General features: G+C 40.6%; 4 protein-coding genes across 24 annotated transcripts; 2 read left to right on the top strand and 2 right to left on the bottom strand.

Annotated features, from left to right (window-relative positions):
• Positions 1–11,804: 11,804 nt before the first annotated feature.
• LOC100496572 (macrophage stimulating 1 receptor) lies at positions 11,805–59,927 on the bottom strand. Of its 7 annotated transcripts, none has more exons than XM_004915555.4 (22): positions 59,753–59,927; positions 36,190–37,090; positions 35,365–35,719; positions 34,713–34,889; positions 33,556–33,678; positions 29,563–29,733; positions 28,897–29,075; positions 27,473–27,611; positions 26,619–26,755; positions 25,282–25,452; positions 22,189–22,276; positions 21,497–21,721; positions 21,212–21,358; positions 20,416–20,578; positions 20,075–20,164; positions 19,062–19,259; positions 18,232–18,312; positions 17,561–17,742; positions 16,978–17,087; positions 13,505–13,670; positions 13,071–13,207; positions 11,805–12,856 (listed from the first exon to the last, which is right to left on the bottom strand). In XM_004915555.4, exons 2-22 carry the CDS (start codon positions 37,014–37,016, stop codon positions 12,616–12,618), a joined length of 4,107 nt encoding a protein of 1,368 aa, XP_004915612.2. In that variant the 5' UTR covers positions 37,017–37,090; positions 59,753–59,927; the 3' UTR covers positions 11,805–12,615. The 7 variants fall into 7 exon arrangements, with proteins under 7 accessions (XP_004915612.2, XP_031756985.1, XP_031756983.1 ...); XM_031901125.1 differs by lacking the exon at positions 59,753–59,927 and adding an exon at positions 46,683–46,768; XM_031901123.1 differs by lacking the exon at positions 59,753–59,927 and adding an exon at positions 46,627–46,693.
• A 9,654-nt stretch (positions 59,928–69,581) lies between these two features.
• On the bottom strand, positions 69,582–86,790 carry mon1a (MON1 homolog A, secretory trafficking associated). Of its 4 annotated transcripts, none has more exons than XM_004915566.3 (7): positions 86,635–86,721; positions 82,570–82,782; positions 81,443–81,694; positions 77,892–78,338; positions 75,837–76,602; positions 74,715–74,862; positions 69,582–70,634 (listed from the first exon to the last, which is right to left on the bottom strand). In XM_004915566.3, the coding sequence occupies exons 3-7, from the start codon at positions 81,552–81,554 to the stop codon at positions 70,494–70,496; spliced, it is 1,614 nt and encodes a 537-aa protein (XP_004915623.1). In that variant the 5' UTR covers positions 81,555–81,694; positions 82,570–82,782; positions 86,635–86,721; the 3' UTR covers positions 69,582–70,493. The 4 variants fall into 4 exon arrangements, with proteins under 4 accessions (XP_004915623.1, XP_004915624.1, XP_004915626.1 ...); XM_004915567.1 differs by having other exon boundaries at positions 82,570–82,667; positions 86,635–86,718; XM_004915569.2 differs by lacking the exon at positions 82,570–82,782 and having other exon boundaries at positions 86,702–86,790.
• Positions 86,791–86,804: 14 nt separating this feature from the next.
• Positions 86,805–117,082, top strand: LOC100498473 (RNA-binding protein 6-like). Of its 6 annotated transcripts, none has more exons than XM_004915563.4 (23): positions 86,805–86,910; positions 88,839–88,895; positions 89,535–92,322; positions 92,657–92,746; positions 94,304–94,373; positions 96,732–96,805; positions 101,187–101,261; positions 101,387–101,447; positions 102,199–102,414; positions 102,563–102,726; positions 107,596–107,693; positions 108,185–108,251; positions 108,894–108,945; positions 110,464–110,555; positions 111,566–111,685; positions 112,734–112,820; positions 113,086–113,163; positions 113,353–113,649; positions 113,839–113,913; positions 114,215–114,298; positions 114,754–114,821; positions 115,243–115,292; positions 116,856–117,082. In XM_004915563.4, the coding sequence occupies exons 2-22, from the start codon at positions 88,858–88,860 to the stop codon at positions 115,250–115,252; spliced, it is 4,704 nt and encodes a 1,567-aa protein (XP_004915620.2). In that variant the 5' UTR covers positions 86,805–86,910; positions 88,839–88,857; the 3' UTR covers positions 115,253–115,292; positions 116,856–117,082. The 6 variants fall into 6 exon arrangements, with proteins under 6 accessions (XP_004915620.2, XP_004915621.2, XP_004915622.2 ...); XM_004915564.4 differs by lacking the exon at positions 116,856–117,082 and adding an exon at positions 116,774–116,844; XM_004915565.4 differs by lacking the exon at positions 114,215–114,298.
• Positions 117,083–119,352: 2,270 nt separating this feature from the next.
• Positions 119,353–136,517, top strand: rbm5 (RNA binding motif protein 5). Of its 7 annotated transcripts, none has more exons than XM_012964795.3 (24): positions 119,353–119,488; positions 123,901–123,959; positions 124,069–124,234; positions 124,865–125,035; positions 125,429–125,498; positions 126,062–126,135; positions 128,010–128,093; positions 128,758–128,818; positions 128,992–129,057; positions 129,428–129,588; positions 129,683–129,780; positions 130,403–130,490; positions 131,069–131,216; positions 131,380–131,459; positions 131,544–131,649; positions 131,739–131,830; positions 132,934–133,110; positions 133,546–133,692; positions 134,458–134,535; positions 134,837–135,019; positions 135,123–135,197; positions 135,296–135,390; positions 135,567–135,696; positions 135,869–136,517. In XM_012964795.3, the coding sequence occupies exons 2-24, from the start codon at positions 123,943–123,945 to the stop codon at positions 135,992–135,994; spliced, it is 2,493 nt and encodes an 830-aa protein (XP_012820249.1). In that variant the 5' UTR covers positions 119,353–119,488; positions 123,901–123,942; the 3' UTR covers positions 135,995–136,517.
• Positions 136,518–144,179: the final 7,662 nt, after the last annotated feature.

Below are 144,179 nucleotides of genomic sequence, written 5' to 3'. Positions count from 1 at the left end.
TTATCATTTAGCAGTCCTCACAGAAACATTACGGCTCTCACACCGCAACCCTGGGGAATTCGCTGCGCTTGTAATTACTGCAATTCCTCCTCGTTTCAGTTTGCAGTCATCAAGTTAACTCTGGTGCTGGAGCAAATAGCCGCTATCCACAGATTGAGAATTTATTCACTTAGTGGGATTGAGTTTTTTTCATTCTGGCCTCTACAGATGCCCATTAGGGTGAAGACACACAGAGCTACTAGTAGCAGCTACTTGTCACGGCTACAAAAACAGACGTTTACTGATCATTTAATGATAATTGTCTCTACGTGTGTTGTAGCAGAGGCAATTCTCAGTACTGTCTATGGCAGGGCATTCTTTGTCATTTAGTAGCCGTGACAAGTAGCTGCTACTAAGTAGCTCCATGTGTCGTTGCCCTAAAAGCTGCAGGTAAATACAGTTTTATCATTCCCCATTTGTTAGTAAAAGTGTCACAAATTGTTCACTATGTGCTCTAAAAATCTGCAGGGTACAGCAGTTCCAATTTCTGCGTTATTCTTGCTGAATCAGCTGACTCCCCCTGTATATCCCATAGTTCTGCCTGTCACATGGGTGATATATGGTTATAAGCCTGGCCAGGCAGAGCAGAGATTGCAAGAAATGTAAGGCCACAAGAGCAGCACATTTATCAACTGTTTCTGGCACAAACAAAACCTAAAATGCTATTGAATAAAAGGGAACGGATGATAATCCAGGGAGTTCAGTTGCCCTTCCTTTTGGATTTGTCTGATGTTAAAAGATAAACATATTTTTGTTTCTGAAGCTGGCCACTTGTTAAGATGTTTAAGCAATACTGGGCTGGTATCGGCACTCGGGACAATGATCAGATCATAATTGCCTCTAGGCAGGCAGTCGGGATGAGGACTGCACCAACAGATAGGGTCCTCATGTAGACGCAAAATCAAAGCTGCCTGATCAATATGTAGACAATTTTTTTCAGATATAGGTTGGGCTGGCCCGTCGGCTGCTGCCATACACAGGGCAATATGACTACGTTGGCAGCTGGGTATGGCCACCTTATCTCTGCTTGCAGATTCGCTCTTTGTTATCTTCTTCCCTTGACCTTTGGGCAACATTTCCCCCTATGCAGGGCAACTCCCAGTGCTCCCCACTCAGTCTCCATATGTAGAAGTCATTTTGATGTGCTAGTTATAGTAGATCAATAGAGAATACATCTGGTTGTATATTTAGTGGTATCATTACAAGAAAACTGCATTTTTAATTGAAACATTATTTCTGCTGGTGGGGACACCTGGGCACCTTACAGTGTAGGGCAAAGGGCTACTGGTACCCAAGGTCAGCTGCCCAGCCATCCTGCCCCCCCCCCCACCGCATACTTCTTCCCCTACCAGCTGCTTACTTTACCCTAGTTCTTACTTATCTAAGTACCAATTAGAAAATCAAAGCTGCGGAGGTGCCCATATAACTTATATTTGTTAAGAAGGCTTATGTCCCTTTTAAATTGTCCCCCAATTATATAGCAAGTATACCTGTATGTGTTGCCTTATTATAAGCACTGACTGAAGAAATGGAATTTATAGTGTTAAATGACAAACAGTATATATAGAGAGAGAGAGAGATACCCCTTGTCTCTTCATTCCATCTCCATTATTCTTCTATTCTGTACTTGCGCATTTTCCCTTATTATCTCCATTTATTTCTTGTCTTTTCTCTCTTTTCTTTTCTGCTTTTCTCCCAAAAAGGCGACTGCACCAGTGTTATACACAGGCTGCCAGCAATATCTGGGCATTTATATATACACATACTCATACATATTAATATGTATATATGGTACTGGAAATGCAAGTGATGCTATACTTATGGCTGGAATGCCCCCGCCCCCCCAGACACTATATACTCACAGAATGCTCTGGTTCGGTGCTGGGGGAGGCGAGGAGATTGTGTCAGGAGCAGGCAGCGGCGCTTGATGATATATTTTATTAAGGATAGTCAGCAGCAGCAACATGAGAATGTACCATTAGTATTAACACAGAAGGCCAGGCTGTGGGAATCCAGCATGGTTAATAAACAATAAACGTATTACATGCTAATGATTTTGTGGTTTTGTTGTCACAACCCACACAGTAAAAACTTTTGTCTTTATTTATATGTTGATAAATAGAAGTGCTTACAGAGGCAAATCCAGCTAATTATACTGATTACACCGCACCACAAGTCAAAGGCCTAATTGCTATGATGCTAAAGCCCAGTAAGATGTTCTGCACATAGCCAGTAGGTGGCAGTAGGACTCAGCTGACATGAGTTCTTTATAGTTAGATATTGGGTAAAGGCATTAATGGTCTCAGTTGCAAAAGTTGGGGCAATTGTAACCTGCAAAAAATAGACCATGTTTTTATCGCACTCATTCAAATTTGCTATGTGCACCCACTCTCTGTATGTCCCATTCTATATGTTATGTGTGATTAATTCTATATGAGTTCCATTATTGTTTATAAGGGGTCACCAGCCTAACCGCTTAAACACCTGCCAAGCAATGTAGTTAGTGGTAAATTTGTAATAGCCTTAAGACAAAGACATAACAACGAGGAAAATGCATTGGGCCCCGAGCAGAAAAAATTCTTCAGAGGGGCCTGGTGTGTATGTACCTGGCCGCCACTTTATCCCCTGCCTGTTTCCTGCTCCATGGCTACTCACAGTGAGTAGGTAAAAGAGTAGCTGGGGAGGGGGATTCCTTAGACCTATAGAAGACACAGACCCTATAAAAGAAGCCCCCTGTCTCCCCCTGTGCAAACTACATAAAACTGGTAAAAACTGCCATTTATTTTGCATTTTTGCACCATGCCCCTGTACTTAGTGCCCTAATCCTCATATGTAGCAACCAATAAGATGTTTGCTTTTAAGCAGATGACCAGAAAATGCTAACTGCTGATGGCTGCTACTAGATACTGCGTTTGGGAAAAGTTACTGTCTTATTACATACCCAAAGAATATGTGTCATCCCTGAATACAGTTCTACCTGTATTTGCCATTAGGGGTGGACTGGGGGCAGCATATTTCCCCTTATTATTATTGTTTGCATGTCATTCAGCTGTCCAAGTTAGGGTGAACTGGCAGGCAGAGCCGCATACCAACTGCCTGGCTATTGCAGTCATTAAAGGAATACTGTCATGGGAAAATGTTTTTTTCACAACCCATCAGTTAGTAGTAATTCTGCATTGAAATCTGTTTTTCAAAGACACAAACAGATTTTTTATATTTCATTTTGAAAATTTACATGGGGCTAGCCATATTCTTCATTTCCCAGGGTGCCACAGCCATGTGACCTGTGCTCTGATAAACTTCAGTCACGATTTACTGCTGCGCTGCAAGTTGGAGTGATATCCCCTCCTCCCAGCAGCAGATCAGCAGAACAGAATCAGCAAGATAGCAGCTCCCAGTAGGTATCAGAATAGCACTCAATAGTAAGAAATCCAAGTCTGGCTTGGGACTCCTCCAGTTACATGGGAGTAGGAGAAACAATAGGTTAGCCGAAAGCAGTTCTAATGTGTAGCGCTGGCTCCTTCTGAAAGCTCAGACTCAGGCACAATGCACTGAGATGGTGCCTATGCTCCTATATTACAGATAAAAAATACATTTGCTGGTTCAAGTATAACATTTTAAATGGCAGAGTGAATTATTTGCTATGCAAACAGTGTAATTTAGAAATAAAAAGTACCCCATGACAATATCCCTTTAAATACAGGACTGCCTTGTACCAAACAGTGCTGGGCTTAATCCAGTATGAAGTGCAAAGAACAACAATTATATTTATTGTCATTATTTATATATCACTGACACATTTTGGACCCTATGCCATCTGTGCCTGTGTGCCAGTGATTTCCATGGCATCTGCCCAGTGTGACATTAGCCTTAAATAAATAGAATTAATGACACATAACATAGAATGTGACATATAGAGAGCAGGTGATTTTTCCCCCCTCTGTGGCAATTTAGATGGGGTTTTTGTGCCTCTGGATCAACTAGCAATTAGCCAGGTTATATATAGGCATTATAGTTGATAGATGTGTGTCTTTTTTCAAACTTACTTACTATGTTAATATTAAGCCTGGTAGTATCTATATCTCTAATTCATATATGTCAAACACAAGGCCCGGGGACCAAATCCGGCCCCCCTGGCTCTTTTATGTGGCCCTTGGTGAGTGTGTCTGACCATCCAGCCTGATCAATTTCCATTTTCCTCACATAGTAACTAAGACTAAGGGGTATATTTATCATGCTGTGTAAAAAGTGGAGCGAAGCATTACCAGTAATGTTGCCCAAGGCATCCAATCAGTAATCAGATTTCAACAGTAGCAAAGCATCTATTGGCTGCTATGAGCAACATCACCGGTAATGTCTTACTCCACTTTTTTACACATTGTGATAAATATACCCCTTAGTATCTTACTAAGTATATTAATAAAAAATTTGGCCCGCGACTTATCCTGTGTTTTAGATTTCGGCCCCCTTATGTGATTGAGTTTGACACCCCTGCTCTAATTCATCTCAACTGAATCTACTGCCATCTAGTGGCTATGTGCAGAACATCTGACATTAGCGGCAGCCTGGCATGTAGAAGTAGGCCTCTGACTGGTGTTGCTGTGTGTAGTCAGTGTAATCAGCCGGATTTGCTTCTGTAAGCACTTATATTTCTGCAAATATTAATAAAGACAAAGGTTCTTACTGTGTGGGTTGTCTCAATCCAGTGTTAAACAAAACCACAAAACCAATCACCTGCCAAAGGCCCGTTGTGCATGCATGTATTGTTTATTAACCCTGCAGCCATCCCACAACTTGGCCCTGCACAGTGTGCTAATATCAATGGCATCTCTACATGCGGCCGCTGCTGCCAGCTGTCATTAATAAATCATCTACTGCTCCCCAGCACCAAACCAGAGCATTCTGTGAGCTATAATTCATACTATCTGGGGGGCATTCCAGCCCATAAAGGCCGCTTGGCTTGCATTTCCATTTTCCAGTAACATATATACAGTATATCTTAATATGTATGAGTGTATCTATATATATATATATATATATATATATATATATATAAATACCCAGGTTTGCTGGCAGCCTCTGTATAACACGGGCACTGTTGCCTTTATAAGAGAGAGAATCAGAAAGGAGAAGAAAGAAAAGACAAGAAATATGTGGAGAGATAATGAGGGAAGATGTGTGAGTAGCGAATAAACGAAGAATGGAGATGGAATGAAGAGACTATATATATATATTAGATACTGTATATATTAGGCTCTATCAGCAATTCAGTGAAACACAGTATTTGTCATTTAACCCTATAAATTAAATGTCTTCAGTCAAGGCAACACATATTCTTGCTATATGATTGGTGAACAGATTAAAGGGGCCATAAACCTTTCCAAAAAATGTAAATTAATAATCTATGACTTTAAGTTAATAATCTGTTACTGAGAGCAGAGTTTAATCTTATCAAATGTCATTCAAGTGCAGACTAGTTTTATTATACATTATGGCTAGGGTTAGGGTTGACACCTGTCTGGTATGGAACAAGATAGCCCAGTTTTTTTATGCGGGCTGTCTGGTTCAAATCTGCCTGCCTGGATTTCAAAAGTCTGAAACCAAAACAGGACTCTGTGCTGATTAATGCAGCAGCCAGCCAATCACAGGCTAACATTTTATAGCCCCATCCCTTGACAGCAAAAGCCTACCCCTGAACTCCATCATCCCACTCCGACCTCTACTCCACTGTGTCCTTCCTTTTGCCCCGGCTTTCAGCCACACAAAGGTGGAAAACCTAATGCACTGCTGGTTTTGTCTATCATCAGAACCACCAGTGCAGAGAGTAGAATGAGGCAAATATAAGATTTCAATAGAAAGTACGTTACACATGTTAAGATGACTGTTTATTGAAATGTTGCCTAGTTGCCTAGAATATCAAAATAAGTGGGTAGAGTTCCCCTTTAAAACATACATTACTAAGCATTTGAAAACATTTATGCAGTATTAAATGTAGAACATAGTCATGTGTGATTATTATGCACATCCAGTGGTGCAAGTACAGGGGGCAGGAGATGTGGGGCCCACAGGTGCCAGAGATACAGCAGCATAAAGATGGGGCATGGAAGGTACGAGGTGTGCCCTGACATGCATGGGGTTGGGGGGAGTCCAAGACTAAGGGGGTTTGGGTGCAAATCATGCACCTAGGCCTGTACAGGTCCATAGTTACTCTACTCTACATAATGTCTTGCTGCTGGGTCTGGGCAGGCAAAAGAAAAAGCAAGCTGACAACAAAAACCCTTTGCCAGGGCAAAAATGTTGGGGTTCCTCATCTATGGGCACAATTCTAGTATGAAAGATATGGCACCACTTCCCTGGTCCTGTGGGTCTGTAGTACCACAAAGCACCCCCACTTCTTCTCAGCATCATAATATCCCCTCCTACACAAACACAACCATTACTAACTGAATTACTATATGCATTTGTCTTTCCCTTTATTAACTAATCCTTTGTTTTGTATCCCCCCCAGAAATAATACCGAATCAGCCGCCTTCCCCTTCAAGGCCCCTTTTATCAGTGCCAGTTGCCAGGCAGTGGTTGGGAGGGTGCCCACCTGACGGCTCTTGATATCTATCATTACCCAGTGTGGCTTTAGAGTTCTAAGCCTAATTGCTTAGTTGCCACCTCCACTCAGGGGAGGAAAACAGTGACATGTTTCCTTTCAGCGCTGAAATCTCTCTCTTCTACACTATTTGTTCCTGGCAAAAAGACGGCAGGATGTCATCCGAGGCGCTCAGGCTCCGAAACAGATGGGTGGCTAATTGTACGATCTGTACGCCGCGCGTTCTCTACTGCTTGTCTTGTTAAGTTACCAGCCCGGCTGCATAATGTATTAATATTATCCTGCCTCAAATTCCCAGACCTGTACAGTTTGCTCTCATGTAATTTCTACACAAGGCCTATTGGGAAATGCTTTAGGCACTGCTAATGATCCTCATCCTCATACTCAGACTGCCTGGAAATAATTGCTGTCATTTAGCATGGATTTATGTTCAGTTAAGGTTTTTAAATAAAATAAATGTTATTGTTATTTATAGTCCTTTATAATTCTGAGTCATGGAACATGCATGGCACTTACATAATTACATAGGGTTGAAAAAAATACCAGACTCTGTCAAGTTCAACCATTCCAAATAATCCCAGCACACATAAACCTATACCGACCGATATCTATACACTCACATACATAAACCCTATATACCAACATCAGTACTAACTGTAGATTTTAGTATTACAATAGCCTTGGATACTATGCTTGTTCAAGAACTCATCCAGGCCCCTCTTATAGGTATTAACAGAATCTGCCATTACCACATCACTAGGAAGGGCATTCCCCAACCTCACTGCCCTCACCGTGAGGAACCCCCTACGCTGCTTCAAATGAATCTAAAGGGGGGGCCTCTGGGGTGCTGAATGTTTATAATCTGGCAGCTGGGGGGCACAACTTGGTACCCACCTTATTCTGCTAGAGTCCAAGAAGGGATAGGTGGCCTCTGAGATAAGCCAGCAGACAACCCTGGAGTAGGTAGTGGCACTTTCACCATTCTTATCACATTAATCCAATTTGCTTGGTCAGTTGCTGGTATGAAACTCATCAGACTGTTGTTGGCCAATGTGAAGAATTTTGAGTGTGCTCTTTTGGAGCAACATTTTAGGACTAGATTCGACCAGGTACCATCCTGCAAGTATTAGATTGGGGATCCTTACATCCAGTGGAGGACCTGACCTCAAGGGTTCCTGCAACTACTGACAACCTTACAGTTGCCCTGCCTACCTCTGACCCAAACCTGCCCAACACACAAACACACAACGGGGATGCCGAGTCAACTAGGGCTGGGACCACTGCTGGTAACCCGGCGGGCCAGCGCGTTCCAGCATCTTGCATCCAGTACCTGCCCTATTATTACTGCTGTAGGGTTTACAAATGGCTGATGTCAGACGGAAAGATAATGTCTGGCATCAGCAAAGGCCCCTTTAGAGCATCCACAGGCACCAAAGATCTGTGTATTCCAATAACAAAACCAGACTTCCAACTGTTATGTGAATATATCTTACACGCAAGAAGCCAAGGCCGACTTCCAAGCTGCTTGCAAATGGATTTTATGACACAGCAGAGCATTCCATTGATACTAGTAGTCAAAGAAGCTCTGTATATCCATAGAAAAGAATAAGGATAGGAGCCAAAGGTAACTGGCGAATTACAATATCCTTTTACTACACAGCACGGTATCTCTCATCCCTTCAAAGCATAAATATTATACTTTTGATATGAATTTCTCTGCATTCCTCTGTAAAGGCCTGACTGTGAGTGATTTATCCTGACCCCCTATTTCATCAAGTTGAGGGAATGGGATGGATATCACAACAAGGTTAATAAATAGAGGATAATATACCCCCTGCTGTAATTTCTAAGGCTTTGTGAAGTCACTGAGGAGCTTTGTACCCATTAAAAAGCACAAGGTAACAGGCAAAGCTTTTTATAAACTACAACAGTACTATAAATAATGGACCATACAAAGGAGCACAGAATATGTTTGTTGGCATGTACCATCCTGAGTCTGCTGCATGTTTAGCATGGGGATTCATGGCATTCTGTTGCCAAGTCTTCATTTCTAGATAATGTTGCAGAATAAAACACATATAATTATATTTTAAAACTATTTAAGCTTCCCTTTTAACTGTGGCATCCTTGCAGCAGGATCTAAGTGGCAGTCAATGTTGGTAAAGGTTATGCACCTGGGATGTAAAAATTGCAGCCACTTATACCCTTAATGGGACTGCACTAGGCAAATCCCTAATGGAGAAGGACCTTGGAGTCCTTGTAGATAATAAACTTGGCTGTAGCAAGCAATGCCAGGCAGCAGCTGCAAGGGCAAACAAGGTTTTGAGCTGTATTAAAAGGGGTATAGATTCACGGGAGGAGGGGGTTATTCTTCCCCTTTACAGAGCGCTGGTAAGGCCCCATCTAGAATATGCTGTTCAGTTTTGGTCTCCAGTGCTCAAACGGGACATTACTGAGTTAGAGAGGGTCCAGAGAAGGGCAACTAAGCTGGTAAAGGGTATGGAAAGTCTCAGTTATGAAGAAAGACTGGCCAAGTTGGGTCTGTTTACACTGGAGAAGAGGCGCTTAAGAGGTGATTTAACTATGTATAAATATATAAGGGGATCATATAATAACCTCTCTAATGTTTTATTTACCAGTAGGTCCTTCCAACGGACACAAGGGCATCCAATTACAAGAAAGAAGGTTCCATCTGAATATTCAGAAAGGGTTTGTTACAGTGAGAGCTGTGAAGTTGTGGAATCCCCTCCCCGAATCAGTCGTGCTGGCTGATACATTAGATAGCTTTAAGAAGTGGTTAGATGGCTTTTTAGCAAGGGAGTAAAATTAGGTTATTGAAAAGAGCTCTTAATACAAGTTAGGCCGACTGCCATCCTGGGGTCAGGGAGGAATTTGAGACTGGAGAGGTTTGAGAAGGGGCTTTTTGCTTTTCACTTGGTAAACTAGCAGTTAGGCAGGTTTCATTTAGATAAAAAGTTTAAACTCCCTAAGTGTGTCTTCAACCTAAATTACTATATACAGTGGTGTGAAAAACTATTTGCCCCCTTCCTGATTTCTTATTCTTTTGCATGTTTGTCACACAAAATGTTTCTGATCATCAAACACATTTAACTATTAGTCAAAGATAACACAAGTAAACACAAAATGCAGTTTTTAAATGAGGGTTTTTATTATTTAGGGAGAAAAAAAATCCAAACCTACATGGCCCTGTGTGAAAAAGTAATTGCCCCCTGAACCTAATAACTGGTTGGGCCACCCTTAGCAGCAATAACTGCAATCAAGCGTTTGCGATAACTTGCAACGAGTCCTTTACAGCGCTCTGGAGGAATTTTGGCCCACTCATCTTTGCAGAATTGTTGTAATTCAGCTTTATTCGAGGGTTTTCTAGCATGAACCGCCTTTTTAAGGTCATGCCACAACATCTCAATAGGATTCAGGTCAGGACTTTGACTAGGCCACTCCAAAGTCTTCATTTTGTTTTTCTTCAGCCATTCAGAGGTGGATTTGCTGGTTTGTTTTGGGTCATTGTCCTGCTGCAGCACCCAAGATCGCTTCAGCTTGAGTTGACGAACAGATGGCCGGACATTCTCCTTCAGGATTTTTTGGTAGACAGTAGAACTCATGGTTCCATCTATCACAGCAAGCCTTCCAGGTCCTGAAGCAGCAAAACAACCCCAGACCATCACACTACCACCACCATATTTTACTGTTGGTATGATGTTCTTTTTCTGAAATGCTGTGTTACTTTTACGCCAGATGTAACGGGACACACACCTTCCAAAAAGTTCAACTTTTGTCTCGTCGGTCCACAAGGTATTTTCCCAAAAGTCTTGGCAATCATTGAGATGTTTTTTAGCACAATTGAGACGAGCCATAATGTTCTTTTTGCTTAAAAGTGGTTTGCGCCTTGGAAATCTGCCATGCAGGCCGTTTTTGCCCAGTCTCTTTCTTATGGTGGAGTCGTGAACACTGACCTTAATTGAGGCAAGTGAGGCCTGCAGTTCTTTAGATGTTGTCCTGGGGTCTTTTGTGGCCCCTCGGATGAGTTGTCTCTGCGCTCTTGGGGTAATTTTGGTCGGCCGGCCACTCCTGGGAAGGTTTACCACTGTTCCATGTTTTTGCCATTTGTGGATAATGGCTCTCACTGTGGTTCGCTGGAGTCCCAAAGCTTTAGAAATGGCTTTATAACCTTTACCAGACTGATAGATCTCAATTACTTTTGTTCTCATTTGTTCCTGAATTTCTTTGGATCTTGGCATGATGTCTAGCTTTTGAGGTGCTTTTGGTCTACTTCTCTGTGTCAGGTAGCTCCTATTTAAGTGATTTCTTGATTGAAACAGGTGTGGCAGTAATCAGGCCTGGGGGTGACTACAGAAATTGATATTGAAATTGAAAATTGAAATTGATAAACCACAGTTAAGTTATTTTTTAACAAGGGGGCAATCACTTTTTCACATAGGGCCATGTAGATTTGGAGTTTTTTTTCTCCCTTAATAACGTGAACCTTCATTTAAAAACTGCATTTTGTGTTCAATTATGTTATCTTTGACTAATAGTTAACGGTTTTTGATGAGCAGAAACATTTAAGTGTGACAAACATGCAAAAGAATAAGAAATCAGAAAGGGGGCAAATAGTTTTTCACACCACTGTATATTTATACACATACACACATAAATACAAGGTTTCCAGTGTAACAGGTGTTGCAAACTTTGCCATTGGTCTAGTCAAATATAGCAACCAATCAGCAGGTAACACCTGGTCACCTGTTTGACAGCAAACACCTGATTGGTTGCTAGGGGGTATATTCCATGACGCAGTTGGATGTAGAAGTGCGTTGCTATGGTGTACTTTGCCCTTTCCCACGTGGGGATGCTGCTGGACATGCTCCAGAGGATGAGAGTGTAGCCGCCAGACTACACAGGCTAGGTTTGTGTTTAGCAGCTTGCATTAGCAAAGCAGCATTCCTGCGGTAACGTGCGTGCATATGAGGGCTGGGGTAGCTCCAAATGTCAGCCTAAGAAGAGTTTGCCAAAGAGCTTGCACACAGCTGGGTTTCTTCTGAGCCAATAATGGAAAAACCGCCACAGGCCTGTGTCTAGCGAGAGACGATTAGCCGGAAGGATTGGAGTTTTCTGCAACTTATCATACTCACGCGAACAGAGATTTATGATAAAAACATTCTGTTTATTTTACACATCTTCCATTCCCCAAATAATCTGTACAGGAAATGATTCAATCTGTCAGGGTCACAAAAATATATCTCCATAAAAAAACAAAATCCCCTCGTAAACCGCATCCTAAACACATGTACATACCAACATGCGGTCACATGCATATATACACACTAGCTGACACCAACGCAGACACACGCAAACATATATACACTAACACATAGATAATGACAAAATTATTCACAAAATATACAGTCATATACAATTCAAGTATTATCAAAGAGCCAGGCCCCATCCAGTGTGTTCTAGAGCGTACACGGCGGAGGGGGTCTTTGCCTTTGATATGAGCCACTCGCGTAACATTTCAGTGTCTGCATAAGGTTATTTTGGAATGAATGTCTTTGAAGCTTGGTTGCACTGCACTGTACGTGAGCCATTGTTGCCTGGGAAGTGCTCCAGACCGAGCATGGATGCCAAAGAGAAGCATGGGAATCATAATTTCACTTTAAGTCATCACGTACCCTGTTTAAATTCCGCTGTAGACCAGCATAATGATACAATATTGATGTAAGATTGTAAATGTCTGAAGATAAAAAGACTAGAGAATCCAGAAATATACATATTCAATATCTTCAGTGGATCCGTGCAAATTAAAGCTATAAAGTTCACTTATGGTTGGCAAATAGATCCAGTATGACTGGACTTGGCCATAATAAGCATTGTTATTTGCTCAACTCTGAGATTTGTCTGAATAATCAGTGGTCCCCCTCCTTCTGCAATATAGATTTAGTGATCACTAAGGGTTATGCTATAGGGTTCTCCTCTTCCTCTGTTGATGAATTTTCCTCTTCCAACTCATCTTCCGAGGGTGGGTGAGTGGGTGGAAAAGGCTGGTCGCGATCTAAGTTGACGTAGGTAACATTAAGATTGATATAGTGATCCCCACAAAGGGAATTGGAGATCACTTCCATGTCCCCGACCAGCTGGGTAAATGTTGGTCGCTCCTCCGGCTGTGGGTTCCAGCAGCTCAGCATAAGAGAATACCTGGTGGGAAGAAGGCACAGTTGTTACTGGGTATAACAGGCTTTCTATTCTACAACATATGAGCATATCAGCATGCACTTTGAGCAAAATATTGCCTCATATTTTATCCTTTGTTACATGTTTCAACATGGTGGATGGTCATTATGTTTAATTCTGGGGAATGTGACATAATATGGTCACTGAGACAGAAAAGACTGGTAGCATTAATACTCACAGTGGGTCAGGACAGTATTCTGGTTGTGCCAGACGCCTTCCTCGGAACAAGTATCGAGTAATATCGTAGGGATCTACATCAGGATACGGCGGTGCTCCTCGTGTCATCAGCTCCCACAGCAGCACTCCAAATGACCACTGTAGAGTAATGAACATATTAAGGATATAAACGGATATGTTATTAAAAAAAAAAAGGCACAAGTGTACCCAGGTTCAGTAACTCATAGCAACCAATAAGATGTTGTCTTTTAAACAGGTGACCCGCAAATGCTACTTGCTGATTGTTGCTATGGGCTACTGCTCTTGGCCAAACTTTGTACTGCCTTTTATTACATAACTTCCTAAGAGTCCTGCCTGCAGTATGGCTCTTACTAAACATATCCTGACTAGTTTAAACATATGTTCTGGGTTCTCATTGTATTTAAAGCCTCTTACCACATCACTCTTAGTGGTAAATTTTTGGGTCTGTAGACTCTCCAGAGCCATCCACTTAACAGGCAATCTGGCGTTCTTGTGGCGTCTGACACTGTAATATTCCTTGTCAAACACATCTCTTGCCAGGCCAAAGTCAGCCACCTTCACATGGAATGTCTCATCCAGCCTGAAACAAACAAAACAAGCCATTAGCCACACAGCTATGGCTATACCAAACTGCAGCTATTATTATTATGACAGGCATTTAAAAATCATCCAAAGAGCCAATTTTGATTAAATAATTCAATTTTTTTAAAGTTATTTCTTTTTTCTCTGTAATAAATAAAACAGTGCCTTGTACTTGATCCCAACTAAGATATAATGAATTATTTTTGAACGCAAAACAATCCTATTGGTTTTATATAATGTTTAAATTATTTTTTAGTAAAAAGTGTGGAGATCAAAATTATAGAAGGGCCCCTTATCTGGAGAACCCCATGTCCAAAGCATTCTGGATAACAGGTCCCATACCTGTGAAACTGGTGGATACCACATGCTGCAAGTCATTTTTGGAGCACAGTACTACGTACCCTAGGCAGAACCAGTCTGAGGCCTCAACATTGATCTGAATGTTATCCTTTAGGGGTGGCTGGAAGTTTTAAGTGAAATACAACTGGAGAACTGCAGGATGAAAGTATTTTGTACACACTAAATATACAGAAGCAAACTTCTAAAAATGATATATTGTGTTGTTAATATGGGCAGGGCATTATGGGATTTGTTAAATGGTACTGTGATCTTCCAGGAGAACTTATACAGAGGCTTGGTGACTAAAGCGCTGCTATATATTATTATATACTGTATATATATTTATTTTTTTTACTTTTTTTTCTTTAAAAAAACCTTGTGGTTATTCTGTCGAAAGGCTTTTCAGCGGCAGTCAGTTCTGGATACACGGTATTATTGTAAGAGATAATGAAAGGCTCTGCAAACACAAAGCTTTCATTAATACATGACAAGCCTGCGCAAGTTCTGCTCTTAAATCAGTAAGCACCATGGGCATGAATATTAGCTAAAAGCTTGTAAATAAAATTGCTTGTCAGTTAACTGCTTCCCCATCAATAGCCTCAAACAACCCTCTTACCCAGTTAGTTCCCATCCCAGCTCTTTTGAGCAGGGTCCTCTTTATTTCTTGTATTGTTTATTGCTTGTTTTGTGTGATTTCTTCTATGTTAAATGTATGCATCAATTTACTGTACAGGTATGGGATCAGTTATCCGGAAACCCGTTATCCAGTTCTGAATTACAGGAAGACCATCTCCCATAGCCTCCATTACAAGAAAATCATTCTAATTTATAAATGATTTCCTTTTTCTCTGTAATAATAAAACAGTACCTGTACTTGATCCCAACTAAGATATAATTACCCCTTATTGGGGGCAGAACAGCCCTATTGGGTTTATTTAATGGTTAAATGATTCCCTTTTCTCTGTAATAATAAAACAGTACCTGTACTTGATCCCAACTAAGATATAATTACCCCTTATTGGGGGCAGAACAGCCCTATTGGGTTTATTTAATGGTTAAATGATTCCCTTTTCTCTGTAATAATAAAACAGTACCTGTACTTGATCCCAACTAAGATATAATTACCCCTTATTGGGGCAGAACAGCCCTATTGGGTTTATTTAATGGTTAAATGATTCCCTTTTCTCTGTAATAATAAAACAGTACCTGTACTTGATCCCAACTAAGATATAATTACCCCTTATTGGGGGCAGAACAGCCCTATTGGGTTTATTTAATGGTTAAATGATTCCCTTTTCTCTGTAATAATAAAACAGTACCTGTACTTGATCCCAACTAAGATATAATTACCCCTTATTGGGGGCAGAACAGCCCTATTGGGTTTATTTAATGGTTAAATGATTCCCTTTTCTCTGTAATAATAAAACAGTACCTGTACTTGATCCCAACTAAGATATAATTACCCCTTATTGGGGCAGAACAGCCCTATTGGGTTTATTTAATGGTTAAATGATTCCCTTTTCTCTGTAATAATAAAACAGTACCTGTACTTGATTCCAACTTAGATATAATTAATCCTTATTGGGGGCAGCACAAACCTGTTGGGTTCATTTAATGTTTAAATGTTTTTTAGTAGAGAGTTCCAAGTTACAGAGATCCAAATAAAGGAAAAAAAACCCTTGTCCGGAAAACCCCAGGTCCCCAGCATTCCTGTACAATGCTGCAGAATATGTTGACTTTTTATAAATATGTGTTGTTAATAATAATAATAATGTCAACAGGATCTTATTTTTTGTTCCACAAGTGGGGGAGTTTCATCATCTTTCTTTTTCAACAGTTTTTACTGGAGTTTACATTAAACCAATGTGCAATTTTATAGACATAATAGAACAGCAGTTATAAACTAGGAAGAGTTCATATGAAAAAAAAGTCACGAGTAAGTAGTTTGAACAAACCATTACTACTATAGGTATGGGATCTGTTATCCAGAAAGCTCCAAATTACAGGAAGGCTACCCCCCCATAGGTTCCATTTTAATCAAATAGTTTAATTTTTTAATTCAATTGATTTTCTTTTTCTCTGTAATAATAAAACAGTACCTTGTACTTGATTCCAGCTAAGATATAATTTATACTTATTTGGGCAAACACAATCCAACTGGGTTTATTTAATGATTAAATTTATTTTTCAATAGACGTGAACCAAATTAAGGAGGACCTCTTATAAGGAAAACTCTTCTGGATAACAGGTCCCATACCTGTATTCAACTTCTAAAACTAAGAACCTTCTCTGCTCTCAAGTATAGTTGTCAATGAATTAAAACAGAATAAAAAAGCACCACCGTGACCTATGGTTTAGGTCTGATAAATAACATAAATTAGATAGAATGCAACAACATGAAAAATGAATGAATTTACAATTACAAATTACATTTTCATTGAAAAAAGTTTTCACTTTCTTTACTATCAATCAACTGTGCTGAAGTTTTTTATCTAAGAAAATTGCATGCAACTACGTGGTCCCTGTCTGCAAGTTAGCAGCTCATATCAGCCAATGTATTGGTAACTTAAAATAGGGCTACAGCAAATTAAGGATTCTTGTATTCCACTGAACCCCAGCAATTTTGCAGCTTTCTGATATAGTTAATACTTAGCCAAACTGAACCCAAACCCAAAGTCAGGCCTGAACTGGCAATCTATAAGCTCTGGCAAATGCCAGAGGGGCTGCTGTAAGATGCCATAGACAGTGACTATTTATAGGGCTGCTGGGGGGCTGTTTGGGCCTCTGTGTACTTGGGATGCCAGGGCATGTTTTGACTCCCAGTCTAGACCTGGCTCATGTCACTTGAACTGGAAAAACAAATCTTTTGCCAAGGATTTATATCTGGACAAATTCAGTGATCATCAGGCACAAGCACAAACTTGCTTGCCATCATTAGGCCTACTTGCCCGGGGCTGGTAACTTACATGCAGTTGCGAGCAGCAAGGTCTCTGTGTACAAACTTCCTATTAGCCAAGTATTCCATTCCCCGGGAAACTTGCAGCCCAAATCCAACCAGGTCTTTTACTGTTGGATTCTGGAAAGGAGACAAACATTAGCAGTTAGCCATGTTCTGTGTATCTGTATGATAAAAAAGGACACTTTAAGAGATCCTAGCATCATAGCACACATTGGGACAAATCAGGGCAATCCAATAACCTTTAGCAAACCTTTAGCTCTTATGAATTATATTTCAGCAAAAGTATGGCAACCCATGTTGCCTTCATAGCAGACAATTTCAGGACAAAAAGTAAATGCATTAATAAATCAAAAAGTCATTTTAGAATCAGACATGATGTGAGTTTACAATGAAGTATATCACATGCCGTAGAAGTTAAGAATCCATAGCATGTGCTCCTACTGTACCCTGATGCTAAAAGCTTTGTAGGGATGCTGGGGGTAATAGTTTAACAACATATCGAAAAACACAAATTGTTTAACCCTAATGTAGCCTTTAAACCTTTAAGCAATTTGCCCAGCTATAACCAAGAACGTTCATTTGGGTCATACCCTCTCCTGACAGCGGATGAAATGTCTCAGGTCGCCATGTTTCATAAATGGAAGGACCACAAGGGGGAGCCCTTCCTGGGGCAAAAAAATGCCAATGAGGGATAGTACATTTGGATGGTGGAAGCTCTTCATTAAAATTCCTTCCCGAAGAAACTCCTCCACCTCCTCCAAATCTGTGATTCCTGTAAAGAGATGAAAGGAACAGCTGAAAGTAACAGTATTGCTGCACTACTGATGGACTGATACCTGAACCAAGGCTGGGGCCGAATTAGAGTTTTTTGAGGGGACACTCACTAGCCACTTGGGAAATGCTGTGCCTAGAAATGTTGCACCAGCCTGAGCAGTACCACTAAACATGACAAGCCTTTCCATGACCACTGCAATGGTTTCCCAGGAGGTTACCTCCACTGCCTCCCCCTAAATGTGAGTAATTGCCACTGGCATTGCTGGAGAAAGCTACATTAGAAAAGACCACACTGACTGACAGTATAAAATGCATGGTACTAGCCTAGTCTTAGTGGGTTACTATCAACTAGCTGAGTACTTGCTCCATAGCTGAAATGAAACTAATGTTGGGTTAATATGACATCAGTTTCCAAATTAAATTACTTTATTCTGGTGTAAAGCACCATGACACAAAGACTATTTACAGTGCTCATCTATTTTCTTACTGTTTAGAGATTTGACAGCACAGTGCACCTCCTGCTGATCTTCATCCACATAGGTGCCATGGTAAACACTCCCGAAGTGACCTGCAAGGTACAATAATGATCAACGCTCACACACAGTGCAACACAGAAGCCTAATTAATCAGCAAAGATGGCACAGTGACATGGCACTTAGCGTATTTCAGGCTGGAAAAGCAAAGGATAATGTGCTCTGCATCTAATAGAAAGGAAACATGCTCCACTTTTCTAGGAAACATTCATAGGTGTCATCTAAGCTTCTTTGTTTTCCATATTAACAGAAAAATGCAGCCAGTTTATAGACTGTGGTTATCTTCTATTTAGTTTTACTTAAACAATATGGAATAAAAGCACAGCTTCTAATGCATTTGCTTAACTTTTAGCGGATCATTCCATTGCCGACTCCTTGAGTGCTAAGTGTCAGCCAAATGTGCTGGTTTTCATACTGTTTGTTTAAGTTCCCTTTTGTCATCCACTGTTTTATCAGGGCCCCCCGCTGCCACATTTTAAGGTTGCAGATATATAGAACATTGTCATATCAGTCGTACTTATATGATTCTAATGATATCACCTCAAAAGAATAAATTATTAAACTAGTATTCACCCAAACCTCACCTTAACTGGCCAGACTGGGCAACCTAGCCCCACACTTTGGGAACCTATAATTTACTGCATGAAGCATGCAGTTAACGTTGACATGTCCAAGGAAGTCCCAACTCTAATATTAGTGAGATTTCTAAACCTATGTCTTTGTGACATCAAGATAATCAAAAGCTTTTCAAGGCAATTCAAATAGCTCTGGTCCACTGTCTGACCTTTTCCAATAATCCTGTCCCGATGAGTTGTCAGACATCTCTCTGGAATCAGAACATCTTTGACCTCCTCAAGCAGTTCTGGTCTCAGACTGTCAAGCAAACTAGTAAGTAGGATGGGCATGGAGCCCCCACCAAGACTGCCTCCGGAATAACCTGCACCGTGGGACAGCATCCCTCCAGAGTTGCTACTGGGTATATCTGTAAAGGAGAGAGACGACCATGAACACCTTCATGTGACATAGTGGGTAGGAGATGGAGAGAGAGTAAAGGGGTGGGATGTAAATCCTTTGCAAGGAATACAACAAGAGAATAAGTAGACTAGAACTCTATGCACAACCTATTGCACGATTCTAAGCACCTCATGATCCACTGGTTAAAGGGGTGGTTCGCCTCTATGTTAACTTTTAGTATGTTATAGAATTCTTATTCCTAGTAAGTTAGCAATTGGCCGTCATTATTTATTTTTTTATAGTTTTTTTTTTTAATTATTTGGTTCCCTCTTCTACATTTTTCCAGCTTTCAGATTGGGGTCACTGACCCCGGTAGCCAAAAAATATTTTGCTCTGTGAGCTCACATTATACTTGTTCATTTTTATTACTTATACTTTCTATTCAGTTCCTCTCCTATTCATATTTCAGTCTCTGATTTAAACAAGACCCTATTAACCAGTTGCTTATATTCTAAATGCAAGGGCTGCTAAACAAAAAAGCTAAGAAACTGAAAAAAAAAACACAAAAAAATAAAAAATGAAACCTAATTGCAAATCTATGTCATACTAAAAGTTAATTCAAAGGTGAAGAACATCTTTAACGGACACTACTAAACTACAGCAAATAGACATGTTTTTACCCACAATGCATAGTTTTTTCTTCAGAATTCCAGTGAAATAGCATTTCAGAATACAGAATAATGCAGTACAACAACAGATGAAAATCACTGTCCACTAGAAGTGATTCTAGAGGCAAGTCAGTTGGGTGTGTAGGTGCAAAAGCTTTGGAGAACGGGAACTTACATGATGTCCTGTAGTCTACATGAAGAAGGGAAATTGGGGACAAGACAGGTTCTCTGTTATTATTTGATAGCAGCTCCAGTGCCTCCACAGCTGAAAACAGATACGGTTATTAAAATCATTCTTCAAATACCAGAAGAACTAGATAAAGAAATGCTAGATATACGCAATCTATAATCAATTAATATGGAAGAACCATACTGCAAGAGTTTAGAGAAAATATATCATGCTAAACTGTGCAGTTTTAAGACAAAAAAAGTTATGTATGTATCTGTATTTAGCATTAATTCAAGTTCATGGGTAACGCTAGTTTATGATCTGTAGTTACTTCCCAGAGTCCTCACCTGGCTTCTTTTTCTTTTTTCTTTGATGTTTGAGAAGCAAGAAGATGAGAACTGCGACCACCAAGACCGAGGCAACGCTGCCAAGTACAATGCCTAGCACTGGATCGAGCATGTTCACAATCATCACAAGTCCCACAGTGGTGCAATCGTCATCCACGCAAACCTAGGAACAACACATTTTAGGAATAGAACAGAAAGAAACACACAAAAGTCAATTAAAACCTTACCAAAAGTATAAGTAGTACAGTGCAGTACTGGGCTCCCCAGCAGTCATACTGCGTGTTCACGAGCCGTGTTATATTTCAATGAAAATATGTTACAAAGACTGACAATTTCAGCCAGGGAGCCTCCAGCTGCCAGCCAATAACAATGTGGTTCTTATGTTTTCTAACAAGGGGCTTTTACACCAAAATGATGCTCACATTGTCTTCAATAACTGTGGGTCTGTGACTTACACCTGTATATATCATGTTACCTGATAACCCTGCATTGACAGTATGGGAGCACACAGAAGTTATTTTTGTTTTTTAGACACTGTACACCACCACCAATAGAGCCTTTAGTAGAACAGGAGACAATGTAGCACACCAGACAAGTAAAGTTAGTGCTTCAAAGGTGCTAAACAAGCCTGCAAGTTTTACTTGTCTGGTGTGCTAGAGTCTCCTGTTGTACTAATGTACTACATGACCTGTGGCAGAAAGGCTGTTCACATGTAGAGCACTCCAACCTCGTGTGTGACCAATAGAGCCTTTAAGCATGATCTCTCAGCACCAAAATCAGCACAGTAACAATGTACCTGCACTATGGAGCCTTCAGAGGGAATAACCATGCCTTTGGGAATTCTGCAGGTGATCTCATTCTTCAGCACAGTAGGGTTGCACTCTCTTCCACCAACTGTCATGGAGACTTTCAAACATGTGGCCACCTGTTCCAAGTTCTCTTGCTAATGAAGATGAAAAATAAAATAAGCAGAGCTGTCCCATGCTGCTGAGATACTACAGACAAACATTGCCAGTTGTCTCTACATCCCAGCATAAAAATACCCTTATTTATAAAATATGGTTATTGCCAGTGATCTTACATGTGTCTCGATTTCATCTTCGCCCTTCTTTAGCTTCAAGATTCCCCCATCTGGATCTTTTGGACGGAATGGGTGAATGACATAGTTCTGGAGATATCGGAACCGATAAGGGTATATATAATTAACAGCATCAAGAGCCAAGGTCAAGTTTCCAGGTCTGCCAAAATAAGGGTATTCTGGAGAACGACACACAATACGGTCAGAGGAAAAGGTCCCTTGGCAATCCTGTGAAAGACGAAGAGTTAAGGTCAAGGCAGGATATATACATCAGTATAAAACTGCAATGTTTTTGTACTGGGTTATATATCTGTTCTGATTTTGTATACATTATTTATGTCCTGCTTAAAGAAACACCCACCCATACATATAACTCTTAGTCTTGACTAGAGATCCATATATATAAAGTTTATAAAGGGAAATTTCCTCTGGAGTTATTCAGCTGGCTTAAGTATACATCAAGAAATGTACTGCAATTATCTAAAATGTTATGCAAGGCTTAATAATGGGCTATGGAACAGCACAAAACAATATTCTGCACTATTACTTTATAATATATAAAAAATGACCAAAATACGACTGCATGTAAAGTCTTTCTTTTTTTATACAACAGCACCAATGTATCCCCATCAAAGTTTATTGATGCTGTAAAATGAAACACCTACGTTGTAAACTGGGCCCTAAGCAGTACGTACCGAACTGACCGTCTTTTGACCACTGTACGAGATTTTGATGCTGGAGACAGAATCCAGGTTTGATCCCTGTATAGTGAGGCGAGTGCCACTGCAATGGAAGAAAAGTGCCAACATCACACATAACATATATATATATATATATATATATATATATATATATAAATAACAGAGCAATGTAGGCCAGCACTCACGGGTCTTTTCTGGAATCACACTTCAATAGAAATAAAATTTAAGCAAAAAAGAATCTTTGTTACTACATGGTTTTTTATTGATCCGACGTTTCAGTTCCTAACAGGAACTTTCATCAGGGAAAAATAGCACTGTGAAAGTATACACACATTTTTAAAAGCACCAGATGGCGCCAAAATATATAAATACTTGCACATAAATACTGTACATAATTAACCTTTAGTGCTGGGTTTCATAAAATATAAATGGGGATATTGCATCCAATCGCTTTGTTCAGCCTGTTGCTTTATATTAAAAATTGTCATGGTTTGAGCATGATAATGACGATATAATATTTTAAATCCCTTTCTTTTTACCTTACACTTTCCCTCTTTCATTACCACACTGACTTTTGATATTAGACTAGTCAGGGCAAGTGACTCAGATTTATGTAGGCTCAGGATAGGACTGGGCCAGCTGGGCACCAGGAAAAAACCCAGTGGGCTCTGCCAACCCAGACCCAATCCCCGCTAGCACTCCTGGTGAGCTCCCTCCCCCGATCATGCCTAAGATAAGTATAATGTATGCCCATTCTGGAGGGGAGGGTGTTGAGAAGGAAGTGGGGGCCCCTGGGGTGGGGTGAAGCTCCACCCCCTTTTGCTTTCTGAGCACACCTTCTCTTTCTGAGAGGTAATCATAGTCAGAGAGAGAAGGAGGGCTCAGAAAGGGAAAAGCTAGCAGAACTTTACACTAGACAAGGAAGTCAGTAAAAGAACTGCAGTTCAGCTGCTTGTAATAGAAAAACAAAATAAATCTGAATGCAGGGAGAAAGGTATGTTATTCTGGGGGCTGTATGTCATTTTAGGGGGTTTTAAAATAAAATGCTTACATATCAGCAGGGACCTCCATCCTCTTGTCTCTTAACTAATTGCAACTGTACCTTGTATTTATTGTTATACTTTGTATTTATCTATTATTATTTTAATAATTCCCTGTTTGTATTAATCTATTCTGCTGTACAGCGCTGCGTACATAAGTAGCGCTTTATAAATATATACATATATACATACATATCCTTTAAGTAATGCCTGCAGGCATGCACAGCACTTTCATGTAATTCCACTTCACATGAATAGAAACAGATTTGCAGAGCTGTGTGCGACATGGGCCTAAATTAAATTGATTACAATGACAGCGGCAAGTTACAACTTGTAATTCCGCACTATTTAAAAACATCTTTGCCTAAGGAAAATTATAGCGAACGTGGAAAAAAAACTGCTTACAAAACTGTATTCTGAAATATTCAAGTTATTTTTTAACAGCTGGATAGGAAGCACCTTTTTTGCACCCTAGCATTAACTTATTGGCAGGAATCGTAAATCTGGGGGCATTCCAGTGACTATTAATCTACACATTCCAGCAGCCTAATGATTGGGGTCCTTCTTCGCTTTACTATAAGGTGAAACCATGTGTTCAAGTGCAACAAACTATTCTACAGAGCTGTCACTCAGGGGCATGCATATCAGAATAGTGCACAGAATAGAACAGTGCTCCCTAGAGTTCAGGGGCATTATTCTGTCTTCAGAGTAATATGAATTCATCCTTCTTTAACTAAGGAGCAGATTTATCAAAATGTGAGTTTAGAGCCTAATACATACATAAAGACTCACCCACGTTCTATTCATTCCTATGGGATTTTTAGAAGCGCATGTATCAATGGCTGAAAGTTAGAGATCACAATTTGATAAATACACTTCTAAAAATCCCATAGGAATGAAAAGGACATGGGTTAATTTTTATGCTGTAAACTCACATTTTGATAAATCTACTCCTAAGTGTGTTGATATGTCCCCTCTTTTGATCCCTTCAATCTTCATCCTATCTCTCTGTTTCCCTTTCGTTTCTAAACTACTTGAGTGCCTAGTTACATATGACTGACACTATTCTCTCAGACAATAACCTGCTGGACCCCTACAATCTGGCTTTAGGCCACTGCACTCCACTGAAAACGCTCTATATACCTGTTATTAGTGATAAGTAAGTTTATTTGTCGACAGATTTCCTCATCACTACCTGTTATCAGCTAAAACCAAAAACAACTTCTTACTACCAATACTCCTAAATCTCTCAGCTCTCACCCTCTCCTCCTCTAGTCTCTCCATAATTTTGGCTTCAGACTCTACTAACACCCTATCTCCTCAGGCCCAGTGCCTTCGGGTTATGCTTAATTCTGCTCTGTCCTTCACTCCTTCTATCAAGTCAGTTACTAAATGATGTCACTTTCATCTCAGAAATGATGTCACAACTTTCAGAAATATTTCCAAAATACAATCATTTATCACCCACCACGACATACCACAATTTGCATTTGATTCACTCTATCATCATACCACACATTAATCACTGTAACTCCCTATTAATTAAACCTTAACCCCAGAGACCTCTCCAGTCCATAATAAATACCGGTGCTAAGTTCATATACCTTAGCAATGGCTTTAGTGTGCACTATATGCTGCTAAATGCAATGCTCAGTTTCACATCTCTCACTTAATATTGCCCAACCCCACACCTTGTTTCTTAACCCTTACTCCTTTTTGTTTGTAAGCTATTTTGGGCAGGGTTCTCTTTACCTCTTATACTGGGTATTGGTTGGTTTGTGTGTATTCTTGTATGTTTAATATATACCCCCATGTATTGTACAACACTGCGGAATATGTTGGCATTTTATATTCTTTAATAATCATGTGTATTTGGCTCATGCTGAATACAAGTAGAATGTCTCCCTATGAACAAAGCTCAATCTTTGTCCCTCAAAGATACATTATTTTGAGTAATACTGCAATGCCATCTCCTTTCCCTAGGAGAAATGTGTAATCCAGGCTATGTACCCCAGGCAATCCTACTCACCCAACCCCCTTAGCTTACCTTGCCAGGCTGCAGTTAGGTCTGATGACAGAGACAAGTGGGTCCGGCTTGTATTGGAATTGTGCTGGGGAAGAAATCTCAGCTCCATCCAACAGAGCAGAGACATTTAAAGGTCCGAGAGAGAGGGATCTGGGAGACACACAGCACAGGACCTCTGCTGGGCACAGGGACCTAAAAGAAAAGCAGACTGGTAAATCTATACCTCTGTAGTACTCTTTTGCTCAGAATAAACAACTGATTTAGCACTGCAATGTTACACAACTAAAAAGAAATAAAAATGTAATTTATGGGTGAGGAATTAGGGAGTCAGTACAGACTTGGATACATCACACTGATACTAACAGGTTACAGATGCTGAATATTCACATACTACATTCTTTCATTCACCTCATTATGTACTTAGCAGATACGTGATGCTCCCTTCAGACTGTAGATGCCAGTGCCTTACCCCGTCTATACATAGTAACAATGCCCCCCTAGAGTTCAGGGGCATTATTCTGTCCAATTAAGGCTTAGGGCACACATCGCATTGGCTTTACTGCTCACAGCCGGCGTTTTTGATTTTTGGGGGGATTTTTTGAGGCAAAGGGAAGCAGATCAATTCCGTTCCCCAGGTTCATTGACCTTCTATGAAAAATACAGCTTCTACTTGCGTGCAGGCACATGCAGTGGAGGTCAGGCCAAAAATGCAAAAGCAGCCATTTTCTGCCTGACCTCTGCTCTACTGTGTGTGTCTGAATGCAAGTGGAGGCTGTACTTTTCAGTGCAGATCAACAGAGCTGGGGAAGGGAATGGACCTGCTTCTCTCAGCCTGACAAAAACATGGTTGAGAGCAGCAGAGCCAACGCTCCATGTGCCCTGGCCCTAAGGAGTCAGAAAGCAAAGCCGTTTTGCAACTTTAAAAAAAAGGATCTTCTGGAGTGTCTCATCTTTTGCAAAACACAGCAAACATTTTGTAATTTTCTATAAAATTTAAAGAAAAAAGGATGAAAGCTAAACAATAAATTTGGCTAGAAATTCTACACCTTATGCCTTGAAATTCTGTACCAGCTCAAATACGCCGCAAGCAGTAAGATCCTGTGCCTCAGAAGATGCTTTAGTTTAGCTTTCCATCTTTATTTCTACTAACAAATGTTTTTTAAACATATGGGCAATGTTTCTACTTTCATAACAAGATATATATTCATTCTTCTTCCAGAAAGACTACTTTAGTTGCCTTTATAAACCAAGACATAATTAGTAGACAAAATCATGCAGGCAAACAAGGCTGTCTGGGCAGTACAGGTTAGAACTATACAGTACATCAATACCATGAGAGTCCAGGTATGTTTACTTACCCACTGATCATGCACTCAGCGCCGCTAATGAAAACCCTCTGAGTCTCGCCAGATCTCAGATTCTGCCCTTTTAGTGTCAACATGGTACCTCCAGCCAGGGGCCCAAAGTTGGGTTCAATAGAGGTAATAGCTGGTTCCTGTTAATAAGTATACCAATAAATAAACAGATGCTGTGCTCCTGTGCTTGTGCCACCAAATACATAGCTTACAGGCAAGCTTCTACTCAACAAATTGCTATTCCTTACACACTGTGGGTTTAAGCCTGAAGAAGGAACTACAGGGCCCTATTCCCATGCAACCAAACCTCTATTTAAGGACTATGTATCCACCTTGATTATTCCCCCATTCAGTTGTTCTATCAATAATGTGGGTTACTGTAATACAATGCCATTCCTATATGTACTCATATGCAGCTTTGCACAAATCCTATTAACCTAGAGTATTTGAGCAGACTGGGGGCCAAAAAAATCTTTTGAAAGGCCACATTGTGCCTACACACCTCCAGTTGGACAGCCCTGACCTACAGGAACCGCTCAGTCTAATACATTTACACATATTTATAATTGTTCATTGTTACTGTAGAAAAACCCCTTATACATGAGCTTCGCATATTCAACACATTTACTTCTGTGTGGCACAAGGGTCAGTTTCACCTTTTGTGTGTGTGTGTGTGTGTGAGTGTGTGTGTGTCTGTGAGTGTGTGTGTGAGTGAGTGTGTGTGTGAGTGTGTGTGTGAGTGTGTGTGGAGGGGAAAATATTATACATATGCCCTTTCCCTGGACCCTAGGGTTTAGTTCTGCCCTGCTCTCACTTCCTGTCCCTTCCCTCCCTTTTGCACTCTTGTCACTTCTTACCACAAAGTTAAAGCCTGCAGCAGATATGGTTCCTTTTATGTAGTAAGGGGTCCCCGTTAGGTTCTCATCAATAGTTAAGGCAATATCTGCTGTTGATGCAGTGTCAGGAAGCCCCTCCGTCTGCAATGTGCAAACCAAACTGCAAAAGAAACAGTTCATTCCAGTTTTCAATCCAAATACAGCAACAGAGCTACAAATTGCAACAAATACTCTGTAACTTTATAAGTCTTATGAAGCAAATCTGCTCAATAAATATGTGTCCTTTCTCTAGCTGGGAATTCTTATCCTATTTCTGTTCTCTGAACTGTTTGTTCTGGCTGTTAAAACAACAAAGTCTTTACTGCATGAGAACAGTGGTGGTTGAAACACCCAATGTGCCATTCAACTATATTTATTTGCTCTATTGAGAATCAGTTTAAAGGACAAAGGGAGAGATGTTGGGCGTCCCCCAGTGATTATAATCACTAACCTCAGTGTATGTGCAGAAGATAGAAGTAGAGAATTTTTGCTTTTTCTGGTTTTGTTTATACCCTAATGTGCATTCACACAGCCCAGGGCAGCCACAAGGGATATAAGCCTGACCACTCAATAGAATGTCTTTTTCAGCAGGCCCAAGCCATTATCTTTGAGATAAACTCAGTGGCCTTTCTGCCATGAGAGAAGCTGAGCTGCCCACAAGATAAGTTCTGTCTTAAATGCAACTGTAAGAACTTGGCTTTCTGTTTTTTGAAGGGCAAGTTCATTGCTTTTTGTGCAGAAGGTCTCTCTATCTGCACACCTGGATAAAAATAAATTGCCCCAAATTGTGGCTGTAAATAGCTGGAAACCGTAGTTTATACTGCAAATCAATGGCAGCATCACATCAGAGATTTGGTAAAGCTAAGCAAACAGCATGGCAGCTCCAGTTCAGGGAAAACACTGATATACAGATGCATAAAGGTGAAGACACATGGAGCTACTATTGGCAGCTACTTCACTGCTACAAAAATAGACAATGTTGACCATTTACTGATAATTGTCTCTACGTGTGTTTTAGCAGAGGCAGTTCTCAGTATTGTCTATGGTGGAGTATTTTCTGGTGACAAGTAGCTGCTACTAAATAGCTCCGTGTGTCTTCACCCTAAGGCACACTGGGGTAGAGATACCTATGCCAGTGTTACTGACCATCTATTTTTCAAGCTACATTTACCTGGTTATCTTTTTTTTTATTTCTTATTTCAGCAGCCAGATTTATTCCTGTGCTGATTACACATACATCTGTTTCAGCCATATTATTTGCCCTTATTTTTAGCATTCACCCAGATTTAGTAAATACATAAACCAACCACCCATCACATACAAAAAAACAATAACCCAACACACACGCAACCAGCCAATCGACGAACACACACCACACAGATCTAGCAGCATGGTGTCTCTGTTACCTTGTACTATTGCTCTTTCCGGGGTTAACAATACACGTGCGAGGTCCCACGCTCACTCTGTGAGTCCCTGCTGTGATCTTTGCCTTTGGAGGGGCATTATACACAACACTGGACTGGAAGTCTCGGCCACACAGGGTGATATTCGTGTTCCCACGTAATGGTGCTGTCTTGGGATAAAACTAAAAAAACAGAAAGAGAATGTAATATTAAAAACAGTGTCACTGAAACTACCTCTGTTATTCTTTATGACAACACCATGTGCATAATTTCTACATCATTCTGTGGTTCAGGGCAGCATTTACTATTTTGGGATTATTATTGTTTATTTATATAGTGCCAACATGTTTATTCACATCAGTCATTGCCCCGACAGTGCAGTTAATCTAAGTTCCCAGGACCCCAGTGCTCCGAGGCAATTACTAACTACTGCAGCACCATGACTGAGGCAAAGGGCTGAACAGTGCCTCTGATTAACACTGCTGCCTTGTAGCATGGGGTCCTGAGCATAATTCCAATTTGGGCAATATCTGCAAGGAGTATGTATGTTCTCTCTGTATTTGTGCAAGTCCTCCTATACCCTATATTTTGAATCATGCAGGTCAGTTAAACGTTGATTACATATTCTGTGTATATATACATTTGTGGAATATATTCAGCTTTTCTTACGTCAGTAATTGCAGGAAGACAGGTATTCTGAGCACACTCTCCCTCACATTCTCCCTGCTGACAGCAGACATTTTTACACCAACTGCAACCCATAAAGCGAGGGGCACGTAGGCATCTGCTGCAGGTGAGGAAGTGGCGGCATCCCGGGCCTGTGATATTGACTTTGGTCACCTGCAGGGGAATTCAGACATTAGCATGCAGTTTTAACTGAAATTCTTTTATTCAGTAACACAATAGTAAAGTTCAAGCAACATCCCAACACACTTTTGGTATACACACAAGAGTTATAGAAGTACTAGAAGGCTCTAGTTCCAAGTCTGAATGAGATGACATATATACACACACAAGATCTTAGAGATAACAACACATGTAAAGGACTGTAGAACATTACAGTCAGGATCTAATTTTCTCCGGTTTAGTATTCAGTTGCACCCCAAGTGTGTACAAATGAGGCACAGTGTATGTCTCTATGTGTATACACATCTACAGGGAACAATAAAACCTACATAAAGGCTAATACCTTTCTTTCAAATTATCTGCCTGGCTGTGATACTTAAACGGAAACACCAGCTTCCAAACCAAAATTTGTTAACGAGCCCCACACAACACAGAAACCTCTAATATGCCTATAACTGTAATCTGTTCCTTCAAAATGTATGAATAAATGCCATTTTTATATGCTGAAATCCAGCTGCAAAACAGTTCTTCTCTTTTTACATTGTCTGAAATCCTTGAAAGGGAGGAGGGACTAAAACACTGATGTTACAACTTCTCCACAGCTTACAGACAGCATGCAGGAACTACATAACCCACAATGCATGTGCAGGTAATGTGGGATTGGGAGGATGCAGGCTGAAGGCAGGCTGAGGACAGTCGACTACTGTTACAATTTATTTGAGTCTCAAAGTAGTCAGCCAGATCAGCAGGAGAACAGGGGGCCAGGCTAAGGTATCTGTTCCAAACTATATTATTACATTAAATTATTTTTTAATTGATGTATATGGCAAAATTTCTTGAAATTATGTTTACTTAGATTGTAAGCTCTAGGGGGCAGGGACCTCCTTCCTACTGTGTCTCATACCACATGGCACTCATTCCCTGTGTATTTATATATATTTATTGTATTTATTTATTATAACACTTGTCCTCCCTGTGTGTAATTTTGTATTCTGTAAAATTGTACAGTGCTGCGTACCCTTGTGGCGCATTATAAATAAAGTTATACATACATACATACTTTTCAAAAAGCCTAACTTGTGTTTGAGTGGAGTTCCCCTTTAAAACTAATGCTAATAACAGGGAACAAAGTCAGCAGAAATAGGGTTGGTATTATTTCAGAAAAGGTGGGAACTAGGGTTTCCACTAGACTAGTATTTAACTGTCCAAAGTGGCAAAAATATAATTTGATAAGGATAGGAAAGCTAATATATTTTCCCAGAAAAGGGGACCCTTAAAGGCACTCTAAAGGCAATGTTCACACTAGATTTGTGCCCAGTGCACACAGCAAATTGTAGTGCTCAAAGATCCCATGGAGTCTTTATACACTATTGCCGGTAAGTCAGATAAGGCCACGCCAAGGTATGATTGCTGGTAGTAGGTGTCCCCCTTTATATCAATCCATGTGTAGTTATACATTGGAATAGAATTACTAGTACTATTAGGGCAGCATATAATCATCACTATAATTAATCCAGTAGTGTGTGTGAGAGTGTGAGGGTGCAGCCCTAGAATGACACTGTATTTGCTAGCTTAATAAATAGGTTCTATATCGCATATGCACCATATTGAGCTTTGCACATTGAGGAGATATAACATCTTACAATACAACTGAAATCAGGGTTTCAGCTGTCCACATAGCTCCATTCCACCTGATCCTGATACCATGTTTGGCACATTGAGTGCAATTAAGCCAAGCCGAGTTCCCCTCCCAGCTGCGATTACGATAAAATTATGGGGGGAAAAGATGCCTTCTGGGTAGAAAATGGTGGTGAATTGCATCCAAAATTGCATTTGCACGCTACGCTTGTGTAAGTAACTGACCCTTCAGAACTGCTTCCAATTTTACTTTGAATCATGCAAGTATCAGTCTGTAGTAAAGGCTGCTATCCAAAGAAACGGGCAATAAAAGTCTTCTGTTTATATCAGGATTTACAAGTTTAGTGAAAGCAGAAGATTTACCTAAAGGAATCTGACTTATGTGGTGTTGCTAACATTTAATCATACTCCTATATCGATATCAGAGGGTTTGTACATAAAACCACATTCAAATAAAAACCACACGCTGCAAGGCAGTTCATTTACATTAATGCTGAACAGTTTTTAAAACCACAGAAAATCTACTAAAAAGCTTAACAAAATGTCAGCTCCTGGGTTCTAACAAGGAAATAGCAGTCTGTGTGTCATTTGGCATATAATACATTACATAGTTTTCTGACATTGTAACATTTTCTGGCTTATTACATGATAAAATACTACTAATATACAGGTATGGGATTCATTTTTCAGAACGTTCCAAATTAAGGGAAGACCATCTCCCATATCCTTTTTGTCTGTAATAATAAAACAGTACTTGTACTTGATCCCAACTAAGAGATGCTTAATGTTTACTGGAAGCAACACAATCCTACTGGGTTTAATTAATGTTTAAATGATTTTTTAGTAGATTTAAGGTAAGGAGAACCTGAATGACCTGAACATTGGTTCCTTCCTGTGCAGCTGGATCCTGGACTTCCTGACAAACAGACCTCAGGTGGTTCGGATCGGCAACATCACCTCATCCACACTGACACTTAGCACCGGTGCCCCCCAGGGATGTGTGCTCAGCCCCCTGCTGTACACCCTGTTCACCCACGACTGTACAGCAACACACAGCTGCAATACTATCATCAAATTTGCAGATGACACCACCATCATCGGCTGCATTTCTGATGGAGATGAGTCGGCTTACAGCCCTGACATTATGGTGCCGGGACAACAACCTGCTGCTCAACGTCAGCAAAACTAAGGAGCTCATTGTGGATTACAGGAGACTGCAGGAAGGAGGCCATACCCCCATTCACATTGAGGGAGCAGAGGTGGAGAGAGTCAGCTGCTTCAGATTCCTTGGCATCAATATCAGTGAGGATCTGAGTTGGTCTCACCACGTTGGTGTGATCACAAAAGCTGCAAGACAGCGGCTCTTCTTTCTGCGGCGCCTGCAAAGGTTCGGCATGGACTCCAGAATACTCACAAACTTCTATCGATGCACCATTGAGAGTATTCTGTCTGGCTGTATGACCACCTGGTATGGCAGCTGTAATGCTTTGGACCGCAAAGCTCTGCAGAGGGTGGTGAGATCAACAGAGCGCATCACCAGGACTGAACTGATGGCCATGCAGGACCTGTACAGACAGCGCTGTAGGAGGAAGATGCAGCAGATCCTCTCTGACCCCAGCCACCCCAGCCACAGACTTTTCACGCTCCTACCATCAGGCAGGCGGTACAGGAGCATCCCGACCCGCACCAGCAGATACAGAGACAGTTTCTACCCACAAGCCATCAGGCTTCTGAACTGCTGACATTCTACCCAAACCAACACACACTCCCCATAACTACTGGACTCTTCGCAGTGTCACTTTAAGCAAAGCCACTTTAAATCCTCACTGCACAATTTTCAAATATTGCATTGCATTTTATTATTGTAAATACTTGTACCTTTATTGCACACTTTTATTATATTTAATATTTGTATTTTTTTTTGTTTTTTTTTTTTGTTTTGTTTGTCTATGTAAAGTTGGGAGGAACACGGGTGAAAAAAATTTCATTACAGTAATGATGCTTCATTGTTATTTGTATATGACAATAAACTTGAAACTTGAATGAAGAAAAGACCCCTTATCTGGAAAACCCCAGGTCCCGTGCATTCTGGATAACAGGTCCATACTTGTATAGCTAAAATGGGTTACACCCCCCACCCTTGCAAAAATCAGTTGCCTGACTTAGAATAATGTTTACCTGGTTTCCAGTGACAAAAAAGAGGCTGTCTCCAATCTGGGTGACCTCGCGTGATACAGGATAGTTATCACTTATAGAGAAGTTTGACAGAGTGCGGGGGTTACTGTTGCGCTGCAGGACCACCTGGCAGAGATGGGAAACAGTAAAGAGGTTATGACTTTACTCATCAAAGAGGAATCTTAATGTCCTTAATAAGAAAAATCAATGACACAATTAAGTACCATTACTTTATGAGAAAAGTGCTGATTTTTAGAGCTCTACTTGTATAAAAATGCAGCGTAAAACTGATCTTTTCCTCTTCAATAAGATTCGCAACCAACAACTTGCAAATGCGTGAAATAATTCAGCTTTTGTGATGACATACAGATACTTTGCAGTAGGAAGAAGCAGGTGATTTATCCCTATTTGTAATGGTCGTTCTTAGGGCTTATGGCTATTTTTAAAGGCAACCTCTGGCTTTCCGGACCAAATATCCCTATCACTGTAATCTATTCCTTCAAAAAGTATGAATAAATACAGTTTCTATATGCTGCACAACAGTTCTTCTCTTTTTGCGTCATTTAAAATTCTGCCAGGGGAAGAGGGACTAAAACAGTGATGATACAAATTGTAAAAACTTGCAGGAACTACATAACCCACAATGCATTGCACTGTGAGGTTACTTTCCTTATTAAGGTCAAGTGTGCAGGGAATTGTTGGATTTGGAGGATGCAGGCTGAAGGCAGGCTGGGGGCAGTCAAATAGTGTTACATTTTATTTGAGTCTTAAGTAGCCAGTCAGATCAGCAGGGGAACAGGGGGCCGGGCTTAGGGAACTGTTCCAAACCATATTATTATATTAAAATCATGAAAAGGCTGCATATTTTATAATTGATGTGTATTGCAAAGTTGCTTGAAATTATGTTTTCTTTTCAAAAAGCTCAAGTTGTGTTTGGGTGGAGTTCCCCTTCAAGTTGTCTTGGCCTTTAAAAATTGTAGTTTACAACATTCTTTGTTTAAAGTGCATTTCACTGCACCGGATCTACATACTAACCCAAGACTTGTATTAGCCACTCTTAGGACATACGACTGTACTGTAAAAATGCACCTTCCCATACAACAAATGTTATACATTCACTTGTTTATTAGCCCCCCTCGGAAGTTCACTAGCTACCTTACCTGCAGCAGCCTTCCAGCAGAAGTACCAAGGAAGCCAATGGTTAAATCTTCCTGAGGACTAACATAGACAGAGGTGAGAAGTACCCCGTCCAACTGCCCATTGAATATATCAACACGTCGTAAAGGAGGCAAGACTAACGTGGGCACATTCTTGCAGCTTGTGTCAGACTGGTTGTCCTGGCAGAAGAAAATGTAATAAAAATTGACAAATTGTAGCACCCACTAGCTTGGGATAACCTGCTACTAGTGATTTCATACCTTTTAGTATTTTAAGACTACATAATACCACACTACAATTGAATACCATATAATACCACTTGATACCATACTACCATTTACTTGGAATCACTTGCTACTTATGATCCCCCCTTGGCTTTTAGTATTTTAATTACACTTAATACCACTCTTCTAAAGCCATCAGTCTCCTCACTCTACTAGCTTCTTCTTTAACTTTGTGTCTACATTCCTTCTCTAATATGTTTTTTTCTGTCCCTATCTTCATATCTTTCCACCCTGTTCACATTGGACTATATTTTCTGACTGTACTTCTAACAAAAATACCATCCTTTTCTTTCTCCACCATGACACCCCTTCCTTGTTGTGATTCCCCATTCCTTCTTAGTATATTGATCGTGTCCTATTCATTCCTTACTTTTTGGGGACAGTCCATCTCTGGTTGGAAGAAATTGAGCCCCCTCGTCAACCTCACAGAATTTGTGTTGGAGCAGCATGCATTCATCCCATCTTCAATAGAGAGATCAATTAAGCGAAGAGGGAAGGCACAGACTGCAGAATTGTAGCGGGGTTGTGCACTCTTTGGCTCACTCTGAGCAAAAACAGCAAAGAGCACTGGGTCCTTCTCGCTTATGTCCAGTTCCCCAGCTAGTGTGCTCCCTACAGTGGCAACATGCGCTGCCTTTAAAACATTGAAAATTTTAGGCTCTGCTCTTCGTCTTCTTCTTCTTCGCTTAGGCTCAAGGCGACATTCTAGAATCAGTTCTCGGTAACTGGAGGTTAAAAAGAAAGTGAAGGAAAATAATTAGGATACAAACAAAAACACAGTGGGTAAAAAAAATAATGGAAAATATAGAGACAAGGAAGATGTTTAAAAAAAATGTTCTAGAGCAGTGATCCCCAACCAGTACAGCTTGTGACCAACATGTTTCTCCCATTCCTTTTTGATGTTGCTCCCCATGGCTTCAAAGTAGGTGGCCATTTTTAAATTTCTGGCTTGGAGACAAGTTTTGGAAGCACAGAGATGCAGTTTTACTCCAAGCAGTTCACTTGGGCTACCAAATAGCCAATCACTGCCCTTATTTTGCATCATCTAAAGAATTTTTCATGCTTGAGCTGCTCACCAACACTTTTTACATCTGACTGTGGCTCACAAGTAAAAAAGGTTGGGGATCCCTGTTCTAGAGATACAGGAATGAAGTGAAAAGTCAGTACCAATAATTGATGGCAAGAGCTGATTTACCTTCGCATTTCCTCTTCATTCTTGCTGAGACGCACCACCCTGCTATGATAGGTGTTGGAAAGTGGGTGTTCAGGCTGGACAGTCAGGAAATAAACATATGATCCACTAACAAAGGTGTGCACATAATGGATGGGGTAAGAGTCCCTGTATGACTCTAACACTGACAGTGAATGGAAGCCAGGGGAAAAGCCATCTTGAGAGCCAAGGAGGCGCCTTATAGATATTGATGTTGGGCTGTAACTCTCAGCAATGCGGGAATCCAGTGATGATGCTGTATAAAAATACACTCCCCTGCTTTGTGTCACTACTGATAGCAATGTTCCAAGGGGGCTTGCTATGCAGTCTGGGCATGAAGAGGCACTGTTTCCACTCTGCCTGAAAAGGCACTCAGATTCAACAATCTTTGAGGATGCAATTATGTGCATGTAGCAAAGGCCATGCAGAGAGGATCCACAGCTGTATATAACACTTTCCTCTGGATCTACTGCCAAGACTTGGCTCACAGTATCTTCGGGCTGCTTTGGTAAAGCTTCTCCCAATTGGCATTTGGAGCAGAGAGTACACTGGGAGTCAGTAGGACCAGTGGTGATGTTTTGTAACAAATGAAGTTCATTGCCTTTGAGAACATACAAGTGATTGGTAGTGGTCAGGAAAAGCGAGTCCTCAAAGCTAACCAGGTTCTGGATGGGTCGAGAAGCTGTGAAATTTGGAAACTGGTACCGGACCTTCGTGTCCAGAGTCAAGCTAGGGGGCAGGCTCGGACACTGAGATGTCGTGATGGTTGGCAAGAGCAGCAAAGACAGCAGCGCTGTGCAGAGGGTGCCCATTCTGGGCTGGGAAATGTACAGAACCTGAAATACAATGACTCTTCACCTCAGTGCATCCATATCTAGGGGCTGACCTAGAAAGAGAGAGACAGTGTCATAGGAAATAAATATATAGTCCAAAGTAGCACAAGCCATTGTATGTCATTTTTGATATGACTGAAAAGGAGATCTCCATTCAAATAAATGTAATCAATTAAAGGAAGACTTTCACCCATGTGTAATGTTTGCCCTGGAGCAGTAACCAATAGGAACCAATAATAATGTTTGCTTTCAAACAGGTGATTGGTAAATTCTACCTGCTGATTGGTTACTTTGGGTTACTGCTCCTGAGCAAACTTAGTGCCTTTTATTATATAATCCCATGAACCTCCTTAAATAACGTTTTAACTACTCGTGCTCATCTACAGTTTTTCCTGTTGTCTTCTAAACTTCTAAACTGCACCTCAAGTTGCCACCTGGGCAGTTAAATTGATAATGGTTGCATTTTGCCCTCTCCCTTAAAGCAATTAATCTTCCTGTGCACCATTCTGTTTCAAGGAAAACTATACTCACCATAATAAATACTTAACCAATAGATGTATATCACATACCTCCCAACATTTTGAAAATGGAAAGAGGGACAAAAATAAATGCTGTGCGCAGCACGGCAAATTTTTTGACCACGCCCATTTTGCGAACACACCCCCTAAATACCACTCCCATTTGACTAAATTTGGCAGGTTATTTAAAGTTTGAACACATTTCTGGTGTTTTTGAGGTCCTGTTTTATGTGTTGGCCTTTGAGCTGTGAGTCCCAGTTTCCCCAAGAGACCTGTTTAGCTTATTAGTTACAATTGTATCTCAGTGCAGGAGGGGCTTTTTACCTTTCTGGGCTCTGCCAAACGCCCACTTATTTAATTAAAAGCGAGAAACAATGTTTCTAAGTGCAGGAGACGCTCATTAAGATTTCTGGTCTCTCAGCCAAAAGCTACTTTTTAATTAAATTTGTATCTTTTTTACAATGCAGCTCTGACTGTAACAGGAAGTAGTGTGGGAGTAAAAAGCAGACCCTAGTTGTTAATTGGCTCATGTGGCCTAGCATGTTTGTGTGCACCATGAATCGTAAGATCCCAATGGGTAGCCCTTAGTTCTTAAAATGGCAATTTTCTATTTAGGATTACCCAATGGCACGTACTAATAAAAAGTATATTTTTATGAAAATGGTTAATTTAGATGAAGCAGGGTTTTACATATGAGCTGTTTTATGCAATATATTTTTCTAAAGACATTGTTTGGGGTATAGTTTTCCTTTAATGGCTCATGAAGACAGCCCTGCTCCCCTGTACCTGACCCAAAGCAGAGTGGCACAGTTAGATTAGCTACTTGCAATGGCATTTTCTTTCCTTACGTAACAGTTTTTGGGTGGAGATCCCAACTGTTTTGTAACATTTAAAAACCCCTGAGGAAGGAATTTGCTCTTCAGTACAATATCTCGGCTGGGAGCTTCCGACTGGAGCAGATGCATTAGCCCGAGATGATATATAGTGCAAGCACGATGCCATTACGGTGTGATTCTGGATAATGTATTTGCCCTGCACTAAAACTGCTGGCAGAATCTTTCCCTAATTTAGTGCAGTGATTACACCACCCGACAGCATGCTTCCTCTAAAACTATCTGCAATATGAACAAAATTTTTCCGTACTTTTGTTTCTAAAAATATACATCCCTAAATAAATTCTCTAAGGAGGGTGGTGTGTGCTGAGCGATACATGACCTTTATAAAGCAGAACTGATTGTCTTTACGTAGGTCATGGTTTTCAAACCTCAAACTCCTACTGCTAACCAGTCACTTTATTGGCTTCGTCATAAACTCTTCCTTCTGTATTATGCAAGAGAAATCCACATACACTGAACGTTATACAGAATCTCATGAGTCACCTTTACTTTCCCATGACTGGTCAACAAAAAGGCAGTAATGAAAAATGTCAAAAAACTGTATTGCCCTGATTTAGGCAGAAGACCCACAAAGCACAGACCTACAAATGGACAGGGCTTTCCAGAAAGCTGGTGGTTGTCTGGCAGATTGGTGGTATGTAGTGGTATGTCTGGGAGAGACCAGGATGAATTAAGGCATTGCCTAAAATGCCTTTATTTTTAATTATCAGATGTCATGCAGCTTGTAGGGAGGTACACAGCTTGCCATCTTCAAAACAAATCACTTAAGCCTATAAGTGCTAACAAGCCTGCAGGGAAGATACCTGCAATTACTCCTGGCACTCAAGCTTTTATACTATAACTATCATTCTATATAAGCTATGTAATACACAAGTGCCATGAATATCTTGTAAATTATAAACTTATAAATGGAGCTTAGGGATGTCATGAGTTATAATCAGTGCCCAGTGATGTCATTTTTGTCACATAACTGACTGAAGCTTTTGTGTTACAACAAGAATGGGACCCCTTATCCAGAATGCTTGGAACCCAAGGGTTTTGGGGTAAGGGATCTTTCTGTAATTTGGATCTCCATACTTTAAGTCTATTATTCATCACAACATTACCCTTAAGTCATTGCATCTACAAGAAAGTAGCATTGGGGTACAGAAATAATAGGCAAAAATCTGGAAAAACCAAAACAGACTGAGTATGTGTTCTTCAAATTAAACTGGGCATGGATGCACACAGCACAACCCACAGCACAGAATTCATATCTAATGGGAAGTAGGGAAAACCACAAAGTATCCACATCTTCTGATGACCTGTAGGTTATAAACCCCCTGGAATGGAAATTAATAGTTGTGGCACAGTAAGAATGATGGCAGAGTAAAGGATTTAGTAAAAAATAAACAGATCATATCATGAAAGAATAACAAGAGAAAAGGTGAACACACCTCAGAGATGGATCAGATAAGGCATTCCATGTGTGTATCCAGCATAGACAGAACGCACTGTGATCTCTGGTTGACTTAAGACCCTGTATATATTATTCACAGATTTAACCTCACCCTTAGAGAAAGTGAACCTGAACACACAAACACACACATAATTTGTCTGGCAGACAAAGCACCACAGATGAATTACAAACTTGTCACGAGATGGTACGGTACAAATCCAAAATATTCTCAAATATGTGAACTAGATGTATGTATGAATGAACACAAGGTTTCTACATTGTATTTATATCATGGTATTCAGTTAATTCTATTTAAGGACACATTGAGAGGTAGGGGCCCCTGAAACTGCAGGAAGGCTAGGCCTCCATCTGCAGGGTCCATTATGTGGCCCCAAGCTTGTTCTCAAACTGTTCTGCATCAACGGTTGAGGGATATTCTACTCACTTGACTTGGAACAATCTGCTTGCTTGAATTTTTTAGTTTTATAGGTTCCAAAAATGTTCTTCGCCAATATGGCAAACCAGTAAGAGGAGGGCCTGCATCATGAATGCGACACCCAGGCACAGCACATGTTTACATCACTAACGTGGCACTTCCAGAGTTAAAGATCCTAACTATAGCCAGGTTATGAGAAAGCTCTACTTTAGCAATCAAAATATTGGCTATAGGGCACAAAATAAAGTCTGATGTTAGGTCCCCTTCCCATGGCTACTCTAGACACAGGGTTAAGGGTTTTTTTGTTTTTTTTTAAAGGCTATGTAAAAAATGGCACCAAAATCACACAAATCACCAGGCTTTGCCATGTAAACAACGGTGTAATATTTTTATGCGTTTTTAAATCCACTGGAACTCAAATAAATTAATAGTGTAAAATCTATTACAGTATTTGGATTGAGAAATTTGCCATTTATTTTACAGTAAGATTTTTACACAGTTTTTCTGGCGAATTTCATTTTACACAGCATAATAAATAGGCCCCTAGTCAATAATCTAAGGCATTATTACAGTAGAAATTTCACTAGGGCCTTCAAATGAATGGATCAAAGCATATTTCCACATGCTGAAGATTATAGTGGTTTAAAGGGGGCTGGACTAATAAACTACTCATGATTGGCTATTTTGTGGCATGACTATAAGTAAAACTTGGCTGGGGAGGCTGTTCCTGCCCAACTGAGACAGGGGGAAATGCTAGCATAATTTAATTGTATCTGCGTCTGAATATTTCAGCATGCAATACACATTCATGCAAAGCAAACACATAAATCAGATAAAATGTGTTTTTCTTTCTTCCCTCCTTCTCTCTTTGCTGCCCTGCACATTCTTCAAATGATTTCAACATGTATGGGAGATAATAACTCCCATGGAACACTGCCAGCATTTGCTCAATGGACACATGAAGGGCGCAGTTTAGAGCAAAAAGCTATAAATGTTGGTTTACAGCTGCCAGATGCAGCAGAGCTTGTACACTGACCGTGCCCACCTCATGCCCTGGACTCTCCTATACCCTGGATTTGGGGAAGCTATGTCTGGGCAAGTGCAATCAATCAGTATTGTTGCATTAAATCAGCAACAATTACAACTATACATTTTCCAACAAACAGGGTCGGACTGGGGGGTGCAGGGGCCACTGGGGCTGCCGCCTCAAGGTGCCCCCATCACCCACATCCCCTGCAGGAGCCACCGCCGCACCACCCTAACCCCCATCAGTCCTCCCCTGAGCGTGCTTAAGTAAAACGCATGAGGGGAGGGACACCGGCAGGCAGGGGAGCATAGACAGGGATCGGGTCTGGGCCCTGTCCAACCCTGCCAACAAACTACTAGTGACTCCACTTTGTACTGCTTTGACTGTATGTGTGATATGAGACAGACCACCACAGATGCAAGGTGGCTAAATAAGGATAGAAGACCAATCAATAAGCATTTTCTGGCTGGCACAGGTGAGAAGACAATAAACAACTGTAAATTAGTTTTGCATTAAAGGAGAACTAAATCTTATCTAAAGAATTAGAGCAAAAATGTTGCATTTGTACGTATGTTTTGGGCTTCTGTACCAGGCCAAGGCACCCACATCCCTCTAGCAGGGAAGATCTGTGCCCCCAAAGATGCCCCAGTAGCCCCCCATCTTCTTTTCTGCTGATTCCCTGCACATGCTCTGTGCTGCTGGCACTTACCTGAGCTTAGGGGCCCACTCACAATATACTGTATATATAGAATATAAATGTCATAATATAAGGCTGATTAGTAATTAATACAGATAAATATGACATGGCAGCTCTGAAACCATTATAATTAGCATCAGGATTTAATAATAAGCCCTGTAGCATCAGCTTATATGAAAGCCAAATCTCATTTTCTGCTTGATAATTTGCAACAACCCCTAAGCTCAGCTTTCTAAACAACTGCCTGGAGCACAGTGAGCATGTGCAGTGTCACTGACACTCCAAGATGGGGAGCTCCTGCGACCATTTTGAAGGCCTGGATAATTACTGTTATAGAGATGCTGAACCTTTAGGCTGGTGCAATAAGTTCGGTATATTCCATTATAAGTTATATTCATTTTTTGGATTTAGTTCACCTTTAAGAAGCACCCGTTTATGGCTTTGGTAGACTCCTCACATGGTAGAAATAACACTGTAATTCTGTTACCATATATATATATATATATATATATATATATATTATATATATATATATATATATATATATATATATATATATATATATATATATATATAAGTACCCTGGCTGCAGCACTGAGATGAAACGAGAAGAACCCCCATGCACATGTATAAAGAGATCTGCTGACGTGAATGCAGAGAAGCATATCTCCATATACAGAACCTCACCAGTGGAATTCCATTCCCCTCTCAGCCCCCAGGTCAGGTACATCTTCCCACCACTGTCATTCTTTAACCTTTAGCTCCGTATGGGTCAATGGGCAGAAATCCAGGAAACAGACACGTACATGTTTTTCCCCTACAGAAAGCAGCTTATTTTTCTAGCTACCTCACTCAATAGGAAACTTATTATTAGGGATGCACTGAATCTAGGATTCGACCAAGATTTGGCCTTTTTTAGCAGGATTTGGATTCGGCTCCTGGCCAAACCGAATCCTTAAAATCGTGTGACTTTTTGTCACATAAACCAATTTTTCAACTCTACATTCTAATTTACATATACAAATTAGGATTCGGTTCGGTATTCGGCCAAATCTTTTACGGTGGATTCGGGGTTCGGCCAAATCTAAAAATAGTGGATTTGGTGCATCCCTACTTATTATGTGTTATTGGTAGGGATCAGCGAACTCTTGTTAGTGTTTTCGGCTGCACCGTATTAATGCATGCTACCAATCTAGGCACACGCGCCCCTCTACTATCACATCTATCAGGCAAGAGTGGGACACTTTCTCAGCTCTGCTGCTGGATTTCACTAAAAGTGTCTGGCAGTAGGCTGGGTGGAGCACACACTAAGGTTTAATTTTATAAGGAACAAATTAACCTGTCTGTATGGTTTTAAAATGTGGGAAGAAACTGATGTATATGGTGGAAAGTAATGGAAGCATGGTGGAGAACATATACCTTACAGATGGCTGGAACTAAACCAAAGACCCAGCCTAGAAGGCCACATACAATTACTCCCCCTGGTCATGACCAGAACAACACTGTAGCAGACACTGTAAGTCCACCTGGCAGAGATGCCAACCCACACCTGTAGTGATCCAGGGGCATCTTGAACATTTTTCTTATGTGCCTGGCCTTGCCCCATTCTGCTCCATCCTGCCCATGGCCGTGCTCCCAGCTCCACTGCTTCAAATGATATTGGAGTGGTGATTCTATGCACTTCAACAAAGCAGGTAAGTTAGGTTTTGCAAGAAAATTACTGACTACAGGAAATTGACTCTGTGCTTAAGTTGGGGAGACTCCTTACAAATACATGGGGTTGACATGTCTGTACCAGGGCCCATATATATTTTCCCTTGTCTGCCTGGAAGCAGGCTGGCCCATACAGCTATGCTGCCGTTAACCGATTCTCTAGCCAGACACTGAAGTTCCCACCACCTTTGCTTACAGCCGTTCCTAAACTTCACCAGGCCCAGTACAGCCATCGAGGCTGCCCTCCAATTGTGCCCTGTTGCAGTTTAGCATCATGTCCAGAGAAATGCTCATTATTATGAAAAATAAATGTTGAGTGAAATTCTGATGAAAATTTAAATCAGCAGCTGAGAATCAGGTTTAACTAAAAACAATGTGCCCTTCCCCAAAGAAACATGTGTGTGTTTGATCTGATACAGACTGCCTGCATGCACGCGGTACATAAATAAAGCCTGGCTGCTGCTAGCATGGATATCCTTTCTAAGCTTAGTCTTTACATTTGAACTGCTTTGTTAGACATCTGATAATAAATATTTATCAATGTGACTAATAACCAGCTAAATATCATGTGATCATTTAGGGTAAAATTTATATGGCCACCCTAGGAGGTGTATACAGTCCAATTGCCCCTACTTAGATAGAAAAATCAAAAACAGATTGTGTACCGGCCAGGTTTCTGGGTGTATCTGCCCATAATCAGGGCTGTAAGAGCATGAATTTGGTTAAACCAGTAAATTCTTTCATATAGATTTACTAACCCAATAACACCAAGTAATGATTATTTTAGACAGGTTATAAGCTCATTTCAGCCCATACAATAAGTCATGATGCAATGCTCTAATACAGCAACTGTCCTATTCTGATATGTCTCAGCCTAAGCAATAATTAGCTAGGATAAGTTTCTGATGCTGATGACCAAACATCATTGTGTCCCCAGCACTGCAGAACCCATAGTTAGATTATAAGCACACACACATATGAAGGCATATAGTACTACAGGTATGGGATCCATTATCCGGAAACCCGTTATGCAGAAAGCTCCGAATTACAGAAAGCCTGTCTCCCATAGACTCCATTTTAATCTAATAATTGAGATTTTTAAAATTGATTTCCTTTTTCTCTGTAATTGTAAAACAGTACCTTGTATTTGAACCCAGCTAAGATATAATATTTATTGGAGGCAAAACAATCCTATTGGGTTTATTTAATGTTTTATCAATTATTTAGTAGACTTAAGGTATAAAGATCCAAACTACAGAAAGACCCCTTATCCGGAATACACTTGGTCCCAAGCATTCTGGATAATAGGTCCTGTACCTGTAGCAGGTCCTCACTGTGATGCCCAACCCTTACTCTAAAAGCAAACCACACAAATCACAATAATAATTCCCATTCTAGTGTCAAAGAGGGCTTAAAATTCACAATGCCTGGCTTTGTGGTGTAATAGAAACCATCAAGACCAATACAGTAGATGTTTCCTAATATCTGCCTAAGTGCTTATATTGATCTGCCAGAATCATACATAGGAAGAAAATACTAATATAGTACAATGTTCTCCATACCTGCCAGAGTAATGACGTAGATCTGACAAATTTCTTTGTAAATTGAAAATACTAATAAAGCACAAGGTTCCCCATATCTGCCTGAGTGGGTGCTGATCTTGATCTAGAAATGTTCTATGAAAAGAGAAAATACTGATACAGCACAACGTTACCGCACATCTGCCATGGTTCCATAAACAGAGCAGTTGTCATAAAAACCTAACTGGACTGGAGATAAAAAGTATAATGGCTATTTTATCAAAAGGGTTTTAAAAGGTAAAATAAAAAAGCAATACATACAGCGAGTGTGATCCGCAGTACTGGGCTGTAGCCATGAATGGCTCCTACCTTTACATGCACACTTTCCATACACACATGTGCAAAACATATTAACTTACATTATCTCAAAAGCGAATCATTTACATTATAATAGTGTTGGCCCAGTCTCTTCCTCTCCCTGGCTGGGCCTATTTTTGCCAATGGGATTGAAACTGCGGTTCCATTAATGTAAAGGCCCTGGGGATATGCAGAATTAGTGAACTACAGTATAACACTTCCTGGTTCTGGAACCATTTATCCTAGACTGTGCTTTAAATGTTTAAGGACTCTGACCTTCATAGGCATTGTGCAAAAACTCGACCCAGGTTGTATAACAAACAGCCCTGCCTAGTGTAGGATGTGGCTGCTATTTAAAGGAGCACTAACCCTAATATAAATGCAGCTCATTTACTTCTACAAATTTTGTTGCTGCACTTTTGTGCCTTAGAGTGACCTTAGTAGGAGGTAAGGGGTACAAGCAGGGTTGCCAAATTATACCTTCAAAACAGGATGCATATAAAATTGTCATGCTGAAAGGTTAATTAGCAATTAATTAACTGTATGCTATAAAATGCAGTTAAAGGGAAAGGAAAGCCTTACGTGGGTTATACTGGTAGTGGTACATGTAAATGGGCTCCTCTGCAAACATCACATTTCAGGTTTTTAGAGATGCCACTTAATCCCATATCACAAGGGAGATAATGATCCAGTCCTGCTTTTTTTTAAATCCTGAATACCTCTCCACACTAAATCATAAGGGTACAGTTAATTGCAAGAATGCTTTACTTTTCCTTTAGTGTAGCTTTTTCTTTTTACTACATGACTTATGAAATATGCGTTATTGTTATTCCTTCTGTGTGTCACTGTGCACTGCAAGTTGCTAATCAGCCACAATTAATTGTGAGTTTAGGATACAGCCCCGTTGTCTAATCCAGCATGGGATAGGCATTTTGCTTGAGGCCGGTGCTGGAGAAGTTTGTTGTTAATCTGGGTTCTGGGTGTTACCTTCCTTTGCAATCTTTGTTTCAATATTCAGTAGGTTTTTTTCAAATTCCTATCACCTGAAGCCGTCGCCCTTCCTTCATTCCTGGCCATTGAACACAGCTCCGTAACATGCAGGCTCTTGTGCCCCCAGGGAGGGGCTGGCTTTTGGGAAGCATTAAATGCACATATCAATCCTCACCCCATTCACATTCTAATCCAAGCAGCTCTCTGGGGGTTTCCATTATCTTTTCTATTATGGTCACACCGATTCCTGTGCATTTACCTGCAGATTTCTAGAGGGATTCAACTATATAACTCTGCAACCCTGTAAAACCAGAAATATTTCCACATGCTGCCTAGTTAGCAGTTTATTCAAAGGAATATTGCATGGCTGCATTGAAACCAGTCTGCAGAATTCATTTGTATCCAGTTTTAAAGGGGATGTAAACCCAAAGTAAACAGTTGCAACAGTTTAAAGCAACATGCCAATATACGGTCATGGGAAAGTAAATGGGAGGGAGGCATGCAGGCGTCATTCAGACGCACGAGTTACGTTATGGCAGGAGGCCAGCCTGCATCGAGGCCCTGTCCTTAATTCATGCCTTTAGGGCTAGCTGCACCTCTTGGCACTATGCTTGACGCTGAGCGCCAAATTTTTCAACCTGCAGTAAGTGCAGATTGGAACTGGAACAGGGTCCCATGTGCTCCTAGAATTAGCACTGCAAGGGGCAGTGTTCTTGCACTTGCACCCCCTGGGATGAAGAATGACCCCTATGGTCTCAATGCCAGTTTTGATTATTTTACACCACCCTCAAAATGTAACGCTAACCCTATTTTAACCCTTCTATAATTATAGCCCTATAAAAAGCCATATAAAAGTGAAACTAAGAGCAGAAGAGTTCCCTCTGGTGGACTCTATTTTTACTTTCTGGTAAATATGACGGCATAAGTTTCTACAGAGTTTCACCTTTTGTGAATTTCCAGCAGTGAGCGATTCTTGCACAACAGACAAAACACTGAGTGCAGAAACCCTGACCGATCTGTAGGAAAATAACCGGCCTGGAGCTAGATTCACTCAAAAGACCAGACTCATGTTACTCACCGACTGGATGATGTTTAGGGGTGTTCATCCAGAAAACAGCAATTGATTTGCCTCAGTATGTCTATTTTCTGAAAACTTGCTGCCCCTAAGGAGAAGAGATGCGACCACACGGAATCTGTGTTAACATGAAAATGTGCCGGAGACATACGTGTTTATACTGCCCTGATGAATGGCTCATGTCCAGCTATTTAAAAGAAACTTTAATACCTCAATGTCAGAATTTCACTAGATATATACGCTGGGCACTATGGTCCACCTTGTGGACTTCATGAAAAAAGTGCACGGCAGGGTGAAAAGTGCAAAAAATGGGGGTGCAAGTTCCATGTTTTTTTCACCCTGCCCTGCACTTTGAACTACAAGCTCATAGACCTGTGCTGCCCCTCCATGAAAAGAGAGCTGTCTTTATTCAGGATGGGGGGGGGGCACATTGGTGTACCCCCTCCCACCAGGCTTTGGGACTCTTCGCATCCCACCAAGCACTTGCTTTGCTTTGCATCCCTGGAAAGGAGGTACACTAAACTGGAGGTCTCTGATCACTTTTTCATTTCCCTTTTGGCTAATCACCACCTTTTTATAGTTATCAAATATCTGCCTGCCATTCAGGCAAATTTTTGGCCTCTAGCAAACTAGAAATTCTTTAGTTTTTTTACCAGTGATTTGACTAACTATTTGGAACTTACCCATTTGCTGAGGGGATAAAACAGTAAATGGATTATTTACTGTTCCTAGGGTGTTGTGCCCTGATAAAATGAAAAACATAGAAACATTCCAGCATCCTTAGATAGTGACCAAGTGACAGGGCAGGAAGATATAGGTATGGCTCTGAATGAAATAAAAAGAAAGGGAGAAAGAGATGGAAGGATATTGAAACTTCCTGCCATCATGCAACATGTGGCTTTGAAAAGTACCAGCTTGGAAAAGCTGAGGGGGCATCATGGCCTCCAGTGGTCTTGGTTTCTATTGGGTTTATGGAGCAGAGTTATTTGGTTCCTGTAAGAGGGAACATATGGCAATAACCCCTCATAAATAAACACATATATAAAGTTAAATGAGGCTCCCTGGGCAGAGTAATTAGGGCAAAAATGTTTTCCTGGAGATGTCTAGAAAAGGTAATGTAAGCCATACCTTAAAAACACTTTAATGCAAATGATTTACTGCTTAACTTTAATAAGGTCAAAGTTGTCCTGTCTTTTAAAGGAGAAGGAAAGGCAAAGTCACTTGGGGGTGCCAAAATGTTATGTTAATCGCTTACCTTCTACCCCGGGCTGGTGCCCCTGTACAGAGAGAACAGCACCAGCCCGGGGTAGCAGCGAGCGCTTCCTCCTTCCTGATCGATTGCGCACACATGCGCAGTAGAGTGAATAGTGGAACTTTAACAAAGAAGTCGGCTTTTCACTCTACTGCGCATGCGTTTGTCAGGGACAATTTGCTAGCGAGCAAATAGAAAGGAGGAAGCGCTGCGCTCCAGGTACCACGGGCTGGTGCTGTTTTCTCCTAACAGGGGCACCAGCCTGGGGTACAAGGTAAGCAATTTAAGTCACTTGGCGGTGCCTAACATTTTGGCACCCCCAAGTGACTTAGCCTTTCCTTGTCCTTTAAAATAACTGTCCTTTCATAATGACGAAGTTTGGTGCATTTTTGTACAGTGTGTATGGAAGACAAGATGTTTACATTGAAAGGAATTCTGTGTGATACTGTCCCTTCCAACAGGCTAGAGAAGCCACTTAATTTGCCCTTTCCTATTTTTTTAATACCACGAGAAACACGCTAAGAATAAAATAATTTTTTTTAAATATGTAAATAGTAAAAAAATGAAGCAAGAAGGGGTGGGAACCTTATTATCACAGGGGGTCATTTTGTTGATGAGAACAGGGAAAAAGCAAAAATTCTGAACTCTTATTTTTCACCAGTCTACATTCATACAGTCTAACTGAGGAGCCAGCTAATCAAGGCTTCCCCTTTAATAGACCCAATTCTAGGAATATAACTACTGATGCATGGGTCACTCAGGAGGAGATTCAAAAGAGATTGGAGCATTCCAAAGGTAAACAAAGGCCCAGGACTGGATGGTATTCATCCCAGGGTATTAAACAAGCTCAGCTCTGTGATTGGCAAACCTAGTGGAGTACCGCAGGGGTCAGTACTTGGTCCTTTTTAACTTGTTTATTATTATTTATTTATTATTATTAATGACCTGGAGGTGGGCAAAGAAAGTACTGTTTCTAATTTCTCTGACAATACTAAATTGTGCAAAACTATACCTTCCATGCAGGATGCTGACACTTTGCAGAGCAATTTAACAAAATTGGGAAACTGGGCAGCAAAATGGAAAATCGGGTTCAATGTTGAAAAGTGCAAAGTTATGCACTTTGGTAGAAATAATATAAATGCAAGCTATATACTGAATGGTAGCGTGTTGGGGGGATCCGTAATTGAGAAGGATCTGGGGATTTTTGTAGATAACAAGTTGTCTAATTTCAGGCAGTGTCATTCTGTGGCTACTAAAGCAAATAAAGGTCTTGTATAAAAAGGGCATTGACTCAAGGGATGAAAACATAATTTTGCCTCTTTATAGGTTCCTGGTAAGGACTCACCTTGAGTATGCAGTGCAGTTTTGGGCTCCAGTCCTAAGAAGGATATTAATGAGCTGCAGAGTCTGCAACTAAACTGGTTAAGGGGATGGAAGCTTTAAACTATGAGGTTAGACTGTCAGGGTTGGGGTTGTTTTCTCTGGAAAGAGAACTTGCAAGGGGACATGATTACTCGGTACAAGAACATTAGAGGGGATTATAGGCAGACAGGGGGTGTTCTTTTTGTCCCATAAAAACATCAGTGCACCAGGGGCAACCCCTTTATATTAGAGGCCCAGAACTTTCATTTGAAGCAGTGTAGGGGGGTTTTCACAGTGAGGGCAGTGAGGTTGGGGAATGCCCTTCTTAGTAATATTGTTATGGCACATTCTGTTGATGCTTTTAAGAGGGGCTTGAATGATTTCTTGAACAAGCATAATATCCAAGCATGATGTTGGTATATATGGTTTATGTGAGTGTATAGACAGGTCAGTATAGGTTTGTGTGTGCTGGGTTCACTTGGAAGGGTTGAACTTCATGGACTATGTATCCTGTTAGAAAAGGGAAAGTCAGGTCATATTGCATCGCAGTCCACTGGCAGTGAAGTGTATACAAGAAACCTTGCTTCTCTATCTTGCTGAATTCAGTTGTATACCGATGCCAACGTTTCCAAGTTCTTCTTCCTCTGGGGAACTCTGTGACTACACACAGTGGAAACTGGATGCGTACAATGTAAGGTGATAATAATATATTTGTTTATTAACAAGCATGATATTTTTGTGGGGTTTCCACCTGCCCAGTATTTCACTGAGATAAAATAACAACCAATGCCAGGGCCAGTATTAAAAAAATGACAAGCAATGCATACTCTTATGCCACAGGCATACAGAACAGATTTTAGCTCTGAAACGCATGAGTATGCATTTTTTGTGCCTAAATCCAATCTATGTACCCACACCCAGGCCAATACAATGGCTCCGTGTACAGACAATCACAATTCAAGTGTAGGTAATGTAAAAAAATCCAGTAGCACACTAGTAAATTGTAAAGGTGCAAAGATGTGTTTATTTAGCCCATATACACATGTACAGAGAGCAATGTTTGGGGCTCCCCCTGGGCACTTGCCGTAGCAACCTAATGCCTGCCTGATCTGCCTCTTGTCTCTAGCCACCACTAGCTGCCTGCCCTGTCCCCACCCCTTACATCCCTGCTCCATCCCCCTGTATTTTTTGGAACAAATGGAGGCAACCCTATGGCTACATATAATTTTTGTATATCATGTCATTTGCATGTGACCAATTAACGCGCAGCACATAAACGTTTATATTAATGCTAATATATTATCACACAGTAATTACAAACGCATGATTAGACTAATTTACCTGACGGCACTTAATGGTTACTGGCACAAATAAAAGGAAATTTTTTACTAGTTCCCGCAGGTCTTAGAACCTGGCATAAATCAGTCATTTTATATTCCTAAGTGACTCATTTGTTCCGATTAAGTAATTATTGTGCAAGCAGAGATATCTTTAAATTCTGGCCCACATCATAGTTGCCTACATTGTAAATCCCCATTCTGACCATGCCCTGGTTGGTTAACACTCCAACCATTGCCAAACTCTATGACTTTTCAGAACCACTCTGTAAAGGTGGCCATACACGCACCAATAATATCGTACAAAACCTCATTTCGTACGATATTCGGTGCGTGTATGGTATGTCGGCGAGTCGACCGATATCGCAGGAAGCTGCCGATATCGGACGACTCGCCGATCGGACCAGTTGGAAAATTTTGATCGGGCGCCATAGAAGGCGCCTGACCAAAATCTCCCTTCAGCGCTGAATCGGCAGAAGGAGGTAGAAATCCTATTGTTTCTACCTCCTTACCTGCCGATTCAGCCCTGAATGGTGTGTGGCGGATCTGACGATGTTTTGTGTGACCGATGGTCGTCAGATCGCCACATGTATGGCCAGCTTAAGACTGGCTAAAATTACAGCTGACATGATCTATAAGCACCGTGTGTTATAAGTATAATAGAAAACATAATGGTTGGTTTGTTGGCACTGACTTTTTGGAGAGTGGGCACCTCACCATCCTTTTAAACCAAACCTGATCAATTCCTACACAGCCTGCTGAGCCATGCAACATCATTAGAACCAATTGGCATTTAGCCCTTTAGGCTGTTCAGATGCCAAAATATTTGTTGGCAACCCTATAAAAAATGAATGCATTATGCAGAATACATACAGAAGGAATATGGTCAGTTCAACTGGCGCCTACCTTTCACATTTGGTTCCCTGTTTTACCACACAGGTCTAACACTTAAAGAACCAGGAAACCCCCAAATATAATTTCTCCAATTTGTTGGCAACTCCTTCTGTGCTAACTTAATTTTGGAGAAAATCCTTAAAGGAGAAAAACAGGTAAAAACTAAGTAAGCTTTATCAGAAAGGTCTATGTAAATACAGCCATAAGCACTCACAGAAACGCTGCACTGAGTCCTCTGAAAAAAAGAGTAGTTGTGTCTGTAATTCCTGTGCCAGAGACACGCAACTCTCTCCTCTCTCCTGCTCCCCCCTCCCTCAAGAATGCTAAGAACTCACTCCCCCCCCTTAGGAATGTGGATCTGAGCCAATCAGCAGGAAGCTGACTCATAGGGGCTGATTTACTAACCCACGAATCCGACCCGAATTGGAAAAGTTCCGACTTGAAAACGAACATTTTGCGACTTTTTCGTATTTTTTGCGATTTTTTCGGCGTCTTTACGAGTTTTTCGTAGCCATTACGAAAGTTGCGTAAAATCGCCCAATTTTTTCGTAGCGTTAAAACTTACGCGAAAAGTTGCGCCTTTTTCGTAGCGTTAAAACTTAAAAGGTGCGAAGTTTTGCGTAAGTTTTAACGCTACGAAAAAAGCGCAACTTTTTGCGCAAGTTTTAACGCTGCGAAAAATCGCCAGATTTTACGCAACTTTCGTAATGGCTACGAAAAACTCGCGTTTTTACGCAAAAATCGTATTGGTAACGAAAAATTTGTAAAGACGCCGAAAAAATCGCAAAAAATACGAAAAAATCGCAAAATACCGATCATTACGAAAAAAACGCAATCGGACTCATTTCGACCCGTTCGTGGGTTAGTAAATGTGCCCCATAGTCTTACACACTGAGCATGTACAGCAGTCTCGGTGCAGGAGTGAGGCATTATGGGACCTTTCTTTACACAGCTCAGCGTTTTTTCTTCCTGTTTGGCTTCTGATCATCTGAACAGGAGAAATATGGGGAGACTTAAGGGCACTATTGAGAGAACCGAAGGTATTCCTGCAGCTTGAGATTAACTCTTTATTAGCCTTTCCTTCTCCTTTACGTTTTGATGGAACTGGCATACATAGCATATCTGATCTTGGATCAACAAATGCCATAAAGATGACCCCAGATGCTTCTGCGCATGTGTATACAATACCCTTTGCAAGGAAAGAAAACTTTCTAGATTTTATAGGACAGATTTTATAGGACAAACATACCTCACCTTAACTATACAGCTACTGAATGAAAAATGCATGCAGCAGGAAAATTCCAGTTCCATTCCAGTTGCATTCTGTACTGAATGGGAACTATGACCACAATAAAATACATTTTTGCTCACACTGTTCACATTTATTGGGCTCAGTTTGGCCACCAAAGAATGTGCCTCTATCGCCTTTACACTACACCAAAATGCTGGAAGCTACTATTATATAGGTAAAAGCTTTTATATCTGCTTAGCTCACAAGCCAAATACTTGACTTTAAAAAAATGTATTTGAATCATTTAAAAAATCTAAATTATTCGCTTAACATGGACCCTATGGCACATGTCCTTCCTCTAATTCAGAGATTTCTGGATATCTGCTTTATAGATGAGATATCTCCTGCATATATAATACAAAAATGCAGAAATAGATTAGATCTCCTTTTATTCCACCTCTGTGTATAAATATTATATTCCCCCTGCTTCAATATTTTGGCAGATTCACTTCTCTTCAATAACACAAAGAATGAAAACCCTGTGACATATAAATGATGCCCTAACACCCCTGAACAATACCGATGTGTGCCCATGCTATTAAATACTGCCAGGATGCAGATCACCAGGTACTCAAGATCCACAATGAATATGAGCAAGTCATGGGGTAAGTGACTCCCAGTTACAGCCTGGGTCTTATTCCTTGTAACTCACTGACCATGTACATGAAAACTTCGTTATTTTCGTAAGGTGCTGGCAGCCAGCCACCCATTCCCCTTCTCTTTCTCTCTCCTTTCTCTCTTCCTCTCTTTCACAATCTGATCTTTGCTGCTCATGTCACATATATCACACAGGGGCTTGATGCAAAAAAAAAAATGTTTTTATTGAAAAAGTTCCAACATTTCGAGCACGACCAGTGCTCTTCCTCAGGGTTTGACCTGCACCAAAGGCATGTGGACTTGTATAGGGTGGGACTCAGATTAAAGGCCAATTAGTATGTGCATGGACCATTCATAGTACTGATAGCACTATAATTATCAGGTATTCTGTTTGCCTGCCTGCCTTAGTGCCTGATCATAAGCAGTGTCAGGGGGGGGGTCCCTTAAACCTCCCCCCCCCCCCCCGCAGATATATTGTGACCCACTTACTACCTGAAAGCCTGGTCACTCTCCCTTGACATTCCCCCCAGATCCTTTGCGGCCATGATCTGGGGGGGGGAATGTCAGGGGAGAGTGACCAGGCGTTCAGGCAGTACGTGGGTCTGGGTCACTGGGGCCCATGAGGCCAAGACATACCGGGTTTTTTCCCTATGTCCTGCCGGGCCAGTCCAACCTTGATTATAAGACTCTGATACATTGGATACCTCGTTATTGGACTTTTGCTTTCACTGCCTAATTCACAGTGACTTACTATTTAGTCACAAATTCTTGGGCCTAATGGCTTTATGACCCAGACAATTTGCCAATTAGGGTTCAGTCTGGAGAGAACACTCACTGGCTGTCATAGATCATATTAGGACATAGATGTCAGGACGTACCAATGGGTTGGTTTATTTACTCTACACTGAGTAAATGTTTGTGCATATTCAGCATTAGATGATCCATTACTGAATTCAAAATACCTCCCATGGTTACTGGATTAGGGTCAGTGTGCCTATTGCAAGAAGACATACATGAGGGGCTGCATTTATTAACATTGGAGACAAACATCACCCTTGATGTTGCCCATAGCAACCAGATATTTGACTTTGTTTTCTAACATGTAGCTGCCATGCAAATCTAATTGCTGATTGGTTGCTATGGGCCACATCACAGGTGATGTTTGTTTCCAGTGTTAATAAATACTCCCCGAAGAATTTTTGTCAGGCAGTTTAATCCGTTGGAACCTTACTGTTAAACCCCCTTGACATTTATGGTGGCAGTTATTACTGATCATCTTGTGATCCATGTGGATGACAATAATTGCCCTGTCTGCCAATGGCCTGATAGGGAGAAAAGCATGTATGGTTAACCATGTATAATCGCTGGTATATCATAAGATTTGACCAAAAGTTTTAAAGGGACTGTTCACCTTTAAATTAACTTTTAGTATGATGTAGAAAGGGCTGTTCTGAGACAGTTTGCAATTGGTCTTTATTTTCTATTATTTGAGGTTTTTGAATTATTACCCAGTTTGAAATTAACACAGTTATCTGTTATGGTCCAATTTACCCTAGCAACCAGGCAATGGTTTGAAAGAGAGATTGAAATATGAATAGAGGAGAGCCTAAACAGAAAGATAAGGAATAAAAAGTAACAATAACAGTAAAATTGTAGCCTCACAGAGGAATAGTGTTTGGTTGCCGGACAGTGACCCTCATATGAAAGCTGGAAAGGCAAATAATTCAAAAACTAAAAACAAAAATGAAGACCAACTGAAAAATTGATAAGAATAGTCCATTCTAAAACATACTAAAAATTAACCTTAATGTGAACCACCTTTTTAATGCACAATGGATTGGCCCTACATTTCCTTTTCTCTTCCTCATTCTTGCTTAGAGGGAAACCTTCCGTATCAGATTCAGTCAAGGCTCAATAATTTTCGATTCACTTAAACTTTGACCCTCCTCCATTTTGCTCAGTTCTTGTCAATAAAGGTGAACCCAGCAAGGAAGGGAGGGGTCCCATGTCTATGTATAATCAGGAGTAGACACTGGGCATGATTTAGACTGCTTTGAGCCTGAAAAAGAACGTAAGTAATGACTTCACAGAGCAGACACACACAGAGTGCCGGAAATGATGCCTTCTGGGGATAGGTAAGCAAACAAAGACAAGGGAGTGCCTAAACCGCACACATTACTAATTAGGCGAATAACATCTCATCATCAGCAAAATATCCCTGGGTCCATTATCACTATGAAATCTCTCCAGGTCTATAGAACCCTGGAATTAATACAGAAGTGTTTCTAGTAGGTTTCAAAAATGCCCGGAGTGAATCCTTATCAACTTGAAAACAAGCTTGAATTTGATGTCTGATTTGAGGTCCTTCAGACCGCAGCTTATCTACCCGTGTATGGGCACACCCGATGGGCCTACCCGACCAACATCTGATCTCGAACGGGCAGGTTTTATTTTCCCTTTTCAGGGGCCGCACTGGCTTGTTGATGTGGTCCTCGGCCCGACAGTGCCTATGCCATTTAATGTAATCATTTGGCCCTAAAGATCAAATTAGCTCGATATTGCCCATAGGCGGGCATATTTTGAGAAGATCTGCTCTTTTAGGCAACCTCGCCAAACAAGTGGATCGCAACGTGTCTGGCCACCTTTAGCCAAATCTGGGCTGTCCTTATTAGGGGTAGAATACTCTCATTTACAGTCCAACTGGCAGCAATCTAGCTGTTCTTAACCGACAAATCTCATAAACACCAGTAGTGTTGACATAAAGAATAATTATTGTAGCCCTTTGTGCAGAAAGAGATAAATCTGTAAGGAGTAATGGAATTCCTTTACTTTTTCTTCTGTATAGAATTTGGTTCCACGAAGAATATAGTCCTGGGCAGTCAGCCTACTTGCACCCTTTTAAAGCCACCTCTGCTCCTGGTGACCATGTGTAGTATGCAGTAAACTATACAATCACAGAGGTAAATTTTGCTGTTGGGTTGTATGTATAAAGAGCTGACACATTCTCTAGTTCTGTACATCAGCATATAGAGAAACACTGAAGAGGGATTAGAAGAACATACAAAAGACTGTAGGGACTTCCAAATAAATGGGAGCAAATCTAAAGCTGCCCCTGCAGCAGAAGTTATTTTTTTGTATGTTTATGACATGTATGACAACCTAAGGCTTAGGGCCAGATGTGACTCTCCAGTTGGTTTATGCTGCCCCAGCCTATCCAAGCATTACATTTCCATTCAATATGTTATTATTCCCACAAAACACATGGGTATGAACAATAACAGAAAGAAGCTTTATGATGCTGGGCTGCCTTCTTTTAAACCAGAATTAAATAAGGGGCTCATTTATCCACACTGGGCAATTACCCATGGCCAGCAATCAGATCCATCGCTAGTTGGTTGCTATGGCTTACTTCCCAGTGCAAATTTGCAAGTACTGCCCATTTCAATAAAGTTACTTTCTTCAGTTCCTGTATCCCTAATTGTAATTTCCATTTTGATGTAACTAATCTGTGAAGACTGGAAGTTGACTATAATAAACATGTCTTCCCTCAGTTAGATTGCAAGCTCTTGCGAACAAGACCCTCCGAACCCATTTTTATTCTGTAACTCTTGTTTGTTCAGTTACTGATCCCTGAAGAATGTAAAGCTCTTTATAACTTGCTGGTGCTATATAAGTAAATGATGATGATGTTTGGGTTCAATGCTATAATAAAATAATTCAAATCTTTTAAACTTGGAAATGTTGATTCTACAGTACATGAAGTGAATACCTCACGTTTTATAAGGCTTTTTATTGCATTTTTTTTTCATTAAAAAAGGCTTTTTGGGTTCTTTTGGATTGTCTCATACTAACCTTGATTGTTTTCTAGTTACTGGGGAATCCTGACTAACCCTGGAAATAACATCATTTTACTCTCTGGTGCAACAACCCACTGCTGTCAAAGGAACATGTTCAGACAGAGTCAGAATTTCTCTGGTGTAAAAAGTGACTACTGGTTTTCCAAGCCAACACCTCATTTTACCCCCCACTACACAACAACACAACTTCCATGTGATTTTACATTACATCCTACACATTGTATGATATATTCCACCTAGTTATATAATGGTGGCATAATAATAGGATTTATACAAACAGTCACAAGGGCAGGGCAGTAATAAAAATGTATCGCTGAGTCCTGGAAAACTTCCACCATTGAAAAGTCTCTTCCATGAGCAGGAAATGGGCACTACTATGACTTGCAGAGATCAAAATAGTGACTATGTAAGTCTTGCCCTCAGCTCCTGTGTACTGCAACTTTCAGTATCCCCTAATAACAGCTGGAAAGTGGCACAACAGACCCGTCGCATCTCTATCTTACATCCTGCACCAATATTATCATACAAAACTTTGTGTATGGCAGGAGACGAGACAACCGATATCAGCAAAGGCACCCGAGCACAGGCAACATTTAGTACAGGTATGGGACCCTTTATCCAGAATGCTTGGGGCCCGTGGTTTTCCGGATAAGGGGTCTTTCCGTAATTCGGATATCCTACCTTAAGTCTGCTAATAAAATTATTCAAACAGTAATTAAACCCAATAGGATTTTTTTGGCTCCAATAAGGATTAATTACATGTTAGCTGGAATCAAGTACAAGGTACTGTTTTATTATTAAAGAGAAAAAGGAAACCATTTTTAAAAATGGGAATTATTTGATTAAAATAGAGTCTATGGGAGGTGGCCTTTCCGTAATTCTGAACTTTCTGGATAATGGGTTTCCAGATAAGGGGTCCCATACCTGTACTGAATCATCATACAGGGTAAGAATTCTCTTGTTTCCACCAGCATATCTGGCGATTGAGCTCTAAACGTTAAAGTAGTCTACGTTTGATCTTACCTGCGACCATTGATCCCAGGAAAGATCATAATTGTAACATGTATGGCCCCATTACAGTTCATGTATTGGTTGTTACGTTAACCCATACGCATTACTGCACTGGTCACTTTACACTATTGTTGTGACTTAGTAACACACTATTAAGCAATAGCAACACATGTCAGTAATTACAGATAGAAAGTTTAAATGGCAATATAATAGGGTTTAGTAGGTTTCCAGGTCACCCCAGTGCCAGAGTCCAGATGTGGCTGTGTGACACCGAGGCAAAAACCTTTGTACTCATGTTGTTTTACACAATGATACAACAAAAACGACCCTTTGTATTCATATTCAGTAAGGGCACAGCTACAGTCTGGCCATGGCATGTGTCAATGAATCCCTGTTCCACAGAGCTTGCACTCTAAGCAGAACAGCAAGTGAGTGAGAGGCACTTACCTGAGCTGCAGATTCCAGGGGTGAGAATGTCTTGACTCCTGAGGGAGGGGATGAGTGAGAGAGGGTCTCAGTACCTACTGCCGCCCCTCACAGTAGGGGGGAGACTGGAAGTTCAGGTCGGACCAGTGGAGAAGGTGGGTGCCGTCTCCTGTCTTCTCTGAACTCCCGGGCTGTGAGGGGGGGGCAGTGGGAGGCTGTAGCCCCGCCCCTCGCCACATACAAATTCTCTTGCACAATCTGCAGGCTTGACAGTCGGATTGTATGTACTGTACGTGTGTGCTTGCTCGGCCACTCCCAGCTCCGCCCTACAAACTGCTCAGTTCCTGGGAGTCCTACTTCTGCTGCTGGGAGTTGTAGTACCTGGCCAGCCGGGACAGAGCTAATAGCAGAGGCTCCTGCCTTTACAGAATGTTTGGGGCCCCATCGGGGTGACTGGCAGGACCCCAGGGGCAGCTACAGACTCATTTTTGCAAAGCAATGCGTGTTGTGCAGGAGAGACCCTCTACATATACTGTAACTGCTGTTCTTTAACATATATGGTGTAGGTTTAGTAACTTATGGAGTTCTACAGACTGCACTATGCTGTGGCCCCACTGCCACCAAGGAAACCTGTGCCTTAGACACTATACAGCAATGAGGCCTACGTTTAGTAGTATAGGTATGGGACCTGTTATCCAGAATGCTCGGGACCTGGGATTTTCCGGATAAGGGATCTTTCCGTAGTTTGGATCTCCATAACTTAAGTCTGCTAAAAATCATTTAAACATTAAATAAACCCTATAGAATGGTTTTGCACCCAATAAGTATTAAATATATCTTAGTTGGGATGAAGTACAAGGTACTGCTTAATTATTACAGAGATAAAGGAAATCATTTTTAAAAATTAGAATTATTTGCTTATAATGGAGTCTATGGGAGATGACATTCTGTAATTCAGAACTTTCTGGATAACGGGTTTCCGGATAAGGGATCCCATACCTGTAGTAGTATACACTTTGTAACTTCCAACTGTTGCACTACAGTTTGGCTTCTAACTTCTGTTGTTTAGGGATGCTGGGATTTGTAGTTTAATAACAACATGGGAGCTGGATAGCTGGATATTGACAGTGGGGTTCCACACTCTGCACTATTGTGTGGCCCCTGTGCCATCAGTGAAACCAGTGGGTACACTATCCAGTAATTCAGCCTCAAGCTGTGCACTGTGGACCAGACTCACTGGTTGTAGTTCAGCAACCAGAGACTGATATAGTGAGGCTGACACCATCTTGCCTTACTATACACACTGTTCTACCTCTGTAGCAACTTCACACAAAGGAGCTAAACCTGTGAAGCACGCAGGTAAGCTTGACACACACATGTCCCTAGAGGCAAGCTGGGTGTAATAAGCCCAGAGAAACTGTGGGGATTTCCACTTGACGTGTCCGTGTCCTTTCAAGGAATGGAATATGGTGCAATAGTATGAGAAAGCATCCATGCAGACACACATTCCGTAGGGAGGAGTAGACAGAGCTCAGCTGGACACAGAAGCACAGGATTGTGGAATGTAACAGACAGTGGAGGCATTACCCACAAAGCCAGGTGCCATTCTAGCAGCCTGGCCAAGGAGCTGTGGCACTCAGTGCAAGGCTGGCAATCTGTGCACACCCCATGGTACAAACACAATGGCAATGGCCTGGCAGAGCTAGTGGCAGACACAAACTTACCTATGCAGGTAGGGGGGAGAAGAGACAAGTACCTGTTATTTAAAGTTTATTGGATTTAGACATAAACCTGCAATAAAAGCATGATAAATGTATGCTGTATTTGTGACCCCTTCATTTACCAAAATGGTTGGTCCCTAGAAAGGTACCTCTGCTGTCTGCCCCCATTTGCAGCCCTACATATCAGCTAGCTGGCAGCACTGCCAGGTGGGCACAGGCCAGAGTCCCACACCTGAACGTCAGTAGTTTGGACTACAATAGAGGATTGTTAGGTTGTTAGAGGATGCTGGAAGTTGTAGTTCAGTAATGGCTGTAGGAAGAATAAAGGATTGCAAACACACAGCCCCGATCTGCTGTATGGGGTGTGGGCAGGACAGGTGGCAGTTCCGTCAGCGAGTAGATGTGAAATTCCAAATGTGAGATTTTATGGCCGGCAATCAAAGTACAAGGCACACAGTCATTTGCATTTGCATAGCAGCAGCGGGAACAGCCCTTCCCTTCCAGAGCAAATCCCTGCCACAGGGCATTGGAAAGGGACTTTTGAGAAATACAACAAAAAAAGCCTTTTTGCCGTGCCTCCAACCCCTTCTGCCCTGCCCTCCTTTATCTACACTTCTCCTTTCATAAATCACCTGCTACCAGCTGTGAGTCCCTGATACACAGGCAGCCCTATTTAATGTGAAACTTTATCCGCATTTTATATCTTTGGGTTCAGCACCCAAAACTGTCTGTGCTTCGTAAGGAAAGAAAAAACGCAAATCAAAGCAACTTTCCAATATGCTTTCATAAGAAATAATTCCAAATTGTTTTCTATTGTGGTTGTCAAGCAAAATAAACTTTACTTCCACTATATAAATAATTTTAATCTTAGTTTCTTCAGCCTTGGAATTCACAATTGCAACAAGCAGGCTGGGGCCATTTTGTGGACACTGTTATCAAAGCAGGCATTGCATCCTGCCAGTATCTTGTTTCTGTGCCAGTATGGAGGGACCTGATGCCCATGTCCATGCAGTGGTTACATAATTACATGGTGAGGAGGGAGGGGGAATGTGAGGAGCAGCAACATCTAAAAACTTCTGAATTGAAAGTGAAAGTAACTGTCTGCCACACCTCTATGCCTAAGGCATAGAGGCGGGACAGGCAATATACTGTATATTTGACAGCTGGGATTTTTAAATGCCTTTATAATGGGTATGGATGTGGTCATAAAAAATTATTTTGGGTTTCATGTTTAATTTGAAAAGGTCTTTTATTATACAGCTTTTTATGTCTGGGTGACAGGTCCCCTTTAATATACATTTGTTAAACATTTTCAATTTGAAACCAGTATTTGTCTCTTTCTGTTCTTTGTTTCTGACTCTTGAAACATTGTAGGAGAATTCATTTCTCCAATTATGTTAATCTACTGGACTCTATATTGTCTCAGGAGTCAGAACCATGAATTATGAAAATGTACAGCAGGACAGATATTGCTCTCAATGGCAATTACATTTAAATAACTTCATAACCATTGGAATTGCTAAAGGAGTGTATATTCGAAAATTGCCTACATTTACATTTCCTTTTACTATGCAAGTAAATCAATTTTTGGGTGGAGAATCCCTTTGCTTAGAATTACAGTGGGTTGCAAAAGTATTCGGCCCCCTTGAACTTTTCCACATTTTGTCATATTACAGCCACAAACATGAATCAATTTTATTGGAATTCCACGTGAAAGACCAATACAAAGTGGTGTACACGTGAGAAGCGGAACGAAAATCATACATGATTTCAAACATTTTGGTCAGATGAGACCAAAATGGTACTTTTTGGCCAAAATGCAAAACGCTATGTGTGGCAGAAAACTAACACTGCACCTGACTCTGAACACACCATCCCCACTGTCAAATATGGTGGTGGCCATCGAATGGGCCCTTTTTAGCAAAATAAAAGGGGGACAACAGATAACCAAAACCAATAGAACACTAGCAGGAAAACTAGCGGCAGCAACCAGAAAAGCCATACTTCAAGAATGGATATCAACCACACCACCATCCATGAACCTTATCAAAAGCAAAATACACTTTATTTTCCACATGGATTGGCTTGAGGCCTCAATCAACAAAACTGCCCAAACACATAGATTCTTTGACACATGGTCAACTTACATCCTGAACCTTCCCCCAGACATCAGACAATTGACACATTTAAACATACAACCTGGTATGACCAAGAGAGTCTTAAGCTGGCCATACATGTGGCGATCTGACGATGTTTCGTACGACCATCGGTCGCACGAAACATCGTCAGATCCGCCACACACCATTCAGGGCTGAATCGGCAGGTAAGGAGGTAGAAACAATAGGATTTCTACCTCCTTCTGCCGATTCAGCTCTGAAGGGAGAATTTTGGTCAGGCGCCTTCTATGGCGCCCGATCAAAATTTTCTAACCTGGCCGATCGACGAGCCGACTGATTTCAGCAGCTTCCTGCGACATCGGTCGGCTCGCTGACATACCATACACGCACCGATTATCGTACGAAACGAGGTTTCGTACGATAATATCGGTGCGTGTATGGCCACCTTTAGAGGTACCAATCCCTTACTGCAAGCCACAAAGGCTCCAGGAAGAAACTAACCACTGTTGCCTCCCAGGATCCACAATGCAATAGAAAACAGGTACTTTAAATAACTAAGTTCAGAGCTGGTGAACTGAAATGTAAATAGTTCTTCTTCTCTTTCTTCTATTTTACTGGTTTTATTGGAAAATCTTATATTACATACCTTCATTTGTTTTAATTTAATTATAAATCGGAATTTCACCATAACACATTCATGGTAGTCTGGCACACCTAAGTGTGAGACAGCCAACTACCTTGCCGTTTAAATTATGTGTCTGTTCAACCTTAATATGCCTACGAATGTAACTGTTCTGCATACCAAGACAACTAGGCATAAGATAACCTACGCATATTGCTACTACTTGAATTGATATTGTACGTACCAAGCATCGAATGATACTATCTTTCCTGCAAAGGCACTATCTTGTATGTATGAAATCCGATTGTTACAAAAAATAAAAAATAACTAAAAAAACATGTTAAAAAAAAAAAATATGGTGGTGGCAGCATCATGCTCTGGGGGTGCTTCTTTTCAGCAGGGACAGGGAAGCTGGTCAGAGTTGATGGGAAGATGGATGGAGCCAAATACAGGGCAATCTTGGAAGAAAACCTCTTGGAGTCTGCAAAAGACTTGAGACTGGGGGGCGGAGGTTCACCTTCCAGCAGGACAACGACCCTAAACATAAAGCCAGGGCAACAATGGAATGGTTTAAAACAAAACATATCCATGTGTTAGAATGGCCCAGTCAAAGTCCAGATCTAAATCCAATCGAGAATCTGTGGCAAGATCTGAAAACTGCTGTTCACAAACGCTGTCCATCTAATCTGACTGAGCTGGAGCAGTTTTGCAAAGAAGAATGGGCAAGGATTTCAGTCTGTAGATGTGCAAAGCTGGTAGAGACATACCCTAAAAGCCTGGCAGCTGTAATTGCAGCAAAAGGTGGTTCTACAAAGTATTGACTCAGGGGGCTGAATAATTACGCACACCCCACTTTGCAGTTATTTATTTGTAAAAAATATTTGGAATCATGTATGATTTTCGTTTCACTTCTCACATGTACACCACTTTCTATTGGTCTTTCATGTGGAATTCCAATAAAATTGATTCATGTTTGTGGCTGTAATGTGATAAAATGTGGAAAAGTTCCAGGGGGCCGAATACTTTTGCAAGCCACTGTGTGTTTTCTGTTTTTGGGTGGACATCCCCTTCAAAGAAATATATGCACTCCAGACAATGAGGAATGTATTTATTAGAAGGAATTTGTGTCATAGTAAGAACTGAAGTTGTTTAGACTCACACAAAGACAATAATTTACCCCCACTGTAATTTATAAAACTTTTATAGGGTTATGTAATAAAATGTTCAATGATTGCTACAGATCTAGTCACCTATAGCAATCAGTCAACAGGTAGCATTTAGTCATCACCTGTTTGAAACCAAACATATAATTGGTTGCTATGGGTTACTACACCTGGGCAAATTGCGTGCCTTTTAATATATATATGGGGGTTAGAAGTCACCATGTTCCAGGTTACAAAGGTTATGATGGAGGTGACTTCTAATAGCCCTTTTAAAGCCTTTTACAATTTAACAGAGTCTTTACTAGCCCTTTAAAGGCTGCCTTTAATCGTGGGTACATTATCCTTTATAATGTAAAAGAACAGCTCCTTTGGTAGTGCTGGTAGGTGCTACTACAGCTGCGCAATGAGAGGAGCACCCATGGTAATACTATGGGCACCCAATGGAAAAACATTTTCCCTGAGAAAAAAACAAAACATTGGATTGATTTCTTTTATAATAAATCAAACTTTTTGCATGACCTGATGAGTGCAGTACTCTTATATACATATATATATGAACCAAAATACGTATGAGCAAAAAAAGGGGTCTGCAATTCTTTTATGGAATGATTCAGCACCATACATTTATTTTCTTGTTCAAAATGCCATAAAATCACACTCATGGTCATCAATGGAAATCAAGTAAAACTGCCTTTATTGACTTCAGTGGAGGGTAGTTTGTGAAATTTTAATACTGTGTTCTGAACAGGGAAAATCTGTGGCAGTGATAAAAATGTTATGTTTGCCATCAGTCTGGAGCATAGTGCTACTAAGTGTTATGTGTGCCATCAGTCTGGAGCATAGTGCTACTAAGTGTTATGTTTGCCATCAGTCTGGAGCATAGTGCTACTAAGTGTTATGTGTGCCATCAGTCTGGAGCATAGTGCTACTAAGTGTTATGTGTGCCATCGGTCTGGAGCATAATGCTACTAAATGTTATATGTGCCATCAGTCTGGAGCATAGTGCTAATAAATGTTGTGAGCCATCAGTCTGGAGCATAGTGCTACTAAGTGTTATATGTGCCATCGGTCTGGAGCATAGTGCTAATAAATGTTGTGAGCCATCAGTCTGGAGCATAGTGCTACTAAGTGTTATATGAGCCATCAGTCTGGAGCATAGTGCTAATAAATGTTGTGAGCCATCAGTCTGGAGCATAGTGCTACTAAGTGTTATATGAGCCATCAGTCTGGAGCATAATGCTACTAAATGTTATATGAGCCATCAGTCTAGAGCATAAGGGCAGTGACAGACGGGCAGATTAGTCGTCTCGCAACAAATCTTCTTTGCCGCAGGCTACTAATCTCCCCGCAATGCCATCCCACCAGCAAGAATGTAAATTGCCGGTGGGATGGCATACGCATCGCTAATTATCTTCTGCCTCTTGGAACTTATAAACTAATTTCCCTACCACTCCCACACACTGGGATAGTTTCACATACCATCATGAACAAATTTGCACTCGCGCAGGGTTGGACTGGGGGGGTGGGGGCCCCCACAATACCCAGGGCCCCTGCCACGTGCCCACCTGACCACAATCAGAGGAGGGAGGTCAGTGTGGGAGCGCCAGTGCTTCCCAGCGGGGATCAGGTCTGGGTCAGCAGGGCCCACCAGGTTTTTTTCCGGTTGGCCCAGTCCAGTCCTGTACTCTCTCTATAATATCAACACCTCTCACACTAACCTGCGCCATTTTTTAAAAGTATAGCAGGCTTTCAGTGACGCCCTTTCTAAATATTTGCTATGTTTAGATTACTACTATGCCAAATCTCCTGGGTGTTAACCAATTTGTTGTCAAATCAGCACCTAATATGTTTTCATCCAAGAAATATATCAACCTTAAACATATGGTTAAACATTCATGATATTTGCAGTGCAGGGGCTCTTACTGATGAGCATTTCTGCCTGCGTTCTCTTGTACAGATAGAAAGTTCCAAATTACGGAAAGGCCTACTCCCATAGACTCCATTTTAAACAAATGATTCTAATTTTTAGAAACAATTTCCTTTTTCTCTGTAGTATTAAAACAGTGCCTTGTACTTGATCCCAACTAAGATACAATTAATCCTTATTGGATGGAAAACAATCCTATTGGGTTTATTTAATGTTTAAATTATTTTTTTAGTAAACTTAAAGCATGGAGATCCCTTATCCGGAAGACCCCAGGTACCGAGCATTCTGGATAACAGATCCCATACATAAATGCTGCCCTGTATTTCCTTGATGCGTAGACAAGTGCTGCTGTGTTATGCAAGGGATATATGTCCCCTTTAGGCCAGTGACACACAAGATTTGTCGCCCTGCAATTAATCTCCTCTGAAAGCTTTCCTACAGGCAAAAATGTAAATCACCGGTAGGAAAACACGTGTGTCACTTTGGCTTTCCGAAGTCACCCAAAGTTTCCCTGCGAGGCATTTTCGGAAAGCTGAAGCAACACATATGATTTCCTACCTGTGATTTACATTACTACCGGAAGGTAAGCATTCAGAGGAAATTGGTCGCCACCGCTAGAGGAGAATAATTACGGGGCAACTAATCTCCACATGTGTCCCTGGCCTTAATGTACTTCCATTTATATGTCTTGTGTCACCAGTATGGTAAATATGGTTAAGTGCTCTGCATGTAAACCTGTAACAATAGCAATAAAGCAGGCATCCCCAACCTTTTTTACTCATAAGCCACACTCAGATGTAAAAAGTGTTGGTGAGCCACATACATATGAAAAACATTCTTTGGGGTTGCCAAATAAGGACTGTGATTGGCTATTTGGTTGCCCCATGAGGACTGCTAGTCTGCAGGAGGCTCTGCTTAGAGTAAAACTGTGTCTCTGTGCTTCCAAAACTTTACTCCAAGTCAGAAATGTAAAATTGGGCACTTACTTTGAGGCCACTGAGAGCAGCATCAAAGGGGGTGGTGAGCAACATGTTACTCACACGCCACTGGTTGGGGATCACTGCAATAGAGCACTGTGCATATGAAATTACAGCAGTTCCATTCAAATAAATGGGCCCAGGAATCCATTAGAAAGTGCAATAGCATTATAATCTGAAGTGCCTAGCACCATTTTTTGAATCTTTTTAAATATTTGCAAATTTTTTGGCGAACCTGGACAGATTCGCTCATCACTACACTTTAATATTGCAGCTCTATGGCAAAAGTTTTCTAGCTGCCAATTCTGCTGAAAAATGAATTCTGCCTAGCAAATCTATCTAATAGATGATTTCACACATCAGGGGGCTACATGCTCCAGCTGAAATTCTCTGAATTCAGTACAATGACCCCTAGGGTAGATATCCTAGAATTTCCTAGAACTACACATAGAGAGTCAGATTTTTACAAGATTGAGAATGACGCAGGGCCGATCCTTGCCAGTTGTGTGATCTACCTGCATTTATTGTATGATTCATATTAAAACTGAATGAGGTGCTTTTCATTTAGCTGCGGGCCACTGCTTTAAAAAAACAAAACACAAAAAAACCTACCGTGACTGCATGTGCACTATTCCATGTACCTTTCATTAAAATATGTAATTAGGCCCCCCCACCCGGTTTTTATTTGTTTCTACAAAGCAGAATGGGAACCAGGGCTATGCAGAGTAGGCACAATCATTGGGGGTGCACTTCTAATGGAAATTTTTTTTTTTTTTTTCGTTTTTAACCCTGATTTGCTGGGAGGTGGTGGCTCGTGCATAGGTGGTGATTGAAGCCCTTGCTTAGGGTGCCATACAAATACCTTGGCCCTGCTAGAGGGGTGTAACAGAGGTGTTACATTGCCAAACGAGTGGATCCTAATGTGTATGAGCACTGTTACATACACTGTTAATTATGTGGTTGGGGTTAATTTGCAATGGGAAGGTCATGCATTTGGCCTCTAGTGTAGCACAGCCCTGTGTATGTTCATCAAGTACCATGCACCCTGAGGCAGCGTACTAAGCAATGGTTTTAGGGGAAAAGCCTAAACGTAAGTTACAAGAACATGGGGGTTCAGTCTTATGTAGCATAGGGCTGCTAGCAATCGGAAACATTACAGCAGCTCTATGCCATAAACTTAAATGAAAAGAGCCAAGTTTATTGGATATTTAATTCCCCTTAGAAAAAAATGCAGACACAGCGGCAATCAGACATACTTTCACATTCTCCCTCTCTGAATTTCCATTAGGTCATTTAACATGAAAGAAAAAATAATTGCACGAATTTAAAAAGAAAAACAGAGCTTTTATTTAACATCTTAATACTGGGCTTTTGCTTTTACATGCTGCACATGGAGATATATACAGTCCATTAAATGCCATTCTTTTCTTTGGTTTTATCACAGAAGGTTTTGAGCCCATATGGCCTAAGGGATAGCCTTACTAATTAGTTAATGATACTGGAATGTATTTCATACAGGAAAATCAGCAGCCGCTGTTTTGGCCCAACCTCTTCCATGTCAGGGAATTGCCAGTGCCTTCTAGTGTAGAAAATGCAATTTGAGACACCAGTGCTGTGTCTGCTTTTCTCAGCTAGACATGGAACCCGGAATGCTGGGAGGAAGCAGCTATATATTCCCACAGAAAGCAAAAAGGCCAGACAATCATAAGGATAAACAAGTCAATAATGGACAAGGGGCATGGATAGTATTTTCTTTCTGGCAGGAAACAACTATAGTATCTGGGTGTTTCTCTATGATGTATCTGAGGTAGAAGAAGGGAAAGGCACTGCTGTTACTGAACTACAGTTTGGGCAAAGGGAGCAGTAGTTCCGCAGCAGTGCCAAACTTACACATTTCCATTCACAGAAGGTGGTCTCCTGGTACAGTAAATTAACATGGCTCCTTGCCCATCATGAGTAGGGTTACCCAAAAATTCATACATGTAAAGAAAATCTATGTAGAAGGGCTGCACTCACTGCAATTTCATTGGAATGCAAAAAGTACAGCCACGCAACATACATTTATTAGATGTGTCCCTGAATTTTCAAATGATCTGGTAACCCTAATCTGAAGGAATGTGTTTTTAACTTAATGGGTAACCCCTTACCTCCTTTTGGATTACAGAGAAAACCCTTTTTTCTATTTCATTCATGAAAGTTGAAAAAAAAAAAAAACAGCATTTGGAAAAAGTAGTATCAGTAGGTAGGGGAACTCAGAATAAAAAGCCGGTCCTCCTCTTTGCGAATCCAGCGCAATAGGCGAGAGACACCAGTGGTAGCTATTGATTTGGTGGCCAAAGGGCTGAAACAAACGTAGAGTTCAAATGCATCTGTTACCTGTAAAGAAAGAGCAAAAGTAATTTTAGGGCCCCCTAAGCTTTGTAAATAAGACATTTTTTCATACACAAGTTTTGAACTGCTTATCATTCATAGGTTTTAATGGGCCCCCTATATCAACTAGGCCCCCAGCTGTAGCAGGGTCTGGTCTCTCTATAGTTACATCTCTCCATATGAGTTAAAAAAAGACACTGTCAGGAGGGGACCACTGTGGAACATGTGAGTTTTTCCAGGCATTTACTGACAGAAGGGTTTGCCCTAGACAGGCAGGGCATTTCCTATTTATACAAATGGGAGGCATGTACCAGTGGATGCCGGTAGGAGGAATTCCATAGTTCTCTATCAGAAGAAAGAAGCTCTTTACCATCAGCCTTAAGATAGCCTTACACTATAAGATCCAGATCTTCTCCAGATATGCCCAACTAAGGTGGGCGGTATTGGGCTCATTTGATTGTATGGCCTTAGGGCCAAACGATCGTATTGAACCGGCGGGCATAGGCCCGTCAGAGCGAGGACTGAATTAACAAGCCAATGCGGTCCCCAATCCAAGGGAAAATTAAACCTGCCAGATCTCAGTGGCGTAGGACTGTTGGGGGTGCCCATACTCGGGCAGATAAGCTGGCAAATCAGTCTAAAGGATCCAAATCAGCAGCTAAAATCTGCCCGTGTATGGCCACCTTTAGAATAGCAATTTCAGGCATGTTTAGTGCCAGAGTATCTACAACGGACACATTATACTTAGCCCCAAGCACTAATAAAAGGTGGCAGAACAATCTCTGGGAACAATGGCCTCCCATTCAAATGACTCCTACTTATCAACTCCTTTAGGGACCATTAGCCAGCCACTCAGCAACCCCAAATAGCTTTAATGAAAACAGCAACAAATGCTCTTCTTACAAAAACATCCTGGAAAAGCTTAGCACAATGAAGCACTAATGATTACTTGGTGAGACTGTAGCATTCCTTTATCTATTAAATGACAATTTCACACCTATCGCTGATTGTAATACAGCATCTATGTCTGTTGCAAGATGTTTTGGTTCCAAGCTTCCCTCTGCAGTCCATCATTTGGTGAGGATGAAGGCTGTCATGATGTGCTAAGAGTTGTAGTTTATCAACAGCTTTGGGCTATACACTGAATAATCCTGTTTCCATAAATAATGGGACCCCATCAGCTCTAAAGGCAGCCCTGTGAGCAATCCCCTTGCCGTACACATTACATGTCACTTACAAAAAATTTATAGGACAAGATCTACACCTGCTTTTCACATACCCACGATGTACACACTCCCACTTTAATACATAATTAAACAACTAAAGCTATATTCAGCTGGGGCTAATGGAAATGCACTCACAAGCACATCATATACAGGCAAGGAAACTAAACAATTCTCCCTAGGTACTAATATAGGTATTACCATCTATCACCATTTGCTAGGCTGCAATCCTGTTACCAATAACAACACATATTTTGTATATTTTAATTCTAATTTAAAATTTTTATTCTATTGAATTGAATACAAATGAAAAACTGCAACAGCGAAACTAAGAACTGAAACAGAAGAGCTGAAACTATAAATTCTTTAGAGCTTATTGATTGGCAATGCCAGCACTGATGGTAGAGTGACACCTACTGTTATTTCTGAGTAAATGAATTGAAATGCCAAGGAAAAGCAGCTCTGATTTTCTCTCTTTCATGTGCAGAATCAATAGAAATCCTTAGGAAAGAAGACAATTCACAAATATGTGTACTCTATGTACTACAAAAATCTATATAGGTGAAAGGTCTTCTTTGTTCTTCGGTTTACCCAGAACACTGAAAACCTGCCAGCACTGCTCTACTGACCTACTGAAATAAGTAGCAAACATCACACTTTGGGAAGATTCAAGATGTCACATTATTATGTGTAGCAATTATGTTTGTTCTGGAGTAGGATAGCCTACTCTTAGCACTGTCATTGTTACGTTGTATTACTTATGTTTCTATTCAGGCCCTCTCCTGTTCATATTCCAGCCCATCTCATTTAACCCACTGCCTGGTTGCTAGGGTAAATTTGATCCTAGAAACTAGACAATCCCAGTCTGCAGAGCTGCTCAACAAAAAGCTAAATTATTAAAAACAAAAAAGCAAAACAAATAAAAAGAATGACCATTTGCATACTGTATCAAAATACTTAAGACTAATGTCTGAAATTAGTCACAGACATAGACTTTATGATGCACATGCTGTGTCTTGCATCCTCACTGCTTTCTATGCAATATAATGTACAATCATGATGTTACCATGGAAACAACACATGATGGCCTTGATTTAAAATATGTCCTACATGTTAGAATACAAATGGTTGAAAAGAAAAAATGGCAAAGTATTCTCAGTATATTTATAAAGCATATAATAGTTACGGTGAATTGCTTAAAATTATCTTATTTAGACAGTCAGACCTAACACTTAATGTTTTTGGGCAAAGGCATTTGCATGTAATTATGTGTAGGGGTGGATAATTGTTTCTTTGGCCCCAGGCTGTGCCCCTAGTAGCCCCCCACTTATTCCTCATTGTGCCCCTTCCACGGCCCCACTCTATGGTGCTGGGCCCCCTAAGAACTATGGGCCCACAGCGACTGCCCAGATATAACTAATGTTAATCCGCCACTGATTAGGTGTGTCTGGTAAGCTATATAAAACACACAAACACACACACAAAACACACATTGGGGTACACTGGAGAAGCATGAAGATATCCAAGAGAAATGTTGGAAACCACCTTCCAAAAAAACACATACTGCATGCTCCCACCACTGAAACAATATTCTGTAAGTTTTCTTATTCCGATTTAATATCTGTATGTGAGCTTTCTAGGCAGGCTGTAGCCTAGTTCTCTGTTAACACAGCAATAAACACTCTCTTATCTGCACTACCTGCCATATGACCTTATAGGTTTATTGGTATGAGCTGTTTTTCTCCACCTGTGTTTTGTAGCCAGTCAGAGAGAACTGGATCTGCTTCTATATGCTTCCTGGTTTAGCTGCACTGACAGGCACAGTTTTGGCCCCAGTGCAGCTACACCAAGCGGAGAGGAGTAGAGATTGGACCGAAAAACGCATGCTTTCATGTTTTTCTGCCCGATCTCCGGCTACAACTCAGAATAATATTGGAACAAACCTGCTTCTCTCCACCTGGCTTCAAAGCTCAGGTGGAGAGGAGTGAGTGCTTTGTGTGCCCTGGTGTATGCCCTTTTTGACAACATACAATGAATAATAATTATATTACCAATAGTTCTCTGGCCCAATGGAATGTTTAATATTGCTTAACAATCAAGTAATCCCAGTGTTCTCCCCAGAAAAAAAGTGGTAGGCAGGAAAAATAAATAAGTGACATCCCCACCTCTCCTGCCCTAACAGAATCATTTTTACAGAAGCTGCAAATAAAGCTACAGGCTTCTGAAAGAGAAACCATACTACTTTGGGGGCTTCGAGAGAGCCACATAGTGGCGAAAAATACCGGGCTATGCACCTGACAAAAAGGATCTGTGGAGAACAATAAACCTTTACTCTGGGTATAAGTCCCCCCCCACCCATTGTCCCTAACCCACATTAACTAGAAAAGGTGGCAACCCCCAATCACTGGTCATGTGTGGGTAGGATAACAAGTCCCATAGGGCCTCTACACCTGCTGAAAGGAGGTAATGTAGATAAAGGCAGGTGATCACTTTAGTTTCCCTTTAAAGTTCACCAAGAAATTTTGTACACTGTTCTGGAGCCACATACTGGCTATTGTCAGGCTAGCTTTGTATTGATTAACTGGAATTATGGGACAGACCTTTGCTCATAAACATTGGCATTGGTGGTTATTTACACAATATGAGACAACAAAGACACACACTGCTAATTCAGCGGAATAAAGCAACTCATTCTCATAAAACAAGATGAGAGAAGTCTGAAAAAATGGTGAACTACAACTGTCAGCACTCTTTGCCTGTCAGGAATGCTAGTAAGTAAAGTTCAGCAATACCTGGAAGGCTGCAAGGTGCATCGAAACAATATTTTGCAAGCTGGAGAGCAGGCCCTGTTTGCTACACTCACCCAAGTCAGTATATTCTCATTGGTTCCCATGTGATAAATAGTAGTAAGATGATGGGAACTGCAGTGAGCTTTGCTGTGGAGGTACTGATAGAGAGCCAGCAGTCGCCTTCTTTCCTCATCTGTGTCATAGGGAACATCCATTGCTGGACTGAAAAACATCACATGATCATTTTAACTAAGTAAATTTTTACAAAAGCAATTACTGTGCATATGTATGTACAGTATATTTATATGTAGAACACACTCATCTTCCATGTATGCAGTGCTGTCTGTGTTTGGCAACTCTGTATTCATTGTGCTTCATTTCTCAGTTCAAAGACCTGCGCCAAAGAACCAGCACTCACCTTTTCACATGGAACATACACTGTTGGATTGTATATTGATGTATTTATATACATTGTGCTCCATTTTTGAAGACCTGTGGCAAAACATGACGTTATATGTCCATTTTTTGCACTTTGCCCACTTCCTGCAGTTGGTAAATTGGAATGTGTGAACAGACACAGAGCAGATTTCAGCACAGAAATGCTAAAGTATGCATTTCTGCAATAAAAACTACTCTGTGTATAAGCTGGCCGACAGAATCCATCGCTGTCAGTGCAAATCTAACCGCAAAACAATAAAATCTGTTGGAAATCTGCCGGGGTGAGCCAAGCCGAGCAAATGCCCTAGGCAACCCAGCTGGCAACCTCGCCCCTGCTTCCTCCACCCCCTCCCTGCATCACATCACTGCGCATGCATGCAAGAGACGGCGGGGGAAGCAAGGGAGCATGGACCAGGGGTAGGCAGGAGAGGTACCTAACTGGTGCCCCCCAGCGTTGCGACCTAGACAGGTACCTCTACAGCCTACCCCAAGTTCTGGCTCTGAAAATCTGTTTCCAAACCAAGGGTTAACTGTCTTGTGAAGTCACTAACACAATCTTACAGCAGCCATCTGTACAAATGAACATTAATAGTAATAAGTCAAATCAACTAGACTTGCTGTGGTTTTTTTTAAGATGTTTCTCCAATCATCTGACTGGTTTTCTCAATTCAGAACTGACTTCTGTTCTGAAAAACATTCCCAATTGAAGCCACTGGTATTGCGGGCGATATTAGAATCGGTTAATTCACCCTACTTACCATGTGAAGAGGCCAGAACTTTTTGATTTGTAAAGAAAGTGACGAAGTTCTGGGATATCAACCTGGGCAACAGAGTAAAAGGGACTTCTTAAAGCCTCTCGTAATGAGCCCCAACATCCTCGCTTCTCCATGCGCTCAACAATCCTCCTTTTGCAGTCAGATACTGTAAAGAAGTCCTCTCGGTCAGTGGAGATCAGAAGCAGGCAAAGTTCAGGATCATGGCTTAAATAGGAGATATGGGCATGGAAGAATCCAGAAGAATTGAATTTTGGCAGACAAACTGGAGTCCATGCTTCTCCTTCTTTAAATGAACTGGAGGAGGTGACAAGGTTGAACAGCAAGTGAAGGTCAATATGATGAAGGTAATGCTCTTTCCTTCTAACTAAACTTATGAGTTGGTTCCTAGACATCAGGATTGAGAATACTAAGCTTTTGGCCTTAGCTTGCTGGAGGCAAGAACTAGAAGCGTCTCTTGCCCCTGATACAATAGGCAAGCAGCGCACTGCTCCGAGAAGAAAGCTTGGGTCAATATCCATTAAGTCTAGTAGACTGTCTGTGATACGTTCAGACCCCGAGAGAAGACGGCGCAGATCATAACTGGGTCTTTGTTGAAAAAGATGGTGAAGCTGAGTCCCCGTAAGAAGGCTGAGTATCTGGTAGTAAACATAGAGTAGTTCCTGAGCAATCTCCTGTTCTGACTGCCGTGTGTGAGACACAGAAACCAAGACAAGGGGGGAGCGGCGAACAAACACCACCTTGTATGCATCTGTAAGGGAATATATTAAAAAAGGTTAGTTTCTAGTAGGCCTTAAATAATAACATGAATTTAATCTAATACCATCCAATAAAACTGACCCTGGCATGGCAGATTAAAATGTAAATGTCAGGAGAGTGTTTTTTATTATTAGTGGGAGCAGCCACGATTGGTCAGCTGAGTGATTCCAAAGTGTTAGAATGCGTAATTTATACACACAATATTTGAATACATTATCTCTAAGACATGGGAGTACTTTTGTTTTATAAAGTAAGAAAGCCATACAGAATGTGTATCCTTTTTCTAAATGTTTAAGTATCGTGTCATTTTAAAAGACATATCAACTCTCTGTGCCTGTAACAAAGTTGGCTACAATTAATTAATTAACCTTCCACCAGCTTGAAATTTATAGTGATGATTTTTATGGTGTGATTTTTATTTACACTGTTTACATAGCAAAAATGCCACTCTCCCATTTAAACCAACAAATTCATTGTAATATTGGAGTGTAGGTGCCATCTCAGTGCATTGTGTCTGAGTCTGAGCCAGTGCTACACATTAGAACTGCTTTCAGGTAACCTATTGTTTCTCCTATTCACATGTAACTGGAGGAGTCCCAAGCTTGACTTGGATTTTCTTACTATTGAGTGCTATTCTGATATCTACTGGGAGCTGATATCCCCCCCCCCTCCCAGCAGCTGATCAGCAGAACAATGTTAAGGGAGCAAGATATCACTCCAAATTACAGCTCAGTAGTAAACTGTGACTGATGCTTATCAGAGCACAGGTCACATAGCTGTGGCACTCTGGGAAATGAAGAATATGGCTAGCCCCATGTGAAATTTTAAAATGAAAAAAACAAATTTCAATGTAGGTTTCTGCTGGAGAAGCTCTATTAACTGATACCTTTTGAAAAAAACAAGTTTTCCTATGACAGCATTCCTTTCATTTTCATCATGGTCTAATGTAAACAAGGTAAATGACCATTATCCACATAAATTAGAACTATGATTTTATGGTTTTCAGGGGTCTGAGTCCAAATGGTGTGAATTATCGTAAAAAAAGAAAGAAAAAACACAGTGGAAATTATAAAATACTGGTTATACTGAGCATACTTATTTAGTGCTGGCTTATGTATTGGTGTCTGTACATATTTGAAATCCTTTTATGGTGACTTTATGGGTAATTACAAAATGCAATAGTCGGGTTAAGTGAAAATATTTATGGTGTAGATCTAAGCTTAGTGAAATGCATGTGTCGGCAATGAGCTTTAAAATACAACAGAATGTCTGGTTCCTGACCTGCATGTATGGAGCGGATTGCATTCTTCTCAGTCTCCAGAAAGGACACAAGAGCCATCATGACTCCTGAAATGCTGGAGAGGGCTTCTTCTGAATGATAGCGAGAGTATATTGGCTTCCCTGCCTCACTCAGCACAAATACATGTTTCTGGTGGTTGTACCAGGCTTCCAGAGCCCTAAGTCCACCCTCTTCATTTTCCTCTTGGCCTGTAGAGCGAATAGACTCCCTCCGGCCCAAATCAGTGCGGACTTCTGAGTTCTGTGTCTCCTGATCCGAAGAACTTAATTTGGTGCTGAGCTTGCTAAAGTCCTCGCTTATTTGTTCCATGCTACTGGACTCCACTGCACCCTCCACACCTGGGCTCCCAGGGACAGCGCCTTCCTCTTCTCCAGTAAGATCTTCATAGGACTGAGCATGAACAAACATTGCTTCATCCTGACTAGCCCCTGAGATAATGATGCAGAGAATAAAAGGGCCATGAAAGAGCAAATGCTAGACTGCGAAGACATTTTAAAATCATAATGATGTTACAAAGCTTTTATAGAAGCTCTATAGAAAATAAAGGTGGCCGTACATGTGTATACAATGGTGCTATCTGATCTATGGCCAAATGGTCTAAAGGTGGCCATACACGCTAAGATTCTTGGCCCTGGGGCCAAACGATCGAATTAGAACGACGAGTATAGGGATCCATCGGTTCGGGGACCGCATCAATGAGCCAATGCAGTTCCTGATCCGACATTTTCAAACCTGTCTGATCAAGATCTGCCTGATTTCAGGCTAGATGTCGGTTGGACAGGCTCCTCCTTAGTGCCGATACACAGGCCAATATTCTGCCGAATCAGTCTAAGGGACCGATATCGGTAGCTAGAATAGGCCCGTTTATGGCCACCTTAATACTGTAGTAACTGGAAACAATGATCTGCTGATTTGGCTAATGGCTTAAATTAACAGATCTGAACAAGTCACCAAAATCTGCTTTGCGTGTCAGCAGTAGTGTTAGAATGTATTCTCTCTCTGTGTTTTACAGCCAGTGGAGAAGCACCCAACTGTGGCAGTGCACCCTGTAAGTTGGAATCTACCTGGATTGGTAGACAGCACCAACTACGGGGTCTGGATTGGAATCTACCTGACAGCACCAAATGCAGGTGTATTTCAGGCAGAAAGTGTGAGCACTGTGAAAAGTGGATTGCATTTCACAGAACAAAAAGCCACAGGCCTAAGGCTACAGCAATGGAGTTCCAAAAATTATTATGTACCAGTGACTGAAGAATTTTCTCAGGAACTAGAACATCAGCTTATTTCCTGAGGAAGGGACTACAGACACACATGTAACTACAGGAAATAAAAATCTCTGCACACAAAGAAAAACTGACCATAGTCTTCTAAAATGTTGTTGTTTTTTTTTAACAATACATTGTTTTTATGCTCAGGTTTTAGTGATCCAACATGTTTGAAGGAAGTGGAAAGAGAAGTTGTTAGGCATCCTTCAGTGATTCTAGCCGCATACCTGCTACCCCAGGCTTCTTCATCAGAATGCGCAACAGCTATGGTGCCATTTTCTTTTTTTCGCCTAGGTATTCCTTGTATCAAGTCATGCGCAGTACGGAAATTTAATAAAGAGTTCTGCATTGTTCATGCTCTTGGCCAAGCCTGGGGGGAATGCCCAGAGGTCAGAAAAGAAGACAGAGAGCCAGCCTTGGGTAGCAGGTAAACACCTAGAATCACTGAAGATGGCCTTGGCACAGAAAATAATAAAGTTCCCACTATTATACTAAGCCCCCAGAAGCCACAGGGCCTGCAGTGTCTGTTGTTGCAGTCCAGACAAAATCACTATGTGATGCTGAGGCAGGCTGTGAGCCAGAGTGTTGTTTGGCTCATTTACTGAAACTGAGCAATTCTGCTCCAATGCAGTAAGCTATAGCAACCAATCTAGCTTTGGTCAGTAGACTAAAGGAAAAATAATGAAAGCATATTTCTGATTAGTTTCTCTACATTACTGTACAGTAAATGAATGACCCTCTAACAGCTGACAAGCAGCAGTTTTGACATCTTGTAGCAGTTGTTTGGAGATTTAAGTATACCTGTAAAATTATTCTTCATCAGAAAATTGCTCTTATCAAGATGCACAGCCTATACCAATGGTATAATTAAACTGACTGCAACAGTAAAGGGGCCGTCATCCCATAGCATGAAAAAGAGAAATAGATGAAGAGGTGCAGAAGCTGAAGCACTCTGTTCTTGATTTTCCAAAGTGCATCAAGAAGCAGTTCCTTACACCCAACAGATATTTTCAGTAATAACATATAGGCTGCTCAGTAGAGTTAATTGGGATTTCTTTTTAAAGCAGATCAGTAAATGCTCTTCTAGATGTTAGAATGATAACAGGATATTTCCCTGTCAATCTCTATTTTGTCTGGAAAAAACTGAGTCTGACTTAGGGCTGTGGCACACGGCTTCCCAAAAATGCCTCCCACCGGCTAAAATGTAAATAGCCGTTGGGATGGCAAACGCGCCGCTGCGATTTGCTCAAATCACCGAAGTTGCCTCGAACGCGACGCTGCATATGCCATCCTACCGGCAAATTACATTTTAGCGAGTGGGATGGCATTTCAGGGAGATTAGTCGCCCGCAACAAGGGAGATTTGTCGCGCGGCTACTAATCTCCCAGTGTGCCACAGCCCTTAAAGTTTCATTTGTTTCAGAAATGCTTCAGAAAAACAACAGAAAAAGGCCAGCAGAGAAAACTCCTAAAACTGCCCAATTCTGTTTGTACCTGCAGTGAACTAAACGGCATTCCTCCATTACTGCTCACACAGAGCATATTTCGGGCTACATATGCAAACAACAACAACTACCAGACTGTAAGCCATGGAACTTAGTAAATTTCAGATTTACTACATCAAGCCTGTGTATAAAGTTTAAACAGTAACCATTCCTACACAAACTTCTGTAAATAGTTTAATATATATTTTATATAGGCAGTGGCCTAACAAGATGTTGCTGGGCCCCACAGCAAATTCAATTTAGAGCTCCAAAACATTTGTAAGTTGACTTATTTTACCAAGATATATTTAATTCTTGTATTAATTGAGGCTTCCTTGAGCCCTCTCAAGGCCTCCTGCAACTGCAGGGTCTGCTCCCACTGTAATTACACCCCTGTATATAGGAACAACACAAGTTTAAGGGCTCTGGCACACGGGGAAGATTAGTCGCCCGCGATTAACTCCCTGTTCGCGGGCGACTAATCTCCCCGAGTTGCCTTGCCCTGCCATCCTACCGGCGAACATGTAAGTCGCCGGCGGGATGGCAGACGCGGCGGCGCGATTTTGCGCAAATCGCCGAAAAAGACTCACGAGTCTTTTTCGGCGACTTCCGGAAATCGCCCCACCGCGTCTGCCATCCCGCCGGCGACTTACATGTTCGCCGGTGGGATGGCAGGGGTAGGCAACTCGGGGAGATTAGTCGCCCGCGAACAGGGAGTTTTATCGCGGGCGACTAATCTTCCCCGTGTGCCAGAGCCCTAAACCATTACATGCTAAATCTTTACCTGGCTCGGTGCCTTGGATAAGTGTGGGGGCAGGACTAGCAGACCTTTGAGAATCTTGATTTTCTGGTAAAGATAAGGTGCCAGTGGAAATCGTTGCCTCACTCTGTGACATCTTGTGCAGTCCTGAATCAATGTGCACCGTAGAGGATAAATTCTCAAATCAAGCCATGTTCATCCCAAACTGCAGACCTCCTTCACTTGCTTTCTCACAGCACACAGGAAATTATGAAGTACACATTCCTTCCTCATAATCTGAAAAAAAAAAAAAATATAACAGGTAGTGATACTAAACACATGTAATGTATGACACTCAAGTCAACAGACAATTTTTCAGTTAGCATCTAGCGCTAGATCTTTCTATATATATATAAATGCCAGTTTCCCTTTAGGGTGAAGACACATGGAGCTACTAGTAGCAACTACTTGTCACAGCTACAAAAACAGACAATGCTGGTCATTTACTGATAATTGTCTCTAAGTGTGTTTTAGCAGAGAGCAATTCTCCGTATTTTCTATGCAGGATATTTTCCGGTGTTTAGTAGCCATGACAAGTAGCTGCTACTAAGTAGCTCTGTGTCTTTATTCTTAAAGTCCCAGAAATGCCTATAACTGAACTTCTCAGCAATCCAGAACTCTTAACTGCATAGCCTCGTCCCATAACAACATCTGGTCACACAGAAAGCTGTGTGCCAAGAACGACCCTTATTCCACTACTCTCCACAAAACTACACATATAATATCAGATTGATAAAGTTAGGTATATGCTTATTTATTAAACATTTTGTACAGCTGTTATAAAATGAATGTTTTCAACATTTAGTACAGCATATGCACAACATCTAGACCTGCGTTACAGAGCAATTCAGCCTATAGGTTTTGCACTGGTTTGACAGCAATTTGCATTCGCCAAAGAGAATCATAAGCCTTGTAATTGGAAGTGCACATTGTTAACAAATCTGCAAAAAGACTCACATGGTAAATTAATATAAAACTGCAGAACTCTGTGCAAAAATATTATACACATACATAAGGATTCGACAAAGGGAAAATAAGGGTATTATGCATTATATTCCAGAAGACCTTGTTTGACCTTAATACTAATTTAAGTGTCAAGTTTGTTCCCATACCTTAAATTGCTTTTGTCACATCTGCCAGTGCAAAATCCTGGCCCGCTGAGACTGCAGAACACACTTCTCACGATACATTCAGCCGACTCTCCCTCATCCTGCCAGCAGGAGAATTCCTTTTCACTCTTGTACGTTTTAAAGGTCAGTCCCTGAACAGCCCAGTGCATTGTGGTAATTGTAGTCTCTACAGACTCATTTTCTTTTACACTCGCACTAAAACAAAACCAGTATCCCATTTGCTTACAGTCCTTTATGCAAGCAGTAGGCTGTTTCCAAAATGAAGTGAACACTATACATTTTACTTTTACTATTTTTAGCTAGGTTTCATTTAAAATACAGAAGTTCAGCTTAGCAGCCTATAAGCATTAAAGTGAAGCTTGACAAGCTATTCAACAACAGCTTGATGGCAGCAGAGACTGCTGTTGCTCAGCAGACCTGGGTAATCCACAGGTATAAGATGAAGCCTATCTAAAAGATTTTTCTAGAGCATGGCAAGGAGGTAAGACTCAGTTCTGCACTTCTAGCACCAGCACTGAGCGGCTCTGCTGCCCAAGTTGTTACTCCCCTATACGTTTTCTGAAGTACAAGATTAATTCTTGCCAGTGGCGTAACAGTAGAGGAAGCAGGCCCTGTGGTCATGGGGGTGGGGGACAGGGGGGCCAGGACTGTGGGGTCTGCTTCCTCCACTTAGCAGGTAAATCTCCACTCCACGTCAGCTCCAAAGTAGGAGAGTGGGTGGGGAGCTGGGATTTACAGACCAATGGGCGGGGAGCGGAGGACGCGTCAGACCATAAGGATGATGCATCGAGGCGAGGGGGCCCGGTAAAGATCCCCATACACGGGCAGATCCGTTCGCTTGGCGATGTCACCAAGCGAGCAGATATTCTCCTGATATGTGCAGGGTCCCTCTGTAGATTTTTTTTGCAGGGGGGCCCAGCTCAGAGAATTTACGCCACTGATTTATGCCCCTAAAAAAATATTGTTCATCCCCAGGGAAAGACTAGAAAATTCACCCTTCATGCTTTTCTTTCATTAAATCCACTATACAGATATACATCTATAAATTAAATACTACTATATTAGTGATATCCAACCTGTAGCCCTCCAGAAATTCTCAAATGGGCTATAAATTTTGCCTATGTTTATTCACAGTTCTTTTATTCAGCTGGCTTCTGTTTTATTGTTTAAAGTCAGTAAAAGAAAAACATCAGTTCACCTTAACAAAAATAGGAAGCAGGAAAATTTAAATAATGAAGTAACCTGAAATATGTTGTCTAAAGGGGGAGCTAAGGAAAATATTTTTTTTCAATTAAGATTGTGGCTATGTGTGATTTTCTTAAATCTTTTTCTATCAGCCAGGCGTATTGACTTGTAACAAGGACTTAAAGGTAAAGGTAGCAACAAGAGATGTAGCAAATCAGGGCTGGTGACTTGTATTAGATATGAATAACAGCAGGAAATCTTCAGTAGCATAAGCTGAATGGTCATAAAAAACAAAGTTTTTAAAATATGATAGGGCAATTGAAAAAAATCTGCTATTTCAGGTGCCATGTACAGCCCAGGAAATCTTCAGTAGCATAAGCTGAATGGTCATAAAAAACAAAGTTTTTAAAATATGATAGGGCAATTGAAAAAAATCTGCTATTTCAGGTGCCAGGTACAGCCCAAGGAAACATGGGGCCCCATACTAAGTTAACTGGGACCTTGTCCCTCCACAGGGCTCAAATTATTGACTCATTTGTCACCTGGGCAGCATGCAGAATGGGGCCCAAAAAGAAAAAATACACAGGCAGATCATGCATGACCACACCCCTAATCCACCTAGGTCACACCCAATTTGCCGAAATACCACCCACAATCCACCCAAATCCTGTCCATTCCCCCACATTCCACCCCTACCTGCAAATCATACTCATAATCATGTCTCTTCGGCCCCCCTCTGTCATGTGGGCCCTGACTGCAGTACCCCCTGTATGCTGTATGCCCCTAACAGTGGTCCTGGTCAGGTACAGCCTCAGACTTGGAAAGCAGATCAAACAAACCAAATAACATTATAAAATAGGCATAAATATACCCAAAAATGTCATGCATTGAATGCAGCAACACTGTAACATTAAATGTACAGCCATAGGAAAATAAAAGACATTTACAATGGCAATTTAAAGTGGGCACAGAAATTTGAGTTTGGGTGAAATGCACCCATATGCAACTCATAAAGGGAAAATCTTCATTAATATATGTACAGTGTGGAAGTAAACTATACTTGCAAACATTTGTTGTGCCCTCCAGGTTAAAATATATAAGATAGGCCACCGTGCCCTCAGCGCTGTGGTTGGGTCTAGTTCCATTCCAGTCTTGCTCCAAGGGCAGCAACCACTCGCCTCGCTTATCATCAAATGCAAATGAACTGATCATGGAATGGAGGGGTATCCCCCCAGCCGCTTGTTTAGCTGCATCTTTTAGTTAGACTTTTTTTTTTTTAAGTATTTTTCTTTTTCTCTAAGAATGGGCCCTCAGGTATATATATACAAACAAACAAACAGAATGGCGGCACTCTCGAAAACAATAAAAAGAATGATAACAACAAAAAAAAAAAATGAATGCCTGGGTGCAGCCCTTCAGGTACAAACAAACAGCTTTAAACAAGGAAAACAAGGAACCGCTCATACAGGACTTAGAAGAGAATTATTTATTAGAGAAAGGCTGGGGTAACGGCTGAAACGTCAGTTTTTCGCTCTAAAAACTAATTTTTTTGATTTTTCGTAAGTCCTGTATGAGCGGTTCTTTGTTTGAAAGACACACATATATATATATATATATATATATATATATATATGAGCCATAAGAGCAATAAATATCCTGCAATTAATATTCTTATAATCGTTATGAAGTCATCAGTTATAATCAGTGATGCCATTTCTATCACATCATTCACATGAATTGTTCTTGAATTGATACTTAAACTATTAACCTTGCACCCGGGATAAAGACTGAAGCGGAGTGCCACCCCTGGTTTGAGATATATATATATATATATATAAAGCCATAAATATCCTGCAAATAATATTCTTATAAACGGTATGAAGTCATCAGTTATAATCAGTGATGCCATTTCTATTACGATTCACTGTAACTTATATGTATGTAACTTAAAAATGATGTACTTCCCTGTGGTAAAATATGATGGTATTAAAAGTCACCTCCTTAATATGGTCATTAAACTCCTCTGTGATTTATATCTTTTTTACAACTGAGGGTAAATTTTTGCTATATACATATATATATATATCTGCAAGCCTGCATAGTGATATTTGAAGTATTTGTCTGCATTCTCTGCTTATTGGTTTCTGAAACAATGTAGCAGCTGATTAACCTGGGGGGGAAGTGACTTCTGCTACATAGGGGAAGATTTATCAAAATAGAGCTTAATACATAAAAACTCACCTATGTTCTATTCATTCCTATGGGATTCTTAGAAGCGTATTTATTAATGGGTGAAATTTAGAACTCACCATTTGATAAATACCCCTCTAAAAATCCCATAGGAATGAATAGAACATGGGTGAGTTTTTATGTATTGAGCTCTAAACCCACATTTTGATAAATCTGCCCCATAGAGTCAGAACCAGAGAGTAGAACAGGATAAAAACTGTTTTCAACTGCAATGGCATTTACAAATTACTTTAAACCCACTTAAAAGGGGCAGTGAACTATATTTTCGTTCATCTGGAACAAATAAAACAGAATTTTTAGGCACAGATCACCTATAAAGGGACACAATCAGGTGCTGCTCTCTGTATAGTGCCCTCAATCCCAGGCACACGTATTTCTCTATTTATATATATATATATATATATATATATATATATATATATATATATTATTTCTTAATGTATCTATAGGACTACCATAAACTTTATGACTTTGCAGATATTCGGCCCTCCTGAACCCACCTCTATTTCCACCCTTTACCAATGCAACAGTCGACACCTACTATTATTAAAACACAAGGTTATTTTTTTCTCCCTAAAACCTGAAACCCAGCCACAATACACCTCAGCTCACCCCAGGATGCTTCTAGATACATCTCCCAGCAACAATAGCGCTCCTAAGAGATAGCTCTTACAATCACCTTTCTTTGGCTACCTGGACTACAATGCCCATGGTACCCTGCGTCTCGGGATATTCCCGCCTTTTCCGGTCTGGGCGGAAGTGTCTGCGCATTCTATGTGGGAAGGAGGAAGAGGAGGAGAACAGCGTATGGGCAGCGGAGAAGCGGTGCTACAGCGGGGACCGTCGTTAAAATACACATCTATATGGTTTTTGGAAACGCCTGATTGTGTGAGTTAGACGCACTCAGTAGTTATAGCAGGAGCTTTTAGTGTGTGTATTGATAACATTCGGGGCCCTGGGAATAAAGTGTGTCTGTATAGAATTGGAACCAGTCACTAGCAACTATGAAGTATAAATGTCATATGCATTTAGCAGACGTGGCCTTTTAGCTTTATGTTGCTTGTGTGGTGCAACGCAGACTGACTGGGCAGGGAGGGGGTTGGGGTAGGTCTCAGCTGTAGGCCGAAGGGATGGTTCTGCTTGGAGGGGTTGCAGTGCAACACTTCTTCATATCAATGTATTCAGCTTGGCTGGGGTTTGGGTTATCTCCTTGCTAAGAGCATACAACCCAGGCAGATAAAGGGGGGGCTGAAACGTATGCCTGCTTGTATTATATATACTGAACTAATTATGCTTCATTAACAGTAATGAATTATACAGAGGGGGGTAGAGCTGGGCGGTATGACCAAAAATTTATATCACGGTATTTTTCAAAATTATATCGGTGTCACGGTATTTGATGGTATTTTTTTTTTCCATGCATGATTAGGTGTTAACCCCATTAACTAATAAATTAGAGAATAATTACTGCAGTATTGAAAATCAGAGTCTGGCAAGCAAAGGATCGGCAACAGAAAGTCGTAAGGTAAATCAGGCAGGCTTAGTTTCCCAGGCAAGGCCGCAGACAACATAGCACAGGAGGAGGCGTTTGATAGCTTTAAATACCCCCCACGCATGCGCAGAACCGGCGCCGTCAGCGCGTCGCGGACGTGCACGCTTTGACATGTACGTGCGCTTTGACGCACGCGCACCTGGACGCGTGTGTGCAACGTCCCGCGGACAATGGGACGTGCGCACGCAAGAAGGCTGCACGGGTGAGTACCCTGACACCCCGGTGTTGCGGTATCTGAAAAATGAATATAGTTTTAAAAAAAAAAAAACACCGGTATTCGGTATTAAACGGTATATCGCCCAGCCCTAGAGGGGGGGTTATAATAAGGAGCAAAGGAGATGGTAAACTATTTGGGGAATCTTCTGTGGCTCAGCTCTTTACGGCTAAAAGCTTGCGGTGGCCTTGGGCCGGTTCAGAATCCCAAAACATAATGTGAAGCCTTCTGTCCTATGTTGTTTTAAATTTTAGTTCAAAGTTATAATTTTCCTCAAATGAATAGAGCTGTCCTTAGTGCAGCCTCTGATATACCCATGCAATTAAAAGGAAATGTGAGCCGCCAAAATCTCATTTATCTGTGAGTTTGTTCCTTTTTACTTTGTGCTCCATATCCAGTCAGTTGTATTATTGGGGAGAATCGGGATTCTTGCACTGGTCAAAAGTATTTATGTATTTTTTTTTTAATTTGATATTTTTATATTGTTGATTTTTTTTCCACTTGTAGCCAAAACCAATATTTTAAGAGATTATTGACTGCCATCTACAAACTTGTGAGCTTTTCCAGGCAAACAAAAAGCTCACGTCACCAAAACCCACAGGTGGCAATTTTGTGCATGCATCCGCCTAAAAAGGTGGTGGGGCTCTGTCTTAAATTTGAGCATTGGTTTTGAATGATTATTTGGATACTGGAACAAGGGGAAAATTATTTTTACTTACTATTTTTATATACCTGTAACCATTTTCTAAAGTAATATGGGGGAATGGGCTGCAAAAATCAAAAGGAAACCCAGAAACATACTCTTGTTTCACATCAGTGCTGTAGAGTCTATATTGCGAGGTGTTTAAAGGGTTTAATGGAAACTATAGCATACTTTTTTGTTTTTAAATTTGTCTTTTTTACAATTGGCATGTTTCTTAGTGGAAGCTACATTACTGCTTTTATTTTTAATAATACCTTTTTATTGCAAGATAGTTTTATCAATATTATTGATTTATTTTGTTTCATTTTAAATGCAGCTTCAATCCAGTCTTAATTTACCTTTTGCAGAACTTGAAAGCCGGAAGAGATGTGGGAAAACCCTCGCCCGCCAGTCCCTGCTTTTCGGTGAGTTAACATTTATTTATATATATAATATATATAAGGGGGGGCTATATATATATATATATATATCTCTTAAATCTGCTGCTTGGTCCCATGATTATTGACACCATCAGCCATTTCCCTCTGGACATAGTTACATGTAGTTGAGGATGAAAAGACACCTCTATCAAGTTGGACATTGCAAACTGACTTTACATATATGTATTTATCTTTAAATACATATTGTGCTGAAGTCCAAAAAAACCCCTGTGATTTCATTGTACAGGATAAGGCACAATCACTGAAAGGTGAGAAAATGTACCCCACAGTGATTGTAATTGCTTACCTTATACCCCGGGCTGGTGCTCCTTCTTGGAGAAAACTGCACCAAGCTTGGGTAGCTGCAAGAGAGTGACCCTCTTCCTTCTGTCTTCGCACTGCAACATTTTGGTACCCCCCAGTGATTTTTACTTTTCCTTTAATCTCTGACATAAAAGAGCATTACTTCTCTGACTGTAATAATCCACAATACCACTAAGGTAATGTTTTGCCATGAATATTTTGTGGTTGGTGTTTTATGTGCTGCTACTGTAATTCAGTGTTGCATTGGTATGAATGATTGTTCTGTGTTGTATAATAACTTTGCTTTTTTTTTCCCCACAGGGGACGCCCAGGAGAATTTTTTCCACCCAGAGGTCCTCATGGTTTCCGTCCAAGATTACGAGGCCGTGGTGACAGAGGTCATCCTCCTTTTCCCTTTCGGGGTGCACCAAGAGGTCCATTGCCTCGATTTGCTGGCAGAGGTGGTAGTCCTTTTGGGACCTTTCCTGAAGATGAGCACAGGAGGAATATGGAGTTTTGTGAAGGAGAACTTAATCAAAGCATCCCAAGGAGAGAGATGCCTCCAATAAATTACAGACCACGAGAGATGTCTGATCCTGACTACTTAGCCCATTCAGGACCTGATATGGACTACAGAGAGAGAGAAGCTGCACGTTTAGATCAGAGGGAGAGGGGCATCCCTGATGTGGATTATAGAGAGGCAGATCATTCAGCCGTGTACAGAGAGAGATTTTCTCCAGCTACACAGCTCAGGGAACAAGAAGCTTTAGAATTTAGAGAAAGATTGGCTGTAGCATTGGAGATCAGGGAGAGAGAAATGGAGAGAGAAGCAGCAGCAACTTTACAGTACGAACAGAGGCTGGCTGCGATGTTGGAACTCAGAAAAAGAGAGGCTGCAGACATTTTACTAAGAGAAAGAGAATCAAGAGAATTATTACTTAGAGAGAGGGATGCAGGTGAATTACTGCTAAGGGAAAGAGAGGCTGCAGCAATACAGCTCCGTGAAAGAGAGGCTGCTTTACTTGCTCTCAGAGAGAGAGAAGTAGCATCCATTGATTATAGAGAGAGGGGCATCCATGGGTTTTATAGAGATCATGTAGACATGGATTTAAGAGCAAGAGAATTGGATGTCTTTAAATTTAGAGAAACTGAAAGAGGCATGGGTTACAGAGAGAGAGACCAGACTGATTTTGATAACAGGGAGAGAATGATTGTAGATTACTCAGAGAGCGAGAGTGCTTCTTTAAACTACAGAGATAAAGAAAGGGAAAATACTGATTATAGTGATCCAAAGGCTCCATATTTTAACTATCAAGATAGAGGTACTCTTATAGTAGACTATAACAACGAAGAGACTACTGGCTTAGAATACAGCACACAGGATACTTCTGCAACATGCTCCACAGAGAGAGAAAGTAGAGCAGTAGAGTTCATTCAGAAAAACCTTGATGATATAAGCAGCAGCGAACAAAAGATAGATGGGAGTAAAGATGAAAATGTAGAACCCACACACACAGATGTAGAAAAAGCATACGTAAGTTACAGAGAAGGGGAAACTAAAACTTCTGATATATGTCAGGGTAAGAGTATAGGGTTCAGAAATAGAGAGCAAAATATAACAGGTTTAGATTACCATGAAAAGGTTGACTCTGATTATCGTGAGAAAGAACCTGACTCTGATTATCGTGAGAAAGAACCTGACTCTGATTATCGTGAAAAAAATACAGATTACAGGAAGAGAAAACAAACAGATTCAGATTATAGAGAAAGAAGGGGCACAGATGCAGATTATCGTGGCAAGGAAATTGCAGATTCAGATAAAAAGGAAAGAAAGTCTTCTACAGCTGTCGAACAGATGAAGTCTCCATCTTTAAATTATATTAAGCCTTCTGATACTTTAGAGGAAAAAAATCAACTTGGGTTTGTTGATTATAGAGCTTCTACAGCAAAGCAAGACCAGGGAATCCATTTCCTACTTTCTGCAGAATACAGTGAAAGCAAAGGAAGTACTTCAGAGATTGTAGGAAGTGCTGGAGAGCAGCAAATTCCAGGTTTAGATTACCTTGATAATTCAGATGCAGATTACCGGGCAAAAGAGAGTGAAGACTCAGACTATCGAGATGCAAAGAATAAGCGGCAACGTGTTGACACAGATTACCGGGAGAGAAAGAGTTCAGATGCAGATTACCGGGAAAAAGAAAATGCAGACTACAAGAAATCAGAAATAGCAGGAAATAAGGAAACTAATAGTGATAGCCAAATAAAGTCTCTATCTGTACAATTTGTCAAGCCTCTAACTCCTGGTTCGGAGGCAAAGAAAACTGTATCTGTGTTTGCAGCTTACAGAGAGGGAGTGGCTGCAGCAAAAGTCAAATGTGCAACAGGTATGCCTCCCACTTCAGTCCCTCTAAACACAACTGATCATTCTGACAAAGTTACCTCACACTTGGCTAAAGCATCTTACCCTGTGTCAAAACCTGGAGGTTCATCTCAGCATTCAAGTTGCCCTCAGTCTTTGGATATGGATTTTCGGGACAGGATAAACACTAAAAATATGGAGGCAAACAACAAATTGAAAAATGGCATGGCTGGCCCCTCTAAGGCTGAATCTTCTTCTGTTGTGCTAGGTTCTAGTGACCAGGACTTGCGCAAAAAAGAAAACATTGTTCAGGACTCAAAAGGGGGTATCTCTGACCGAGTTGTTAAAACTGGCTATGTGCAAAAAGATGAGGATCTCCGGGCAGGAGAGTCTGCAACCCCTGCAGAACTCCTAAGACACGGCTCTCTCCTTTTTGACTTTCTGCAGCTGGCTGCTCAGGAACTTAAAGGAAAGCAGGCAACTGATATAGATGCTGGAGGAAATGAAAAAAGGACAATATTCACAAAGCACACAGGAGACCCTGATAGAAAAGCTCAGGTAATTCAAGGTACAACATCTGGAAAACCTACCATAGTACCAAACAGCCAGGCTGCAATGGAATTTTTAGGAAGTGAAGACACTGATTATAGAAATATGGATTACAAGGATACTGACTTGAGAGGTGGTTACAGCCTTGAAAAGCGATCCCTGGAAAGAACGTTTCGTGAAGACCTTCAGCAAGGAAGTAAGGTATAGTGCGAGTCTTCTTACTTCAACAGAGGTAGATCCATTCTTTTCTGTTTGTTCGACTGGCTTTTGACATTTTGTCATTAATGCGTACAGTCCATCTTTTGGCACTTGTCTGTGTCCTTTAAGGGGAGACCTTTTGGCATAGGTGTCACATTGCCATCAGCAGAAAAGTCTGGTGCAGCATGCATTTCATATCAAATAGTATTTGGATTTTCATTATTTGTTATAACATTACATTGTTTCAGACATTATTTCTCCATGTATTTGTCAAACTCTGTGACAAGCTAAATTCATCTGGCAATATATTAACCTTAAGTTTGATTTCCTTTGGCAGGATAAAGATTACAGAAGATCTTCACTTCCTGAAGGAGCCACCAGGATTATCTGGCTGGAAAATTTGCCAATGGGGGCATCTAGAGAAGAGGTAACTGGCCAGATCAAATAAACTTTTTTTTTTTTTTGTGCAGCTGTTCATAAAACAAAAATTTTCTAAATATAAAGGTGGGTTGGTAAATATTCTTTAGTTGCCATCACCCCAAAAGGCAGCTGCATGTCAGCTAGCAGAACCTCATTAAATAAATTATTCAAATCTATAGAACCTGCTTAATTATTAATTACCTCTATGTGATTAAAATTTATTTCATAATCTGTACTGTGAAGCCTATGATCTACCTTTCAAGACCCTGACTGTTCTCTGTTATCCAATTTTACTCTCAATATATATAAGTAACAAAAGGAGTGAGGCATGTTTTTTTTATAAAAAGCATTAGTAAGATCTCCCAGGTTATGTAAAAGTCTCAATGTCTAAATGCTTAGACTGGAATATAATTGTTTGAGTTTGTACAGTTGATTACTGGAAGCAGACAGAGAATGTGTTATGTATGTTAAGGCTGAATCTGTAACATTTTATTGATAGTAGAAAATACCGCCCCCCCCCCCGCATCTGAAATATCCCTATACTTCCATATCATAAAGAGAACTAAAGCTTAACAAAGAAGTAGGGAAGAAATGCTACACACATTGTTTAACAGCCCAGTGCAGCTACAGCTATGCGATTCTCTGCACATTCTCTGTGTTACCTGAATTTAGGGACTGACCACAAATATACTGTATACATAGAATATAAATGTCACAGTGCAATGCTGATTAGTAATTCATTCAGATATTCAGTACATGTCAGTGCAGAAATCAACCAGTGCATCAGAATGTTATAATCATCCGTGTTGCATCAGTTTCTATGACATGAGAACATTGGTTTCTGTCTGATGGTTTGTGATGACCCCTAAACTTAGCTTCTCAATAGCTGCTCAGACCACTCTGAGCATGGATCACTGATAATTCTAATGAAGTTCAAGATGATGATCCCTCTGTACCCGAATCATAACTGCTGGAACTTTAGGCTGGTTCGTCCATATTTATTTTTAGCGTTTAGTTTTAATTTATTTCCATGACACAGATATATAAGAATACCACCCCATTGTCATATCCATTACACGATCCATCACACGAGTCCTGTAATGACGAATCTGGTAATCCTTAATAGGGCCAGTACTGGACCTGGATAGATTACTTTGTTGGATCATAACTACACTATTCAAAGCTTCTATTTGTCTGTTGTTCTGCATCATGTTCTAAGTTTGACAATGGAGACTGTTTTAGTTCTAATTGCTGAAATGTGCACCCTGTGAGTTATAGGGCTTATAACTGAAGGTTGAAAGAGATACATTTTACATTTGCATGCCCTGTATTTGTTTATTTTTTGTGAATATGACTATAGATAAATGTGTAGGTAGATATGACCAATATATGGCCATGGCTTATGACCACCAAATTTATCTAATAGGTCATTGTTTCTTCAGTAACAAGATTATGTTGCTGAGGAAGATGTCACTATTAATACTTTATCTGCAGCCATGCAGGATGGTGCAGAGTGGAGAAAAAATACTCTTGATTTTTTTCAGATTGTTGCATTTCTTTGCAGATCCTGAATGCTCTAAGTACTGTGAACAAGCTGCCATCGCATGGGGTGAATCTCATAGGATATATTCCAGGTGGGTTCTATGTGCTTTCAGTCATCTATATAGATGTGTTCACTGTTTCCTTTTTGGAAACTGACCGCATTGGGTTCAAAGGAGTTGAATTTTTCTTCTATCCCTTTGTGATAATCCGAAGACATTATGTCGCCTGCTGTGCCATGCTTTTGTAAGGAAAGTAAACTAAACATTTTACTGCTGAAGCCACCTCACCTGAAAGGTGTTGGCATAGGCATTAGTGTCATTTTACTGTTTTCAGATTCCTTAACATTTTAAATTTCCTTAAAACAGCTATTTCAGGTGCATTGCTGCTCTCTATAATGGATAAAGGTGATGGCAAAATAATAGAGCTGATAACACTGTAATCCGGCTTTTGCTATTCTTTATATATTAGAAGTTGCTGGTGCTTGAACTATGCAGTTTAACCAGCAGCATATATTTCAAATTTCTGAGAGCAAAAGGAGTGTAACGCACAGTGAATATCTGATTACTTTGGCATTAATACTAGATAAACTGTTTACTAGGTGCCAACTTCCTAATACCCAGTCTTTTAGGTTAGTTCTTAGTGCTGCAACATGAAAAAACTGCACCCACTGACAAATGAGGCATTTTTAGATTAAAAAATGCATACCTGAGCATTTGCAGGCTTTTATTGGGCGGTCATGGGAGATTTTTGCCAGCAGATAAATCTGCTTTTTGGCCTCAGCATTAGCTACTTGCACAGGCTTAGTAACCTATGCCCATTCTAATTACTCCTAAATCATAATATAATATTTATCATAATATTATGATATATCATAAGCCTTACCAACACATTTTTGGAGTAGGGATTATAGGCTGCATATGTGATCCTCCTTTTAGCTACTACAGGTGTACCTCTGGGTGTGTTTTTGTTTAATATCTGTTGTAGCTTTGTCTAAATTGCATCAGACATATTCATAATTTACAACTTGCAATCCAAACCTTATATGAAAATGGTAAGTGTGCTGGCTAAAACACCTTAATTCACATGGGATCATAGTCCTGCTTTCCTCTTCTAGTAATACGTCTTAGCAGGTGTTAAAAAATAGAGTAGTATGGGAAAATTACAAATGGAAGCTATTTGCGCTACACACACAGGTGATGAGCATTAACAGATACTATTGCCAGGTAAAGGCTGGTGTAAACAACAAACATTTTTACTTAGCAGTGGTGTTCCTCTATATCTTTTATATAAAGATGTCCTCTTGATTTTTTTTTGTACAGTGTACATCAACAAATATTGTGCTGGCACAGAAACTGATTTTTTTTGTGTAATGACTCCTTATAAATGAGTCTGATCTGAGTAAGAGCACTGTTTTTATTTTTTGTAAAAGATGCTCTTGGGTTTCTCATGAGCTTTTTACGCTAACCGTGGCTCATTACTCCCTTTCATATACTTAGAGGATGAATGTCATACATTTAGTTAGTGTCTATGTGTTTGCTAAGTTGACAGATAATGTGGCTGCTTCAGACTTTATTCTAATGTTTACTTTTCACTAAATGCTGTACTCTAGCCCACACTAAATGCATTTGATTCAAATTTCAGTTAAAAGTCTGCAACTATGAACTTCTGTTTACTTCAGATGCAATATCAAATTTACCATGCTTTTTAAATGAACAACATTTTAAGCCCTTATGGTAATGTCAACACATACAAATTTATTTTATGTATAGTTGCTGTTTATTTTTCATGATTTTAATGATTGCTTGTTTGTAGCTGTCAAAACTTCAATAGATAATGATTATAAAGGGTATATAAAATAGGAGATATTAAAGCTAAAATAGTGTTAACATTTCCTTTAATACTGATCTGTGGTCTGTATTTTTTGCTGTTCCATAAGAAATCTTTGTGTGGCGTGCAAGCAAACACCTGGATTGCTGATGCATCGTCATACTACTTTGCAGACTTATCTAGCAGTTATGGCAGCAAATTTGTAGCATGCTCTGAGCTTGAAGAATTATCTATATAAATCTATACTTGTTCTTGTTTTCTCAATATGATAAGCTGAGGTGTCAGTGCTCTGTGATGCAAACGTTTCTTCCAGTTTTTTAGTTGTTCCAAGGAAGGTGGGCTGTCCTAAGACATTCCTCACGTAAAGTCTGAGTCTTTTTTTTTATTTGGACAGGTGGCCATAGCTCAGCTCAGGTCCTCCTACCATGCTGTCATTTAGTTACAGGTCCTCTTTCAACTAATTTACGGGGTCAGTGAAATCATTCATGCTCGAATAACATCTTTTAGGTATTTAGTTCGTTATTGTTTTGTTTGGGGTGGAGGGTATGGTAAAATTGAAACAATTTTGCATTTTTAGACTCAGTACTAACTTGCGTCCCGTCTGTATCACATGCTGTCCCTAGGTTACAGCCTCGGCTCTGTCTGCGTGGAGTTTTCCCTCGTGGAAGAGGCCGTCGGATGCATGGAAGCCTGCAAGGTTGCTTTATCCACCGTTCCAGTCCTGCAGTGGAAGGATATAGAGGCGGAGTGGGGGAAGGGGTGGTGGTTTAATATAATGAAAGATCAGTGTGTCACCACATGGCACTTAGAGGGGGTCCTCTAAAAAAGCCTACAGCAGTATTTTGTTCCTGCATTGCCTCTGGGTTCATTCAGCCTAGAACTTTTGAGTACCCTCTATTCCACAAAGTGAAGTGTGGTTATACTACTGAACTATCAAAAATGTTTTAACAAAGAGCAACAGTGTTTAATATAGTTTCCGACAGTGCATCCTTGCAATACAGCCTTGCCTTTATGGATTTGTCTGTAAAGGAGTTATGTTGCTGGGAAGGCGGCACTTAATCTGTGCTGTACTGCACAGTATCACAGCAGTTTAATTCAAAGACAGTCTCAGTCGACTGTAAAACCAATTTGGGCAATCCACACCATGCCAGGTTACAGAAAAATATATTGAAAGAGAAAGGATGAATAAATGGGTGCTGCATAAATGTTAGTTTGAGAGCAGAAACCAGTTTAACAAATCTTGAAAGGATTTTCTTTCAAGAATGGCAGAACTTGGATGATGTCACTGACTTAATGTATTCCAGGACCGGCAAGAAGATTGTTGCAAAATATACTTTTTGTGGGCCTCTTTTTTGCTCTGCCAAGCACAGCAGACAAACCGTTTGTTTTCCCTATTTCTGGCTATTAATCAAATCAGGATTAAAGTAATCTCATGCATTGTGGCATAGATTACAAGCCATTTTAAAGATCTGGATCAGGTTTTGGTATCTGAGAATCACTGCAGCATGCAGCTCAGTAAATGCACTCATGCTGGTTGATTTTCAAGTCATGCAGCAAATTGGCCAGCAGGCCAGTCATATGATTTTGCTACACACGGATCTATTTGTTCAGCTGATGGCCTAGGCAAGACGTTCTCAAGGAAAGAAAGAGGTGAGGCGCAGTCTTCAGCCTTTCTGGTTCTAGCTGATCGTTTCCTACACACATTGCGACGGCAGATGCTGACGGGATTTTGTTTTCAGTCAAACTATGATCCATGAGCTGCAGGTCCATCTGTTAAAAATTCTGCAGAGATCATATCCGTAGCTTTGTGACCTTAGGGTGTATCAGTAGTACATGAAGATGCCTGACTCTTAATTTCAGTGTCTGTTGAAATCTTCTTTTACTTTATAGTTGTAAAACGTTATTGTTAACCTATCCATACACAGCTTTATCTAGATTGGTACTTCTGTATTGCAGTAAAAGCCAATCATATGTTTGCTTGAGAAACAAATGCTGCAGTATAACGTGGATTGGACAGCTAGAGATGAGTAGTAATATACATCTATAAATCCCTGCTGTCTTCTTGATTAGGCTCTTAGGTTAATACTGTAGTGAAGGGTCATTTATCTTTCAGTGGCATAACTTCTCTTGTTGCCTTGAATGTTTTTGACCATCGGTCACTTTAATTATAATTAACAAGTAAAAGATTCAAAACAGATAATTTGCAGTGATATACTAGCTAATATTCTCTTTGTATAGAGAACAATGGAAAGCAGAGAGACGGTTGTCTGTGACTTGGATTTAGTTATCGGAGACACGGTTTGCACATGGTGCCGAAATGAGATCAGTTACATTGGTAGAAGCTTTCTCTCTAAAAACATAGGAAAGCACACCCTGTGGTAAATAGGAGTATTTTTGATTGCATTGTAAATGCAGATGTGCTAGTGTTGAAGGAGTGCTGCTTCTTCAGTACAAATATAATGGTTGGTGTTAATTGGTTAGTATGACATTTCTATCGGAGAGATTATTGTTTAGAACTAAGTAAAATCTAAATTATGTCTTGGAATGTCCTTTTAATAATGAAAAATCCATCAGAAGAACACTGCATTTGCTTTGTTAAAATCTATAAGTGTTAAGGGGAATGTAAGAATCTTAGACGCATCTGGCTGTGCTTTATTGCTCAAATGGCACGTCGTAATCCATCTGTGCATTTGTTATCCATGTAGACAGAATTGTAAACTCTTTACTGTAACTTTTATTCATGTTATTTAGATGTTTTGGAAAAAAAAAAAATTTTTTTAGTGTCTTAAGGAGACACAAGCCATTGAGGGCTCTTTCACCTTTTTGCCTGATAGTAGCCTGGTCTGACATTGTCCTAAACTAGACAGTATAATGTACCTTTAAAGCAGTGCTTCCTAGGCTTGCTTCTCTTAAGGGTCCCAGATGCTAAATGGGGGCCCACTTTTAGATGCCACGTGGATGATACGTCGCATGCGTGCTTATATAACCTTGAAGACATTCCTGGCCTGGTCTTGTCACCTGACTGAACCCATGGTCCAAGGTGATTGCCATACAAGCAAATTGGGGATTATTCTGGTCATATCGTCACCTGCCAATGGAGCCAAAACACCCAGTTTCTGCATGTGCAAATGCTCTTAAATACTGGGGAAAGAAGAAACGGGACAGTTTTCAGCACACCAGCGAGAAAGGACAACATGAGTAGCATAATGCAGTCCTGGCCCAACAGGATTTTCAAGCCTTGTGGATAGACTGGTTGGACAGGCGGACGTTTTGGTCCCATACACAGTTGTATAAGTTGCCACCAGGTGAATGACTCTATTCACAAACGTTTTAACAGGAGCCTCTTCTGATTTTGCTAGATGCATCCAGGTGGTGCTTTGAGTGGCTCATAGGAACTTGGTTTGATTCCTCAGACAGCTAACCGGCCGTGGTGATAAACTTCCAATTTTTGTGCTTATCTTAAGAAATTTTTTTGGTTTATTAAATGTGCGTCAACATCTTGTCAAAATATTCTAGCAGCTGCATTCCTATCAAGCAACTGCTTGTGCCAATTCATTATCCGGGCACTATATATTTTTACCAGCTCTCTTTTGACTGCATATAATGAGACAGGCCTGTAATATAACCTAAAAATAACTATAGCTATCCTTAAGCCAGCTGGCCTGCTGGGTCAACCCATGTCTGTTCTCTCTCAGGAACATTTGTTCATTGCTGAGGGAATGCTGATGGCTTGACAGCACTATCATACTTGTTGTTTTAGCCTATTTCAGTGAGCCTACGTGAAGTGCCACGGCATCACTGGTACTCACTGGCATGTTGCCTCTCTCAAAAGCTTTGTACGGGCTGCAGCATCTCATCCTAAGTTTTGCATAAAAGCAGCAACAACAACAACAAAAAAAAAATTTCAACAGACTCCTATTAGAGAACCACTTCCAGGGACAGTCGGGTTTATATCTACATCTATATATTGTATACCTATATATGCATGTATACAAAAGTACACCAGTATCATCTATTTTCATCAGTTTTTGTTCTCGAAAACTTCAATGATTTAGCATTACTTTTTACCGGCATAAAATCTTGCGTGCTTTTTCCTTTGTCGATGATTACCTTACAACTTTTGTTTGTGTGTTTATTATGCTATATTCACTTCATTTGATTTGCTTTTAGCAAACATATGGGATAGTGTAAAGGAATTAGGATGTAATTATTATGGGATATCCAGGATGTAGACACAAGGTCTTTCATGTGTTAGAAAGACCATCCAAGGTAACAACTATGGTTGTTTTGCTGCCAAACAAAAACAGTGGTCAGATTTGGCAACAGATGCAAGGGTAATTTCTCTTGGATGACTGGATCTCCTTGCTGGAAATTTGTTCAAAAGATGATTGACAGTACCACATTAAAAAGTAATGAGGCTTTTTCTATAATAGAAAATAATTATGACTGCCTGTGTTTGCAATAGTAAATAATAAATTTACTTACCTACTATGATGCAGGCTAAAGCTTTTTTGTTTTTTTTTTTAATAAAAGATGTCACCATTTAGGCAGAGCTTTTAACATTTTCAGTGTACTGTTTGTGTGTAAACAAACTAGGTGTTTGCACAGTGAAATTAAAATTAAGTTAGTTAAAATTAATGGTTTTGTGAATAAGTCTCCGCAATATTTCTAATTTAATTAATAAAGAAGACAATTGTGCCCTCTATGCTATCTGTAGCATATGTAAGCATTTAGTAAGAAAAATTTATATTTTGTCCACAAATAGCAATGTTTTTAGAATTAATCTGTTTTAGCAGGATGATTAACATAATGTATAGTTGAAGCACCTAAACATATTTAAATCACAAAGTTTTGTGGTCTATAAGGTCCTTTTCTGCAACAGCAGAATAAAATAAAGAAATGTATAAGTAGTAGCGCAATCCATTTTGTATTTTAACTTGTTAACATTATTTGCACCGTTGACCATTTAGAAAGATCTCTGCTGGCCGATTTCAAGGCCTGTGGAAATCCATTTCTCTGTTCATGATATTCTAGGCATTCCCTATCACCCCCTGTAATATGCTGCCTTTTCTCTACAGGGTTTTCTTCTCTTTAGGGGCAAGAAAGTTTCACTAAAGTACATTCCAAACTCTGAGAAGTGGAGCTGCCAGCAGGTGTGTACCATACAACTAGTCTGGTTTTAAATTTAAGCTTTCACTGTATACAATGTATCATTGGAACCTAGTACACTTTTGCACCTATCAGTCTGTTAATACACCTTTACATTTTTTACTTACAGTGCAAAGTGGTCAATGTTCTATCAAAAGAGAGGTGCTGGCAGTGCAGTGCCTTGAGGTCTGGTAAGTTTTGGATTGTTAACCTACCCACAATCTGTGGATGCTTCATACTTTTCATCATGGAGCTTTTCTCCCAGTCCATCTAGTGTTTATTATAGGGATCAATCAGCATTTCTCAAAGGCTCCCAAAGTAGGGTTACAGTTTATGCAATCTGCTTTATTTCTCTTCCAAATTATTTGCATATTTTGATTGCTAAGTCAAGCAAGAAATAAACCTCCCAAACCAGTAGTCATAGCTGCCATATGAGGAAGGTATATGCACAAATATGAAAGGGCAAAAGAATAGAGAGAAAATACCTGTGCAAGCAGAATAGAGAGTACCTGGCTTCTATGTAGGGTGTAAAGTGGTAACATAGTATGAAATGGATGGTATATGTGTTTTTTTCACAGCTACTTCACCGCCTAGGATCTAAAGCCAAGCTCAAGCAAGCCTTTTTTCATAGCATTAATTTTATTCATCTCAGTGTTGGGGATCTTAGAATGCATTGCATGGGCTTTAATATTCTTGGATGGAGTATGTTACCAGTGTGCTTGACCTTGCCTTTTTTTTTTTTGTTTTAGTTTAGGGGTCTGTCTTAGATATGTGTTGCCGTCCAGGGGTATAAAGAGATTTGCTGTAATTATAAAAAAAAAAATCTTTGTTGATAAAGCATAAATTGAGGTATTCAGTGGAGTATATCCACACTTTTAGAGGGGCACACATCAGGGTAGGTACAAATTCCACACCCTATAACCACTTTTATATCCTCTTCAGGATCAGACCATCTTCCTGATAGAGACTTGACCAAGGATTCAAAAAATGCATCTTCTAGTAAGTTACAGCGTGGCAGGAAGCGCAAATCCAAGCAGCGTGCTACATCAAGCAGTCCAGACAAGTGGAAGGAAAAGACCCCTCCAAGTGAAAGAAGTCCCATGGCCATTAGACGACAAACCAAGGAAGGAAAGCTGAAAGCAGAAGCCGAGAGCACAAGTGAGTACAAATTATATTTCAGTTAAGCAGATCTGTTACATAAAGCTTAAAATAACCATATCCAGTGAATTTTGCTATTTTCTAATTATTGCTTTGGTGAAATATTCCGGAATATGCCATAATCAATTCATATTTTGTTTATCTACAGCTATCATTATGAAAGGAATATCCCTAAGCAGCCGTCCTGATAGTGTGGTGAAAGCTCTTAAGCCTTACCTGCAACTGTCGCCTAGTAATGTACGAATTATCAAAAACAGGAAGCATGATCACGGAGGTGGGACGTTTGGCTTCATAGATCTCAAAAGCCACAAGGTACAGCTACAGAAGTGTATGCATGGAAGTAATGCTATTGTTATCTAAATGCCCTTAATCATTCTATACAGGTGCTGGATATAGTGGCTACCTTTTTCCCCAGAATTATAACAGGCAAAGATGGCAGATGCTGAGACATCATGGTTGAATGCCAAAATAATTGATTTACTATGAACCTACAACCAGACTGGTCGGCATGAGTAAAAAAAAATAGGGGACAGGTGCCTTCTGCTGTGTTGGGTTGGGTGATGGTCAGGGATCCCAATCCTTAATTGATAGTCTGTATGTTTACTAACTATAGATTGTGAGTCCAGCACTAAACAGTTACCATTCCAAATGTATAGTCAAAAATTTGTATCAACAGTTTCAGCAGTTCAGCAGAAGGGGTACCGATTGTAACATAAATTAGTAAAGCACAGGCAGGTTTGGAGGAGATTTAGAAGGCTTTACATTTTTAAGGCAGGTTGCACAAATACACCTGAAGCTTCTATTAAAAGAATGCAGGGGTGGGATCTAAATTCTTATAGCTGAAGTATGATGTGTAGAGCTGTACTGAACTTTTCACTTTCCCTGCCTTTTCCTTTGGTTAGTCACTGCTAATTGTTCCAGAAAGTAGCCTGTAGATACTATAATGCTCTTTGATCCAGTATTTGTGTTTGTTGGCCTGAAGGAGTAAAGGAAGCAGCACAAAGCTTTCTCGAGTTGTCTGGTAGCCCATAGCTGGCTGTACAGTCTTTCCTGGTAAATTTCAGATTGGTCCTAGAGACAAGAGACTCAAGACATGTCAAATTTTGTTCCATTTCTCTGTGATGTCTCAATTGCACAAAAAGGGGAAAATGTTTATTTGTGCAAGAACTTCATACAAACTGTAAGGCTAATGACACATGGGATTTTGTTTTTTGTACAGCCCCTGCTGTATTCCCATGTATGGGAGCTTTGCTGCCTATGGTTTTTTTTTTATAGTTTATCCTTTTATTGTTTTATATAACATACATAAAAATAAAAACAAGGAAAAAAACAAAGCAAAGAAAAAGAAATAAAAATAGGAAGGGAGGTTATATATCACTGGTTACAGTATTGCGGTAGCATATTAAACATGTTTCAGTTCTGTTATGGCAAAAGTAATAAAATAAAATCGGTTCGGTTGGTATGACAAAGATCTGAATTGTACAGCGCTGGTCCATTCAATTATTTTATACTGGGTCTTGCATGTAGTGCGGACGTTTTTAAAGTGACTGTTGCATGAGGAAATTAAGGTCATCTGTATGTGCAGATTGGGGTATTGCATTTTATGTCAAGGAGCCTTGTCCACCTAGGCCTGCCTCTCAGCATGGGCTCCAAATTTTCTCAAATTTCTTTTTGGAACCTCTGGCTAGCAAAGTAAGTTTAATGAGGGGCAAAACTTGATTTACCAGGGTAATCCAGTTTTGAACTGTAGGAGGTTCAGGTCCCATCCAAGCCATTGCAATAATTTTCCTTGCTTAGTATAGGAGTGTTCTATATCTGGTTCTAGCATGGTTGGTAGTTATTAATTCATCCAGGATTCCCAGTATACACACCTGGGGTGTTAGAATTTTGGGGAATTCTAGTTTGTCTGCTAGGACACACACAACCTTAGACCAAAATTTGGCTACATGTGGGCACGGCCAGGCCATGTGTAAGAAATTTGCCTCCTCCATTCCACATCTATGGCATTGTGCATCGGGGTTGCGTCCCATGGACCTCAGTCGTATAGGCGTGAGATAAAATTGGTGCAGCCGTTTAAATTGGACAAGTTTATCTCTTACTGAAAATAAGTAATAATACCCTCTATCTATTGCTTCTTCCCAGTCTTCCTCTGTAAGGTCTGGGACATTGGACAACTATTTGCGGTGTGCTGTTTTGAATGGGGATGGAGTTGTTTGTAGTAGAGTTATACAATGTCGATGTAGGTTTGGTTAAAGTGGGGGACCAGAGTGCAGTTTCAAACTGTGGTTGGGAGGTTTGTATGTCAACTCCACCAAATTTGCTGCCTATGTTTGACACATTAACTGTAAAAGTGCTCTGGTCTTCAAGCTGGCCACTTTCAGATGCACATTTCCCCCCACTCTTTGCCATTAAGTATCTAGAAGTCATTTAGCTAGCATGGGCACAGTGGAAGGTTAGACAGCACTAGGGTGACATTTGGAAACCAGTGTTTTTTACCTGGGGGGGCAAAATAGAAATGTTTAATGTCCTTAGGCATTCTTCTCCCAAAAACTGTTGCATAACTTTTAATTCTAAGCAATTGTTCAATGCACACTTATTAATTTTCAGTGGTTTTAAAGTTCTGTAAATGTAATCAGGTTGATTGGCAGCATTTGTTTTTCTTCTTCTATTCTCTGGTTCTGACTCTTGAAAAAATTGAAAATGAGTTAGGTCTCCTTCAGGGTTTTAAAGGAACAGTAACACCAAAAAATGTGTATAAAAAAAGTGTATAAAAGTAACTAAAATATAATGTGCTGCTGCCCTGCACTGGTAAAAGTTGTGTGTTTACTTCAGAAAGTCTACTATAATTTATATAAATAAGCTGCTATGTAGCCATGGAGGCAGCCATTCAAAGGAGAAAAGGCACAGGCACATAGCAGATAACAGATAAAACACTATTGTTTTCTACAGAACTTATCTGTTATCTGCTATGTAACCTGTGCCTTTTCTCCTTTTTTCCAGCTTGAATGGCTGCCCCCGTGGCTACACAGCAGCTTATTATATAAATTATAGTAGTGTTACTGTAGCAAACACACCAGTTTTGCCAGTGCAGGGCAACAGTGCATTATATTTTTATTACTTTAAAGCTCTTTCATTTTTTAGTGTTACTGTTCCTTTAACGTAGATTTTGCTTGGGCGCCTTCAACGACTCCCGATCAAAATCTTTTAACCAGCCTGATCAACGAGACAACAGATATCCGCAGCCTTTGCGATACCGGTCGTCTCGTTGATCCGCCATACACGCACCAAATATCGTACGAAACCCCACTGGTGCGTGCATGGCCTGCTTAAACCACTCTGCTTCTTTAATTTCCTCAGCAGCTGTGTGTGCAGTAAAGTAAAACACTGGCTTTTTTTCTACTAAATTCAGATTAACTCAATGTATGTGCACCAGAACAGGTAGAAGATGTAGAAAGATGATGATGATGATGGCTCTGTGGTGCTCCTACAGTAGTATCCAGGGCTTGCGCAGTTTTCAGCAAACAGGAGCGCCATCCCGAGGAAAATAGATTGAGGACTGGGGGTGCCTAACATTTTGGTACCCCCAAATGATAACACATACTTTGGGGTATTTAATCAGATTAAATGAAAGGTGAATTCACTGGGGGTTGCCAATGATAGGCATTGCACTAGCCCATGGAATTCTAGAGCAGTGCTGCCATCTTAGCCTAAGTTTCGAGGCAACTCTCACTAGACCATATATGTCAAACACAAGGCCCGGGGGCCAAATCCGGCCCCCCTGACTGTTTTATGTGGCACTTGGTGAGTGTGTCTGACCATCCAGCCTGATCATTTTCCTCACATAGTAACTAAGACTAAGGGGTATATTTATCATGCTGTGTAAAAAGTGGAGTGAAGCATTACCAGTAATGTTGCCCAAGGCATCCAATCAGTAATCAGATTTCAATAGTAGCAAAGCATCTATTGGCTGCTATGAGCAACATCACCAGTAATGTCTTACTCCACTTTTTACACATTTTGATGAATATATCCCTTAGTATTTTACTAAGTATATTTATAAAAAATTTGGCCCGCAACTTAGCCTGTGTTTTAGATTTCGGCCCCCTTATGTGATTGAGTTTGACACCCCTGCACTAGACTAAAGGCAACCTACGGGTGGGCGATATATATTATATATATTTATAGCGGTGCTTATGGGCACAGTCCGTTCGGGGACTGCATCAACGAGCCGATGTGGTCCCTGATCCGACTAAATTTTTTAACCTGCCCGATCGATATCTGGCCAATTTCAGGCCAGATATCGGTTGGGCATACCCCTCATTGCTGCCCCTACACGGGCCGGTAAGCAGCCGAATCAGTCTAAGGCAGCGTTTTTCAACCACTGTTCCGCGGCACACTAGTGTGGATTCAATATGTGGCTGGCATTAAAGGAACAGTAACACCAAAAAATGAAAGTGTATAAAAGTAACTAAAATTTAATGTGCTGCTGCCCTGCACTGGTAAAAGTTGTGTGTTTACTTCAGAAAGTCTACTATAATTTATATAAATAAGCTGCTATGTAGCCCCGGGGGCAGCCATTCAAATGAGAAAAGGCACAGGCACATAGCAGATAACAGATAAAACACTATTGTATTCTACAGAACTTGTCTGTTATCTGCTATGTAACCTGTGCCTTTTCTCCTTTTTTTCAGCTTGAATGGCTGCCCCCGTGGCTACACAGCAGCTTATTATATAAATTATAGTAGTGTTACTGTAGCAAACACACCAGTTTTACTAGTGCAGGGCAACAGTGCATTATATTTTTATTACTTTAAAGCTCTTTTATTTTTTGGTGTTACTGTTCCTTTAAATCGGTTTTTATCAGCTCAGTTGCAAGGTTCTTTCCAGAGTCAGAGCAAGAAGTGCAGAAAAGCATACTATATGCTTTTAGATGCAATTACTTTTGCAAATAACTTTAAAACTACTGGAAACTTGAATATTGGAGCATTAATGTATATAGGGATGTTTTCTGTGTGGAGTCTGCTGGCATCTTTGAAGTGGAAGCAGTACAAATTAGCATGTGTCTGATTTACAACCTTTAATGTTTATCCTCTGTAATGTGCCTTTATAAAGTCTATATACTCTGCCATGAACAGGATGCCAGTGCTTGATTAACCGGTTTGTCTCGTCTTCTCTAATTAGGAAGCAGTTCGCCTCATTGTTCTAATCCGTGAGCTGAAGCCTCCCCTCACAGTGGATGGCAAGCCAGTCACCGTTAGCCTAGCAGTTGGACAGAGAAGGTAATAGAAAACAGTCAGTGGTCTGAATTACTGGAAGGTATCTAGAAAAGGTCCAGGATATGCATGAAACCAATTATTAATATCAATAAAATCTTTGCTCAGAATTAATCATTTTTCTGGTTCTCATATCTTTGCAATCATAGACTCTTTTAACTATCTGCTTAAAGGGCACCTATCACCCTTTAATTACTTCTCCCACCAGAGGTGCGGGGTAATAGAGCTCTAGGTGCCACAACTCACTCATTATGCACATGTGTGTAATGTGGACGTAGGAGTCGTGTCACACGCATGCACATAATGAGTGAGCGAGGATAGTCGCTCATAATGTGCATGCATGCTAAGTGACATGCCCAAAAAAAACTATTGAGATAAAAAAAAAAAAGGCTAAAATATATGTAAAATATATATGTATAAATTTTATATATAAAATTGAACTATAATAACATTTGTTTAATGTGATGATGTATCTACTTTGATCTTTTTATCTATAGGACAGATCCTTTAAAAAATGAGCAGGGAAAATTTAATAAAGCCAATAAAAAGAATCTTTCTGGGCAGGTAAGGATTCTATTTACTGCTGGATTGCTGCCTGTTTATGTAACTTAACAGATACTTTCCCTAATGTTCGTTTTTTTTTTTGTTGTTTTTGGCTAGGTCTCACATGTTATTGTCTTTACTAATCTGAAAAAATTCCAAACCTGCATTAAAATCAACATTTCACTGTATACTAATGTTATATAGGTGCATAGAATAATTTGCAATGAACAAAAGGAGTGCAGCATTGTGGCTAATTAGAGTAATGGCACAGGGGGTGATTCTGTGTTTTTATAAACCTGAGTGTTTTTCCACTCAGAAGGCGATAGGAGAATTGCTATACTCGTCATGTTGGACAGTTCTGAGTGTGTCGTCCAATTTTCAAGCTGGAAAACTCAGACATTCAGACAACAGAATGCAAGTAATTGTCCTTTGTGCCATTGCCCTTAATAGGCATTATAAAGAAACAGCTGCTACTGTCATGCATATTTACTAATAAATGCGTTCAGGAAGTATGACCCAGTTTTTGAGGTCATTGATTTAACTGGAACGGTTTGCCATTATATTACATTACCTCAATACATGCCTTAATTTAAGCACATCAAATATCAGTCAGCTGAAATTAAATCCAATATTTGATTTGTGAAACTCTGTTTATGATTCCAGGCTAAGAGACGCCAGCGCAGAGCCATGTCTCATACTGTAGCTGACTCCAGAGGTGAGATAGTCAAACAATATTTTACCTGCTAACACTGAACTTTCTCTGCAGTGGGTTGTTAAAGTATTAACGGCTACAGATAAAAAAGGCAGAAACATACTAACCCTTATATATACACTTATTTGATTGCTCATTCAAAAGGTAAATCTTAAACAGTGTTGTGCGTTAATAAAAATAAAACATTTCCCTTAGCACCACTGTACAATTGCAACACAGACAAAAAATAATGCTGCTACAATTATTAATTGATCCCCAAGAACTTGTATATGTAATTAAAGTGCTAGTGTGTCATGAAAGTCATTACCATACGAGAATACTGTATAAATTGATAACCGGTCACAAAGTTTTAATTTGTAACATGATGAGTATGAATTAAAAAAAAAATATATATATGGTTTCACAAAATAAAATTATGTATTAAAAATATGCTCAACAACAACATCAAGAATTGTATAATGAAAGGCTAAAGGCCTATTATGGTAGTGTTAAAGGAGACATATATAAAAATTAAGACTGTACCAGTGAATAATACTCCTCTAAATATAGAAGGATTGTGTTTAAAAAAAAAAGTTGTGTTTCAGGCTGATTTATTGAGAAATTCCACCAAAACACCACTAGCCCCGCCCATCTGTCCCACTTCCTGCTGGCTGAATTCTCTGGATGAGCTGGGGAGCCGGCGGCCCTCCGTACACTGCACTGTAGGATAGGAACCCCTGATAGGGAACTGAAGCCTGTCTGTGCTTGTGTGACTGCAGGGCTGTGATTGGCTCTCCCCCTCCTGTGCTTCTCGCAGGGACCGTTAGGACACGCCCACTCTTCATTTCAAATTTGGTCAGAGAAGAGAAAGGATCTATAGGGAGCTCCAACAAAGGGGCCATTTTTACAGATAATTTTAAGCTTAAAGGGAAACCAGCACCGTATATTATTCATAATGGCCTACAAAATTAGGGTTTTTCCCATTTATCCTATATGTCCCCTTTAAGGGGAAACACTTATTTGTAGTACTAGAATTTGCTGGAACCCAGCCAGAAGGTCAATTAGGGTAAGATTAATTGTGAATGCTTATTGGGTGCCTTAGATATTCTAGCACTCATTGTAGGGTGACTGGCAACAGTCAGCAGGTGTAATTTACAAAGTGTGCAAAGTTGAAAAAAAAGCCTTTTTGGCACACTGCGTCTATCCTGTATTGCTGCAAGACTGCACTTTCCTTTCCAGCAATGCCTACATTGGGCAGCACTCAGTCTGAGAGCAAAGGAATGCATGTAACCCCACCCCATACCTTGCCCATCATTTGGACATTCAAGCTATGGAGAAGGAGGGGGGTGCCCTAAGACAGCCTACCTTGGGGAGCACTCTTTCACGCCAGGATATAATAAATGACACCAAGTGTTTTCATATACAAGTATATCTGTAACCTAACAGTCTAATAGGGGTAACTGTTAAATGTTTGATAGACTTTGTAATTACAAAACAAAGTTAGTCATGAAATTTGAAGTCTGTTTAATCCCTGTTTTCTAGCTGATAGTGATGGGCCTAGCTATATATATGATGCAGAATCAGGCCTCTACATCGACCCATTGACAAATACATATTATGACCCCACATCACCGGTGAGTTTGTTTTCCAACATTGTCACAGTTCATATGTACAGTAACCGATTTTCCCGCCCACTGCAGTGACCAAACAGTATCAGCTTTTTAGATTGTAGAATCAGTTAACATGTGCTTACACAGTGAAAATAGCTTCTTGTAGCCCCAGGTACACGCTGTACCCACTGCCTGGGCAAATAAGTACAAGTTCCTTTGGCACTTGAGTAAAGTTTCACATTTTTTCAAATCAACCGGTGTGCTGCTGTTTTCATCATTATTGAGCTTTTTAGATGTGTTCCTATGAAGACTAAGACAGCTGGTGTAATAAGTGATAACCTGTGTTTAGTCACACCACCAAATCGGGCCGTACACAGACTAATATTGTCTACCAGCTTTGGCCCTTTTTACCTAGTAGGCAGCTTGTTGGCCTGTGTACTGAGCCAACATATGATTTACTCCCCAGTTATTGTCTGATTGTTTGTCTAACTTGGGAAAAGAAAGACTTGTTTGGTAAGGGTTGTAAATTCATGCATATCCAGTTTTGGTTGCTTTTGCTGGTTACATTCCTTGTGCCTACACATTGGTAGGAGTCTTTGAGGATTTGCTAATTATTTTTTTCTGCACCAGAAGTATTTTGAGAGAAAAACACTGAACCAAAAAATGGGGATCACAAGTAGTTTAAAAAAAAAACTGGTCAATGATGTTAAATACTGTTGTATGTTGCTCTTTGTACAGTTTTCAGGACTGAAGACAAGTCCTCAATACAATATAGATTTTCTCATCAGCATAGTTCCAATGATGGACTCAGAGAGAGTAAGAGTGCTGTTATTCTGGTACATGCTGCTTTAACAGAGAGAGACACAAGGAGTGCAAAAATTTATAGCTGTTAGGTTTATTTTCCAAAGTCAGGTGCAAGAAAAAGTGTCCGATATACACTAAATATAAAATCACTTATATTGGCAATAAACTCTATATTTCCATATAATTTTAAAAACTTTTCAAAGTAACGTTCCCCATTGCTCGCTTTACAGAGAGTGAATCCAAAGGCAGAAGGTGAAACTCCTCGCAGGGAGGAGGGACAGAGAGAGACATCTGAGACCAGAGAACAGAGACGAGCACATGGTAGATACCGCAGCCCATCCCCGCAAAGGGTAAGGTTGTCACTTTGTTAGTTAACTTAAGTTATATACAACTAAGTTATTTGCCTTCCTTTTCTACCTCTATTCAGCCTTCAGATGGGGGTCACTCATCCTAACAGCCAAAACAGTTGCTTTTTGAGGCTACAGTGTAATTATTGTTGTTACTTTATATTACTTCCTATTCTGTCTCTCTCAAACCACTATCTAGTTGCTAGGGTCTTAGGAGCTGCTGAGCAAAAAGCTAAATAACTGAAAAAACTATTGCTTTTTTATTTATTTTTTGCTTACTGTTTTTCTAAGACTAAAGTTTAATTTTGAAAGTTCCTGTCTATGGTGTTTGAGCAGCTCAGTAATCCAGGTGAAGAGACTGAACTGTTAAAATGTGCAACTTTAAATGATACATTTAGCAGATGTATGGAATGTCAAAAGTTAGCAACTATTGTAACAACAATTATAATCGCTGACTGTAATAAAACTCAGGGATTATGTTCTTTAGGAAGACAAAATAAAATAAGTAATCTATCAAATTAGAACAGCTCACAGAGACCATGGCCCCTTCAGAGCTGATTTAAGAAGACACGAGGTGGAGAAAATAAAATTTCAATATTAGGCCTTCCCACCCCCGGCAAACAACAGTACACACCATAAGTTGGGAAATAGTTTATTAGTACAAATACCTGCCAGTATCAATATACAGTTGTCTATACATTTATCTATGCAAGGGCATGTCATTTCTATAATGAAGCAATGTATAAGAATTGAACGCCTGTACTGACCTTCTATACAAAGATGTTACTATCCAGACTAACTTCAATATACAATATGATATGTTGTTCTATCTTTTCTTTCTTTCTTTCTTTTCCTTCTTCTCTTTCTTTATTTCTCTCTTTCCTTTCTGTTCTAAATAAAACTCCAATAAAAACAATTTAAAAAAAAAATGTAATATTAGGAAAACGGTTAAAAATTAAAAGCAACTGAAAGAAAGATGTTACTGTATTTCTGGTGTACTACTACTTTATGTAATTTATACATCTTTATTGTTTTCCTTCTTTTACTGCAGCGTAAAAGGGATGAGTATTCTTGGAGATCAGGTAGTGAAGAAAAGGAAAGTGTTCCCCGAACTCGGAGAGGCTTCAGAGAAGAAGAGGTAAGGGGCTCATTACAAATGCATGACCAAGTATAAACTGCTTTGTTATAACTGTTTTAAGTGTTTTATTTTAATAAATGTCTTGTCTGATGTTGATTATTTTGTTTGCTGTGCTTTATCTTTACTACTTTAGTCTAGTACTTTTTCCCCTTGGTTCTCAGCCTATGAGTGGTTGGATAAATGGCCAAACATTTTCATAACATAAAATCTTTACTCTTTTTGGTGGGCATTGATTGTATAAACAATATTTTCTCTGAATTTTTAGGACAAACCCCGAGTTGACGAGCCTTTTAAGAAGCCGCTACCTCCCTCTATAGCAAAGAAGGAACCTCCTGCTTCTGAGGTAAATGAAGTAAATGCAGTATGTACTTTAAAGACGAACTTGTGTTGCTAAGCCCATGGTCTTACCAATTCCCTTATCTTGGTAATTAGATCCTTTTTTATGTTTGTGTCTCTTGCCTACCTAGCCTTATGGCTGTTCCTTGTTTTTCAAATGATCCATTTTCTCATGTTTCTTCCCTCTCTTTTAAAGCCAAAAGTAAACCCTCTGATTGGGCTAATTGGTGAATACGGTGGTGACAGTGAGGAGGAAGATGATGAACAGTTACCTCTGTTACGAAAAAAGACACCACCCCAGCCACCTACCCAGCCACCTCCACCAGCGCCAGTGTCCCAATCTAAGCCCTCATCAGCTCCCCCCAGCACCTCAATTAACAGTGTACAAGAGAAGCTTACAGACTGGACAAAAATTGCGTGCTTACTCTGCCGCAGGCAATTCCCCAACAAGGAGGCCCTAATTAAGCACCAGCAGCTATCAGACCTCCATAAGGTAACTGCACAGTCCATTCACTGCCTTTATCATATTACTGCTGCTGGCTTTGTGTAGGCAGTTACAGTTCAGACTTTTTGTTATATGTCGTCTAGGTATGTCCACCTTTTACCCAGTGGGCTATAACAATCTATTTATCACTGTGTAGATACTTGTAGATAATGACCTGATTGAACATTTAATTTTCAGCAAAATCTGGCGATTCACCAGAAGATCAGACAGTCTGAGAAGGAATTGGCATACCTTCAGCAGAAGGAGAGAGAGGTGTGTATGAATGTCATAAACTAAGCAAGGTCTTATTAATGTGGTATCATTCAAAACATACTGATTCAAATATATGTAGGCTTGCCTTTAATTCAAAAAATAAAAAGTAAACATATTACTATGAAAGATCAATTTGTCTGAGGTTAGAGAAAAATAAATTCTTTGAAAGATTTTCCCAAAAGTTGCCTCGAAATTGTAACATTTTTAGCAAGAATTTTAGAGATGAGTACTTTGAGCGTTTGGATATGGATATAGGGTACTTGTTTGGTGGCTCCAGGCTGAATGTTGATATTATTGACAGGAAAATCATTCCATACAGAGGAGATTGCAGCAGGCAAAAAAAGAGTTGGAGGAACTGGAAAGAGAGGAGGAGGGCAGCCGGCAGGTGCAGTGTCTCTTCATGTTACCTAACCTCGTATTTGGCATCAAAAGTTGTATGCTAAAATAATAGGCTATAGGAACATCTAGGGAAGAAAATGTACAGGCCAGATAGTAATGGCACTGACATATTCATGTGCTAGTGCACCTCTGGCCTCCAGCATGCTTTTGGTTTTGTTTTGTGCATATCCCCTCACATGCACACATCTGTCACTGCACCTATGCCCAGCCATGTCATTCCTCTTCCTCCCAGCAGGTAGAGTCTTGCATGCATCTTACCTGATATTCAAAATGAATCATTCCTTTTATGTTTTATGAAAACCTAGATCTTACAACAAGAAAATAGAAAAACACAAGAATTTTGTGTTCCCATAGAATGTATCTACCATATTCTACTCAATGGCAGACTAATGAGCAAAACTTGATATATAGTTAATTTTTTTTGTTTTTTTTTTTTAACAGGATAAGAGTGGTCATCACAAACTTAATGAAAGCCCTCCTGAAAAAAAGAGACAAAAATACTCCAGCAGGTAATTCAATGTTTACATAATTTAACTCTTAACTGGCTGCCTAGCTAAAAGTACTGTTTTCAGTGCTGTAGCTTTTTTTTTTTTTTTAGACAAGTGCCATGCTTACTGTACCCATCTTTCAGAAATCCATTTACAGGTCAGGGCTGAGCTGTAAAGTAAATTTTCAGGCAGGCCACTAAAAGTAGGCATGGCTATACTAAATTCAGTGCAGTCCCAGCAGCAGCAGCCCATTATAACAGCAATACAACTGCATGGGAAGGTAGTTGGAAGTTATCCCTTGATATTTTAAAAATAATGTTTAACATGATATATTTTAGAACAATTCATTTTAAAAAGGGATACTTAAGCACATAGTACAAAGTAATTTTAATAATAGCACCCCTTATAATAAATATTAAATAATTATGCTCATTCTTCATAGATTTCTCTAATAAAATTCTGCAACGTGGTATGACAGCATCCATTAAGTAGGTAAGTATCTTATTCAGGGAATAATATCTGTGGTCTCTTTCAGTCTTCTAAATGCAACCTAATTAACTAAGAATAATGCCACTCTGGTAACTGAATTCCTTAAAAAAAGGAACTGCTACATAAGAGAGGGTATCATTCTCATTCTATGGGAAAATAATTTGATGCCTAGTGTCCACCAGAGCTGCAAGGAGGCCTTCATTATTCTAAGAACATTTAATAGCTTTATCTTTAAAGTTCTGATAAACTGATTTTCATCAAAAAGAGAAAATGCTTGTTTTAAAAGCCTTCCAAACTCTTTAGCCCATTGTGTTGGGCACTCAAAATAGTTCACATTGGTATACTTACTTTCTAATAAACCTCAGTGAACTGGCACTTATTGGGGAAATGGTTCTGAAGAGTGCCTACTTTTATGCAGCTAGATTTCAACAATGATATTTCAGACATGGAAATACTGTTTTTTTTTCTCGGCAAGAAGAAAACATTTTAGGGTTCTGACTGGTGGGCCCTATGTGCTCCAGTGCAACACTGGGCCTGAACTAGCAATCTAGAAACTTGACAAATTTCAGAGGGGCTGTTATAGACAGTTGCTTTATACTTGGGTCTTTGTGTACTTGAAATGTCAGAGCCTCTTTTAAATTTCAGGCCTCGCCTGATGGAGGGCACAGATATGTTTCTAAATATGAAGCGTATAACAAATTCTAATTTTTGCAACATTTGCACATTTCTCACATGTTAGAGTTCATACTAAATATAATTTCACCTAATGGGTTGGCTAAGACCTTTTATTTTCAATGAGATGGAAGTTTGGAGGCAGCAGGCACAGCTACAGGTGCAATGCACTTTTAACTATTTAGTGTCAGTTTTCCTGGCTGGAGGGATTTTACCATAGAGCGTCTGTGCCTAGCATATGGAGAAAAGATCTTTCTGTGAGTACTGTGGGGGGTTTTGTACCTTGGGGAGTTTAGTTCTACATTAAAACTACATACTGTTGTACAGTTCTAGGCTGCCCTGCCACAGTACCAAAAATCCTTCATCCTGGGTAAAGTTGCTTTGATTTGTTTCCTCTAGGCACAATAGTCTATTGTGTCCCTATATGTGTCCAAAAAGCCATATAGCTATCGGACAGGTTTATGAATTAAGGGCCACATAGGTGTGTTGATGTGGCTGTCACCCAGCAGGTTATTGTAGGCCCGTCATATGATCCTGCTGTCCAGTGATCAGATCAGCCCAATTTGGCGCCTCATCATCTGGGCTAAATCTGCTGATCTGATTGTTTGACAATATCTTTAGGTGTATGACCAGTATAAATCAGTCCTAAAAGTCTGACCCGAAATAACATCTGATTTACTTCAGCTTCCTCTTGAGGCTACTCAATATTCAGCATAAATGTAACTTTTAGTATGATATAGGCATTTGTGTTCTAAAGCAATTTATTTGGTCTTGTTTTTTTTTGGTTTTTTTTTTATTTAATTTTGACTCAGACCAGCTAAGAAGATAAGTCAAAGGGAATCCATTTTCAGACACTCCCTTTAGTCTTCTTTCTTCCCTCTTGCTCTTTCATAGTGAAGTTTCTGCAGACCTGCATCACAAGAGTGATAAATCCAGCGCCAAGGTGGTGCCAACAGGGGAGTCCTACAGAGAAAACATGAGGAAGCTCATCTTGGCACGGTACAAGGAGCTGGAATGAAGACCCTGCCTGTTCCCACAGCCCACCTCCATTTTCCTTTGTGTTTATCTGTAATGGCTTTTTTTCTGCTGCTATTTTTTTTAATAAAAAATGTAAATATTAATCTGTATTGTATTTTGGAGGTGATCATAAAGCCTGTGATGGTTAACAAATGGTTGGGACGGTGATATCCTCGTTGTCCAACAAATAGAATCCGTATGTCATTGGCTTGGCGAGCCAAAAACCATTCTGACAAATAATGATAGGAGGATATGGGGCTATAGATATACATATATATATTGTTTTTAAATCAATAGTTAAGTTGATAGGGGAATATAAAGGTAGGGGATTTGTTGTCCAGAAACCCTTCAAATATATCTGTCCCTTTTCTTATAGTGTCTTCATTGTTGGCTAATATGCTTTGTATTTCTGCAAAAACAATCTTGTATTTGGTTTAAATTCAATATAATTGAAAAATGGGGAAAAAACACCTTTTTTTTATCTTGTCGGTATTAAGGCATGGGGGTGTTCCACATTACTGGAATACACCATATCTGTATCTTGTTTCTACATTATTGCTCGTTCCTTGAATTGATTAGATTTTGTTTACATTTTTTGGAGAATACACCACAGTTCAGCAGACTAATCTTAGCCATTAAGGCCAATTTTGCATTCAGCTTGTAGCCATAGTGTCAGCTGGTGTAAATTCATTTGTTTTACTGGGAGTTGCAGAATCATCATTGTGGGCACATACAAGTGGGTTGATGAGGTCAGAGGTGAACCATTACCTTGAAACCCTGCTGGTTCCACAGTTATCTGAGGGCCATTTTATTCTAGCACCAAGACTTCAAGGAGAAAGAGGAACCAAAATCGCTGGGGGGGTCCACCTCAACTGTTAGCGTCGCATTGACCCATGGCGAAGCGCCATGCTGCCATCTTTTTCCAACCTTTGAACCCCCTGCATGGATTCTAGGAGGGCTAATGCACATATGAGGAAATATTCTGTACTGGGTATGTGGTCACCCAAGAGAGACCAGGGAGGCTGGAAAAATGGTGGCGCTGGGCTTAACATAAAGTACCAAAGACCCATGTGGTTTTTTTTTGTTTTTTTTTTTTTTTTAAATACTGGGTTTTGGTAGGGGGAAAGCAACTAGTATATTTGGGGGGTGCCTAAAACCTTGGCTCAACAGAGTTGTATTTTTTGCTGTTTGTGTCCTGAATTCAGCTGCAGACTGACACTAGCATAAAGTTCCTCATGATGTGGTCCTTTAGGAGCACTAGGCTGTGCCCCCTGTAGCGATTTTAGGTCTCCTTGTTGTTTAACAATAAATAACTTAAAATGCCTCAACAGCCCCCCCCCCCCTCCCAATAAACAGTGACTGTCTATGGCATCTTACAGCAGCAATTCTGCAAAGTGCATTGCCACAATCTACTTCCCTGCCTCTAGGTATGGTCAGTGCTACCCTGGGCAGGTACAATGCACAACTCCTTTGCAGATTTCTGGGAATACAAGCATTTACTGTAAGGAGCAGTTAAATAAAAAAAATGTTTTTTATTCAGTTAACTTTATGTAATAAAAGGTGCATCCGAATGTGTGTGATCCAGCTTGCAGGCTGATTGTTGGATACTAAGGAGTGTAATGCATAGGCCCACTAAGGGGCCATACACATATATAGCCACTTTCCACTTGTTCGTTTGGGCCAACATTCCAAAGCAGCAGGAAGAGAAGCTGCAGCTGACTGATGGAAATCCTGTCAAAACTGATCACCTTCACTCCTCTGGGGCAGTGATCCCCAACCAGTTGGATGCTGCTCCCACTGGCCTCAAAGCAAGTTTTGTTTTTTTGTTTTTTTTATAATTACTACTGGCTTGGAGGCAAGTTTTGGTTGCATAACTGTAAAACAGACCCTCTCCGACACTTTTTGTATCTGAATATGTGGTTGGGGACCCCTGCGCTAGCAAGCTAGGTTGTCCGGAAATAAGGTCAAAATTGGCCAAAACGACCAAATCTCTGGCGAAAATCCTGCAAAGGAGGAGCCGGCTGCTGTAACTGAGTACGCCATCTGCAGTGGAAGGGGACGCTGTTGTGAGCGAATCGATGCCTATTATTTGTGATTGGGCTAGAAGCCTGCTAACCGCAGTGAGAATTCCTGCGGGAATAAGACCCTCCCTGTTAGAAACTGAGCCTAAGGGACACGTACGCGCGAATCTCTGGGAAATAGCGGGGAGTGCTAAGTAAGCTCTTGATGCCAGGCTGCTATTCAGACCCACTTCCGCCCTCTTCTCAATAGTATTTACGCTTTTCGCTAGCGATTTATTTGACCGCCTCTCCGTCGCCTCTTCCCCTTTAAGTCCCATTGGCCGATAGAAAGAGGCGTGGCCGCGAATATCAGGGCGCATGCGTGCTACTGTGGAAGATTCCAGGCTGCTGGTTTGTGTGGTGCATTGTGGGTAGGAGACGGGTGGATCCGCCGCCATTTCGTGAAGACAGAGCTACGGAGAGGAGGTGTTGCTGGAGTACAGCCCGGTGGTACGTGCCTTAATGCGCTTTTCCGTTCACGTTGGACGCTATGTTTATTTGCCGCAGGTTGTATGCCTTTATGGGTGAGATTGGTGGTCGTAGCACTTTGTGTGTGTGTATAAACATAGTGTTGGCTTTATGGAGCTGCTTCACTGGCTATCCTATGGAGTTCAGGCAAGAGCTGTTTCACATTGTGTGGCTGAGGATATATACAGGTTTGGGCAGCACTGGCTTATGTGGAATGGCGTGCGGTATCCTTAGCAATGGGGCTGGCCGCCCTCCTGGAGCTGCTGCCTGTGGGCAATTCTAGTGAGAGAATACCTACTTGCTCTCCTTACTAGCCCTCTATATCCAGCCTGACTGCCAGATAAGGTGAGACGGAGGGAGAAGGTCTGGGGGGGGGGGTGTATCTGTTATAGGGAGGAATTGCTGGCTGCTGAATTCACCAACATAATAGGCACCCCTTGGGGAATTGAGTGTCATTTTCTAAACCAGGGCTATGCCACCATGTTATGGTATTGCTCATACAACCCTTAGGTAGACTTGCACGCCAGAGTATACTGCATTCTGAACATTTTCCTATACTGAGTATGCATATGTCTAAAGCTGGCCATACATGGGCCAATAAAGGCTGCCAACTTTGTCCTTCCAGTCTAAGACAGCGACATATTGCCTGTGTATGCGGCCCAGCAACGGGCTGGCCTGAGTGATATCTGATTGAAGATGGGGAAGAAACCAATTGATCAGGCTTGGTTTTCTTGTCCAACAAAGGTCACATTGGTATGTTGACATGGTGCTTAACCTGTAGGCCCCTCTGTATGATCAGCCTGATTTGGCCCAGATCCACTCCTTTTGTCAACCTCGCAGCGCATCTGGCAGTGTATAACAAGTTTTAAGGTGGCCATACACGGACCGATTGTAGCTGCCAATATTGATCCCTTAGACTGATTCGGCTGCTTACCGGCCCGTGTAGGGGCAGCAACGAGGGGTATGCCCAACCGATATCTGGCCTGAAATTGGCCAGATATCGATCAGGCAGGTTAAAAAATTTAGTCGGATCGGGGACTGCATCGGCTCGATGATGCAGTCCCCGAACTGACTGTGCCCATAAGCACCGCTATAAATATATATAATATATATTGCCCACCCGTAGGTTGCCTTTAGTCTAGTGAGAGTTGCCTCGAAACTTAGGCTAAGATGGCAGCACTGCTCTAGAATTCCATGGGCTAGTGGACTGCCTATCATTGGCAACCCCCAGTGAATTCACCTTTCATTTAATTTGATTAAATACCCCAAAGTATGTGTTATCATTTGAGGGGTACCAAAATGTTAGGCACCCCCAGTCTTCATAATCTATTTTCCTCTGGAAGGTGCTCCTGTTTGCTGAAAACTGCGCAAGCCCTGGATACTACTGTAGGAGCACCACAGAGCCATCATCATCTTTCTACATATTCTACCTGTTCTGGTGCACGTACATTGAGTTAATCTGAATTTAGTAGAAAAAAAGCCAGTGTTTTACTTTACTGCACACACAGCTGCTGAGGAAATTAAAGAAGCAGAGTGGTTTAAGCAGGCCATGCACGCACCAGTGGGGTTTCGTACGATATTTGGTGCGTGTATGGCGGATCAACGAGACGACCGGTATCGCAAAGGCTGCGGATATCTGTTGTCTCGTTGATCAGGCTGGTTAAAAGATTTTGATCGGGAGTCGTTGAAGGCGCTCAAGCAAAATCTACGTTAAAGGAACAGTAACACTAAAAAATGAAAGCTTTAAAGTAATAAAAATATAATGCACTGTTGCCCTGCACTGGCAAAACTGGTGTGTTTGCTACAGTAACACTACTATAATTTATATAATAAGCTGCTGTGTAGCCACGGGGGCAGCCATTCAAGCTGGAAAAAAGGAGAAAAGGCACAGGTTACATAGCAGATAACAGATAAGTTCTGTAGAATACAAGTGTTTTATCTGTTATCTGCTATGTGCCTGTGCCTTTTCTCCTTTGAATGGCTGCCTCCATGGCTACATAGCAGCTTATTTATATAAATTATAGTAGACTTTCTGAAGTAAACACACAACTTTTACCAGTGCAGGGCAGCAGCACATTATATTTTAGTTACTTTTATACACTTTCATTTTTTGGTGTTACTGTTCCTTTAAGGGCTGAATCGGCAGATGGAGGTAGAATTCCTATTGTTTCTACCTCCTATATCGGACGATTCAGCCCTGAACGTCAGTGGGAGAAACAAACGATCTTTCAGTGGTTTTTAGGGCTGTGACACAAGGGGAGATTAGTCGCGCCGTGACAATTCTCCCTTGTCGCTGGCGACTTATCTCCCAGCAATGTCATTGCACCAGCTAGAATGTAAATCGCCGGTGGGATGGCATACGTGGTACCGCGATTTGACAAAGTTTCCTCTTAAGGCAGCTTTGGCAAATCGCAGCCATTTACATTCTAGCTGGGGAGATTAGTCACGACACAACAAATCTCCCTTGTCGCGGGCGACTAATCTCCCCATGTGTCCCAGCCCTTAGGTCTCATAAAGTGATTGCAATAGCTGGGGTTGATTAACATTGGCACTTTCCAGTGATTAGATCTTAAAAGTAATTATCACAAAAGAGTTCATATAACTAGGTTAGGAAAATCCATTTGGGGGATCCAAGAGATTATTTGGGATAGTGAAGACTTTATGTAGCAATGTATTCCTATGACTGGTATAAGTAAAGTTGGAAGCTGCTCATATTCAATGAAGGGGTTGTACCAGAGAGTCAGAAAACCATGGCTGTAATAGGATTCATAACAAACTAATGCGCTTGAGCGATAAACAGGAATGCAGGGCTTAAGCTGGCCATACATTATAAGATCTGCTTGTGGGTTGTTTTGTGTATCACCGCCCTCTTTGCAGCTTGTTTGATGAGAATCCCCAGGACTATTCTTGTGCAAAGAAACCTGTTTAGACTCACAGCCATTGTAACCATAGTCTTCTGCTGCTCATTTGGGCTTGTACTAGGGCCAGGATAATGCAGTCGCTACAGTTTTGACAGGTTTGTCATTTTGTTGTTAGAGCTAATGCTGAAAATATTTGCTTTTTAAATGCTGCAAAATGTCTGGAATCGTACCATTGCTCGCACTCTATCGCCTCAGTGATTCACTAAAAAAAATTTTGTCCTACCATTTGTCATTGACAGCTGTTTAACGTGACATATCTTTGTGATGGCCAAACCCAAAGGGTTTTTTATTACAAAGTGGGCAGTGACTATAGTGTATAGGTGGCCAAAATGGGCAGATTCAGCAGCTTATCTGCTGTGTATGGACCCCCGACGGATATAAGGGGGGTCCATCTATGCTCTGATGGTCATTGTTAGGTAGACAAATCAGAAGGAAGATCAATCTCGCCAAGCAAATGAATCCTTAACATGTATGGTCTCCTTAACTTGTTGATTACTCTGATAACCCCTTTGAGAGCTGCCTGCACTACTTGTATTGGTTAGTGACATGTATCATGTTGTGACAAATTGGACCAAAGTTTTTATTCTGAGAGGCAAGGAACTTTGTATGGGTGTCTAAAAATTAGGGACCATTAGTCCATACTTGTGACTTCATTTGACTGCATGTTTGTTTTAATTATTTGTTAAAACTTCATCTATAAATAAAATATATATTTGAGTAGATACACATTGGCATGCTTGTGTTACAGTACTAAGATAGGGACAGAAGGGGACATATTGAGTTGGTCACGTGGAAGCTTCATAGAGCCAGAATCCATGGAAATTAGCTTCCTTTTATGTAATATTTTGCAATTTAAAGCCCATGTCTGTAAGTATAGATTTATTAATTTTGTAGTACATGTCCCTTAATTCCAGTCTTGTTAGGGAGCAGGATTTAAGCTCAAGGTTAGTTTTGTGTAGACCCAGCAATTTTTTTTTTTTTAACGTGCGCTAAAGGGTTGGGGGATATAGCGACTGCAGCAATGTTTAGTGCTCTATCATCCAGAGAAAGGAAGTGGAATCTTGCTGAACAGGAAGCTTTGTGAACACCTCTAATGGGGGGGAAACCATTTTTGCATGATAGGTGCCTTTAAGTCCTGCCATCTGATTGGTAAGCCAGTGTGCTTCCACACAAACTAAGGGCCTGTGTATGGCTACTATTCCCTTTATAACTGTAATTGTTAAGCAAACTGAAGAACAAGAGAGTTTAAGGTATTTGCATTTGTAAACCTTATTTTGTACATGTAAATTTGAAAAGATCCTTTGGCATTTATTAGGAGGTACATTTTATAAAAAAGTTCTCTTTAAAAGTCTGTAACTGCTGAAACGCCTGGTGAATGGTGTACAAGTATACACTCCGCCTTGCCTTTTACTGATTACGATAAACTATTCCACTGCTGACATCAATGTGTTTCTGTCCCTCCCCCCGATACAGACTTTATCACAGCCACCGCTTGCTGATCTAAAAGTGTGAGCCATGGGATCAGATAAACGGTAAGACTTGAAATTTTATTTATATCTTGTATAGCAACATAATTTATGCAGTGCTTTTTCCGTTAAACTGTCTTTAGATGATGAGCATTATTAAAATCAAATTTTACAGTGTGAGTCGCAGTGAGCGGAGTGGAAGATATGGTTCAGCATTTGATCGAGATGATCGCGATGATAGAGACACTAGGAGCCGTCGCAGAGATTCTGAATACAAAAGATACAGAGATGAACGCAGCAGCGAACGCTACGATGACTACAGAGATTATGACAGTCCCGAGGTGAGTACGCTCTATGAGGATTTTAAAATTATTAAACATGTCAAGTTTACACTGAGCCCATATTAAAATCATTGCAGATAAACAAAATTGATTGTAGCTTATAAAAGCAAATCCCATTCTTTTATGGCTAATTATTGTAAGGTCTGTTTTGTTAGCTGAGAAATGCCTTAGGGCTTATCAAAGAATATACCATGGGGTGCATTTATTAACACTGGAGACATCCATCAATGATGATGTTACCCATAGCAATGAATCAGATCTTTGCTATTGTTTTAGGTGACCATTAAAATGTAAATGCTGATTGGTTGCTATGAGCAACATCACCTGTCATGTTTGTCTTCGATGTTAATAAAGTACTCCCCCATGTTTAGCTTTTATACTGATTTTGGTAACAAGTAGCATGATTGTAGATTTTTTTTTTTTTTTTTTTAGTACAGCAGTGTTACATTAATGTCACTATGTGACATGAGTACTTGGAATAGTATATAATACTAGTTTACTTTATTCAAAACACAAGTTGCCTCATTTTAATTACACAGTAGGTTGTGTAGGTAGTCCTGTGTTTCATTCAGATTCTATAACTCTGTGATGTTTTATTTCTGATGTCTCTCGTTTTTGTAACTGTTTTAGCGTGATAGAATGCGTGACAGAGAGAGGAGGAACAGTGATCGTTCAGAAGATGGTTATCATTCAGATGGTGACTATATGGACCATGACTACCGGCAGGACTATTACATGGATGAAAAAGAGAGCAAGACGATCATGCTAAGGGGCCTCCCCATTAATATTAATGAGAACGACGTGAGTTATGCATGCAGTTTTTCCCACTATAGTTCTTTCAAAACATTTAGCTAAAGTGAGGCTTATGATTGGTCTGCAGAATGGAGTAGGTTGGCTTTACTTGTCATTTTAATATATTGCAGCTTACAAACATTGCATATTTGTCTAGGCCACCGTTACATGTAAAGAGCTTGTCAGTGACTGAAAAAAAAAAAACTGAAGAGGACCCACATAGAAAAGCAGTACATGTAGCTTTACCTAGCAGTCTAACAAATTTACACTTCAGATTGGAAAGCTAGAAAGAATTCAAAGCTTATAAGCCTTTTGGTGAAGTGTGTAGTAGGGGGAACATAACAATTTAAAGCATGTTCAAACAGGCATTGTTTCCCCACTTAATGATTTTGTGCATTTTAGATTCGTGAACTAGTGGAGTCTTTTGAAGGACCGCAGCCTGCTGATGTGCGGCTGATGAAGAGAAAGACAGGTGAGGTTCTATCTGGCGTGAGGCTTTGGACTGTTGCTCTTTCTGAAATCCACTACTTTTACACTGCTCTCCCCTTTGGTGATAAGGCCCCTGCTCATCCCACATTCAAAATCAGGCTTTTATCAACCTTTTATGGCTAAGGAACCTCTTAGTTTGAAATTTTGTGATTTTGTTTTATGTGTAGCATATTGTTAAATGAAGACTTTGGTAAGTAGAACTGTAGGCTTTTACTGTTGCACGGGTGGTTTTACCACTCCTTCCTGAATACAACTGATGGACTTGGAGTCTTCAGTACCTGTAACACATGTGGGGTGCAGCCTCTTGGTAAGCACTGTACACGTGACAAAATTATAGGATCGTGGGCATAAATTGCCTGGAGGTTCCTTTTTTTGTTTTTATGGCAAGCCCTGTATAGACAGGTAGGAGGACTACACCCATGGAAGCCATGCCATAAAGCACTGCTAGAACCATGGGCTTTGTCAGTTGGAGAGATGCAGCTGTGTTTTATGTAAAAGGAACTAACTAACACTAGTATCCCGTCTATATCTGAATGCTGTCTCTAGGTTTAAGCCGCGGTTTCGCCTTCGTGGAGTTTTATCACTTGCAAGATGCTACCCGCTGGATGGAAGCCAATCAGGTTGCTTCACTCGCCAAGTCTAGAATACTCCTGAGAAATGGCACATTTACATATGTCTGTAATTAAGATCGAAAAGCAGGGGGGAGGGGATAAAGGGAGAGAGGCTCAGGGGAAACTTGACAAAGGTAATACATGCTCTGTGTACATTAAAGTTCTATAGTCTGTATGTAGACTGCGCTGTAAAGACTAGTGGTAAACACTGATTTTCACATGCTGCAGTAATTATGAAACTTTACATTTGGGGCAAAAGCCCTTTAATGATAAACCCCTTACAGATAAAATTATATGAGAACATAATTGCCTTTTCAACTGGCCTATACTTGTAAGTTTGTTTGAACTTTTTCTGATTCAATAAACTCCTCAAACTGTCTCTAAGTGCAACATAAAATGTATGCATCTTCATATATGAATGTATTAGTGTGTATATATTTATATATACATATATATATATTACTATTCAATTTTAATGTCCCTTTTCCATCATGTTATACATAGTATAACATTTCAACTTTAATGTATACAGAGCTCCGGTGTGTCAGTTCTTAAATGACATCTACAGGTCCGGTCCCCTCCCTCTCCCTGGGTACTGCTGAGTACATCTGGCAGACACATGTTCATTATAACTCCACACTGACAGCGGATTGATTTAATGGAGTGGGAAGATTTTCATAAAGGACTTAGCCCCCCCCCTTTTGTTAAATGTTTTTAAAAATGTACCCCGAAACACATGTAAAGCCCATTGGTGTACAGTATTAAATGAGAATAATTTGTGGAATGTGCGAGACATACTCATGTTACCTGCATGGTAATGCTTTACAGCACATTGCAGATTCTAGGTAGTATGGAATATTGAACAATGGCAGTTAATCCATGCTCATGTAGAATAGTTTTCTGATGCTAGTGTATGACTTAATGACCAGGATGTTACTTTTTAAAAAATCTTTTTCCAGTATGGCCCAGCCTAGGAAGAACTATAATAACTATTAAGTAAATATTTTAAAGATAGTGACATTAATGCAGTATGTAGGAATTTACTTAAATGTCACCTGCTCATTAGAAATGTCTGCATCACCTTGCAGAGTTTATTAGTACATGATTTGGAAGGCGATGATCCTAACCTTAGCCAGTACAATTTTTTTTTTTTTCTACTGGTTTATATTTTTAACGTTTAATAGCCTGATAATCATGGGTCTCTTAAGCCTTCCCTAAGAGAGATTAAAGGTATAGCCTGCCCTGGGATTAATTGTAGTAAAACTTTTAGCAAAAATGGGATCAGTCCTGATGATGATTTCCCTAATTTGCCCTATTGTATACAGGGCTTATAATTATGGGCTTTTTGGGTTGATGGTTTTTATGATTAGCGGCTTAAAGTGCACTTGAAATGACTCATTTTCATAGTCTTCCCATCATGGCCCTTCTTGTACCAGTGGCATTATCATTATTCTGTGCTCCTTGGTCTAGACATGGTTATGATATGGGGGTTAACTGTCCATCCTAAAATGTGTGTTTGCATAAACTTGCTAAACAGATATATTCAAATTCAAACCCTGGAAATGCTGCGTGCACTATTGAACCTTCCGTTTATCTTTTTCTGGAAAGCTCCCAACCCTTTTGACTACTTTCCCCACTCCCTTCTTTCTGTTTCCGCCAATGGAAGTTCTTTGCGCGCCTCTGTCTACCTCTCCCTCTGAATCCAGTTCCTCGCACCACCCCTCTGTGAGGGGTTGGTCAGGCAGATCATTAGCTGGCGGTGGGTGGTCCTTCCCCACATTGCTGTCCATTATTATGACGGGATCTCATTCCCCTATGCCTGGGGATTGATGTTCTCACTCCAGAAAGTTGGCATTAATTGTACTTTTTTTATGTTCTTGCAGAAAAAGCTTGTAATCCAGGGAAAGACTATTGCCATGCATTACAGCAATCCCCGACCCAAATTTGAGGACTGGCTATGTAACAAGGTATGTTCTACTTTAAAGTTTCCACTTAAAGGCACTTTTAATAAGCATTTGTGTGTTGTTCAGAAGTAGCATATCCCTTTTAATTCACTTATGTCAAACTTCCACCAGTTACAGTGCAAAAATGATTTTACCAAACCCTGTACCTTAAAAAAAAAAAAAATGCTCTGCCACAAATCAATTGTCATATGCACTGTTTGCCAGAATAATGTCATACCTGTGAAATATAGCGCACTGCTGTCAGCAGAGATTTTGCTGTGTCATAGCTATAACTGAGTGCAGGAATAGCCTCACTTGATAAGTATCCATAATATACAATAAACTGGAACAAGAAATGTCCAAACACTTCACATAGGATCCTAGCTGTATATTACATTTGCATATAGGAAGATTGCTATGGAAGTGGGTGGAAAATGCTGGCCATCTAACTAAAGGGTCACCTGTCAACCTCCTGAAGGCTATGGGTGATACTGGCAATACTTAAGGTTTTGGAAAACATTGACTTGGCTTTAGAAAATAAAAATCCGTTGACTAATGATGCATTGGATTGTGTATTTTTCTGACCTTCTCCTTTGGAACATATGACATGCGTGCGACATATTATAATATGTGGGGGAAATGTTGGGAATTGAGTGGTTATTAAGTGCAAAGCTCTCTGGTTTTATAGTGTGGCCTGTACAACTTTCGGCGAAGACTTAAATGCTTCCGCTGTGGGGCAGCCAAGGCTGGTGAGTGTTAATGTCAAGGGCTTATTTTTTCTGTACATACTGATGTGCAATTTATTAAATCTGTTTTATCCTCTGTAATCCTTCTGATGACTTAATTTGTTGCCCTGGACTGGGTGACATGCTTGTGAATTCCATTTGTTCATTCACTGAGTTTGTTTTTTTTTCAATTGCAGAATCTGATTTGGAAGCCCCTTCAGGATCATCTGATGCTCCTCAGTCTACTGATTACTATAGTGACAGTAAGTATTTTTAAGGTTTTGGTTTAGTGAGGGTCAGTACAATCCATAGATTAGACATATTGATAGCAAATGCATTTTAGTGTAGACCGCTTTAGAGTAGACTGCTTGTTTGTAGTATGTTCTGATGGACAAAGGTCATGTCTGCAGATAATGACTGACAATCTTATCAGGGCAACTTTTGCTATTACATTTAGTTTGTATGTGTTTTTGTTTTTTGTTTTTTTCTCGTTTAGTATTAGTAAATGCAGAGTTTAAGAAAAAAATCTTGGTGTGTACATTTTTTTTAAATGTTGGGTTTGTGGACTGCCTTGGAAATTACCTTTTTACAGACAGTTGGGTGTAACCTTATTAGGTGGCTATGTATCCTCAGCCATAATCCTTCGGAATATTGGGCCCCACACTGTAGTGGATTCCATCTTGTCTGCGCTTGCCCCCTATGTCTCACTTGTGGTCAGCAACATCCGGCTTATCAAAGACAAGCAAACACAGCAAAACAGAGGCTTTGCATTTGTGCAGCTTCCTTCTACTCTGGTAAGTTGTGTCCTCCTCACTTTTTATGTACAAGTCGTGTGGTTAGCCAAACCTAACACTTGTTTTGCTTTTATCTTCCCCATTGTTTTATCAGGAGGCATCACAACTCCTACAAATTCTGCAGACCCTGCATCCACCTCTCAAAATTGATGGGAAAACTGTAGGTGTGGATTTTGCAAAAAGCGCTAGAAAGTAAGTTTGGAGCATTTTTTGACTATAGTATAACCTGAAATAAGTAAATGGACCCAAACCTCAGATAACTATTTGACTACAATATGAGTGCATGGACTAGATCCACCTTTCTCTGAAGAGGTTATGAGAGCACCTAGGTTTTGGAGTTCATTACGAATGCCTTTTTGTGTTCTTAAAAAAAAAAAAGAACACGAACCAGGGGGTCGCTTTTATTCCAGGCTAAAGTTTTACAATTATGTTTGAGAAAAATCAAATAGGAGAAAAGGATTATATACTTCCATAATATAATCGTTGTAATGCCACCAGGTAAGCAGTTTAAGACCTTGTTGGAGTTCTGTTTAATTCCTCCTGGAAACCAATGTATTTTTCTGTACTTTAGCAGCACTGTACAGCTGGAGCGCTATGCGCTGTTTTTTTTTTTTTGTTTTTTTTTGCAGCCCTGTCTTCCTGTGGCCTTTTTAAGACTTTTGTTTAATATAATTTTGATGTAATGTGGCCCACAAGCCTGTAGTATATCCGGTAATATTCCCTCTACATGGTGAGAACTGGGAATTGCTGCTTTTATGGAATGTCTAAATTTGCTGATTTTCTTTAACTGGTTCTCTAATCTTCATTAAAACAGGGATCTTGTGTTGCCAGATGGGCACAGAGTCAGTGCGTTCTCTGTGGCAAGCACAGCTATTGCTGCTGCACAGTGGTCTTCGACTCAGGTGAATATTTATAGTACATATTACTCATTTAGACCTGCACATTCATTGCATGCTAAGGAATTGGTTTTTATTATGAGTTTTGGTTACATGACTGCTAGAGGATATGCTGGTTAATACGTATCCACCCATGATCCTGGAGGAGCTCCTGGGTATAAGATTGCCTTGAACTAGGTCTAGTCTGTTTTTTTTTTTTTTTTTTTTCCCCTTAATACTGTCATTGACAGCAATTTGCATTAAATTGGGGTTAGCTGGGCAAGCTTAAGCTTTAAAATCATTTGTTGCCAGCAGTCAGGATCCAAGCAGTTTTTTGTGCCTACCATGCAGCCAGTCTGAGGGACTACTTGGATGCCATTATAGTGTGCTCTTTGTTTCTGCCCTGCCTGGAGGCAAGTAACAGTTCATTAGCTGGATGCATTATGTTGGTGGAACTGAAAATGAGTTGACCTAGCTTTATAACATCACTGTTACTAATAACTGAAGAAACTACAGTGATCTTATTTCAGCAGCCACTGTGGTTTCAGTGAATAAAATGTATTCAGTAGGTTTCAATTCAGTACATTCCTTCTGTTTCGTAGCAGGCTCAGCAAAGTGGGGAAGGTGGGGAATATGCCTACCTGCAGCCAGGACAGGAGGGCTATGCTAATTATGGACAGTGCTCCCAAGATTACCAACCATTTTACCAAGCACAGACTGGAGCAGCAGAGCAAAGCACAGCACCACAAGCTGGTAAGGATCCAACACGGCTATCTGTTGGGATAACATGCTAATATATTTGATCTGTTGTATTAACCCTATCTTTTACATAGTTGTAACAATTATCCAGTCATTTGACATTTAACTCTTTTTTTTTTTTTTTTTTTTTTTTTTTTTTTTTTATATATATATATAGAGGGTTCTGCTCCAGTGCCAGCAACTACAAGTGCAGTTGTGTGTCAAAGTCCTCAAATGTACCAGCAACCCGGCTCTCCGGTATTCAGCTTACTATATTACTTTGATTGTCTTTCTACGTTTGTTCTGCAAACTTAAAATATGCCTTTATTTTTTCAACCGCAGACCCAATCTGGTACAAGTACAGCTGCCAACACGACTCCAGCATCTACTACTAGCACAACAGAAGAAGCAGCCCCTCCTAATGCTGTTATTCCTGGAGTTAAATACTGTAAGTACTACACTGCTTTTACCAAATAAATTTTATCTGTATTGTAATTATGTTCTATAGATAATCCTTTCCCTGTCATTTCACCCCAGCTGTTCCAGATACTTCCACATATCAATATGACGAAAGCTCAGGATATTACTATGATCCCCAAACTGGTCTTTACTATGACCCGAATTCTCAGGTATGCAATTTTGTCATTTTGCTCTGTAACCTTTTTCCTCTGCAATGTGATTGCCCTTTTAAAAAAAAATTAAGCTTGTGTAGCCTTGATTTTTCTCGATATAGGCCTGATCTTTGATTCTAAGCAGCTAGTCTGATAAGGTTAAAGGAGAACTAAACCCTAAAAATGAATATGGCTAAACGTGCCATATTTTAAATAATGAACTTGTTGAACCTTTTAGGTTGGTTCAGTATCTCTCTAGTAGTAATAATCCAGTGCTTTAAAATTATCATAGGGGGTGACCATACTGGACACTTCCAGTGTCTACGACACTCGCATGCTCAGTACACTCTAAACAGCTGCTGAGAAGCTAAGCTTAGAGGTCATCAGAAATTATCAAACAAAGTAAATTGTCATATAAGCTGATCCGAATGGGCTGAAGATTCAGAAGTCTGATGCTAGTAGCACTGGTTTCAGAGCTGTCATACAGTAATCATCTGTGTTAATAACTAATCAGCCTTATATTGTATATAAGCTCAGTAACTAACTGACAGCAGCACAGAGCATGTGCAGTGAATCTTCAGAAAAGAAGATGGTGGGTGGGGGGGGGGCTACTGGGGGCACAGATCTTTCCTGCTAAAGGGCTGTGGTTGCCTTGGGCTAGTACTAAACTAGTGATGTTTCAGTCAACAAATTCAACCTGGCCTGCTGCTCTGTGGCTATTTATATACCTGCCCCCGACCTGCTCATCTCAGATGTCCCTGAAGGGAGCAGGGCAAGGCAGGCGCGCGTATGTAAATAGCCGCTCCTATAGGTGGAAGTGGGGAACAGTTAAGTCGTGGGCAGGAAGAGTTCGGGCCGGACCCGCCCACGACCTAAGGAACTTATGTAGGTGTCTGCATGAACCTGCCCAACCCGCGGGTGTTGGGCCAGCCTGCATATCACTACAGAACTACTTTTTTAGTTGGGCTTTAGTTCTCCACTAACATGTGGCACCCATAGTGATCCTGACTGTTGTAAAACAGATTGCTCCAAGACCCCTCAATAGTCTGAATGTTAAACACATCTATTACTTGGAGACTTACATGTTTTTTACCTTCCCTTTTATTTCCATTTTCTTCCAGTATTACTACAACTCTCTGACTCAGCAGTACCTATATTGGGATGGTGAAAAACAGACTTACTTGCCAGCAGCTGATGGAGCAGGACAAAGTGGAGCTCAGCCCAATGGTGCAAATGCAGGCTCGTCTAAGGAGGGCAAAGAGAAAAAAGAAAAACCAAAAAGCAAGACCGCTCAACAGGTACAAATATGACCCTTTGCACATTGTAATGTCTGTTGCATTTTGCTTGATGTTTAAGGTCTTTGTTTTCTTTTTATATTTGCATTGATGTACTGGTACATTTTGTGCTGTTGCAGCTTTGTTTCCCTATTTTAATGTTCTCGCCATAGTGCGTGGTTGCATTACCTTGTGTGGCTCGTACTCGTTTTGCTGATATTTAATCTTGGAAACTTGAATTTATTTAAGTCATGGGTAAAACGTAATGAGGAGCCTAGCTGGGTGGTATTGGGGCTATAGGGCTGCTGTTTAACTTCACTCAGCCAGCTGCAGTTGTAAATCTTGATCCAAATTACAGAAAAATCCCTTATGTTGGAAAACCCCAGGTCCTAAGCATTCTAGATAAGAGGTTCCATACGTGTATTTACATTTTTACACTCGCATATTCTACATTCCCAGATTGCAAAGGATATGGAGCGATGGGCCAAAAGTTTAAACAAACAGAAGGAAAATTTCAAGAACAGCTTCCAGCCACTCAGTGCCCGTGATGAAGAGAGAAAAGAGTCCGCAGCAGCAGATGCTGGATTTGCTTTGTTTGAGAAAAAGGTACGTTTAAAATACCTAATCATTACATTTATGGGTTATAGAATGATTTAAAGGGGACCTGTCACCCAGACATAAAGCTGTGGAACTTTCAAACCCACACACCCACCCATACCACACATTTAATAGTCCCAGCTGTCAATCATATATTGTCTGCCCTGCATCTCCATTAAGCTCTCTTTTTCCCGTCCCTCCTCACCATATAATTGTGTAGCCAGTGCATGGGTTTGCCCATCAGGTCTCCCTTTCTGGCACATGCTCCAAGATTTTGGGGTGATAAAAAGCTTAGCTTAACAGTGCCCACAAAATGGAGCCTGCCTGCTTACTGTAAAGCTGGCCATACACACACCAATATTATTGTGCAAATATATTTATATTTGGTGCATATATGGCAGCTAGACAAGACGGCCGATGTCGCAAAAGGCTGCGGGTATCGGCCAGGTTAAAAGATTTTGATCAGGTGCCCAAGCAAAAATCTCTACATTCAGGGCTGAATAGTCAGAAGGAGGTAGAAACAATAGAATTTCTATCTCCATATCATATGATTCAGCCCTGAACGTCTGGAGGGTGGGAACGATCTTTTGTGCGACCAATGGTCGCACGAAAATCGCTACGTGTATGGCCACCTTAACCGTGTTAATTCCAAGACGTAGTTCAAAGAACACAAGATTTATATTTATATAATGGAAGTTTATTGAATTTGGAATTATTTCTTACAGTAACCTGTCCTTTTTACATATACCATTTGTCTTTTTTCCTTCTCAGCAGGGAGCTTTGTTGGAGAGGCAGTTTATGCCAGATATGATGATGATGGTTAACACTGAGGAGGAAGAAAAGCCCCCAAATGTGAGTAGATAACATGTTTTCCCTTTTTGATTTCTGATTCTTGCTTATGTGATCAGGGCTGCTTGCTTTTATGATCAAAAGCAATCCATATTTTAGCAGAGAAATCTATTCTTTTGAAACACAATACAGTACTTTTTACATATTGCATCTGATTTTAGACTAGTCTGCTGTATATAATGTGATTTAAAGCCTGTGAGCTTAACCAAAAGTACAGGAATCTGAATCCTACTGCCTGAAAAATAAGTGAATTTTACTATTCTGTGCAGTTTTAAGTGTTGTAATGGGCTTTTGTGACTTACAGAAAGCACTGGTAGCTGCTTATAGTGGTGATAGTGACAATGAGGAGGAGAGTGAGCGACTACTTGGGGCAGTGGATGAGGAAAAGTTGCTGGATTGGAAGAAGCTGGCATGTCTGTTATGCCGCAGACAATTCCCAAACAAGGATGCCCTGACAAGACATCAGCAACTGTCAGACCTGCATAAGGTAGGCTGCTGGCTTTTGTTTTATCCTTCTATTGTTGCCTGTGGCTAAGTATGCCGAATGGTGGTCAGTATAGTGGCAAGTAATGATTCTTATTACCCAACAGCAAAACCTGGAAGTCTATAGGAGATCAAAGATGTCTGAACAAGAGCTTGAAGCTTTAGAATTAAAAGAAAGAGAGGTGAGACTTTACAGAGTAGTATGATGGAAGTAGGTCATGTGGTGAAAATGCAGTGAACAGTGTGGTTCTAATGTGCTTTTGTATTTGTTTCCTTTCAGGCAAAATACAGGGACCGTGCAGCAGAAAGGAGGGAAAAATATGGCATTCCAGAGCCACCAGAACCCAAACGCAAGCGATTTGACCCTACTGTGGTGTAAGTATGCTTTTCCAGTAGCAAGCCCTGATATGTTGTGCATCTAGAATGCTTTATTACATAATGCTCAAGCATGTTCTTTAATTTTATTTCAAGTTGTTGCAGGATAAAATGTAACATGCCTTAAAATAATTAGACATCTAGAGATTTTAAACTGCCTTTGTCCTTTTGTACAGGAATTATGAGCAACCCACAAAAGATGGTATCGATAATAGCAATATTGGAAATAAGATGCTGCAGGCCATGGGTTGGAAGGAGGGTTCAGGGCTGGGCCGAAAGAGTCAGGGAATTACAGCTCCTATTCAGGTAACGTGTATTCAAAGCTGGCCAGTCTATCATTTGGGGGGGGTGTTTGCACTGCATGGCTACCAAGTGCTCCAAGCGGAGGGTTGTGAAGCTCTTGTAATGTTTGCAGTCATCACAGAATCTCTTCCTGAAATGTATGATGAGTTTTAACACTGTTCTCCTTATTTTCTAGGCTCAGGTCAGAATGAGGGGGGCCGGTCTAGGAGCCAAGGGCAGCTCATATGGAGTAAACACATCAGACTCCTACAAGGATGCAGTGAGGAAAGCAATGTTTGCGCGCTTCTCAGAAATGGAATAATGAGAGACTTAATACGACTTGAAAAACTGTAGCTTTTTGTGAATCAAAAATGGAAACATCTGTGCTGTTCCTCTAAATGGCAAAACTGGAAAAAAATCCCTGTAGGACTCTGTTCTTGAGCAGAGGGAGCATGAACCTGTAAATATGTAAAATATATATATTTTGTACAGTGTACATATTTTTTTGTAAACATTTACACCATCAAAAAAAGTTTTTGCATTAGAAGATTCAGGTCATTCGGTTTGTGACGCACCAAACGTTACTTGTAGAACACTCGAGCGTTCCCATCTTACAGATGTTACACAACCATGAAATCCTTTTTATTGCAAGATCGTCATTTTGTCATAAGACTGAACACAATCGCACAGCTGTGCTCCCTCAAAGGACACTGCCATCTTGTCATAGCACAGTATCAGGCCAACTTTGTATATGGAAAACTTTGTACATTGTCTGGTGTGGTTTTTTGTTTTTGTTTTTTATTTTGGACTTTATTGCCCAAATAAATTTCAAAGTAAATGTCAAACCTGTGTTTCTAGTAATACATGGATAAATCGCAAAAGGTTTATAGTGGAACTTAGATCTAAATGTATTATGTTTAAAGAAAACCCCTTCTATTTGGGTGCTGGTTTACCAAGTCATTTATATTCTGTGCTGGAGTAGTCCATTCCAGTGGAAAATAATTTCCCAAATGAACCCCCAAGTGAGGATTCTAACAACCCTGTGAATTCCCAGTTTGTTCCTTCAGTCCCGAGTATGGGGCCCTCAGACTGGCCTGCCCGGCTATTTGTGACAGAAAATCGTCAAAATGACTACTGGGCATTGGCCCATTGATACAGTTCTTGTCTGTCAGTATGTCAAATGATTGGATCAGTCAGATATTGGCCACCTCAAAGTGAGCGTATTGGGGAATGACTCAACCTCTCTAACCAATCAAATCCTTCTGTGCATGGCCGGCTGTAGTGGCTTATCCGTATAACCACTGGGTTTTTTGTTTGCTTATTTAATGAGAGACAGTGTCCTTTACATACAAATAGTTGATATCTGAACCCCAGTTTGCTTCAAATATGAGCAAAATGCCCCCAAATTTGCAGCCTTTAAAAAAAAAAAAAAAAAAAAAAAAAAAAGTCACTTTCCATTGTTGGGTGGTAATTGGCGGTAGGGTTTTGGATTTAGTTTGAATACACCTATGTGAAGACACATTTGTAAAGAAAAATGTCTTTTGGGAGATCCTTATAAAAAAAAAAAGAAAAATGTACCCCTTGTTGTACAATATGAACAAATGAATAACCTTATAAAAAGCCCCTGCTAGAAACATGACATGGAAATAAAAACCTTGCAGCACAGACCTGTGTTCTTTAATTTAGCGTTCATGAAGGTTTGGATCATGAAACCTTACAGGGAAAGCTGTCTTTACAGTGGAGGTGCCTATATGTTATGCACTCATTATGGTCCCTGTCCCAACAGCCTGCATCCCTTTATTGTAATCTTAACTGGTTGGCTGGATTTTCAGATGTTCGAGCCTTTATACATGGCATTGCTCATGTCAGGCCTATATTTGCCCATCTTTGCCCTCTGGGATTTGTTGAGAGCACATTAAGAGCCCTCTTCCTTAACATAAAAGATATTCCTGGTGGTCACCATTTCTTATGTTCCAGCTGGATATGGTAGTGGTGTGTATTCTATCTTTCTTGCCTAGTGTTCCAAGTAGTTTGGAAGATTCAAATCATTTAGGAGATAACTATTCCCTCTTTCCATCCCAGTCCAATGAATCGACAAAGGAGATTTGTCGTGGGCGACTAAACTCCCTCGTGTGCCAGAGCCCTAAGATCACTAATGCTCAGTGGCTAAAGAATCCAGCTGGACATGCACACACTGGGCCGTTATTGTCCTGGCAATTTTTATACCATGGAGATTGATCATTTAGGGCTGTGGCACATGGGGATATGTGGCGCTGTGATTTCCCTGAAAACTCGGACGTTTCCTCTCAAGGCAACTTCCGCGATTTCGGGGAAATAGCGGCGCCGCGTATGCCATCCCACTGGCAATTTACATTCTCACCGGTGGGATGGCATTTCGGCGAGATTAGTCGCCCGTGACAAGGGGGGATTTTTCGCAGGCGACTAATCTCCCCGTGTGCCACACCCCTTAGTCAGTCTGACAGGTTAGAATATTTTGGTTGGAGAACTATAATATCTGCACATGTACTGTGTATGTGACTATATCCGTGGGGGACCTACAATGTATTTCCATGTAATAACTTTCATATGATTGTAGTGTGGCAATTAATAATTGGCAGGACATGTCCAATGTGTTATTTTTTCTGTTGTCAAGTTATGTACGTTAGATACCTTTACTTTATATTTTGAGAGCGAGATTCTCTTGTGGCATTTGCTAGTATCTCTATGATGCCAGGAGCATGTCTAGTCTGCAGGAGAAATCCCATTTGCTATTGCAGGGTCCAACTTGGATTAGGAATCTGTGCTGGAGAAAGAGAGAGTAGGACTAACTGTACTTTGATGGCAGCAAACTATAACAAAAATCTAATATGGTCTGGTGCCACAATATGGGTTTCATTGAACCATATTCACATATTTATACAATCTTCAGAATGGTTGGAATTAAGACTGAAAATACATGTGTGGACCTTGGCTAATATTTTAGCACCAGTGGGCCCTATTCCTAGAAATCATGTCCTTCCAAGCTGACACTCCAATACAGGGATTCCAGCACACTCTGGACATAACTGAATTCTGAGAACAATCCAAATATAGAGGAGAGCACCATAAAGCAGAATTCTGCTAAAATGCTATTTATTTCAGACCAAAATACACAACATGTTTCGGGCAATGTAACGCCCTTTATCAAGTGTGCCTTGCGAGGTTTGATGCATCAAGACTGATCTAAGGGCTGTGCGGTTGACACACTATTTGGAAAGCTGTTGTGTCAGCTAATTAGGAGCACAGACATCTAGTCCCATGTATATTTCCCCCTATACTAGTGAATCCCCAACTAGTGGTTCGTGAGCAGCATGTTGCTCCCAGTGGCCTCAAAGTAGGCGCCTATTTTTTAATTTTTAGTTAGGAGGAATGTTTTGGTTGCATAAAACCCAGTGTAAAGCCAAACAGAGCCTTCTATAGACTACTAGTCCACACAGGGGCTACCAGATAGCTAATTATGGCTCTTATTTGCACCCCCAGGAACATTTTTCATGCTTGTGTTGCTCACCAACACTTTTTCCATTTGAATGTGGTATAAAAGGCTGGGGATCCCTGCCGTATACTAATGGCAGTGACTGACCAGTATTGTGCTGGGTCCATGATATTCTCCTCTTCTGTGGGGCTGGTTTAGAAATAGTGTTCTGCGTTGCCCTCCCTTTTAATAGAGGCAAGGACAGGGGAAGCTAGTATTCTGTTCACTACTCAAATGGTAAACAGGATACCAGAAATACGTGAATTTGATGGCTTTCCCTGTAAACCAGAAGGACACCCTCAGCCAGACCCAGAAAGTACTGCATGAATCCCTTGGTCACAGAACTCCCCTCTGCCAGTGGCACCCAATTCTGCACTTCTGTCAAAGGACTATGTGCCTTTGGTAGCAATGCAGCATTTGGTCTTCTAGATGGAGAGGATCAGGCAGGTCTTACCTTTAACAGGGGTCTTGGAATCTGGTTGATCCTGGGAATAGTAGTAGACAAGTTATCTCTTTTACATTGCCCTTCTCTTGCCTTTTGCTTTGTTTATTATGAACATTCACGAAATATTGTACTTGTGAATGCTTGCAAACATTATCTCTAAATGGCCACTGTGTGGCAGTGTTTACCACGTAGCAATTTCTCACGTCACCTTAAAGCTATGTGTAATGTACACAAGAAATCTTTCCCTTACATCTTTCGCTGAAAATTGTCTCCCCCCCTACCCCATGTCTCTTGGATCCCATGATCGCTGTAACATAAATAAAATAAGCCCATGTGTTTGGGCTACAAAATGATATGCCTGAATTAACTCCATGTCCCATTAATTATCTGTTGCTGCCACAGTTCTTTAGAGCTCATTATGTTGGCCATAGAAGTAATTTGTGTGCTACTATGATAATTAGATCAGGTAATCTATTTAATGGCAAACCTTGGAAGCGAATTAACATGAAATTGCTCAGAGTGCTCTTGTGAGCCCTTATGCAGGTTTTCTAGCAGTTTTTAGAGCGTTAATATAGTGAACTTCAAACAACAGCTAGAACCTAAAATGGAGATGAATGGTGGCCATACATGTACTTGAAAGTATCAACAAATGGCATGTACTGGCTTTGTGGCTTTGAATGTAAGTAAGAAAGAGCTGTGACTTCTCTCGCTTTCTCATCTTCAAATCCCTTATCCTACTGCTGATGGATTCTGAGACAGAAAGCCCCTCTGCTTTACAGAGAATCTAAGCACAGCGCACCATGAAAAGCTGAGGGACTTTTAAGTGGTGGAATCTTCTAATAAAAACTCCTATATTTGGTTGAATGTTACCGTGATACTCCTTTTTGTGGGATCATCTCAGCAACACGAATGTCTCTGGTGGTATCATCTCAGCAATACTAATGTCTCTGGTGGTATCATCTCAGCAATACTAATGTCTCTGGTGGTATCATCTCAGCAATACTAATGTCTCTGGTGGTATCATCTCAGCAATACTAATGTCTCTGGTGGTATCATCTCAGCAATACGAATGTTTCTGGTGGTATCATCTCAGCAATACGAATGTTTCTGGTGGTATCATCTCAGCAACACGAATGTCTCTGGTGGTATCATCTCAGCAACACAAATGTTTCTGGTGGTATCATCTCAGCAACATGAATGTCTCTGGTGGTATCATCTCAGCAACACAAATGTTTCTCGTGGTATCATCTCAGCAACATGAATGTCTCTGGTGGTATCATCTCAGCAACACGAATGTTTCTGGTGGTATCATCTCAGCAACATGAATGTCTCTGGTGGTATCATCTCAGCAACACAAATGTTTCTCGTGGTATCATCTCAGCAACATGAATGTCTCTGGTGGTATCATCTCAGCAATACGAATGTTTCTGGTGGTATCATCTCAGCAATACGAATGTTTCTGGTGGTATCATCTCAGCAATACGAATGTCTCTGGTGGTATCATCTCAGCAATACGAATGTTTCTGGTGGTATCATCTCAGCAATACGAATATTTCTGGTGGTATCATCTCAGCAATACGAATGTTTCTGGTGGTATCATCTCAGCAACACGAATGTCTCTGGTGGTATCATCTCAGCAACACAAATGTTTCTGGTGGTATCATCTCAGCAACACGAATGTCTCTGGTGGTATCATCTCAGCAACACGAATGTCTCTGGTGGTATCATCTCAGCAACACGAATGTCTCTGGTGGTATCATCTCAGCAACACAAATGTTTCTGGTGGTATCATCTCAGCAACATGAATGTCTCTGGTGGTATCATCTCAGCAACACGAATGTCTCTGGTGGTATCATCTCAGCAATACTAATGTTTCCTATGTATCTCAGCTGTGTATTTGTGTGTATCTGAGCTAGAAGATGATTTATTTGCATGGATGCTTATAGGCCAATTCTCAGAGTGCCAATACTGGGTTAGTGCCTTGGTATACAAATAGAGGGGCCTGTAGTGCTAGTCACAGATATGTACCACTTTCACAATCATGAAAGGAGATGGAGCTCATTGGTTTGGAGACACAGGATGAACTCACCTAGTAATATTTTGAACTCTTTGCTCTGGGCTTAATAACTGACTGGTTGTCAACCTTCATGTATTGAATGCAGTTAAGGAAGGCCCACAAGCACCTCATATTATCATAAGGTACCCCCAGCATTAGGGACAGTAGGCCAGAATGACTATAACCAGGTATAAGATGAGCTCAAGGTAAAACCAATCCAGGTCAGGGCAGTCAGAGTGTCAGGTCAGGCAACAAACAAGCAGTACCAGAACTAGAGACCTACACAAGTTCTTTCAGGCAGACCTGCTATTCCCCCTACCTAGACCAGCTACCCGACTCACCTGCAATGGGTTAATTTACCCAGGGACACACAAATCCAGAAGTGACGTCACCGTGGGCTGGAACTGATATCATTTGAGAGGCAGATTGACCAGGTAAGGGGAAAAATAACATTACTACATCACTGCACCTAAGCAGTGCAAGAAATAAGCTCAAGTTTTTATTTACCATTTGTGTTGCTGTATAGTGATATACAGAGATGGGCTAGGAGACTGGCAGGGTACCAAGGCACACTCTTTTAAGGAGAGAAAACCAGAATGAAACTGATGTGCGCAGGATGTGTGTGAATTGCATCTGGATGCCGGCGTGGAGATGTTGATGCACATCAACACTGGCACAAAGGCGAGTATTTAACTTCACACTGGTCGCTGATATCACATGGGTGCGAGTCTGTGATGCCCAATGTTGAGAATAGTGGCCCGTGATAAATCTCTGCCACCGCGGGTGACTAATCTCCCCAAAAAGCCTTTCTTCCAACAACAAAGGGGATCGCCAGTGGATAGACCTACGCATCGCTTCGGTTTTCTGAAGTTGCGCAGTTTCCTCCTGGAGGCAACACAATTTTTGAAAAACAAAACCATGCGTCGGCCTTTCCACCGGCGATTCCCTTTATTGCCATTGAATAGGCTTTTCGGGGAAATTAGTCGTCCGCTGTAGCAGAGATTTATTGTAGGTGACTAATCCCCCCGTTGGTCATTCACCTTACAGGCAGATTTATCAAAATGCGAGAGTTTACCACCGAAAAATTCACCCACTTTCTGTTGATTCCTATGGGATTTTTAGAAGTGTATTTATCAAATGGGAAATTCTAACTTTCACCCATTGATAAATATCCTTCTTAAAATCCCATTGGAATAAATAGAGTGCCCTTTATTCCAGGAGACAATGTCAAAAGCTTCCTGTAGGTGGCACTTTATCAGATGTGCAAAAAGCTGCCCCTTGGTAAAGGTGGCCATACATGTACCAGTTACGATCTTCCCTGTGGCCATTGTTTCGTACAATAATATCGGTGCGTGTATGGCCAGCTTAAGAGCCAACTTACTGAACATGAAGGTCTTTCTATGAATTCAAGCTCAGGCCATAAGGGGTTAACAGTAATCACCTGGGACCGGTGACTGATCAAAATACATTCCATGGAAACGGAAATTCAGCTCAGTGAGATGAGGTCTCTTTAAGGCTCCAAACAGAACATGTGTTGGGAATGGCTGTTTTCATGAAATGAGCACATTATCAGGTGTGAGGGATTAGATTGCAAGCCTGTGCCTGCCAGCGTGTAGCAATAGTGCTATCTCTGTACTCTCGTCCCCTTCCTGAGTGGGGCTGAGCACAGGCCGGATGTGGCTCTGAGCACATCTGGGAGACATATGTTCCCACCAGCGACTCTCCCAGTGCAAAGTGCCCTAATAACCAGTGTAAACATTGCAGGAACAGGCAGCTGGCACAAACAGCAGGGCAGATTATCCTAAGGCCATATAGGTAATTACTGGGGGCAACTACCTATAGAAAAAAGTACAAAATTCAGTCTCAGATTTTGCCCAGGGGGGCACTGCAGATTTTCCCAGAGTCATGGATGAAGGATGGAGTCATTCCACTGGTGTGAGTCTAGACCCAAAGTAAGGTAGCTAAGAAGAGTCCCGCCAAGTCAGTTCTAAGGGGGGCATTTACAAATCTTCATATATTTACATGCAAAACTGTGACAAATTAGAAAGTAGAAATAAGTGGCGGCACCTCCCAGCCCGCACCATGCCACTATTTTAAGGATAGGAGAGTATAAAACATCATTAGCCCCCCCACAACCGCGGGATCTGCTGTATAGGTAGATGTGCCACTGGGCAGCAGAGACAGTTTCAGGCACATCTCTGCCTTGGTTCTGGTGGGACAGGAGCAAATGATACACCTGAAAGGGGATTTAAATACAAAAATGTACATTATTGCAACAGTGCACAGGATAAACTACAAACACTGCCCATGGGTACAGGAAGCCTCTGGCACAGGACTTAATACTGAGCAATTGAGTTTCTCTCTGATTGTTTAGTAACACAGTGAAGGAAGGGATGTGCCTTCCTGCCATACAGACTGCACAATGTATCCCTCATTTATAAATGATCCCATTGCCCTGTGCATGCTGGTCTTTGTAGGGTGGAGGTACAGCTACA

This window comes from Xenopus tropicalis, chromosome 4 (genome assembly GCF_000004195.4).
Source record: "Xenopus tropicalis strain Nigerian chromosome 4, UCB_Xtro_10.0, whole genome shotgun sequence".
NCBI lineage: Eukaryota > Metazoa > Chordata > Amphibia > Anura > Pipidae > Xenopus > Xenopus tropicalis.
Note: the sequence above shows the minus strand (reverse complement) of the source record. Positions and strands in the feature narration are given on the sequence as shown.

Coding starts and splice junctions, on each gene's coding strand:
- LOC100498473 (XM_002935637.5), top strand. CDS start 88,858: ATGTGGGAAAACCCTCGCCCGCCAGTCCCTGCTTTTCG. Junction 102,415..102,562: donor AGCAGAAGCCGAGAGCACAA/GTGAGTACAAAT, acceptor GTTTATCTACAG/CTATCATTATGAAAGGAATA. Junction 102,727..107,595: donor TAGATCTCAAAAGCCACAAG/GTACAGCTACAG, acceptor TTCTCTAATTAG/GAAGCAGTTCGCCTCATTGT.
- LOC100496572 (XM_004915555.4), bottom strand. CDS start 37,016: ATGGGCACCCTCTGCACAGCGCTGCTGTCTTTGCTGCTCTTGCCAACC. Junction 25,453..26,618: donor GCTGAGTGCATGATCAGTGG/GTAAGTAAACAT, acceptor CTTTTCTTTTAG/GTCCCTGTGCCCAGCAGAGG. Junction 17,743..18,231: donor TGCTGTCAAATCTCTAAACA/GTAAGAAAATAG, acceptor ATCTCTTTACAG/GAATCACAGATTTGGAGGAG.
- mon1a (XM_004915569.2), bottom strand. CDS start 81,554: ATGTCACAGAGTGAGGCAACGATTTCCACTGGCACCTTATCTTTACCA. Junction 78,339..81,442: donor TATCCAAGGCACCGAGCCAG/GTAAAGATTTAG, acceptor TCATTATCTCAG/GGGCTAGTCAGGATGAAGCA. Junction 74,863..75,836: donor AGTTCTGGCCTCTTCACATG/GTAAGTAGGGTG, acceptor GATGTTTTTCAG/TCCAGCAATGGATGTTCCCT.
- rbm5 (XM_012964790.3), top strand. Junction 131,217..131,379: donor AAGCACAGCACCACAAGCTG/GTAAGGATCCAA, acceptor ATATATATATAG/AGGGTTCTGCTCCAGTGCCA. Junction 134,536..134,836: donor AGGAAGAAAAGCCCCCAAAT/GTGAGTAGATAA, acceptor TGTGACTTACAG/AAAGCACTGGTAGCTGCTTA.